At 36.4% G+C, this 144,179-nt stretch overlaps 6 protein-coding genes, 2 long non-coding RNA genes and 1 pseudogene across 23 annotated transcripts; 3 read left to right on the top strand and 6 right to left on the bottom strand.

The window, feature by feature from the left end:
• Nucleotides 1-15,132: 15,132 nt before the first annotated feature.
• Nucleotides 15,133-18,514, top strand: LOC110693482 (probable NAD(P)H dehydrogenase (quinone) FQR1-like 1). Its single transcript, XM_021870596.1, has 4 exons — nucleotides 15,133-15,155; nucleotides 17,235-17,328; nucleotides 17,430-17,692; nucleotides 18,054-18,514. The coding sequence occupies exons 1-4, from the start codon at nucleotides 15,133-15,135 to the stop codon at nucleotides 18,283-18,285; spliced, it is 612 nt and encodes a 203-aa protein (XP_021726288.1). The 3' UTR covers nucleotides 18,286-18,514.
• Nucleotides 18,515-24,900: 6,386 nt separating this feature from the next.
• On the bottom strand, nucleotides 24,901-29,313 carry LOC110693480 (transcription factor bHLH112-like). Its single transcript, XM_021870595.1, has 7 exons — nucleotides 28,724-29,313; nucleotides 27,937-28,588; nucleotides 27,606-27,716; nucleotides 27,390-27,455; nucleotides 27,162-27,227; nucleotides 27,009-27,056; nucleotides 24,901-25,766 (listed from the first exon to the last, which is right to left on the bottom strand). Exons 1-7 carry the CDS (start codon nucleotides 29,035-29,037, stop codon nucleotides 25,611-25,613), a joined length of 1,413 nt encoding a protein of 470 aa, XP_021726287.1. The 5' UTR covers nucleotides 29,038-29,313; the 3' UTR covers nucleotides 24,901-25,610.
• Nucleotides 29,314-46,445: 17,132 nt separating this feature from the next.
• Nucleotides 46,446-59,597, bottom strand: LOC110693479. 14 transcript variants are annotated; one of them, XR_002505598.1, is made up of 11 exons: nucleotides 59,562-59,597; nucleotides 59,042-59,160; nucleotides 57,255-57,356; nucleotides 54,848-56,352; nucleotides 54,241-54,371; nucleotides 53,752-53,949; nucleotides 50,495-50,570; nucleotides 50,290-50,385; nucleotides 49,551-49,655; nucleotides 47,989-48,138; nucleotides 46,446-47,691 (listed from the first exon to the last, which is right to left on the bottom strand). It is a non-coding gene; the product is annotated as an uncharacterized LOC110693479 (long non-coding RNA). The 14 variants fall into 14 exon arrangements; XR_002505608.1 differs by having other exon boundaries at nucleotides 50,290-50,378; XR_002505599.1 differs by having other exon boundaries at nucleotides 50,495-53,949; nucleotides 54,848-54,951; nucleotides 55,624-56,352.
• A 2,578-nt stretch (nucleotides 59,598-62,175) lies between these two features.
• LOC110693478 lies at nucleotides 62,176-71,856 on the bottom strand. 2 transcript variants are annotated; one of them, XR_002505593.1, is made up of 2 exons: nucleotides 67,601-71,856; nucleotides 62,176-66,671 (listed from the first exon to the last, which is right to left on the bottom strand). It is a non-coding gene; the product is annotated as an uncharacterized LOC110693478 (long non-coding RNA). The 2 variants fall into 2 exon arrangements; XR_002505594.1 differs by having other exon boundaries at nucleotides 62,176-66,651.
• A 4,023-nt stretch (nucleotides 71,857-75,879) lies between these two features.
• LOC110693477 (nuclear-pore anchor-like) lies at nucleotides 75,880-88,167 on the top strand. Of its 2 annotated transcripts, XR_002505592.1 has the most exons (6): nucleotides 75,880-76,440; nucleotides 77,070-77,952; nucleotides 80,657-83,133; nucleotides 83,264-85,998; nucleotides 87,557-87,630; nucleotides 87,723-88,167. XR_002505592.1 is itself a non-coding variant. In XM_021870593.1 (5 exons), the coding sequence occupies exons 1-4, from the start codon at nucleotides 76,129-76,131 to the stop codon at nucleotides 85,961-85,963; spliced, it is 6,372 nt and encodes a 2,123-aa protein (XP_021726285.1). In that variant the 5' UTR covers nucleotides 75,880-76,128; the 3' UTR covers nucleotides 85,964-85,998; nucleotides 87,557-87,631. The 2 variants fall into 2 exon arrangements, 1 of the variants encoding a protein (XP_021726285.1); XM_021870593.1 differs by lacking the exon at nucleotides 87,723-88,167 and having other exon boundaries at nucleotides 87,557-87,631.
• Nucleotides 88,168-88,994: 827 nt separating this feature from the next.
• LOC110693476 (WD repeat-containing protein 55-like) lies at nucleotides 88,995-97,371 on the bottom strand. The gene is made up of 16 exons (XM_021870592.1): nucleotides 97,110-97,371; nucleotides 95,222-95,361; nucleotides 95,102-95,134; nucleotides 94,873-94,937; nucleotides 94,687-94,774; nucleotides 94,447-94,519; nucleotides 93,491-93,597; nucleotides 92,980-93,022; nucleotides 92,816-92,872; nucleotides 92,155-92,231; nucleotides 91,873-91,921; nucleotides 91,736-91,782; nucleotides 91,532-91,605; nucleotides 90,746-90,801; nucleotides 90,191-90,320; nucleotides 88,995-89,527 (listed from the first exon to the last, which is right to left on the bottom strand). Exons 2-16 carry the CDS (start codon nucleotides 95,314-95,316, stop codon nucleotides 89,448-89,450), a joined length of 1,074 nt encoding a protein of 357 aa, XP_021726284.1. The 5' UTR covers nucleotides 95,317-95,361; nucleotides 97,110-97,371; the 3' UTR covers nucleotides 88,995-89,447.
• A 3,513-nt stretch (nucleotides 97,372-100,884) lies between these two features.
• On the top strand, nucleotides 100,885-102,045 carry LOC110693366 (F-box/kelch-repeat protein At3g06240-like). The gene has a single exon (XM_021870499.1). The coding sequence runs from the start codon at nucleotides 100,885-100,887 to the stop codon at nucleotides 102,043-102,045; it is 1,161 nt and encodes a 386-aa protein (XP_021726191.1).
• An 8,340-nt stretch (nucleotides 102,046-110,385) lies between these two features.
• Nucleotides 110,386-115,497, bottom strand: LOC110693474 (23 kDa jasmonate-induced protein-like). Its single transcript, XM_021870591.1, has 3 exons — nucleotides 115,383-115,497; nucleotides 111,542-112,021; nucleotides 110,386-110,787 (listed from the first exon to the last, which is right to left on the bottom strand). The coding sequence occupies exons 2-3, from the start codon at nucleotides 111,998-112,000 to the stop codon at nucleotides 110,596-110,598; spliced, it is 651 nt and encodes a 216-aa protein (XP_021726283.1). The 5' UTR covers nucleotides 112,001-112,021; nucleotides 115,383-115,497; the 3' UTR covers nucleotides 110,386-110,595.
• A 15,202-nt stretch (nucleotides 115,498-130,699) lies between these two features.
• On the bottom strand, nucleotides 130,700-133,244 carry LOC110693745 (annotated as a pseudogene).
• Nucleotides 133,245-144,179: the final 10,935 nt, after the last annotated feature.

Here is a 144,179-nt window from a genome sequence, read left to right as displayed (position 1 = left end):
CTACTTCAAATTTTCAGGACAGTTTGCGAAATGCCTCGATGAGGCCAACTCAGTCGTACCATGAGAGTCAGTCAGGCGGCACCTCCCGTCAGTCTGGCTTTCATAGTGCGCAGGCGGTACCAAATTTGCCATTTGTGCCGCAACAACAATATTTTATGCAGCCACCTCCATTTGGTGGACCTGCAGCAAAAAACGTCCAACCTATGGACTGGCAGCTACGGCTGCTTAGACTTGGTGAACAGCCGTCGGCCTTCTCCAAGGAAATTACTGAAGCCGCTCAGCCGGCCAAAGTAAAAAATGTTTTAGTAGGCGCCTATGATGGCACTACTAACCCGGAAGACCATCTGATGGCATTCACCAACCTGATGTACCTTCAAGGGTTGGATGATCCCACTTGGTGCAAGTGTTTCCCAGCAACTCTCAAGGGAATTGCACAGCAATGGTTCGGCAACCTGCCGACTGGTTGTGTAAACAGTTTCAGGACGCTTGCTTACTTATTTGCCTCCAACTTTGCAATGAACATCCCTGCGAAGAAAACGACCCTTGATTTGGGAACAATTCAGCAGGGTGAAAAGGAGGGGCTTCGTTCCTACATCAGGCGGTTCAACCTGATGAGAATACAGATTCAAGGGTTACCGGATGAGGTAGCTTATACTGACTTTTTTAGAGGTCTCAAAGACGGGTCTACCTTCAAATTTGATTTAGTTCGAAAAAGGGTGGCGACTCTTCAAGAGGCCTTGATTGAAGCAGAAGCCTATATACAGGCGACTGATCTGTGTACAATGAAACAGTCGGACGGGAAGAGGTTCGACAATAGAGAAGGACGACAGAAACAGTCGTCCAACAAAGATGAAAAAAGAAAAGGGGTCTGGGCGGCTGATTCCTCTAAACAGCCGGCCAAGAAGAAAAAGGAATTCAAACCATACTCCCCAAAGTATGTGTTTAACAAGGATAACCAGTTTATCCTAAAAGAAATAAAGGGACGGCTCTCAATTGAGAAACCGCTCCCCATGAAGGGTTCTGCGAGCAACCGGAACCAAGACAAAATCTGTGCTTATCATGATGACATTGGTCATCACACCAACGACTGCATTAGTCTCATGCGGTACCTAGACCGCTTGGCTGACCAAGGTGATCTTGACACTTATGTCAAGAAATCTACGGGGAATACTTCCTCAAAAAAGCAGTCGGCCAAAAAGAATCAACAGGCCGACAGTTCCGATACAGATGATGCAGTCGTCTACACCATTGCAGGCGGCTTCTCAGGAGGCGGCCCCACTATTAGGGGCAACAAAGATAATATAAGGCGGTTAGATGTAAATTCCGTTCACCAAGAACGACCGTCCAAATATACATTTCCTGAGATTGTCATCACTGAAGAGGATCTAGGAGGAATAAGGGGGCCGCATGACGACCCTCTCGTTATTGAATGTAAAGTGGCCAACCAGAGAGTTGGTCGAATCCTCATAGATACTGGGAGCTCTTCAGATCTCATCAGCAGCAAATGTCTGTCAAAACTGAAATATCAGACGGACTGCATACATCCGGCCTCCCACCCTTTAATAGGGTTTGGAGGAGGAGTCGTCCACCCACTGGGACGAGTTGATCTACCCGTCCGCCTGGGCGAAAAAGGGGAAGGACGACACATGGTAGTCCGATTCCTAGTTGTAGAGGAACTCTCTGCCTACAACATGATTCTGGGTCGCCCAACCCTGAATAGTGCCAAGGCTGTTATAATCCCGTCACTTATGCTGCTTAAGTTTGAAAGGGACAATGGAACAGTCGGCTCCCTAAGGGGAGATCAGAGGATGGCCCGAGAGTGCTATCTCTCGGATGTCAAACCCACTGCTAAGGCCACTGGGTCAAGTGGAGAAAAAACAGACCTTGACAATGTCAAGGAAAGTGCGCCTGTTCAAGAAACAGGCGACAGAAAAAGAAAGGCGTCCCAGACAGAGTCCGCCAGAAAGGCAAGAAAATAGCAATCATTGGCAGAGGACCGGCCGGATGAGTTCCGCCCTCAGCCGGCTGGTGAGCATACGGACCTGATATTAGACGACTCCCGCCCTGACCGAACAGTCAAAGTTGGGACGACTGCTCTGAGAAACCTTGGTGATGACTTTCACAACCTGTTGAAAGAATACAAGGACATCTTTGCATTTGAAGTCCATGAAATGCCAGGCATTAGTCCTGATCTGGCAGTACACAAACTCGCTGTGGATCCGAAAAAGAAGCCGGTACGGCAAAAGAAGCGGAACCATGGTGAAGAAAGAGGTCAGGCGGCCGCCGCCGAAGTCAAAAAATTACTTGATGCAGGGTTCATTCGGCAATGTTACTTCCCAGATTGGGTTGCAAATGTGGTACTTGTTAAAAAGCCGAATGGCACCTGGCGAATGTGTGTAGACTACACAGACTTGAACAAGGCGTGCCCCAAAGACAGTTACCCTCTGCCCAAAATTGATAACCTGGTCGACTCAACAGCCGGCCATGCCTTGATGAGTTTTATGGACGCCTATTCTGGTTTTCATCAAATTCCTTTGTGGAAGAAAGATCAGGAGAAGACGGCCTTCGTCACTGATCAGGGATTATACTGTTATACGGTCATGCCGTTTGGTCTTAAGAATGCCCCGGCTACATTCCAACGAATGATAAACACAGTGTTCTTTGATCAGATTGGGAGAAACGTCGAGGCATACATTGATGATATGATTGTTAAGACTAAACTTCAGAAAGATCATCTGACGGACCTCCGAGAAACTTTCGCCACACTCAGGCGGCACCATGTCATGCTCAATCCCAAGAAATGTGTATTTGGAGTTGAGTCTGGGAAATTTCTCGGATTCCTTATCAACCAGAGAGGAATAGAGGCGAACCCTGAGAAGGTACAGGCGGTCATTGACATGCAGTCGCCTCGTACCGTCCGAGAGGTTCAGAAGTTAACAGGTTGTCTGGCGGCCTTGGGAAGATTTCTAAGCCGATCAGGCGACAAATGCCTATACTTTTTCCAGGCAATTAAGAAAAAGGCAAGGTTTGAATGGGGGCCGGATGCTGAGGCCGCCTTCCAGAAATTAAAGGTTCACTTGCATTCCTTGCCAAGGCTGGTCAGCCCTTTGCCCAAAGAAAATCTCTACATGTACCTGGCCGTCTCTGATCATGCGTTAAGCGCGGTGCTCCTTGCTGAAAGGGACGGCTGTCAACTTCCGGTCTACTTTGTCAGTCACGTACTGAAAAATGCCGAGTTGAGGTATCCCCTAGTGGAGAAATTTGGTCTTGCACTCTTCATGGCTGTTAAAAAATTGAAGCCCTACTTTCTGGCACATGCAGTCGTCGTGTATACCGACCAACCGATCAAACGGCCCCTTACCACCATGGAGTCCTCCGGACGAATGATCAAATGGGCCATAGAAATGCAGAGTCTCGAAGTTACTTTCGAGCCTAGAAAAGCAGTGAAGGGGCAAGCCTTTGCTGACTTTATTGTAGAGATGACTCGTCCTCCTGACTCTCAAGTTCCAGACCAAGTCTGGAAGGTATATGTGGACGGAAGCTCTACTTCAAACGGTTGTGGAGCAGGCGTCGTATGTCAATCTCCAGAGGGCGACAGGTTCGAGTATGCTCTACGCTTCAGTTTCCAGGCTTCAAACAATGAGGCAGAATATGAAGCTTTACTAGCCGGGATCCGCATGTGTAAGGCGGCCGGGGCAAGGAAAATAGACGCCTGTTCTGATTCACAACTGATAGTGAGTCAGTACAATGGCGAATACGAAGCAACACATCCGGCCATGATCAAATATTTACAGGCGGTCCGACAAGCAGTCGGCTCCCTTGAGGATTTCCATCTGATCCAAGTACCGAGATCAGAAAACAACCAGGCAGATGCACTCTCGAAATTAGCATCATCCGCCTCCTCCGATACTCCTCGAACTGTGTTTTGGGAAGTAATGGAGAAGAGAAGCATCGAGGAAAATCCTATTGGAATTCTAGACAGAAGCTCAACCTGGATGGATTCAATCAGGGCATATCTGACAAACGGTACACTGCCGGATGATCCTCAACAGGCGGCATCACTGAAAAAACGAGCCTCCTGTTTTGAAATGATACAGGGGGAACTGCACAAGAGGGGGCACCTTCAACCCTTCTTAAAGTGTGTTACTCCTGAAAAGGGACGAGAGATACTAGATGATCTTCACTCTGGTTTCTGTGCTTCCCATATAGGTGGTAGGATGCTTGCTCAAAGGGCAAGGCGGCAGGGCTACTTTTGGCCTACTTTGGAAGCAGATGCAATGGAGATGGTGAAAAAATGTGACAAGTGCCAAAGGTTTGGCAAATTAATTCACCGTCCGGCTACTGACCTCACTACCATTCACAGCCCACTACCGTTTGCTAAGTGGGGCATGGACATTCTGGGTCCATATACGCCTGCTACAGGCGGCAGAAGGTATATACTTGTTGCCGTTGACTACTTCACTAAATGGGTAGAGGCGGAGGCTGTAAAGGGAATCAAGACGAAAGATGTAATTTCATTCATTTGGAAAAACGTCATCACTCGGTTCGGGGTTCCCATGTCTATGGTTTTTGATAATGGTCCCCAATTTGAGACGCCTGTTCTCAAAAGCTGGTTGGGAGACCAAGGAATTGGACATTACTTTGCATCTGTCGGCCGTCCACAAGCAAACGGCCAGGTAGAAGCCTTTAATAAAATCATCTCAGACGGTCTCAAGAAAAAAATTGAACGAGCAGGCGGCCTATGGGCAGATGAACTACCACATGTTCTTTGGGCCATTAGGACGACTGAAAAAGGGGCGACTGGAGAAACTCCATTCCTCCTAACTTATGGTGCAGAAGCTGTTCTTCCAATAGAACACTACGAGCCGACTCTTCGAGTAATGCTATATGACGAAGAGGCAAACTGGGAAGCTATGCGCCTGGCATTAGACTCACTTCCTGAAAAGAGGGGCAATGCTGTTTTGCGCCATGAAATCTACCGCCTGAGAATGACTAGATCATACAACAAAAAAGTGCACAGGCGTCCACTCAAAGTAGGGGACTTTGTACTTAGAAAAATGGAAGCAGTTGGTAGGGCTAACGAGTCTGGCAAACTAACTCCCAACTGGGAAGGACCCTACCGAATCTATGCGGAAGTCAGGGACGGTACCTACCGTCTGGAAACACCAGACGGACAACCGTTGCCTCGAACTTGGAATGTAGATAACCTTAAGAAATATTTCTTTTGAATGATGTAAAGTAAAGAGCTACTTAATAAAGTTGGCACTTACTATTCAATTTTGTATTACGAGGGGCATGCCGTCTGTACCTTTACAGTCGGCTACTCTCCATTGAGTTTCACTCTTTATCTTTACAGGGGCATGCCGTCTGTTCCATTACAGTCGGCTACTCTCCCTCGAGTATTTTACTCACAATACTTAGCTAAAAAGTTTAGGGCCTGGCCGATCCTGTAACTAACAGGCGGCTACCCTTCTTTTACTTAGCACATACGTTCACCAAAAACATACCAAGGCCACTGGCCGAATGATCAGACCAGGCGCCTAGTCAACTGATCTAACTTTTAAAAACTAATCCGACCTGTCCCAACATTATAGCAGGCGTCCGGCGGCATCCATTCGGATGAAATTCGTCGCAGAGAGCAGCTCCCTTTTGGGTGGAACATTGTTCTATAAACTAATTACACGGCACCTATACGACTGTCCCAAAGGGCAACCACGTAGCCGTTTTTGAGACAAGGATAACTCTATCACTAACCAAACCAGTGGTAGCAGTTGACATCTGAGTCAGATGACCGCCTGTATTACTTGGGATAAATGCAGGGGGTACCTATTGAGTTAATAGCCAACAAACATTGGCGAATCAAGGGGTCTAGCCGGCCTACGCCGCCTGGTACCTCTACTTCTCAAACAAAAGTGACGGCGACTGAGTAACTCCAAAGTTAACTCATAGTCACTCCTTCAAATTTGGTATGGAACCTAAAAAGTTTGAGTCGTCCGCCTGTTTTATACAAACAAGGGCACTCGAACCCCTATTCCTACTGGATAACCTATTGAGTAAATAGCCAACAAACATTGGTGAATCAAGGGGTCTAGCCGGCCTACGCCGCCTGATACCTTTACTACTCAATCAAGATTGTGACGAAGACTAAGTAACTCCTATGTTAACTTAATAGTCACTCAAACTTAGTACTGAGCCTAAAAGGTACGAGTCGTCCACTTGTTTTTAATAAACAAAGGCTCTCAACCAATACTCTTGCTAGGTTAACAAATAACAAATTAGAGGCCAACATTGGCAATAAAGGGAAACAACCGGTACCCGCCGCTTGTTTTCCTACTTAAATTCCTTGGCTACTTGGTAATTCTATTTACTTGGTCAAATTGAATAAAGAGTTCGAATACCGATTGATTAAATGGCCGACTGATCATCTATCCTGGAAACAGACAACCAGTCGTCCAGGGGCATAGGCGGCATACTTACTATTTGTACCTGTCTTAACGTTCGGCCATACACAACAGTCTGTCTAGTGAGCAAATTTCAAATACTTAGACAAATTTGAACAAAAACAAAAAATTTGATTAAAATGAGCCGGCCATAAAAGACCAGCAGAATATTCAAAACCCCGGCCCCCTGGCCGGGTAATTACAAAGCAAACGGCACGCAGGCCGTGAAAAGAAAAAATATACTTAAAGCTTAAGAAGGGGGCAGTTCAGTATCAGCAGCAGCCGCCTGGTCAGCACTCTTCTTGCTGGACTCGGCCTTCGCTGCATCATCTTTTGATGCCTTTCCCCCAAGTGGCACAAGCGCCACAACAGGCTCTTCCTCCTCCAACGCAACGTCCATCGCCTCTTCTTCAGCAGCCGCCAGGATCTGTTGATTATATATTTCCGAACACTGGCGGTACGTTCTTTCCCATGAGGCAAAGTCGGCACTGGGGAACAGTCGTTCCCAGGTCATGCGTTGGATTTGGGCGGAGTCTTCCACCATCTCCCGGACGAGCTCTTGTTTTTCTTGCTCGGCCTTGTCCGAGAGCTCTTGGGTAAGACTCTTCTCCTGGTTCACCAGGCGTTCTTTTACGTTAGCCAAAGATTTCTCCATGGCTTCGTAAGAGTGCATTTTCTGGCGAAGGGGTTTCAGCTCGGCTTTAAATTTGGTGACGGTCCCCTCCAGCTCGTCAACCTTCTTTTGGGCCGCCTCTAGCTGAGCCCGAACAGCGGCGGTCGCCTGCGCCTGATAATAAAGAAGATCAATGGTCAGTACTTCATTTTGGGCAATTTGAAACATTGCTTTATCACAGCTGGAGGCGGCCATAGCCTTTGCGGCCTTTACCTCTTTGTTTTTCCGATCAATCGGCTTGCGAAGGCTGTTGACTCGGAGCAGGGCCTAAGTACAAAGAAAAACAGGCGTCAGTTTCCAATCATAAGGGTTAACAGGCGTCCTGGAACTTCAAAAGGGTATACCTCAGCTAGGATCCCCGAAATTCCATCGAGGTCAAGGGTGCCGGCACCCTTGACCGCCTCCCTGTCAGAGGGAGGAACTACTTTAACCATTGACTTGGCTACCTCAACCAAGTCAAGTCCCTGGGGGCCGGCTGCATTAAGCAGAAGGAAAAACAAGTTAGACCTAATCAAGAAGGAAGCAAGAGTGAGTTTTTACAAGCAAGTGTCCATACATCTAGGCGGCCCCGCCTGGGTTTTTGAAGAAGTGGCCGGCTGCTTCTCAGCCGCCACTGTTTTCCTGGAAGACCCAGGAGAGCTTGCAACAGTCGTTCTCCGGGCCTTGGGGTCCGGCTGTTGCGAGGAAGAAGCCCTTGGAGTGCCAGACTGAAAACAAAAAGAGTTAGTATATGCATAATACAACTTAAAGGGGAAGAGTTTTCAAAGCTTACCAAGGGTGCCTCCTTGCTGGGGGAGTCGGCGTACGACTGCTTCATTAGCGAAACCCGCAGCATGGCCGCCGCAGTCTTAGATGCTGTTATTTTACTCATGGCGTCGGCTGAAAGAAATAAACAGCAAAGTTAGTAAAAATCCCAAGTAAACAAGGCGTGAAAAAACAGAGTGTTCGTCAGGCCGGCTACCTCTAGAGCACCGACTGCCGAGGCCACAGGCGGCCAAGAAGTACTCATCATAGAGCCACTTGAAGCTCGGGACGCAGTGTAGGGGTACTTGCTCTCGTACCCCTGAAGTAGAGTTCACCCTAGTCTCTACTTTGAAGAGTCCTTTGTCTAGGATCTCTCTTTTAGCCTTTGGGGGAACAGGCGGCATGCTTCGGCCGCCTGCAAGAAGAGGCGGATCCCTGTTCCACTTGTTAAAACGTTTGTTCAGCTCCGTGTCTGAACTCTCGATAATAAGGAAGGTGTTCCGCCAATCCTTCCATTTGTTTGCCTTACCTCTCGTCATGAGGTAACCCCTGTGGCTTGTTAGTTGATACCAGCCGGTACCTCCCGACTTAGGGGTCCGGCTGAGATAGTTCATGTGGGCGAAAGCCTCAAAACTTGGCTCCACCCCGTTCAGTTCGCACCCGGCCACATAGCCGAGTACGTTTACCCAAGAGTTGGGGGCTAACTGCCATAACCCCAGATCATACCCATCTAAAATCCGCTGAACAGCCGGATGTAATGGGAAGCGCAGACCAGCTTTGATGGCCGCCACATAGCAGCCAAAACAGCCGTCACCATAGCTGGTACCAGCCGGCCAGACGACAGTATCTTCTGGATCCGGCACAAACAGTAAATACTCCGGGCCCATTTTGTGGTTAGCAATAAAGCTCGCCACGTTGTCTCGCATGGTTGCGATCCGGCCCCGGGGCACCCTGCAGTAGTAGGGGGTGTTTTCCTCTCTGTAAGAGGCGGACGGCTCTGCCCAATTATCCCCCTTCTCCACTGCATGGGAACTTCTCGCCTCTTGTAGGCGGTTATGTTTTTCTTCTGAGTCAGAAGAACTATGGTCAGAAGAACTATGGTCAGAAGAGCTGGAATCGGACTCGTCCCCTGACGAGTCCGAAGAGGACGACGCCTCCCCTCTCCTAGAGGGGCCCGCCTCCTCTCCCTTAGAAGGAGCAGAAGGTAAATTAGACATGTCCACGGTTAGATGAGAAGGGAACACCTTGGTCCCTCTCTCAGAACTGTCAGCTTGACAGTCGCCTCGTTCCACATCTGGCGCCTGGTCAGATGTTTCGCTAAGGAGTACCCTTTGGGAGGAGCCGTCTGAGTTTGATATTCTAGCAGTCTTTTTTGTTCTGGCCATCACGTTCTGCATAGACACAGATTCAGTCGGACTTTGTATAAAGGGCAAAGATGGGTCCAGAAAAGGGCAGGCGGCACTCCTAGTCCTAGATTCAGCCGTCCCCGGTGACCGGCTGATCACTAACTTAGGGCGTGTCGTGTGCTTCCATGGTGCCATTTCAAAAAATAAAAAGAAAATTAAGAGTAAGAGAACTGAGTTACCTGAACGGATGACAGTTGATGAAGTCCTGAAAGTTCGGGTCAGTCGGCTTGTCAGAACAGGCGGTAGGCAGAAAAAGTCCGAAAATGTCAGAGCAAGTTCAGGGGTCCGAATGTTCTCGCAAAAATTCTCAAATGTGAAAATGACCGAAGTCAGCACTTCCTTTTATAGGCAAAATGAGAAGGCGAAGGGTCGCTTCCGAATTCAAATTTGGGCGGGAGAATCTCCCGGCCGTCTGCAAGGTGACACCTGTAACGGGCCGTCGCCTGTCACCGTGCGACACCTGTCACAGGCGACACGTGACCAGTCGCGTGCCACCTGTGAGGGGCAAATGATTAGGGGATTTTTATCCACCAAGCGCCGTTTGACAAGTGGACCAACCAGGTCCCGCCACGCGTCCTCCACGGACCACTTAAGACACGCCACGTGTCCACCCATGCCAAATGGGACAACCGGCCATCAAGGCCCATTTCAGTCTAGAAGCCCGATCGGCCCTAGGTTTACCTTAAACCTAGAGAGTTGCACGCTTCCCAAGGCTATAAATACTCGATTAATCCTCATTAATCAAGGGACCGAATAATTAACGGAACGGAGGAGAAACATTACGGAACACACTAATAACCGGCTGATCTCGCTTGCAAAGCAGATTACCTACATTAAATACTCTCACCTAGAGAGACCTTATTACTTTAATTTCTGTATTAATTACTCCTTAATCAGGTACTAACTTGACCGTTGGAGGCGGAGCTCTCAGGAGTCTCCGTTATTTTGCAGGTACAGGCGTCCGGTTCCAGTCTCGGAATTGTAGCTCTCCCGCAGGACATCAGAAAACCCCAAAACAAATACCATGATTGAGAACGAGAAGATTGACTCTACCAACTTTATTATTTAAGCCAAAGCTGTATTAAACCATACATGTGTAATTTTATTTATTAATTTATTATTTATTTATTTATTTTGGAGTAGACAACAAAAAAAAAAAAAAAAAAGGGTGTGTATAAGAAATGGGACATAATATAATGTGTGATTGTATATATATTAATATAATAAGTCACATGTTGTGAGCTAAGGGTTTGTATTAAACATTTTTTTTTAAACCTTGTATTAAGCCTTATAAATCCTCTACAATTTTACAATTTTTTATTGCAAATAAAACCCTAAAATTACCAGGCATTGCCTTATTAATTCCCAAAATATCATCATTACATTATAAGTTGGTTTTACTTATTACAAATACCTAAAACTACTACGCATTGCCTTATGACTTTAGGAGTAGAACTATTTTTCGGATCGGACATAGAGTTTTGATCAATTGATAGAGTCACGCTTGGATTTGTATGATGTGTTATACTACCATCAAGTCATATTATAAACTACTTATATTGAGCTTAATGTAAGGTTTATCATTGTATCATTCTATATAATAAGCAACAAACTACCACCAAAAAATTAAGTTATTAGGACATTTAATCAACAACCACCAAGAGATGGATTCTTTATTGATAGTAAATTTTCTTATTTTTCTTCAATTTAATGAATTAGGTTAGTAGAATATAGAAGACGAACCTAATCTTTACCTGTAAACCTTTATATGAAAAAAAAAATATAAAAAAAACTACGCAGTTGTTAACAACAACCTAGATGCACCATCATAGTTACAACCACCTAGATTCGTGTGGTGAAAAAATCAAGTACAAATTCAATGAGTCAAATTCATGTCTAAGAAACATAGAGAATAATTGATGGAAAAGATTAGCTATTATGACATTCTATAAATGATGAAAAATAAATGGAAGAAAAAGGAATTGTAAGTTAGGAATTTGGTTAGAAAAGAAGCACGTTAAGAGACAAATAGAATGATGAGATTCTCCTAAAAACTTTTTTAAAAAGTCGTTAAAGAAAGTCATATTATCGTCTTCGTGACACTTGATTTTAGTGTCCTTACTCCTTATCTCACTTTGTAGCTCAAGAACTCCACGCTATGCACATTTTGAAGGATGTGTATGATACATTTCTTAGTTTCATTATTACTAGTTCATCTCATGTTTGTTGCAACAATTTGACTTAATTTACATTACTTATTCATTTATAAAGTATTACTTATATTTTGACTACTCAGCTCAAATTGTTCTTTAAAGTCAAATTAACATTGTGTGTTGTTAAATACTTTTGTCTTTGTGAGCTCGAGTTGTAGTATGTGAACTATTGGATGTTAATTATTTGCTCTTCTGTTTCTTCCCAAGCCCAACGCGAATGGGGATCAAAAGCCATCCATGGTAAATACAGGTATCTCCAACAACATGTTCGAAGGCAAAAAATTGAGTTTTCAAGCTGGCAATTTATTAAAGGATAGTGTATTTTTTTTTTATTTATTAGTTATGGCATACCAAAGTAGGTTAATTGAACTCTTATCAATTTCAATATAAAATTATGGAGTACATACTTTTTTTGCTAAATACCTAAATTTAGCACAACTAATTAAACATATAATACAAATTAAACTCAATTTTTGCTGAATATGCATTCAGCTAAATTCTCTCCAACTCTTATTTTTGTATTATTTCTATCAAAATAATATATTTTAAAAATGTGTCATTAATTTTGAAATGCAGTAGAAAATTCGGGCACATTAAATAGAATTCCCCAATAATTAGAAAAGAAAGGTGAGTATTGACTCAATGGCCAAGAATCTTTTCAGATGAAATAGACAGCCAACAAAAAATTAAAATAAAAATAAAATCCAACAACTACAAAATTAGTGACAAAGTGACATATTGAGCAGGTGTAGTATCCCATCCTTCTAGAAACACGATATATATCATTATATTATTGGCTTCTTCACGAGAGAAAATCATGCAATAAAACACTGATATGCAATTATAGAAGATAACGAAAATAACCACCAAATATTATAAGAATGGAAAATTTAGAGGTTTTTTATTTTTTTTTAAATCCCTAGATAGTATTTTCATTTTTCTGTATTACAACAATGGGGTTATTAATTATGCTTGGATCATGCATGCCTGCAAATTAATTCATAGCAAGGATAATGACATGTTAGTAATAAACCAAAAAAAAAAAAAAAAAATTACTAATACAAGTAAGTGATTTCCCTTTTAGAAAAAAGATCTTGAAGATGTCAATAAGTTGTATGCAAGCATTCCAAAACTAATTGTAACATCAGAAAAGAAACCTGATATTTCAATAAAATATTTAGTCGCATTCTATAGTATTAGGTGATTATGGGTTAAATTGCGTTTTGATCGAAAGTAGATTGTAGTTTGAACCAAAATTAAAGTTCTTGCACAAATTAAACTGGTTAATAAATTAGGTCGTGATCTGCCTATAAATCTATAAGTTACGAGCAAAGCTTAAAAAATTGAGCTTAAAATTGTTGTTTATACATTCCCATTCATAATTGAGTTGGGTCAAGCCAAGATGACCTAATCTAACATGTTTTAGGACAATGATTACTCTCTTTTATTAGATTTTACCTTACAATCAAGCATATAACTAATGCATAAACCGACTAGATTAAATGAAATAAAATGAATTTGGTATTTGAGTTGAAGATTTGCACTTTCCGAGTTTTGGTCTACTCCAATCAAAACTAAGGACTTGTTCTCTTCAGTTTAAATTCTGTTCAGTTCAGTTCCTAATTTGCTTCTCTCATAAACAATTCATTTCAGCTCAATTCACTTCTAAATTTCCTTTTCTCATAAACAATTCAGTTAAGCTCAGTTCAATTCAGTTCATTTCTTAATTTCCTTCTCTCATAAATAATTCGGTTCAGCTCAGTTCAATTCAATTCAGTTTAGATCAGTAAATCAGAACAAGCACTAATACATAGTATAATCACAATGCACAAGTCAATGCTTAATAAAACATAAATACTCAACTTTGATGTTTTCACTAAGGGTCTATTCTGTTTACCTATTTCTCACTTTTTTCATGTCTTATAAGTTTAGATGAGTTCAGTTAAGTTAAGATAAATTCACTAAAGAAGAAAATAAGTTTTATAAAGGTTACCTAAGTTCAAATTACAACAACTTTTTAATAAAATCTCTAATAAATTTATATAATTTTAGTTTAATTTATGTAAGTTGTTTTATTTTACATTTATACTCACTTTGTCGGGCAAAAACGATACACTATCCTCAAATTCATAACCAATCCAAATTAAGTGTACAACACAATTTACTTAAGTACCCTTTATAAAAAGTCCATCATTTTGATTATTCAGTCTTAGGACATGTTTGCATTTACTTAGTTCAGTTCAGTTCAGCTCACCTCTAATCAGTTTAGTTTAGTTCAGCTCCAACACAGTTCAGGTCGGGTCAGTTCAACTCTGATCCTAATTTTCCCCTCTCATTAAATATTCATTTCAATTTAGTTCAGCTCCAATCAGTTCAGTTCAATTCAGCCCAGTTCAATAAATGTGAATAGGCCCTTAGAGATGGTGATTTCTATTTCTTTTTTTTTTAGGTGGTTATCAAATAAACAAAAAAAAATGATAAAAATCAATTTTAGTTATGGTGGTTATTTATAATTTTTTCTTTATTTTTCAAAACCTTCTTTGTGTATTCAGATACATTTAGAATTTCAACTTCCACATGAAATAAAAACTTTGGGTATACATAACGCTTTAGCCTTAAAGGCCTGTTCTTTTAAGTTGTTGTAGTCAGCTATACTCAACTTAGGGCCTGTTCTGTTCCGTTGAAATTCAGTTCAGTTCAGTTCAACTCAGCTCTTAATTTATGTCTAATGATATTGCTAATGATATAAAGCCAAATTTCATTCTTTTAAGCTCTTATTACAACGACAACATCAACAAAAACAATAATAATAATAATAATAATAATAATAATAATAATAATAATAATAATAATAATAATAACAATAATAATTGAAATAATAATACTAATAATAATAATCAATAAATAATAAAAATAATCATCAATAAATAATAATAATAAATAGTATATGTGTTTAAAATGTTTAGAGGTTTCAAAGTTTTAATATATTTTCCATACATTTTATAATATATTTTCCATACATTTTATAATTATAATTATATAGTATATTTTTCGTAAATATTTTAATATGTACATTTGTATATACACATATGTATAGTAATTAATAATCAATAAATAATCAAAGATCACTAATCCGTAGTTAAAAATCACTAATTAATAAGTTCAGTTCAGTTCAGCTCAGTTCAGGTCATTTCAATTCAGTTCTGCTGAGTTCAGTCAATCGGAACAGACCCTTAGTATAAATAAGTTGTTTTGCTCTATTCAGAAGCTCAAAAGAAGATGACCTAAAGTGCATCCGGAATTACGGGTACGTACATTGTACTCTCCCCCTAAAGGCCGTGGCCAAAAGCAGGACGCGTCAAGAAATACGTCTGAAAAAGAAAGACTGCTGAAGAATCGAATAGAAGAAGTAGGTAAGGTCTAAGGTTAAATCATCCTGTTTCCTGTATGTCAGGTTTTCAGCAGTACTGTACCTAAACACCATTTAATCATTTATAAATACACCATTTATCCTCAACATTCCAATTTATACCTTATTAATCACTTTTTCTATTAATTAACACATTCTCTTTTCTCCCAATTATTCTACTACTTTCTTATTCCATTATTCTTCTTCGACAACAGTTGCAGAAATACCCTGAATTTGCTTCTCTCTAATGGCGGCCAAAATCTACATCGTGTACTTTCTCATTCTTTGTCTCTTTAACCCTTTTCTTTTGATTAATTAATTGATTAATTTGTTGTATAATGTCATTGATATTTATTGCATTTTAATAATGTTTTGTTTTGTTTTCTGGGGTTATTTTTTTATGTGATTGGATTGTGATTTTTAATATGGGTGCTATTGATTTGAATGGGATTCGATCTCGGGTCTTGGATATCACCTGGAAAATTTAAATTTATGGGTTAACTTGTGATGAGTAGTTAATTCATCAATGCTAGAAATTTATTTATTTCCTAATTCATTTTCATGATTTTTAATTTTTCTGTTCTTTTAACTATAATTATTATTGAAATTAGTAGGTTTTTTTTATGGTTAATATCTGTTTAATTTCATGGTTAACTAGTTCCCATTTGTATTCTGGTTGGTATTTTCCCTTTAATTCAGTCGAACTATTCATTTTTCTTTGATGGGTGGAGCTTGCAAAAATGAATGCCTTATTTCATCTAGCAACATATACTTCCATAATAATGTAAATGATTAAATTGATTTGGGGTTGTTGAAATATCCTTGATTTGTTGAGTCATGTTTGCTGATTTGATAGAACTTTGTAGTTTTATTGCTGAATGAATCTTAGTTATATAGCTGATTTTATTTAATTCAATTGTATGTTTATTTTGTATAAAATCCTCCAAATTGTGTCACTCAAACTTGGATTATGTGTCTTCAATATAAGCTTAATGAGAGCTATATAAGTGTCCATGTTACTCAAACTCGGATCATGTGTTCCCTTTGTTGGCTTGGTACTAACTTGTTGAATGTATATGTGTTCTTCATATTGTTAATTGGAAGAACATGAATAAATTTCTCTTCCTAGGCTCGAGGAATCAGCATTGCTTTGTGATGTATTTGTTTGATTTACATATGGTCTGATAATATGAAGCAAGTGTGTGTGTGAGCGTGCACGCGCTATGTTAAGTCCGTATCTCTACCTTTGAATCTTTGATTGCTGGTAGCCTGAGTGGAAAACTGGAAATAAAGAGTTGAATGGCTTACTGAAAGTTAAAAGTTAATCTCTTTTACAATATCATTCTTTTGAGTACTTAGGTACTAGTTGTCTATTTTACGCCTCTACTTGTTCAGAAGTAACTGATAATATGCATCAATAATGTGATTTGGTTAGAGAAAGTAGCTTTTTGGAGGCATGGTGGCAAAGCTGCATTGTTAGTTACAAAGTGTGCTGTTGCTATCTTCCTTTTGTTATCTTTTGACTTTACTCCCTTTGTGGACCAGTGTTTCTAGAATTTGTTATTCGTTTATCGTTCTTTAGTTTTCCATGCTCTTATCTTGGGAAATTTAGTTTTATATTCTTCCACTGAATGATTACCTAACTAAACCTTAGGAAGATTGATGTACTTTCTCATAATGTAAAGAGGAACTGTAGCAGTATTATGATTTAGACTGGAAAAATGAAGAACACTTGTAGTCTCTGCATTAGCTATATGTGTTCTAATGAGAGTGAAATTTTGTTGGAGAGATATGACTATCGATTGTCAAATGTTTTGACTTTATGTCAAATATTTTGAAATTTTACGATGAGAAAGCTCTGGTTAACTACTTCTATAGTTGCCATCTTAAAGCATTAGTTTGTCAGAGTATGATATCACCTTTTGAAATTCAATACATTCAGCTGGATGAGGCCTTAATTTTCCTTTTTTAGTTTGTGGCTAAAATATTTTACTGACAAGTTTATGGCTTCTGTTTCCAGTTTTATGGACTGTACACACCTGCATGTCTCTAGTATAATGGCTAGAGCCCTATTCCACAATCCATCAAATTTTGTTATGCCATTCTTGGATTATATTGTTATGCCATTCTTGGATTATTTATGACTTTTGCTTTAAGCAATCTAGTTGTTCTGGTCCCTTAAACTTATAGGTGCTTTTGTAATCGTCTTTCATGGAAGTATACTGTGGAATTTTAAGTTTGTAGTTTGTAGGTGATAACCCTGCCCCTGTCTGTGTTTGTTATGATTATATAGGCATGATAGAATCAACTTCTTATGTGTGGGAATTGATGTAAATAAGTCTGGTGCAGCTACTACTCAATGTATGGACATGTTGAGAAGTTAGCAGAGGAGATACTGAAAGGAGCTGCATCTATTGAAGGAGTTGAAGCGAAACTCTGGCAGGTGTGCGTTATACAAATTGCCTGATATGCAACTACTTATAGTTTTTATCCTTGACTTGAGGAATAAATAGAATAATTAAAGGTTCTGGGTTACTTGTGAAGGTTCCTGAAACACTGTCTGAAGATGTGCTAGCAAAAATGAGTGCACCCCCAAAAACTGATGTCCCAATCATCACACCTAACGAACTTGCTGAGGCAGACGGGTTTCTTTTTGGTTTCCCAACTAGATTTGGTATGATGGCTGCTCAATTTAAAGCATTCATGGATGCCACTGGAGGACTCTGGAGAACACAACAACTTGCTGGGAAACCTGCAGGCATCTTTTACAGTACAGGATCTCAAGGTGGCGGACAAGAAACTACCCCGTGAGTTTCTCTTTGCTTGAGGTTTTCTGCCTTCTTGTTTCCAATTATTACTTGATACATTCCTCTTTTGAAAAGGTTTAGGAATTAGGATAATGATCTGTTGATGCATATATAATAAAATGGATTATTTTTTTTGAAAGAAAATATTATCTGAAATCTGCATTTTGCAATTTAATGCATGTAGTTTTGCTAACAGAAGGGCTATCTTTTAAAAGAAATTTTTTTGTTTTACTATTGGGACTAGTTTGTTTCCCACGCTTTTATAATTTTTTTTCTTGGTGGGATGCAAATTGTTATACATAATGTAGCATAATGGACTAGTGGAGAGAGTGAACTTCTGCTAATTTGTGGATTTATGCAGCTTGACAGCCATCACTCAACTCACCCACCATGGCATGATCTTTGTGCCCATCGGCTACACATTTGGAGCTGGTATGTTTGAGATGGAGAAGGTGAAAGGAGGAACACCTTATGGGGCAGGAACTTTTGCAGGTGATGGATCGAGACAGCCTTCTGAGCTTGAACTCGAGCAAGCTTTCCACCAGGGCAAATACTTCGCCACCATTGCAAAGAAGCTCAAGGGTTCTGCTTGAAATACTTCACTCTGTCTAGAACACAACTTTTTACTAGTAGATACCTGCATATTGTTTTTTGTCATATAAAGTATGCTCTTCAATTTCGTCAATTGCTTGCTTTGTCAAATATGTTTGTATTTGGATCCTTGATTTGTTTGAATGTGTTGTAAGAAATTTGCTCAGCCAAAGGTATATAAATGTATTGAAATTTGAACTCAATAATTGGTATTTCCTTAGTTGGTACTCAGTAATTTCTTTGACAGGTTTACATTCTTATCTAATTTCCCCCCTTTCTATCTTTATAATATTGGATTTGTTTTTTTACTTCCACACCCAAAAAACAAATTAAAATAAAGGGTGCAGAGATTTACAAACAGAAGTATACACAGTGTTGTCGAAGAACAATCGATATCAGGAGTTCTGTTAGTTGGGTGCCCATTTAGATCGATTACATTCGTTTGATGCTTAATTCCACGTTAGGTCTGATGTATAACGACCTTGTAGGTCTGATGAAAAACCAATCTTAGTTTCCATGATTTTGAAGTGATTTGGACAACATGATGCTTAAAGATCTGCAACTAAATGCCATTGTATAATTGTCTACTCCGTAGTTGAAGTCAGTAATCAGCAAGAGCCTTGAGTCCCCATTTAACAAGAACACAAACCATACACGGGTTTGAGGAGATCGATGATTGTCTCACTGCTTCTCCTAACCGTCGCTCTCATGGTTGTGCTTATGACTCATGCCTGTAGATTGGAGCATATTATATTACCTCTCATTAGTTTGGGACATTTACAGATTGTACTGAAAACTAGTTACTTGTATTTGACTTTCATCTAGTTTTGCCACATTAAGGTTGATCTTCATCCCATGTACTGAACCCACTTTAAAGATGTATGCATGGCTTCCTATCTCTCCTTTAAACAAATCTGGTTAATCGATTAACCGTGCTTTTAAATCTGAAGGACAATACATTTGATCATCTGAATATGAATGCAAGAGGAAACGAGTCAAAAGTCATACATAAATTCCCTAGTTTCTGATTTTTGACTTCAAGAACTAAAGATAGTAAGCTGTAACACCTATCTTAATCAGTAGCCAAGTCTCGAGGAGCAGCAGCATCAGAAAGGGGAGGAGGGGGGGGGGGGAAACGGGAAAGTTGTTTAAGAGATTTATATTAGTCGGAAGGATGAAAATAATAGTACTCTCTTCGTCTCAAATTTACTTGCTAGATCGAGTTTCTGAAAATGGCAAATAATATAAAAGTACTCTATTTGTCTCAAACTTGTACTATGTGTGAGAAATGAGAATCTACGAGTACTTAGTAAATTAAAAAACAGTAAAGCTCAAACTCATCATAGAAGTTATCAAGTAGCAACAATACACAATACACATAACACATAAAGGTCTATGTATGGATCATGGGCCATACAGAAGATCCACACTATAGATTCTTGTATATTGGCACTCATTTGACTTGGATTTGGTTTTTGGGTCAAGTTCAAGGCCCATATTTGAAAGGGGCTTTTCTTAACTACCTATGTTTCTTTTTGAGTAACCGAATAAAGGAATATTTTATACGTAGTATAAAACATAAAAAATTAATTTATTGTAAATAAAAATAAACAGAGATAGCGTAATGTTTTACTAAATAAAAAAAGTATAATGAAGCTTTGAAAAGAATAAGGGCTAATTTCTTGTTAAATCAATCTTTCAAGGAATTGGCCAATACACCTTATTAAAAAAAAGTGTCTATCAAGATTTGAACCCAAAACTACTAAAAATTAAACTACTATTTACTTAAGTGTATAATTTCCAAACCATTAATATCATGTGCAAATATATAGCTGTATAAGAGAAATTTTCTTTCCCAAATAACCAAAATCAACCAAATGAACACAAACAATGTGTAATGTAATGTACTAATACTTTTTTTTATTTTTGAGGGAATATGTATTAATAATCTGTCAAACAAAAATATTTAATTTTAAGTCAAGTACACAATCTTAATCACATATTATTGCAACTCAGGACATTGTTACGGCTTATAAATATAATTAACAAGTAGGTGAATAGGGAATTATGGATAGAAATATCATTCTAGACCTAGTCTTTTAATAATAGGAGTGTAATTTGGGTAATCATCATTTCAAGGATGAAGAACAAGAAACCGAGACTAGACATGGTATGATTTTTCCATTCGAGAAATTTACAAGCCTAAAGAAAATTTGTCACAATGTTGATGATTTTCTCCTTATCATTTTCCATTAAGAAAAATTGATTAAAAAATACATAGATGTAGGTTTGAAAAATCACTTGACTGGGGATCTGTTATTTTTATCTAAATTACAGTTCAATTCAACTTTAATCAGTTCAGTTCTTAATTTCCTTCTCTCATAAATAATTCATTTCAGCTCAGCTCAATTCAACTAAGTTCAGTAAATCAGAACATGTCCTATATCCTTAGTTGGACTACATTTTCTCCTTAACAAGTTGGACTATAATCACTACATAACCAAAGAAGTTTCTTTCCAATTTCCACAATTCTAAATGAACTTGTAGAGGGGATTTTAAAGGGTCCACCAAGCTAACTTCTACTGTAATCAAGTTTCATGTTTAATTACACGAAGTATTCTTATCAACTTTATTTATTTTATGTTCTTAAGTGCAACCTTTTTTTTTAATATATAAATGAACGTTTTTAAAGTGCTACGACTTTATAAAAGAAATACTCTACACTTTTTTTTTTTAACATCTTTCAACACATATGATCCTCACTCCTACCCTGTTGTTATTTCCTTCCAATCCTCTCACATTACTTACTTTAAATATATTATTTTTTTCACTTTCTTTTATCAGTAATATATTTTTTTTGACAACAAATTCCACTAATTCATCAAAGCTAAAACGCCTAAAGTTTCTTGAAACTTATTGTACGTAAAAACAGTTGTAAGTAACAATGAGAGATTTTGACCCAATGATAATATTTGAGAGTTAGTGTACGATAATCACAGGTTCAAAATATAACCATCTTCTCTATTTATATTTTATAATACCCTTAGAACTCAAAAATAAATAAATAAAATTGCACCGGACCACATGCAATTTTTAGCGTGTCGTAAATGTGGTGGATTTAGGCTCAATTGCCTTGTAATGTGAGATGATTGTGTGTGGACTTGCAGGTATTGCATCTTTTTGTAATTTGTTATTGTACAAGATAGTTACATGTTAATAGTTACATGTTTTTGTAGCTTGCTATTGTACCAAATCAATAAGCATTCTATTCTACTTTGTAGTAGTGCGTTGTTGTATATGACGCAATACATACATTAGTATTGCATCATCCCAAATGTAAATAATGGCAAAGCATTAGAGACAAAAAAAAAAAGAAAGCTTTTTTAAAATAACATTTTCTTTTTTCAATTTGTATTATACGTAATGTATTATTTTACTACCTCCGTTTCTTTTTAGTTGCTGCAAAGAAATATTTTATGCTTCACAAATAACACTCCTTTGTTGCTACTAAAAAGTAATAGAGTTAGTACACAATTTTTCTTAATCCGAGACTAGAATCATTTTGTTGGAGAACTTTATCTTATAATCCCTGGGTTCGTATTTTTTCTCATTAATTGCTAATATGTGGGTCAAACTTCTAAACTTTGACCATATATCCCGTTAATCTATAAGAAATAACATAGTTATGTGGGATTCGTCTCATTGCATATTTTGTTAATAATTTTTAACTTGTATTGAAGATCGTGAAAACTCGAATTGGGTAAAAAAAAAATGGATAAAGATATATCGAAGACTAGTAGCCTGATAGTTGAGAGAACACGATACTTCCTTTAGATACACGTATCTTACTCATAGGCGTTACTTTATTAAATTTGTTTGAAACGCCTACATAAAACCTCAAATTAAATTCACAGGGAAGTTCCAAAAAGAAAATACCCTTTTAGATACGAAAACTTCTAATTGAAGAGAAACAAAGATTTGCCTTTGATAAGCCATAAAAAGAAAAGGTGGTCCAAAAAAAATATTTTTTAATAAAGGAATTCAAAGGTTTACTCTTTCATTATTAAAGTTTATACAATCTTTAGTAACATCACAATGATGCCTTAGAAGCTTTAAATCTTGTAAACCCTAGTAATAATTTTTTTTAAAATAAATTAAATTAAAAATAGGAATTGAATTGACTTTGATTTGGGGGCACTCAAGGGCTATATAAGAGGTACCTATCCTTATTCTTTATTAACGAATTTGGTAAAGATATGTCGTCTTTTTATGTCTAGCAATGCATCAATTTGAAAGGATGGAACCTTTGATTGATTATAGAGATATGAAAAAACATAAAGTATACATGAGTTAGCCAAAGAGAATATACTAGTCAATAATATGATTGCTTTTCAACTGTTAAAGAACTACTTTTATTCATGTCATTTTAGTTGTTTTCTTCTAAATCAAGCCTTCTTTAATTAGTAATATAATGTTTATTACTTTGTTTGCCAAATTACTCATTGAAATTGTTCATTAACTAGCTGAGAGGAAAGTGGCTTTAATTGCATGCACATAATTAAGGAAAAAAGCAACAAAAGCAATGTTGTGTACCATTGCAAATTAATTAAATTATATTATTGTCCTCCCATTGGAGTGTTTAACTCATCCGCACCCTTCAATGTCATCACTTGATGGCGAGATGACCTAAGGGGTCTTGTGCTTAAGCACATCTTGAACACACCTTAAAAAAAATTATAAAAATAAATAAATAAATAAATAAAAAGAGTTTAAAAACGATACTTCGTAATAATTATGTGCCTATGACAAATAAGGTTTTTTTTTTTAATCTCTTTGAAATTATCTTGCCTAGACTAATAAAGGCACTTAATCGGTTAACCCTTATCGCATGATACTTTAAAATTAAATCTAATTAAGTGTGTGTGTGTTTTTTTTTTTGTTTTTTTTTTTTTTTTTATACACTAAGCTAATTAATGTGATATCTCTGGGCTTTAAACTGTAACGTTTGAATTATACATATTATTTAATACATGAGCTTATTGTTTCTCATGTGTTTAAGCAAAAAGTAACATGTTACAAGTTAATATATGGTACGTTGCCATATCTTGCAATGATCCAATCAATGTTCGTTCTATAATGATTCTGTTTAATTAAAGTAATAACACCAGAATAATTTGTGTGATTAAATATAGCATGAAGTGTCCCGCTAAATACCCTTTTCTAAACAGATTATTTATTTAATTTAAGGGAACAAAGCTAGTAATAAGAAGTGTATTACTTCAATCCATGCCTTGTTACTACATGACAAATTAAAAGCTTTTTGTTGGGTTGTTATGTGGTTCAAGATGATGCTAATTATTAAATGGTTACCATTAATATTTTTTGTGATGATAAGTCTTGAGTAATTATTTTCATGCTTAATTTTATAGGTGGAGCATGCATGTTTAGATATATATGAAGAACAAGTGGTTTAAGATAGATATTATCTAGCCAAGTTTTAACGAAGCCTAATTGGAGTAGCTCGCAAATAGGGTAGGCTTATTATCGTTCCTAAACACAACTACTACTAATAAATTTAAAGCATTCATGCATATTATATATTTAGTAAAATCGTATCGATCTTATTCATTTATTCTATATTAAATGTGAGTTATCTAATTTTTGACCGGAGGAAGTATACAAAGTAAATATATAATAACAAATCAAAGAATGGTAATTTACATGTAATTATGGGCCTGTTCACATTTATTGAACTGAGCTGAACTGAACTGAACTGAACTGATTGGAGCTGAACTGAACTGATTGGAGCTGAACTGAACTGAACTAAGCTGAAATAAATATTTTATGAGAGAGGAAAATTAAGAGCTGAACTGAATTGAACTGAACTGAACTGATTGGAGCTGAACTGAACTAAACTGATTGGAGCTGAACTGAACTGAATTAAACTGAAATTAAGTAAATGTGAACAGGCCCTATGTAAGACTATTTCTTAGTAATCAAGCATGCATTATTTTATTTGAGTATAGTTGTTGACACTTGTAATTCTAAGTAGTACTAATTTAAAATTAACTCGATCTTAGTAGCTTATCTCATTTTATCAATAAAAATTCCCTAATATCAGTAAAGAGAACATGGAATCCATATAAGTATGACTTCACCATAACATTCTAAATTTAACAAATATGCATAAAATTGAATCCAATGAATTTTAATTTAGGATCATTTATATAAGTGAATATATTTCACAAGTTTGTTATAGCAGATGTTTTGTATATGAATAGATTAATCTCTTGTATGGATGTACTTAAAGATTATCATTTTTTTTACAATGGCATATTAAACAAACGCGCTAGGCTAGCTATTAATTAATTAGTTGTCTTTTTGGAATGATAGTCAAGTTGATATTGTATGTGTAAACTGATCTGGTTATATGACAACTAAATTGATAATTTATGCGAGAATCTAGTTGTGGAAGTGTCGAAGTGATCGATCCAACAAACAATCATTAAACATTAACTAGTTTTACAAAACAATCCAAACAAAATAACTTTTTTTTTCCCTTCCCAATTTGCAATAAAAAAAAAATAGGGGTTTGGGGTTGCAGTGGTTGATACAAGTACTGAAAAATATTCCTTTTACATACATGAATATAGCAAGAAGCAGGAACATATTATGCTAAATTTAGCCTAATCTCTAATTAACAATAACGTACAATAATCTTTTCACCCTAAAAACTCTAATTAATCTGAAAAAGTTCCAGCTAAATTTAGCACTTGTTCCTGCTCCTAACCCTTCTATTATTACAACAAATACTTAATTAATCAACGTTAAAAATAAAAAAAAATAATAAAGATGAAAAACCACAATTGTCCCTAACTATTTTGTTGTGCCCTACTACATCATTATTCCTGTAAATCTGTAATAGTGGACCAAACATTTGTCTGTCATATCTTTTGAAAGGGTCCCTTCCTTTTTTCTTTTCCCCCCTCTTTTTATCTTTTTTTCCCCCCTTTTTTCCTCCACTTTACCACATACTTTGATCCAAGAATTGTTCAACCTAAAGCAATATGTGGCAACTGCCATACCATACCATAAAAATATATGATGGTCCTTTTTTTATTTTTTTAGATCGAGTATGGGTTTATATTTTACTCTCTCCGTCTAAAATTGATTGTAACGCTGTTAGTATGATTTAAACAATTTATGTAACAACTGATTCTAGACGAAGGTAGTAAAATAGGATATCTCGATATTGTAAATAATATTTGGCTTTGGAAAATTGTGGTTGAAAAGGGTATCGAGTTCATCATCACCTATGTACCATAAGCTACATGAATGTCGTTGTTCCTCCGAATGTAGGTGTCCAAAAATCGACTGGGGTCTCTTGGGCAACTGGGTAGGTGCTTGAAATAGGTACAAGACATAAGCCTCTACTTCTTAAATCTTGATTTGAATCTTCATTATCCTTCGATTTGTCACCCTCCTGCAAGATTAACAGAACAATCAATTCATAATTCAAATGAACAACTATTTGATTCTTCATACAAAATCATGATATAATGTAACGAAAAGTTAATTAATATTGGTCCAAGGTTTGGATTTCAAGTCACTATAATTAACATTCTTCAACTTTATTTATGAGTGAAGTTTCATGGGTCCAATTTGATGATAATTTGTACCCTTTATTCACTTCAAGTTTACCTTACAAATAAAAAAAGAAAAAGAAAAAAGGGGTACAATTTTCTCATGTTATCAATTAGAATTTGAAAAGTTTTGCTAGTATTTTGAAATAAATTAAAGTAGAAAATTTACTCATTTTATCTTTCAACGGCCAACACAAGCGAACAAGTTATGCACACAAATTAACTAAGTTTAGTTTTTGCATTGGCTTGTTTTAATGATTAATACCTTGAATTTTACTTTTCAATAGATAAGTAATGGTATAGTATGTTGATACATTAAGTGACTGTCGATATGAATTAAGAAAATTAGTGGGGTGAATAGATGACATGATTTGGATTTTAGACCTTAACATCTTATTCTCAATTCAAATTTTAACCTTCATGATAACTTTAAAAACATGATCATTAGTTTACATAATAGAGCCTTATTGACTAATCAAAACTAAAGCTTTTTTTTTTTTTTTTTTTAATCTTAATGCATGAACAATCTCTTCTTCTTTTTTTTCCCTCTTTTGAGGCTATGATGAAGATTTACAAAAGTGCAGTAGATAATTAATTAAGTGGATATCAAAACCAATCTTAATTATTATTAATTTAAGGGAACAATATTATTATTTTCAGGATCATGCCATGCTAAAAGACATATGATAAATACATAATACTCCGTATATTTGCAACCTTGAGTACATAATTTTCAACTAAACTAGTTGAACCCTACTTTGATCTATTCTAATTGGATTATATATAATTAGTCTATAACTATGACAATACCATATTTAATGATGAACAATTTATTAGGTTAAATTAATTTATAATCTATATTACTAACCTATAAATATAATAATACCATATTTAATAATGAACAATACCATATTTTTTTGCTTAAACATCTATATACCGCCCTCCTACTCTATCTTGATCTAGACTTTTTTCTTCTATAATCAATTTATAATCTATATATACTTGTAGATCTTTATGTAATTAACTTAAAATATTATTACGTTAAATTAAACACAAAAAAACAACTAGGTTTTGTTTGTTACCTTTTGTTGCATTGCAGTTCCATTTTTCAAATATGGAGTGCTTAAAACCTGAAAATCATAGAAAAATCACACATTAATCACTACATCAATAAACTACATATATTATATACATAATTAGTCCATTTATTAAGAAATTAATACATAAAAACTTACGTTAACTTGATCATGGAGAAACTTGATGTATTCGATTGCTTCGTGTAGAACCGATGCAGTATCAGTCTACAAAACAAGGATCATAATTTCATATAATTAGAATTAATGACACTTTTTTAAAAAATAACTTATTGTTGAATATAATCATACATAAAAATTAAGAATAAAGAATTTTTTTTTTTTTGTACCAAAAAAAAAAATGATAATAATGTTATAAAGCTAGTATACCTTCCCAAAAGGCGAAACTAGTTGTTGGAGAGCAGTTATACGATCCCCTAGCTTCTCCTTACGAACCTGCCGATCAAACAATAACAAATTAAGTACCTTAAACTGATAAATATTATATTTAGGATAATATTTGTCGCAGATTAGGAAAAATCGAAAAATAAACAAGCAATTCAATGGAAAATTGTATTAATTAATATACGAAGTACATGTATGTACCTTAAATGTTGGCAAGGGAGATGGAGTCTCAATTCGCGGCCTCTTAGCTTGTGGTTGATCATTGTTACTAGTATTGTTCTTAGACTCACGACGATGTTCCTCACTATTACCCTAAACAAATTTATACCAAAATAAATGTTTAGCTCAAGAACATACATGTATAAACCCTAGTATCACATATATAGCACAATAACACATACACAACAAAATATTATTATTACTTTTTTCTATTTTTTGAAAGATGTAAAGGGACGCCTTCTCTCAAGACTGTATAGTAAATATGTATGTGTATGTAAGTGTGTGTATCAACTATAATAGACGTGTAAATTACCTTGGTATTAGACGAGTGTGATTTGTATTTGAAAGAAGAAGGGCCTCGAGCTCGTGATTGTAAGGAGTTCAACAAGCTAGCTCGAATGCTACTAAGAGTTGTAGGAGAGTATTGACCACTAAACACTTGTCCTTGATCATTGATCAACGACGCGTTCATCCCTCCATCGATCTTGTTACTTTGTAGTAAAGGTATTTGAGGAGAAGGAAGAGTAGAAGTAGTGTTATTAGGACTAGTTTTAACCCAAGAATTAGATGACATAATTTCATTACTTGAATCCAAAGAAGCATAATTATTATTTGATGAGTTGATAAATTGATGATGAGGCATGGATTGTGGTTGAGGTACTTGATGAGATTCATCAGAATCATCAAACAAAGATTGGATCAAGTAAGAAGCTGAAGAGTTCATCGGAAAGCTCGTAGCGAGGCTGCCGTCGCAGGTGATTGTACTCGAGTCGCCGGAGTTATTGCTAGAGGCTGTCAAAGTAAAGGGTGGTGATGCATCTTGGGTGTTGTTACAAAAGTTGGTTGTATTCATAATATTTGGTGAATTTACTCCCATTTCATAGGAATTACATAAACTTGTACTATTCATATTATCTTGTAACATTGAATCAAAGTTTGCCTCGTTGCTTCCATTATTGTTACAACTGCATAACAAATTAACAAATAATACTTGTTAGCAAATTTAATTATATCGCGATTTTTTCCCAAAAAAATAAAATAAAATAAAATTATATCGCGATTTTTTGTACATTAAATAATTCATGTACAAAAATACTTACAGCAAGTTTTGATGATTATTCCAGTCAGTAGTTGAAGAAGTGGGTGAGAGGCCAAAGCCTAAAATATCAAGGGAAGAATCAAGTTGATCAGAAAATATTAAGTTGTCAAAAACTGAATTATTATTGTTACTAGACTTGTTATTATTGCTGCCCTTTACAACTAATTCATTTGGCCAACCAAAGCTGCCCACGTCAAAGCCGGCGCCACCAAGCTGAGCAACTGAGCACGGTGATGATAATCCACTAGAGAATAAATTATGTGGTGGATTCCACCACGTGCCGCCACAAACACCGCCTTGGAACTCTTCTCCCATGTTGCACAACTTCTAGTCTTTTGATTAATATTTCACTTTGGTTTGATGTACAAGTTTTTTCAATGTGAGTTTTTAGACACTTAAAAATAGAGAAGTGTAGAAAATATTGGACCATTTTGGTACACTAGGGAATATGGTACTTATATACCGGAATATGGTTGACATTTGGGAAAGGGGTGATTAGACAAAGCAAAGGGAATTTCATCTAATACAAAAATGATCTAATCTAATCTATCTTTACTTTTTGAGTGGAAATTAATTTTTTAATTTTGGTTCTTTAATTATTTAATATTATCTCATTCATGGGTACCTTGTATTCAAAGGGAGGGGGCATATTATAATGTGATATGATTCACTATCATTATAATAATACCCTTCAAAAAATTATTCCTGAATATTGTTTGATGTGTTGTATAAATTGCCACCTCACTATTCTGACTTATATTGACCACAACTTTTCTCCTTATATCATAATCTTATTACTTTTTTATATACATATTTCGCCTACATATATTTTAGAAGGTGTTACACCATCAGTTAGGCTTAGAATTTAAAAGTGTCCTATCAGATTGAAATCTTATATATAGTGTCAAATTAATATGCATTAGCATATATTAGTGAGCAAGACCTCTTAGCTTAAATGTCGGGTAATTAATTTAAAAGATTAACCATACACCACACAAATGTCATGTATTAAAAGTCACTTCCTAATCTATTATAGTCATTGTTGTTTCATGGTGTTTATCCACATTATTTTTATAATCGCATATACATAATGTAATGTTGTTTAATGTATTATGTTTTGATGATTAGGATCAGATAAACCTGCTTTTCAGGGGTTTAATGCAAAGAATTAAGGTTAGGTTTACCATCAGGGGCCTGAACATACAGCTAGCTTGGATTATCGAGACACTTTAATTTGATCTTTAAACATAAAGGCAATTTGGGCTGGCTTAACCTCCAAAATTAGGTGAGATGGGACCTTTTATTTCCCCGTTTTAGGAGTATAGTTTTATACTAGTTACTCCTTTTGACATTTTTCAAAAATTATAAATAAAATAAATTTTTAAAAAAAAAATTCATTTTAGGGAGGCAAAGGGAAACGATAGGTTCATTATAAGAATCTAGCTGCATCACCCTGTTCACCTTACATGTCACCCTAATTATATACTCCGTAAGTGTAACTCTCTACAAATTATCGTGTTATGTCGTGTTGTACGTGTTAGTATGTTTTATCGTGTTGTGCCTTAATGTTCTTTATTTAATATGTGACGTCATGCCTAACTTGTGCATAAGATTTGGGTATGGGATTCTACATAGGCTTAATTTATATATGAATTATATATTAACATATGTTTTATGTCATGACACATATTTTCTTGGTCTATTTTGACACAGCTCGCTTGAGCACGACTCACACTTGCACAAATACATGGGTGTCCATGGCCAGTCCCATGCCCCCATTTGTGTTGTGCTTCTTTCGTGCCCAATTGTGCGGTCTTGGCCCAATACCACCATCTTTAATTCTTTATGTCCAAGCTGAAATCTAAATTAATTAAGTGTTTAGATCAATTAGGTGTTTGGAATTATGGTGCTAAGAAAAACTCACATGTAGATTAGAACTATTTGTCAAATGTAGACTAAATATCAATACTATCATATTAAACTCTACTAGAGCCAACCTCGTTGACAACTCTGTTAGGGTAGGGTGATAATGAGCCGAGTCGAGTCTTGTACATGAGCTAGGGTGAATCAAGACACCCTAACAAAATCGTTTGTGTGATATTGAGAATGGAAAAGTCATATGACCAACAACTTGCAAATATTCCACCCAATTGCAGTTAATTATATATTACTGTTTGTTAACTAACTAATTAAGTCCATTTGGTAGTATATAAGTCTAAGTAGATTATGATATTCCGGGACAAAAATTAGGCCAAGACACGGGCTATTGTAGCCAATAAAAGACAACATTTCAATTTTACAACCCAATTTTCTATGGAGTTCATCTTTTTAATTAGCCTAAACTTTGGATTATAAACAGTACTTACTATCACTAATCCTTTAGAAATGGTGCAGTTGACCATATAATTAATATATTTCATTAAATCCAATATTCATCAGAAAATGACCAAATTAGTCAATCTAAACGGCGTCATCATAATCGTCAACTTGTCTTTGTATTATTTTGTTAGATTTTGAAAATTTAGACATTTTTTTTTTATTTTTTTGGGTCCACAAAGCCATTTACAAATGCAATGATTAATTTAGGACTATGTAACAATTTTTTTTTATTTTTTTTTTTTTGGCAATGCATGTATGATGATTAATAGTTGAAATATAATAATGTATTCTATTTGATATAAGCTTCATGTGATTTATCTTAAGAATATGTAGTTTTGATGCTAAATTAAAGATATACTAGTATTATTTATTGATTGACTTTTGGGACATTGAATAAAATCCAATAATATTCGAAAACAATATAGAGTTAGGCTCTTCCCATAATTTGATCCTCCCTCTCAGAATTTTGACAAAATGATAGTGTGTAATAGTCTTACGCGTTAAATTTAGGCTAGTTAGTATGGTTAGTCACTGTGTTATTATACGTAGCATAATCAACTTTTTTTACAAATAATTGTATTACATACATCTTCAAAAGAAATATAAATTTAACAAATATATGACAATTCGAATTAACAGTCTGTTCACTTCAACTTAATTTCAGTTCAGTTTAGTTCAACTCCTAATTTTCTTCTCTTATAAAATATTCATTTCAATTCGATCAGTTCAGTTCAGTTCAGTTCAGTTCAGCTCCAATCAGTTCATTCAGCTTAGTTCAGTTCAGCTCATTAGTTCAGTAAATGTGAACAGACCCTAAATAATTACTCAAAAGGAGTTGTATATTTATTAGATACTCCCTCTATCTTAAATTAGTTTGAGCAATTTTTATTTGTTTGTCATAGATTATTAATCCCTAAGAATTTATTGTTGAACTTTAGATTAGTAATATATGTGCAATTTGATGATCTAAGATTAGTGATGAGCCCCATCTTAAAAAAGTGATTTGAGGGTGTTGATATGTATAAACAAATCGTTTTATTTTTGAGAAATAGGAAGTCATAGACTTTAATAATTAGGTTTTGAGAGAAGTCAACATCTAAAGTCCAAAACCAACTCCAATAATCATACTTTACGTTGACCAAATTAGAGGAGTTGGTTTTTAGTTAAATTTATGTTTTAGTTCGCTATCAAAAGTTCGGAATTCGCTAAGCTAAGCGACCAAAGCTAATTTTGCATACTTCCTAAAAAAAAATTAAAAATTTTGAAATGTAAAGAAGCTAATTTGTATATTGAATTATGGATTTATGGATGTGTATTGTATTTTGTATATAAGTTTATATAAAATATTACTTTGCATCAATAACTACATTCACTCATTTGGTACATAATTTATGTTGTCATTTTTCAAATCAATGCAAACATACTATCATTAATGATCATGCCTTTAACAATTGGTTGTTGGTGTAGTGGTGATTGGGACTACACTTGGTAGGGAGGACCCGTATTCGATCCCCCGCAACAACAATCGGGAGGGGACTGGAACTTAACCACCCAAAACTGATCCCCGAATCCGGATTAGCCCAAAGGGTGAACCGGATGGAACACAAAAAAAAAAAAAAAAATAAATAAATAATAATAATAATCATGCCTTTTAAAATTTTATGTATGCATCACGTTCATATGAAATTGATGTGATTTATTTAGTCGTCTTTATGGAGTTTTGAAGAAAATTTAGTTGATACATGATTTGTATTGAGGAAATAAAGAAATGCAAAGATCAATCTTGATTTGTTTCTTCTTCTCATAAAAATAAATATTGACTCTTTCCCTTTCAATTGATTTTTTTCCAAGTCTAGAGATTGCAAATCTCAACCCATTATTGGGGTTGGAAAATTTATCAAGGCCCCTTTAATTAAGCAATCAATTATATAATTCGATATTAGAAATAATGAAATACTAGTCACATAAGATAGGCTGCAAAAACTTATACTCCGTATCAAAGAAGAGTTCCATCACATAAATAGTTAAGGTTACATCATAATATCAATTCACATTTAGATTTTCTTTCTTTATTTAGAATTAATTTTTCTGTCGGGTTTTTTTTTTTTTTTTTCTGAAACAAAATTTTCTCTCTAATTAGAATTAATAGCCTTTGTACGTGTTGACCTTATATTGTCAAAGTTAATGATTCTATAGTACATACAAGTATATAATAGTGAAAAAAAAAATTATATGTACAAAGAAATAAGAAAAGTAAGACAAATGCATGCAAATTACTCTTACATATCACCCCTGACGACATATACAAAATATACAACGCGCGTTTTCTATGTGACTGGCACACCATGTGGTCACTTGTAAAAAATAAAATAAAATATAGTAACGCCTATGACACCGACAAGTTAACCCTATCTTACTAACAAATAGAGTAGCCCCTTATTATACATATTGAGTAACTCTTAAATAATTAACAAATAAAGTAACCCCTCCAACACTCAGAGTAACCATTATAACACTTACTAATAAGTAAGCCCCATATTTTCCTCAAAAAAAGAAATGCTCTATATCACTAATTGAGTGACGCTTACTAATTGAGTAACTCTATAGTGGCTGCCCACATTGATGAATAACTAACACAATCAAACTTTGCATACATGTCGATGTAATAGTTTGACTTGGTTTTTTTGCATGTAATTAAACATCAATAAAAATTATAATCTTTTTAATCATAAAACCTTACATCAATATATATATTAACAACTTAAAATGATAAAATATGAATTTATTACATTTATAAAATAAAGTAAAATAAATAAATAAATAAATAAATTACAATCAATGTTAATATTATAGATAGTGGAAAAAAGTCTAATGTGCCAGTTTTAATAGGAAGAATGGAGTAAAAATCAATGTCGAACTCCGTATTTAATTTTAAAATGAGAATTTAGTTTACAGAGAATTATATATCAATCAACTTTTGTACATTTTGTATATTTGAGTGATACTCTACATTTAAAATATAATCAAATACGAAATATATCTTTTACTAATCCGTAATATAAACTTGACTTAAATATATTAGATATGGATGGAGAAGGCCAGGGTGAGGTCCATGAAGAAACTTGAAAAGGCCATATCCCATAAGTATAGTCTCAAGTTGAATTTTTTAGGATAAATAATTAGTTGATTTAGTTTGATAATATTAGTGACAACAGAACACAATTAGCTTCAACATCATTAGGAATGGTGTTAGTAGCCAAGAAATAGTGTGGGAAGGAAAAAAAATTAGGTTGAAGGAATAACCTGCTCTAGTGTGCTAATAAGGGAACCTAAAAAATAATGTACGGAGTACAAAATAACAAAATATACTTTCCTTGAATTAAGCAATCTAGATTCAAATGATCTGGACTAAATATATGCTGAAAATCCATGAATAATATTAAGTGAGAAACAATATTAAGAAAGTCACCATACGGAGTATCTTTAATAATAGGGTCTTTGACAATTATACATTTTACCAAAAAAATAAATAATAATAATAAAACCTAAAACAGGAAACGTGGTAATCATGGAGCTAGTGTATCCTGTTTTAGTATAATATATTTTGTTTGGTGTTTAGAGAGCCACAAGGGCGGGGGTGAGAATCGATCCCAAGATTTCTTGGAATCGGGAGGGAAGCTCTAACCACTTGAGCTATCCCTTACTCTCTGTTTTAGTATAGTATATAGATATAGATAGATTGTAAAAGTTTTTGGTTTAGTAAATGGATCACTAATACAAGCGATAATAGGTTCATTTGGATCGGGTCATGTTTGGGTTCTATTGGGGCCATGGTGATACAATAATCAATATTATTGACACAAAATGACAAAATCTTGATTAAGGTGGATTGTCATTAAGTTATTGTAAGACGGTTTAAAGTTACCCTAAAAATATTTTAAGCTACCCTTTTATACTACAAGAGTTATCATTTTTATAACAAAAAATTTATCCTTAAAAAAAATTTATAATGTATTAGATTAATCATATATATTAGCCTTCAAAGCATGTATGATGTATCTATTAGAAATTACACATTAATATACAAAACTAGAAGTTACCCTTAATGGAATAAAGTTATCTTAAAAATTGTTAAAGTTATTCTTATATTGACCGTTTTACAATAAAATTAACGTAAACCCACTTTACATAAGATTTTTTGTATTATTAGACATAATGAGTGTCAAGCTAGATCAATTTAAAACGACTTCATGATTTCATTCGAATATTTCCAGTTAAGTAGTCGGATATGAGTCAATTTTGTCAAGTTTAATTGCGGCATAAGCTCATAGCTCAACAAACACGGTGTGGTGCGGCGGTGGAGATTAGTTACGTGAAGAAATGCTTGTGGCCGGAATAAGAGTCAAAAAATGGGACCCATATGTCATGCACGCGTGCAAGGAGATATGGGCCCTTTGTTTAGTTTATTTTTTTTGTCTCCATGAAATTCGTATTTTCCTAACCACAAGTCCACAACTAAAAAAAAATAAAATAAAATAAAAACTTGTAAATGATTGCGATGTGTTCTTTCTCATGACTTTGCACCCAACTTATCTCTTCCTTCGTATTGTTTGGTTTATTTTGGTTATACTACACTATACTACTAGAAATTATTTAGAAATTTATTTCATCTTTGCTTTTACTTTGGTCCCATTTTGCCGATTACAATTCATAGTTGACTTGATCACCTTTGACAAGTTTTGACTAGTTTATAAAACTTTTTTTAACAAATTTGCGACGAGTTAATCTGACCAAGTTTAGAAAACAAAACTAATTTATATTTAGGATGTGTTTGTTCTGTTCAGCTTTAATCAGTTCAGTCTAGTTCAATTCAGTTCCAATCAGTTCAGTTCAGCTCAGTTCTTAATTTCTTTCTCTCATAAACAATTCATTTCAGCTATATTCAGTTCACTTCAGCTCCAATCAGTTTAGTTTAGTTCATTTCAGCCCCAATAAGCTCAGTTCAGTTCAGTTATTTTTAATAAATCGGAATAAACCCTTAAAATTGTCTAGCCTAAACTAACTAGTCCAACATAATATTTTTGAGTTTAGGAATAAAATTAGGATTTTAACACGCCTCATGTTTTCCTCTCGTGTTTTGGCCAATTATTAATTATGTCTATTTTACCTCACTTCCCCCCCCCCTTTTTGTCATTTTTATCACCTCATTTAAAATAGATAATAGTGTGGGAAGGTGTAGGTAATCCTCTTTGGCATGATTTCCTTTCCTACATACCTTTAGTCCAAAGATTAAATTTTATTATGTATTGATTTTGAAACATGAGTGTTTCATCACCACAAAAACAAAAAAAGAAAAAAAAAAGGAAGAAAAAGTATGGTGAAGAATTAAGTGTTTTATTTCAAACTTTATTTTTTAATTTTGCATAATCGATCTATATTCTAGTCTACAATATATGTGGTCTGGTTCGATCGATAAAAAGAGCACTCTAATTAATGAAAGCAATCTTTTTAAATAAAAATAAATAACTAATAAAAGCATAAGGAGATTTTATTTTTACAAAATTCATTTGACTTTTTGTTAAATTGTCATGAAATTATGTTTTATAACAAGGGGTTGTCTTAAATCAATTAAATTAATTATTTTTTATTTATAGTAAAAAAGACAAAAGGGTCATTTTCCATAGAGATAAAAAAGTGATTAGGTCATGTAACCATCAACTCATTGTATCTTCTATTCGTCCACATACACATCTAAAGAATGTTCCCTCTTCTAAAATTGACTCTTTAATTTATTAATTTTTGACGCTCTTTTAAAACATTGATGATCATGTCATGCCTTCTGACTCTTCTACCATACAACATTATAACATAGGAGTAGTTCATTTTATTAATTAATTAGAGTGTTGAATTTTATAAACTAAGATTTTCATATAAATAATTATATTAATATAGAGGTTGAACTAAAACAAAGTCAACGGATTAATGAAAGTCAAATTACCTAAACTTAACTTGCTGAATCTTTGTTGAAGGGACTGTTACTTAACAAGCTAACAACCTCAAATCCAAAATTTTAATAAAAAATATGATCCTTTACTTAATTTTTGGCATACGAACAGTTATTTTGTTACACCTTATCCACAAACTATCTTGAGTAGTATAGATGTTAATGAGATAATACAAATTTGATGGTTACCAAATGTTTCAAAATCCCTGCTTCTGTCAATTATTTGTATTAATTAATAGGTAGAGCCGTAGATAATAGTAGGCGTATAAAAGGTCTATGCAATTATCTTGTATTTAGATACGGTCACCCTTAACTCGACTTATTATAATATAATTAAATATTTTTATAAATTATACTCGTATTATGTATAAATTCCATACCCTATAATGAATTTATTATTTATTCAATGTATCTCATGAGTTTGATTTGCTTATTTTTAAATAGACAATTTTATAATTCATGCAATCTGTCGATAATAGAAGCATAGTACGTGCTACTTATTTGTGTAGGAATGGGATATTAAAGTAAGAGGAGGAAGTAAGGGATTACTAGGAACTTATGAATGAAGGAGAAGAAAAGAAAATTGATAATTTATTATACATTTTTTTTGAGGTATCTAACAACTCCATTCCTTAATTATTACCAAAACAAATCGTAAACTTGTGATTTTTTATATTGTGTTGTTGTGAAAAAAGCAAAAGGTGCAACTATTTTGAAACGAAAAAAAGTTGATTTTAGAACAAACCATAATCCTTCTATATTTTAAATTCTACAATTGAATGTCCTGGTATCGGTCCTAATTAATCATGATTGATATTAAAAAAAGAGTTGTATTTTAATAAAGGGATAAGTAAAAAGTATTGAGAATCAACAAAACATATGCAAGCCTTTGGGTTAAATTAATTTATTACATTACTCTACCTTCAAGATCATGATTGGGGAAGATATAAACCTTCCAATATTAATAGAAATTGATGATAGAAGCAAATAGTACTAACAAAAAGGTCATGCATACTATTATAGGAGAAATTTTAATTAGTTTGTTTGTGGGGAAAGGATTAATATAATGATATTGAATATATATGCAATTTTAATTAATTATAAATATTCATTCTCTTAATGTACCTAGATAGTACATCTAAAGTAAATTTTATGTTTAAATTTAGTGATTTTATATTCCTAAAGGTACATCCCAATAACTAAACATTATGCTTGATGAGTTGATGTAACTAGCTAATTAGTAACCTCTATGGGTAGCAAAGTACATATTATTGGGTGATGCTAGGTAGCAAAGTACATTTCATTGGATGTTGCTATGTATAACGTCACTAATTTGTTGGATATGAGAAATTGATTGCAACCTAGAAGTAGGTTGCAATGTTGCATTATTGTATGCATGCACTTAAACATTGTATGTGATTTAGAGGCATAAGTTTTGCTAGAGTGTGAAGGACCTAGAAAAACCAATGAATATGCTTCATCTATGCTTTTCATGTGCCTATATATTCAAATAGGATCCCAAGGTTGGTCCTTGGGTCATCAAAAGTTGGTTGGACATCTAGTTTAGGTATAATAGTTTTTTTCATATATAATACTCCCTCCGTTTCAATATGATAGTCTCATATGGAATCAATCACATAAAATAAGAAAAGGATAATATTTGGAATCTAACATTAAATTAAAAAACAATTCATAAATAGTTTTGCCTTATTTAAGTTTTTTTATTTTTTTCAAGAAAGCTTATGTCATATCTGCATAAATCAAGGGAGTAGTTTCTTTATTTAGAGTCATGTCATTAATTCACAATCAATTAATCTAACCAATAAGAATTTAATATGAATAAAATAGGAAATAAAAACTAAGTTAAAAGTGGAATACATTCAATATGGGTATATCTTTTTGAAACGCCCAAAATAGTATATGGGACTAACAAATTGAAACGGAAGGAGTAACATATATGAATACTTCAAGAATTAGAAATTAGATTACTCACTCTATAGAATTATAATGTTCTCAAACAACACATATCTTACAACCTCATTCTCACTCTATTTGTCTCACAATCATGATGTGTGAGCTTCTAAGTTTTAGGCTAAACTAAGGGCTTGTTCTCATTGACTGAAATGAATTGAACTTATTAGAGCTAAACTGAACTAAACTGAATATTTTATAAGAGAAGGAAATTAGGAACTGAATTGAACTAAACCGAACTTACAAAAATTGAATTAAATCGAAAAGAACAAGGCCTAAATCCAACATATTCATTCTTTAGAAGTGTGTGGTTGTAAATTTTGTTACCGCGCTTCCATCTTAGTCAAATAATTGAAATGGAAATTGTTGCACTTGTTATATAATAAGGTTGTGTTTTACTATATCTAATTGTTATTTACTTTCTCTAGACCTCCATGTTATATTTTTCAATAATTCGTCTTCATTACTCTGTAATATTGTATTTTTTTCAGTATTTTTTTTTTATTAATGTACAACTAATAATATTTAAAGTCAAAAATTTTAAGTACTCATTAGAAAGTATATTGGAAAATAGAGAGAGTAGAACATATGGAGTAATAAATTGCCCTAACCAATTGACGTCATATTGATGCAATGATGAGGTGTATTAAGAAAACATTTAAGAAAAGAAAAACATAAAAAAAGAAGAAAAAACAAGAAATTGTTTGAAATAGTACAAAGATAATGATAGAGAGGTGGATCAGATCAGAGTTCAGAAGAACAATCAAAAGACAGAAACTAGTGATCATTACATTTTGACAGACCCTGAAATTTAAAGAGCTATCCTTGCTCACGTGACACAATGTCTAATTGACACGTTGCCACGTACCAATGGACCCCACATTTATCACAGATTGATTACGTGACAATGTTCCTAAATATTTTATTATTTTCGCAGTAATTTCAATTTGCTAATTGGTCCCAAAGTGTAAAAAGATGGACAATAATCCATGACCATGTGTTTTGTTCTTCCAAAATTTATAATGCGCTGAGTTCTGGAACTATGTAAATGTATACTAACACGGACAACCCATAGGTAGGCGCCGCCCACCAACACTCCGACGATTGACCACATTGGTATAAAATTTTACGTTTTATTTCCATATTGGTATACCGAGTATAGGTTATCAACTTATAACATAAAGGTTGAGGAGATGGAGAGATGGTTAGTCCCTTCATCTCGACATCTTCCCCCAAGTGATAGCGGTTTCAATTTCTCACAGCTTCCATTCTTGTGATAGGGTGGGGCCCCTCTCCCGTAGTTTTTTTATTTTTTATTTATTTTAGGAAACCCCTCTTCAGTTGTTTACCGTTTGAAAAGACTTACAACATAATACTCATTTTATTTATATATTCTAATGCAATTCTTTTATTGCATATTAGCAAACCGCAAACATTACAAAAATTTGATATTGTAATAAAGTAGAGGTAGAAACGAATCTAACAAAGACTGTAGAACCGAATTTAACAAAGACCCCACATGACTATGTGAACAGTGCACAAAGTCAATTATGTTATTTAATTTGAAAATGAAGTACATAGTTTAAAACCATTTTTTTGTTTTTTTTTGCAACTTAGTTATATATAGAATTGACTAATACTATGCATTTGTTAACACTGCGCCAAGTGTCCAACTCATTGTTTGTTCTACCCTAAAGTTTTAAAATTACACCATTTTACATTCTCTATCTTCCAATGTGCTCTATGCATGAGCATATATAGGGTTGACAACGAATGTGGGATTGTGTAAGCTTACATCTGGATATAAGATTAAGGCATAAAGCTTGTAGCATCAACTATTTTGCACAAAACCATGTCCAGTTACACGTTACAATTGAGTTACATTTAGGGATGGCAACGGGTCGGATTTGGATCGGATGGACCTTCACCCGCATCCATCCGCACCCGCCATCCGCTCCACCCACCACCCGCTTACCCCATCATCCATATCCGATCCACCCATCATCCGCGGGTGAAACGGGTGAATCGGATGCTAAATGGATGTAAGCTATTAAACTTGCAATGAAATTATAATTTATCGAAATCATAATTTATTGTCGAAAAACAAAAGCACTACAACCTTCAATAAATGTATAATATTACAGTAGTACACCAACTAGGTGTCAAATTACTCAAATATGTCAATAACATAAAAATGAACTAATGACTAGAACACAATTACAGTAGCAAATTAGCAATGAACTTGCAATGAGCCAAAGAGGTGAGATTTGTCATCAAGTCCCTTTTTTTCTTCAAATATCCATGAAATCGTCATCATCCTACAAGAGTACAAAAAATATAATCTCACGAACTTTTTTAATTATCTTTTATTATTTACAATGCTATACAAATTTAAAATTAGGCATAAAAGTTGAAGTTTTTAGATCTAAAGTTGAAAACATCAGAAATGTTAATACAGAAGAAAAAATAAAACAAATTTCAGAGCTACTACTTATTTGAAAATTTTGAATGCAACTATGTACAAATTAAATACATATAAAAAAACTAACAATCTTTAATAAAAAAAAATGGTTAAATCGAAACACACAAACATAGAATCGATTCTTGGATTATAGATTTATAGATGGTGTGTCAAAAGAACAAATTAAAATAGGGAAATTAAAAAAAAAAAGGTATAAAATTATACCTTAATCGCTGGACGTCGTAGGTGACTAAGGTGAGATGGAGTCGTAGGTGGAGGTAGAGTCGTCGATGAGGGTAGAGTCGCCGCCGGTGAGGGTGGAGTCGTCGGTGAAGGTGGAGCCTAAAGAATGAAAGGTAGAGAGGGAGTAGACTATAGAGAGAGATTGAAAATGAAAGAAGGTGGCTGCTTGAAATTTAGATTAGGGTTTATTTAATTTCAGGGCATATTTTTTTTATTATTATAAAAATTAAACGGGTGGATGATAAACGGGTGACGGATGACTAAAAGTTCCACCCGAATCCGACCCGATCCGTCATCCGTTTCATCCACCACCCGCCTTTCATCCGTATAAGTCGGGTTTTCATCCATTTAATTAGAGCGGGTGGAGCGGATTACTGGATATCCATATAAAATTGCCATCCTTAGTTACATTAACTCATGTTCAATAATCCAATTAATTTAAGTCAAATCATGATTTACTTCATTTTCATACTAAACTACTCGGTAGCCATAACTCGTGAAGGTATAATTGAATGATATATATGGCTGAATCCATGATTAAATCTCCCCCCTTTGATTATGATTTACGAAATATATGTTTACCTAGTCTAATCCTCCATCATACTCATACAGACGTTAATTCCCAAATAATTTATGTCCTCTTATCAATTGTATATAGGTCTATAATTTTCTCAATTACGGAGTATTAATTAATTTATTATTATTTTTTATTACGCATAAATTAAAAATGAAACAATGCATACAGTTTTGGTGAGGTAAAAAAAGGAAAGGAACTAACAAATGGTTAATTATGATAATGTTTTAAATTTTTATTAAATCATGTTGTTCAATAGTATGAACATATGTAAGATTTAGATAATGGATGTTGCATGCTTGCATCTCAATGAGATAATGATTAAACGAAGAAAATAATTTAAATAAGCTTGCAAATCCAACCCATGAATTGTCAATAGTTTATACGTGTATATATCATGAACAAGCTTTAGTTTTGCAGAATTTCACCTACTCTATCTTGTGCTATTACAAATTTAAAATAAATCATAATTAGAAAGTTGATCTGAGTTAGGCAAGGGTGTTATGTTGGACTAATTAATATTGTATCATATCTAAACATGCATAGATACATCAATGTTTTTTGTGACTTTCAAAAAAAAAAAAAAAAAAAAAAAAAACACTTGTAAATTTCAATTTACATATTACGTACAATTAATTTATTTATATCTTGAGTTAAAACTTAAATCTTCCTAGGAAACCTATCTCAAAAGGTCTCGGATCTATGACCTAGTCTTCCCATAAGTAGAGGAAGTGCACAATTGCACCACTTCTAATTTCTATACCAACTAGTCAATATAAATGTTTGCATAATAATATGCTACTTTGCTTTGTGAAAATTATAAAGTCTTTATGACATACTCCTTTCGTCTCTTAATTCTTACATAGATTTACTTTTTTGTGAGAGCTTTTTAGGTTAAATGATGAAAAAAAAAGTGATAGAGAGAATATAAGATATATCATTAAATCCCTTTCCCACAACATTGCTCTCCAATTTCCTAAAAAAAAAAAACATTGCTCTCCAATCCCTAGGAAAAATGATGTTAATGGTATTTTCATCACCAAATAACCTCATTTTTTAAATTAATATACTCCGTACTATATACTAATTAGGGCATTAATAACGCGTGCAAAAATCTCCTTAAAGTTGACTCATAGTATTGTTTAAAGTCAAAATGCTTTTCCTCATCATATAGCAAATTGGAGAAGTGTTGTAAATTAAACAATTGGCTAATCATCATTAAGTTGGACTTAAGTTAGGTGGGTTTTGCTATGGACGATTGTTGACCCGCATCAAATTAATAATAATAAAAATAATAATATCAATTAATTAAAAAGAACATTCTCTTATGGACTACTATTACTCAACCGTGCTTGACCCACGAACATCTTCTATTCCCCTTGTGGACCTTTATGGGTCGCCCCTTTTGACATTTTCGTTTGTTCACACCAACTATTTATTTTTTATTTTTTATTTTTAATTTATATAAAAAAAATTATAAAATATTAATACAAGTAATATTAATAAAAATGCAATCATTTGACATTTACATTATCCAATGCATATTCGATTATGAATACTTTAAATAACATGATTTTTTTTTTGTTCAAATTTACTCGCAACCGTTTAAGATTTGACATTATTCACATGTATGTTTACGTTTGTCACTCTTTAATGATTAATTTGTGAGACAAAATACAGTTAATTAGAAAATTGTTAAATTAATTTCAATGTATTGTCATAATATCTACTTTGTATTCTTTAGTTAATTATAATTAAGTATATTATTGCTTAAATTTATACTTTAACAAATGTGAAATTCAAAATGTTGTAAGTAAAATAAAACGGGGAAAGTATTTAGAAGGCAATTCATGTTAATTACTATTTAAAAATAGAGTTTGAAAATACTCATTAAAATAAATCCAACAAAATCATACACTTATCACGTATGCATGATAATATAATAATATATTTTTCCCGTCTTCTTTTAAATGCAACACTTTGACTTTTATACTATTCATATAATTTATTTTGATTAGCTTTCATTAGATGATGATTTATATGTATAGTCATGTGGGATTTTATTAGCTCGTCTAGGTTTATATATTATAAATATATACAAATTGTTTATAATTTTTACATATTAGTTTCGTTAAAAAATAAATAAATTACATATTAGTAATAAAAGTTAATACTGATAATTTTTTTTAAAAAAGAAAAACGTATTGATAAGCATGGAATTCGAAGTTTTGCATTTAAAAATAAACAGATGAAGTATAAATATATGTTTAAAAGCATGTTAATATTTATAAAAATTTGATTGCAAAAGTCGTTTTGTTGCAACTTTAATAAACAAAGGATTCCTTAAAAAAAAAAAAAAAAAAAAAAAGTTAATAATAAACAAAGGAAGTAGGTTTCAACAAATCTCACCTTAAGGGTTAATGAATGAAATTCATCACCTGCCTTGGTTGCTCTCTAAACACCCCAAAAAATAATGAATATTGGGTTGAAATTCATATTACAAAGTCATACACAACATACTTTGGTATTAGTTTATTACCATCATCGCAGATTTATCATCTATCAAACAGGCCGTAAAGCTAATACTATAATGTTTTTACGACTAGAATTACAATAAATAGATAAGTATTGAACAATGGGTAGGGTATTGCTCCTAGAGTCTTCTACCTGCAATGACATATCCTTGGCACATCCCTAAATATATGAAAAATCATGTTTAATTGCTAATTTGGAAACGAGGCCAAAAAAACATAGAGATGAGGACAATTGAGATTTGTTTGCTTACTTTGTAATCCAAAGATAATAATTATGCCTTTAGCCTGCTTTTTTTCTTTGTAAAATTGTAGATGTAAGATTGATCCATTATCATATTCTATATTTTCATATATATAAAATATACTTGTATAATTTTGTAGGCCTTTAATTAATTAGCTAGAAATTAATTAATAAATTCCATCATTTCATGGCCATTGAATTATTTATCTACACAAATGTAAAGTTTTCTCAACATAACTTGAGATATTTATACTACCTAACCTTGTAGTTCCATTGTAGCATGATCTCATACCTTCATAAAATGACAAATTAAATTTCTTAATTTTTAGAGTTGATATGTTGAATCAAGCCAAGAAAGATAGAATTATTTAATGTTTCAAGAAGTCAACCAATAAAGAAGAAAAACAAAACTTGTGTATTTGGTGAAAGAATAGCAATAAAGACATTAGATTAAGGTATAAAAACCTACTCGTATACTATTTTGATGTAACATATTTATGAGTTGTTACCTATAGAATGAAAAATAAAAAAAAAATAAAAATAAAAATTGTTACATTGTAGGATCTAACACAATTTTACTAGATAAAAACATGATTTACTTCATAATGCATTGGCATTAAGGATATCATAGGAGCGACCATGCCACAATTAGTTGTTTCATTATTATTTGTACCTTTTGCATCAAATAATAAAGGAAAAATATAATAGTATTCCCTTCGTCCCTTAATTACGTGCATATTTCTAATATTTATTACTCACATAATAAAGAGAAATAGACACGTAGTTAAGGGACGGAGGGAGTATCACATATTGTTACTTGTGAGATTGAAGAGTGAGTATAAGTGTAGAACCCTGTAAAAAAGCTGAGTTTGCTCACACTTTTGATTTCGTCCTTCACCTAATTCCCATATCCAGACCTTATTAAGGCCCATTTATTGGGTTGGAATTCAGTCCAACCCACCAATTCTCATGGCCTAGGCCCTAATAATTTTGGGCTGAGAAATTTTGCACAAGTTGGACCAAATTAGGGGTACGAACGTCTTTTGAAACCTGAATTGGGCCTTTAGGCCTTAAAGAGTATTAGTCCACATGGCCCATTGCTCATCTCTAACTCATGTAGACAAAATGCAATGAAACAGTAACTTGGATGAGCAGATGGTCAAATTGAAGTGAGGAGTCTGCTCAAAATTTTCGAATCGAGGTCTTTCCTTGCATAATCTGATCGAGGTGTGTATGTACATTTTAGAATGCAAATCAGAAGTGCAATTGCCAATCTGTTGTGGATGGTGATTCTTTTGGCTATAAACAACAAAATAAAAAAAAAATGCTGAAGAATATATTATAACAGTGAATTATTGAGACAATTGGTCTATTAATTGTATCTATCTATGCAACAAATTTGCTTTCTCAGGCTAGCTCTTCAGAAGCAAATGCGCCGAGGACAATCTGCTGTGTACACATTCAAATCAAAAGGGTAAATATCACGTTCACTACAAATTTACAAGTATATGATCTCGCCTCAACATATTTTCACACAATGATATGTTGAATTGCAGGTAACACAGAAGCGCCATAGCATCAGTTTTGCTGCTGTTCAGAAGCTGATGCTATGGGAGATCTGTAGGAGAATATTTTTTTAGGAAAATTACAAACGGAATCGTTTCCACCGTTAAGAGAATTTTTTTTTAAGTAGCAGTGATAACTTATGTTGAGTATGCTATCATATGATTATTTTTCTACGGAATATTATCCTATGAAAATGGAGACATGTACGGAAAATGTCTTCCACAAAAATAAACGGAGCCGCCTCCACTGTAAAGAGAGCTTTTTAAGCAGCAGTGGTAATTTATGTGATTATATGCCAATTATGCCACCAGCCCACCACCCACATTAGCCATGTGGATGTACCATAATTATAAAATGCTCCAGGATAGAGACCCGACTTCTTAATGAGCAAGTAGTTTGAGGTGGAACCTACATGACTGACCTGGCCACAAAATCAGTTTAAGGTGGGCTCACCGGGATACAGAATCAGTTTGAGGTGGAACCAATATGGCTGACCAACCTGGCCACAGAATCAGTTTAAGGTGGAACCAACATGGCTGACCTGGCCACAGAATCAGTTTGAGGTGGAGCCAACTTGGCTCACTAGGCCATAGAATCAGTTTAAGAAGGAACCAACATGGCTGACCTGGTCACAGAATTAGTTTGAGGTGGAGCCAACATGGCTCACTAGGCCACAGAATCAGTTTAAGGTGGAACCAACTTGGCTCACCTGGCCACGGAATCAGTTTGAGGTGGAACCAACATGGCTGACCTACCTGGCCACAAAATCAGTTTGAGGTAGAGCCAACAAGGCTCACTTGGCCACAGAATCAGTTTGAGGTGGAACCAACTTGGCTCACCTGGCCACAGAATCTGCTTCACTGACTGCTTTCCTGCTGGCCTAGGAGATGCTTACCCTTCCTGCGGCTGTGATCAGGTCCCCGCACATCAAATAGTAGTTCTCCATCTCATCAGTGCAAGTCATAGCTTTTGTGGGCATCCCATTACATGGGCATACTGCAAATCACACACACACACAAATTACAGAATTGCAGATAAATTATATCGATCTTATTCTAGGTTAAATAGTTATGGCTGAAAATCACAAGAAAAACTCTTCTATAAGAAGATAACCAAACGCCAAACAAAGACACAATAAATACATGCAATTTTTTTATTTTTTTTTGACGAACAATAAATGCAGGCATTCATATATATTACTCCGTATCAAGTAAAAAAAGCATGAACACACGTCAAAATACACAAAAAGTAATAAATTTATATTGAAGATACTTGAGAATTTGGATGGTATACCTCCAGCTCAATAAATTAATATTTTGGTGAATTGCAGACGCAATATAATATATGTTGGTGCATAGATTTCCTCTTTTTCTTCTTCCTTGGAAATTTCATGGTAGCAAGTGTCAAAGCTATTTGATCCTTTTGGATCTCCATGCTAACTTGCTACTTTGTAGAGAAAAATGGAGAAATTGAGAGAGGTTATTAATGATAAATAATAACCAAGAATTGTGTGATGAGAATGAGAGTTATGAGACCAAGTACATCATTTATATAGGGGTGTTAACACTAGGGTTTGGAGGATTAGGATGTCAAAATGCAATACTAAAAGATAGCATTGCCACTTCAGCTTGAGGTGGCATTTTTAATTATACTTCAATTTGAAGAGAAATAATTTTTAGGTGCCTTATTAAGAAATTAAAATAATACAAATAACATATACAATAATATTAATAAAAAGGTTGGTCAAACCATTGATATGTTACCATCTATGACAAATTTGCTTTAAGCATTTGAGGTGTGAATGATAGGGTTACAGATAATGCCAATGTGAAACAATGATATTACCTACCAAAAATGCTTGATTCAATGAAATTGATCCTTAATTCATACCTTCAAAATCAAAAGAGATATTCATCTTTTAATTCATATCTTGAAAATCAAAAGAGATATTCATCTTCTGAAGATAATTGCCACATGTTCTCTAGCATTAAAATGTACTAGGGGATTTTGTTTATTCAGTAATTTTACATAGGATTATAATGGAGATTATGGGGGTGTTTGGTTAGGAGCTTTTTGGTGCAAAAAGTGTTGTTTGACCATTTCAAAAAGCTCTTTGGGGTGTTTGGTTAGAAGCAGTTTGAAATAGCTTTTTGGGTCCAAAAATTTCTTTTTCAAATAGCTGATATAAGGAGCTTTTTGAAAGAGCTTTTAGTTTTACTCAAAAATTAACAGCTGGTTACCAAACACTTTGACACATGTAGCTAATCTGCTAATTACAATCAATTAGTCAAAATTGTTAATGCAAACAGCTAACTCAAAGCAGCTAACAGATAAAAGAATTGTCAAACAGGGCCTATATATGCGGTTGAACAGAATGAACTATTATATTGTTGGCTCGCTATATCATAACATTGTAGTTACTGTTCAGACAATATTATAAGACTTGAAATAGGCTTCTCTGTGTTTCAGGACTTGAGCTCACTATATGATGTTGCAATGATGTCTAATGGAGCCTAAAGGTTCAAAAATACAGCAGCGTCAAGTTCAAATTATAGGCAACTATATGTGTACATAATTACTCCACATGTTGAAGAAATTTAACCTTATTAAAGTCTGCCTTAGAAAAATTTTCAGACGTTTTGTTGCAGGCTTTTTAAAAAGTATGAATTGCACACACTATTTTAAACAAATTCATGCATTACTATTTCCTGAGAGTAAATCAGTACAGTAATTTGGGAAAAAAAAAAAAACAATATAGTTGTGTGGCTAAATGACAAATAGCTAAAATGAGATGAAATATTATATTAACAAATGCGTTTAATCTCAAATTTTCGTAACTTTGTAATTAGATATACCTTGATAGCCCAGGTGCTAGTAGTTTATGAATATTCACAGCAAAACAGATGAAGACTTTAACTTGCAGTGCATTCACCGGATAGTTTTCCATGGAGTCAGTGATACTACAGCAGCAAAACCATAGGCAATCAGAATACATCGCTAAATTTATATAAAAAAAAAAAAAAAAAAATCATGAAGCAAGAGCTGTGAAAGAACCACCATGAAGGGGATAACCAAACAAATAAAATTTTTAACCCTAATGAGACCTCATCACTGATAAGAGTAGTGTTATTCTAAATATCCATCAGTTAGCTACTTCAACAATAAGGCAGAAAAATAAACCCCCGAGGAACATTTGAGCTAGCAATTGTCATTTTCATTTCTCCTAGAAATCGAATTTTTGAACGCAATGGTGAAGGTAGAAGATTTCAGAAGCATATCTGATTGCAAGATTTTTTTGATAGGATAGACAAGTTTGGTTCTTTCGTTCCTTCTATTGACAATCTAATGTGTTGTAAATGAACCTTAACAATCACGCCACATGCCATAAATGATCATACAAAGAGAAACTGCAAACATCTGCACACACAGATACACCACAAACATGCAGAAGATGATATACACTTTGAGACAACCTGAATATGCAAGAAAATATCTTAAACACATCAGTACATCACTAAGATCATTTCTCGGAAGTAATATAATTGTATTTAAGAAATATATATAACATGAGTGTATGGAGAGCACAGATCTCACCGATTTATTGTTTGATACCATTAATGGGCAGTCTGCAGTAGGCACAACAACCAAGAGTGGTCAGGTGACTTTCACCACAACGCTAACATCTATAGGCTACACAGTAAATTTATAATTCAGTGCTTTGGAGTAGAATCCAGCATAATATTTAGAATTACTTCAAGGATATAATTAAACAAACTGCTTAGTGCTGCAATTACAATACCGTTGCCAGTTGGAACTTGAGAAACACTAGCCACTTTCATATAGTTTGCACATCTTTGACTTTAAAAAGACTTATTCTGTAAAATCCCAAGCAAATGTATCAACAAGATCATACAGAGTATGTGTTTAGGAAATTTCCAAGCCATTATAAATTTGAGCAACACTTCCATTACTATTCATAAACTTCGTTGAAGAATTAATCCTATATGGCAACTTTTGTAAACCCTTTATATTGAATCTTACTACCAGAAAGATATATAAAAAAAAGAAAAAAGAAATGTTTTAAAAAAAAAGAAAAAGAAAAAAGAAATAATGATTGCAATGGCATATGAGAATGATAAGCATTCAATTCAAAGCAAGTATACGTCTTACAGCCAAGACTATGGTTCATAACCTTCAATAGACATAGTGGCAACATTTCTGATACCTTGCCTTCATCTCAAAAACCAACTTTCATGAAGAGAACTTCTGCAGCACAGCACTTGCAACATGGTTCCAATTTTCCATTTTATTTATCTCTATAACCAATTAGCTTCTGATTTTAGAAAATCTCAGTGGAGAAGGGTGATCTAGAGAATCTAGACTCGAGCAGCCAATTCAAGCAAACATAACTTTCATCATTCATAAGAAACTTCTTATAACAGCTCTAAGCCTCTAACACTAATAACAAAGTTCTAACGTTGTGCTCATCAATACACATACAAAAAACAGAACAAAGAGTAAAATCACCTCTTCACAAAAAAATTAATTATAGATTGAGGTTAAATCTTGGAAGAAATAATTCTTAAGTAGTCATCCTCATAAAGACTCTTGCCTAAATAATTCCTAAGTAGTCATCCTCAAAAAGACTCTTGCCTAAATAATTCCCAAGAGTCATCATCTTATTTTACAGTTTACTGGTCCACAGTCCATCAGTTAATTTATCCAATAACTACTTCCTATATCATAAATGAGGCACTAAGAAAGGAATTTAAGCCACAGAGAATGATGTTCATGCAAAAAGTGTCCTACAATATTGCAAAATTTAGAAATGCTTTCAAGAAAGCAGGAAAACATCTCTATCCTATAAAGATGCACGATGAGAGTTACGTTGAATGATTTAATCACTTCTATGTTTTTAGTCACACAGCCACAAAACAACAAGACAGACACATACTGGAGAATTTACCTCTCCTTAAGCCTTCCAAAGTCCAACATGGCAACTTAGGAAAACCAGAAATGCCTCAAAACAGAAGCTAGAATTATCCAACTCACTATGCACCGACTGATAGTCCATCCATGTAAAGCAATAATATGTTCAATTAAGGAAATCTAGCAAACAACCTAAAATCTAGTCATACCGACATCGATCCGAATATTATCACAGCTAATAATGACTAAGTGCACTCATTAACTAAGCAAACAATCAAACATGACGTAACCTCATTCAACACAAGGAAATCCTTTCCAAATTGGAATACCCATCCATGTAGATAATTATACATAGTAAGGTCAATATGAAATCCATATGTGCCAAGAAAATCAATCCTAACTGTTAATGATTCATCAATCACAACACAAACAAACTACGTGCATGCATGAATTAAGGAATCAAGCAAGCACAAGTTTTCATGATTTTTCATTGTTAGGATCATTGCACATAAGGCCTATTATGAAGGTGCTGCACTTGAAAAAAAACACTAACCAATGAAGTGGCTCTATAATACTTATAGTAGATCAAAACACCCATTAACAACTTGAACGGCCCAAACCAAGTACCTAATCAAGTTTCTGAAAGATGAAACGATTCGATGGATGTTTAGAATAGCTTTGAAAATGAAAATCCTGACCTTGGAATATATAATTTCATTAGTGAATGCATAATTGCATATTACATACATGTGAATCAATGTGGTTCTTTTAACCTTTAACAATTAAACCCAAATGGTTCATGTTTAGTTATATTGTCAACTTTCAAAAGCATAGATAGTCCTAATTCCTAACATAATATAAGTTGGCCCATCAAGGGATTAACCACTTAGACGTTGCTTTGATAAATAAACAACATGCCCGAATCCAACCCAACTTGAGACTTGCTGCTACCTCAGCTCAAATAGTTATCTAAAAAAAAATCTCTTCAAAATCATCTTTCACATATTTACTCTTCCTGAACTCTCTCACTTTTTCTATCTCTCTCTTCCTCTTCTCTCAAGTCTCAATTATTCAGTCCAGAAAAATCCTACGGAGTACATTATATTTTAAGCTTATGTTTAACCCTTTTAAAATTTTGATCCAGACTTTAATACCGGTTTTCAAACAATCAAAACAATTTTCGTTATTCAACTATTATAAATATTCCAATAAGAAAAGAAAAAAAAAAATCAATAATGTAATAACGAAATTTGCATCCATGTTTTCTAATCTGAGCATCATATATATACCTAGAAATGTAACAAATAACGAGAGAGTACATAATTTATTTGTATAGTCATAAAGGTCAATATTGTAAAACTTCAAAACCTAATCTTCACTCTAAAAGCAACTTCAAAAGAATAAGAACCAAATAATATTTATGACTTCGTATACCAATGAACCAACACATCCTCTCGTGCTAGTAAATAAGCTACAATCTTTAACAAATGAGTGCCATGGCCAAAGTAGAATTTCAATTTGCAAACATGACAATACCAAGGAAAGATATCGATTCCAATCGTATGGCCAAAGTAGAATTTCAATTTGCAAACATGACAATAAAACCAAGGAAAGAGATCAATTCCATTCATAGCTTGCAGTCCCTTAACAATCCGATAACCCAATCTGAAATAGTGAAATTACTTAGAAAAACTCAAACTTGATCTGAACCAAACATTAACAGCCCAAACTTAACCAGATGGGCCCATGAATCTTATTTTATAATTTAATTATATAAAGTTTTACAAAATTTCTGAGAGGCTTTTAGCACAACTCAATTATAAAACTAAATTGGACTTAAACCCATCATGTTGACTAGAATTGTGACCCTTATTTCCATCTTGTGGTACATCTTTAACAAATGGTAGAAATTAAACTTTCGGATAATATGGCGCAAACAAATTTGACGAGAATAGCACCTTACAAGATAGGCATACCATAAGATAGGCATGCCATAAGGCGACAAATAAAAAATAAAAACCCATCCTTACGAAGTACCACTAGATACGAGAGTGGAGTTGATTTACTTTGTTAGGTTGGGTGAACAAATTCACTTGAAGAGTTTACACCAGGTAAATATAATCTTACCCATTTTAAGGATGGTTCAAGGTGAACCATATATTTGGGACAAGATTCCTTAGGTTTTCAATGGCAATGAATTTGTAGGCTATTTTGGTGAATTGCAAATGCAATATGATACGTATCACCACTTAGATCTCTTCTTTTTCTTCTCCTTCCTAGGACATTTCATGGTAACAAAGACATAAATACTTTTGGGATTCCATCCTAACAATGAAAAAAAAAACATAGGAGTGAGGAGAATTTTAAAAGAAGCAAACATAAAGAGATGGATAATAATGAGACCTAGTGTATCATTTATATAGGGCTCTTGGAAAAGGGATAATCAACTAGAGCTTAAAGATAGAGTCTCCACATCATTCTGAGATGGATTGGTATCACATTTGATAGGTAAAAATCATAAAATTATTCTAAGCATCCCATTGATTGTATTATAAATGCCTAAATAAATAAAAATTAAAGCATTGATATCTTTCCATTTGTTCATATATAGCTTACCTTATAGGTGTGATCAATGATATCTCCCTACAATAATAGCTGATTCAAGACAATCAAAAGAGGTACATAGTTCATCTTCAAAAGGTAATTATCACGTTTCTTTTCACAATTAAAAGCGCCTAGTCAGCAACCTAAGGAATTTAAAAGAATAATCAGTATTTGAGCTTTGAGTCCACTACATACATGTAATGTGATGTGATATGATTGTCCAAGCAACTCTTGAATGGTAGGTATTGAGACCTCTAAACCAGCTACACCCCTCAAACCAGAACTTAGCAGTGTTAGTCATAGGCTTATATGTAGAGGCAAGTACAAACTAAGCCAGATAATGAGATGCAGAAACTCATACATTGTCTAGGGTCTACAAATGGAGTCCAAAACCTAATAACAACAAATTTTTGGGTGACTGCTTCCACATAAATGACATACAAAGTATATAAAAATATAAAAAATAAGAGCAATAATTCACATTAGAGACAATTAAGATTGCATAGATTTCACATCACCTAAATAAATATTTTAACATTTTTAAACAAATGCACTCTAAAGTTAATAATTCATAACTTAAAAAAAAAAAAAAAGAAGAAGAAAAAAAAGATTTTCATACCTTGATAACCATAGCGACCAAAATATTTGTACATATATTCAAAGCTCATCTACCATATGAATCTTCCATTGAACATACGATCAACTATCAACTCCATGAGCGATCTAATCAATAGAACTAGATTGCTTAGCTAAAGCCAGATTGCTTAAAGTCACTTTTTTAAAAAAAAAAAAAAAAAGAAAGAAAGAAAAAGGAGAAGATTAAGAAATTGAATTAGATTTCAACTCTTAAGAAAGATCTCAATATTGATCATATGGTGATAAAACTCATCAGCTACCTACTTCAACATTAAAATGAAAAATAAAACTTTTCCAATCGTCACTTCCATTTTCTTTAATCCAAAAATTTTAAACACGTCAACAAGAAAAACAATAGGTAAAAGACTTAAAGAATGATAGCAACTTTAAGACAAATAAAATAAACAATAAAACTTTGACTCTGATTCTTGTGATGGCAACAAACATGAAACTGCCATGAGAATATGAGAAACTACAGCTGTTGTAAATGAATGAAATAACTTATTTACTTCTATTTTTCCATTTTTTTCATCTTACAAACACCTTATGGGGTGGAAAAAGATGATAAAATTATATGAAGGAAAAATGTAGAATCGTTATCCAATTTCTTTATAGCAACAAAAAAACAAAAGAGAATGCCGATGTAAATATGATTAGAAGAAAACTTAAAACCACCTAGTTTAAAATACGTTAACAAATGAAGCGAGAAAAAGATAGTGCCATGTGTGGTTAAGTCAAGTGATTTCAAAATAAAAAAACCTTTATGAATTAAGTGTGGTAGTACAGTATCAAGATACATAGCTTCACGGAGTAGTAGCCTCTTCGAAATAGATCCTTTGTTGCACCACATAGAAGAACACTAAACCTAAAGCTCCATCTAGTAACATAATCATGTACTCAGATCCAATGGAGATGCACCATCACAACTTCTGCTGTGTGTAAAACAACATATATATTCGTCATGGTTTCACACTAAACAGATGAATAGAAAATTTTGTCACACTCTGAGTCTCTGACATGAAGATATGTCGCTTGTCAGCATGCATGTTTAGGTATTATATAATCATTAAAACAACAAAGTGCCTGCAAACAGGAGAAACAAAAGCCTCATATGGATAAATGATCTCCCAAAAATAAAACAGAGAAAGAACAATCATCTACCTTCAGCCAATCCGCAGAAGTAATCAAAGACATGATCAATGCGAAAGATTATGCTAGCATTGATTTCATCACTGGCAATAAATTTACATTCACTCACAGAAAAATCCCCAAACAATGTACGCGAAACTTTATGTTTGGCCATAAACTGAAGTATAAGATATAGTTCTTGAATAAATAAAAAAATAAAAAAATAAAAAAAAGTACCTTGACCTTGATAACAGAAGTGATCATAATTTTTGTATATTGAGTGCTCATCTGCCTAAAAATCTTCCATGGAACCTTCAACCCAGTCCGTGAGCGAACAAGTCATTAATTGCTTAGCAATAGCTGAAACCTCAAAAAGATAAATAATGTATAGGAAGTTGAAGGACAAAACTGTGATAAACTTTTATAAAAGAGCTCAATACTGACTACACGGTGACCAAGCCCATTAGTTAAAATTAAAACTTATCCCAAGATTTAGCAATTGTCATTTCCATTTCCTTTATCCAATAAATTGAACTTGTCAACAAGAGCAAAAGAGATACTCCCTCCATCCCGTAATATAGTTCATGTTTGTGTTTTTTCTCGGTATTTAAGAAATAGGAGGAGAAACTGGATGAAGTACATTAATAAAAGTGAAGAGTACAATCATAGACAAAAGTTAGAGAGAAAAAGTGGGAAAAAGTACAAGGCATGTGCAAAATTCAAGGGTAAATTAGGAAGTACAATGAATAAAGTTAAAAAAAAAGTGAGGGTATAATGGTCTTTACGTAATATCCAAAAATAGAAACAAGAACAACATTTTGGAACTCCAAAATAGGAAAACATGAACTATATTATGGGACAAAGGGAGTAGGAGACACTTCAATAGAATATGAAAGCAACTTCCCGATAAAAAAATTAGATGATAAAATATTGACTCCTGTTCTTGCAATGACAGCCAACATGATACGAAAGCTGTGAATAAATGAAATATCTTATTACCTCATTTTTCATTCTCCCAGCTTCGTCTTTTATTCTTTTATTATACTACTTATGATTGAAAAGCAAGAATGAATAAAGATATGAGTAGAACTGTAGAAGATAGCTTAAGGAGTTAAGGTCATCTAGTTTGACATACATTAATAAGTGAAGTGAGGAAAAGATAGTGACAAAAGCGGTTATGGCTAAGCTAAGTGATTTCAATTCACTAACCCCTTTTAATAAACTGTAACATACAATGAGCAATTTTATGTCAAGATACTTACCATTTGTTGCACAAAATACATGAACTCCGACCCTGAAGTCCCATCAAGTAACATCATAATGTGCGCCGCCACAACTTATAGCTATGCAATGTTGAACAACAACTATAACCAAATATGATTTCATGTTAATAAGATTTACAGAGAATTTGGTCTCCTAGCTAGATAACCACTTAAACAACTAGATTGAGTGATTCCAATAATATGATAACATGCTAACATGCACAGCGAGGTGAAGATATGACACTTGTTAACATGCTTGTTTAAGTACAATACAATAGAAAAAAAAAAAAAAAAAAACCACAAAGTACATGCAAATAAGAGAGTTTATGTGGAAAAACTGACGTGGTCAACTATAGAGAGAGAGAGAGACGATCTACCTTCAGCCAATGAATCTAAGTGATAAATCATCCTACAATTGATTTCCTCATTGGCAACACTTATGACCAATTTAAACTGATCTGCCTCTGCATTAAGTTTCAACTTTCAAGTGCAGTAATTATTACATCAATTATATGAGAATTACCCAAATAATCTAAGCAGAAATTTTTTGTTTAGCAAGAATAATAAAACAGATTATTTTGTCAAAAGATATGTATTATTAACTGAAGTATACGCATCTGTAAGAACAGAACCCAATCAGCACAAATTTTAACTCTGAGTAAGGGTGTGTTGGATGTATAACAATTAACAAATATGGATGTTTGAATCACACTTGAACATTCAAGTCAAAATTGATTATTATGAACAACATTAGGGTCTTGAATTCCTAAAAGCACTTATTTTTAAATAAACTTAAACTGAAAATTGCATATCAAATTATGGTTGATATGATTCTCCAAGATTTGTAACTGCAGTTGGAAAAAATCCTTAACAAATTTATACTGAACCCTATACTACAAATCTGCTCTCTTCTAGGTTTTGATTTTCTTTAGTTACTAATGGAATCAGCATCACAACTACATACCAGCCACAACGGCACGGCCTTGACAGCTAATTTGATATAAACGAACAAAACACTTCTTTGCTCACTATTAGCAAATGTCATGTACTCATGAGTCATGTCCTTATACTCCGTATCAGAATATACGTATCAAACAAGTCTTCTATATTTCTCTCCTTGTCCCTTACCAACTACACACAGCAAGATAGATTAACCAAAAGATGTTTTAGTGCTCAAAGCACAATGAAGGGCACAATAATCCTATATGTCCTAAAGTAAGAAGCTTTATAAAAATATATGGCAACTTCAAATCACATATGCCATTTTCAATACAAAGCCATACTATCATTAATAATTCAAGATGTGAGGTTTGCTTAGCACCAAAGAAATCCAACGTGCAAGGCATTATAATCTAGAACATACACTTAACCCTTGTATTCTTGAACTTATATGGAAAGATCATTTTTTTTACACAATATTTTTGTATTCAATGTCAATCTTGAATAAACAAAGTCACTAATGATTTACATCGCAAGCATAGCAAACATACATTACTATAAATGTGTGCCATTAAACAAAATTTCTCCAAATGATAAAGGACGAACAAGCATAACCAACATATTTTCGCAAAATATCAAACCCCTTTTAAGATGCATTGAAATGAATAGGCTAAGGGCCTATTCACATTTAATGAACTAACCTGAACTGAACTAAATAGAGCTTAAATGAATATTTTATGAGAAAAGGAAATTAGAAGGTGAACTAAACTGAACTGATTGGAGCTGAACTGAACTGAAATTGAACAGACCATGAGAAAGGCAATAGCAATACTAAGCATACAACATACCTCATCTTGGCCAACCAAACTGAGTCATACTGACAGGCATCAACCGAGAAAACGAAAGCAATGTCGAAAACCCACAGCTCATATCAATTTCACATCAGTGGTCAACTTGAGACATATACCTAAAATAACAATTTTTTCATAAAATTGAATAAGCCATCAACTGAACATATGCAATAATCTAAGTATAATGCCAATCAATATTAATACTACGTAACTAACAAAAGTATTAATATCCTCATTACAATTTAACATTCTCTCCCCCAAATTAACAACAAATACTTCATATACAATTAAAACAACAATTAGTAAACTTTCTTTCAGTACTCAAATTCAAAAACGATCAGCCAGTGCAGCCAATACCCCAACCCATGCAAATCCAAGAATTCAAAGACCAACCCAATTAAGAATTCTTAAGAATTTCCCAACAATAAATTAATTCATAAATATGAATTCATCAGCTCAACAATACGACTAAAATCAAATTTGAAAAAATAAATAAATAAATAAAAATGGAACTTACCAGAGCTATAATGGTAATCTAGAAAGAAAGTTTTTTTCAAATTGGGATGCAGAAATTGAAATTAACACTCAATCAAGAACCGGGTTCCTGTTAATTTCTCAGTTTCATTAGACCCACGACCGCTAGAAATTACACTTGTTGGTAATAAATTAAAGGGGTAAATAAGTCGAATTGAAAAACACAAGTGATTAGAGGTGTCTTTGATAGGCTGTTTGGGGACTCGATAACCAAAATTCTTAAAAGTGATTTCCATAACTCGAATCGATAAGTTTGGGTACCCAGACTTCGGCTACCTTGATTTTCGGATCGGTTATCGAGTATCCAATAAGATATCCAATAATAATAATTAAACTTAGGGCCTGTTCATATTTACTGAACTGAGCTGAACTGAACTGATTGGAGCTGAACTGAACTGAACTGATTGGAATTGAACTGAACTAAACTAAAATGAATATTTTATGAGAGAGGGAAATTAAGAGCTGAACTGAACTGAACTGAACAGAACTAAACTGATTGGAGCTGAACTGAACTGAACTGATTGGAGCTGAAATGAACTGAACTGAACTGAAAATAAGTAAATATTAACATGCCCTTAATTATGTAGTTATTATGATATAATTTACCACTAATTTACAACAATATCATATGATTTTGACCAAATTATTAATAATATTACTAATTATTGATATTATAAGGTAATTATAAAGTAAAAGTAAGAGTTTAGATTTTAAACAATGAATTTAAGAAGGGAAAAAAAGCAAAAAATTATTGATATTATAAGGTAATTATAAAGTAAAAGTAAGAGTTTAGATTTCAAACAATGAATTTAAGAAGGGAAAAAAAGCAAAAAAAAATGCTTATCGAAACGAATCGGTAACCGTTAATTTTAAAATGATACCTAATAACCATACTCGATAACAAATTATCGGAACGGGTACCCAAACCATTATGGTTATCGAATCGGGTACCCTAATTTTCGGAACGGTTACAGATCGATTTTACGGGTTTTCGGTTTTTCGGGTAGTTTTGCTCCGCCCTAGACTTTGAGGAAGATAAGCTAATAAAGTGTTTATGAATGAAATGAGTTAGGTATTTGTGAATTGTAACATGACTTAAAATGATATATGGAGGAATGTCACCCTCATGAATCCATTGTAACTATTACCTATTTAAGCTCAAGAATATAAGGGTTAAGTCCAGGCTGACGAAATGTTTAATCGGTTTGTACTGATGAAATGCGGATTTTTTATATCCTTTATTGGTTGGACAATATACTCTACTGTCTATATGATATCCTTTATTGGTTACGGAGTATGTGATATCCTTTATTGGTTTGATGATATTTCTACTGGCTGGATGATACTCTCTATTGGCTGGATGATATTCTCTATTGGCCATAAGATATCCTTTATTGGCTATGTGATATCCTTTATTGGTTGGATGATATTCTTTATTGACTGGATGATATCCACTATTGGATATATGATATCATGGCTGGATAATAAATGATATCATATAGTCAATAGAGGATATCATAGACACAGTCATAAATGATATCATACCGCCAATAGAGGATATCATCCAACCATAATATCATATAACCAATCGAGGATTTCATCCAGTCAATAGAGGATATCATACTAGAATATGTATAATTTGTTTGATGGTATGTATAACAATGGCGGAACCTCCATTGAAGAGCTCATATTAAAGGTAATAGGTATAACATAACTTGTTCATTTCTCAACCAAAATACATGCATTTGTCATCAAAATGCTCACAATTCAACATACAATCATATGGGACAAACAATTTTAATAATTATACATCACTTAAGAAAGCCCCAATTCGATTTTTTGGGCATTTTTCGAAAAATCCGAGAATTAAACTTTCTCTCTCTTTCGCCATGAATAACCTCGCTTTTTCTCCTTCGCCTTTGATGACGTCATCGTCCCCGTCGCCTACAGGGAGAGAAGGAGATCCACCATTGTTGTCATCATCGTCATCGTTCTCTTTATTGTCATAGTCATCTCCTCCACCGCACTAACTATTTGGTCAAGCTTGACAGACCCAATAGTTTGTGAATCACACCATCAGTATCACCACCAAAATTACATAAACTTCCTTATAATCACACCATCAGTATCTCTTCCTTTTTATCTTTACTTATACATTATTCTCATTTTTAGTTTGACTTTTACTAGGCTTGTAATACATTATTCTCATTTTTAAATTTGACTTTAACCAGCATTGTAATACATTACTCTCAATCCAAACATATCAAATGGCAACTTTGTATTCACATTATCACATAATACTATTGGGAGTTGTTTGTATTGTTAATGACTTGAGACGACTTGTTTGTCTTTTTTTTTTTTTTTTTTTTTTAATACAAGTATATATATGGTTGATGAGACTTTGACATAATTGACACACTATTTTATTAATTTCAACTAAAAAGGTTAAGCTTATTAAGGTGAAATTTATGATAGTATTATAATTAAAAAAAAAGTTAAAAAGTAAACATGACGATTAATTAGAAATTGTGATACTACAAATCTTCAAACTTTATTCATAAGGAGGCTCGACCATGATGACGAATTGACTAGAGGTGTTATTCAAAACTTGAGATCAAATCTCATCTAAATCATTGTCTATGTTGCTCTCTCTACATTAAAAATAACAGTATACAAGTTACAACTTTAAATTTCCATTCAGTCAACTTTTGAATGGAACATTGTTACACCACTGCTCTTTGAGATACTCCATCAAAAGAGAATACAGATTTAACCTCACAAACTTTCATAGATAACTTAAATTGACAATATTTGATACAAATTTCATTTGCAATCCATTTAAGAGTGATATTAAACCAACACATCCTCGACTACTTGAGATACAAGGTAAAATTGTAGGGCATTCAAGACGATGATTTCTTCAACAAATGCCTGACATGGCCAAGTTAAAAAGATCAGGCCTGTTACCAAGAATTGTATAGATAGCGAAGGGAGCCCGATGCCACCCAAAACATGAGGACAGATCCCCCAAGCCTTCCGAATTGGTCAGTCCAAAGCCCAGCCATATCATCCCACCGCCAATGACCTGAGCCTGCACCAACTGCATCCCAAAATTTCAAACACTCAAGTTGAAATCTTCATGCAGTGTAAAATCAATGAGAATAAGAAAACAAGCCTAGACATCATATTCCAGTTTGTGTTGTTATAACGATTACAACATCTGGTACTAATGGCATGAGTCTGATGGCATCAACAAATCCAATCCTTCTCTTCAACATAGGCCGCTTTGGTGAATTGCAGATGCAATATGATATATGATAAGAGCATAAAACTCCTCCTTTTCTTCTTCCTTGGACATTTCATGGCAGGCAGCATAAAAGCTATCTGATCCTTGTGGATCTCCATGAAAACCTACTACTCTGTAGATTAATTACCAAGAAAAATAAAGAGAGAGGAGGGTAACAAATAGAATTTGAGAAAGAGTTGTGAGATAAAAAATGAGAGCAAGTAAACCATTTATATAGAAAACTTTGACTAGGTTGATGGACTAGGGTTTAGAATACAAGGATAGGATCACCCCATCTTTTGAGATGGATTTTTTATTACAAGGATAGAATCACCAGCTCATTTTGAGATGGATGTTTTTTTAACAAGCATAGAATAACCCACGTCACTTTGAGATGGATTTATTAAAAAAAAATAAAAAAAAAAATCAAGATGGAGAAAAACAATATATTTTACCCTTGATAATACAGTAATAAAAATGTACTAATAAAGTAACAAGTGTAAATGAGAGAATTGATTTGTTACCATTTATTACATATTTGCTTTAAAACTTTGAGCTGTGAACAATGATATTACCTACCTTAAAAGTATGATTCAATGAATTTGAAACTTTATTCACACTAAGAAAACTGAGAGCAACTCGTCTTCAGAAAGTAATTACGCAAAAAGCATCCTTAAGCTTAAGTATGCTACCCTAAAAAGGCCTTATTACTTGATTGTGATTTTGATGGGCACATGTATTTTGATTAACAGAAGAAACTAAGTAGTGTTTGGTCAGCAATTTATAGGTCTCAGAAAGAAAATTAGGAATTTCAGTATTCGATGACATGAGTTCACTATGTGCGTGCTGGTGCTACGACATCCAGACGTCTAAGGAAGACTCGAAGAATAAGGAATTAAGAACTCAACACAAAACACACTCTCAACCTGAAGCTTCATGATGGGAAACTTTGTAATGTTCTTATTAAAGGCATACACACGTACACGTGTAATTATTCCAAACATTATCCTAGATCATGAAATTAGAGATTTCCGTATTTGAAGACATGAGTTAACTATGTGCCGGTGCTATGACATCAAAATGGATAAGGAAGACTTAAAACACTCTAAAGTCTAAACTGGAACCTCCGCTTCATCAGGCGAAGCTATGTCATGATTTTATCATAACTCATAAGGCATACACGAGTAATTAATTCTAGATGGTGACCCTAGATAGTGAGACCTCAATCCTAGTAAGCATATCAGGCTCAAGCTATAACCAATACCCATCAGTAAGCTACTTCCACATTAAGGCAACAAGCTAAACCTAATCAAGCCAACGTTTGAGCTCACAATTGTCATTTCCTTTCCTTAAAAAAAAATTGATATATTGAAAATGCAATTCCAAGACTTTAATTGACAAATATGTCAAACAAGAAAATTTAGGCTTCTCGTTTTTTACAACGATGGACACAAAACTACTAAACTAGAATTGGACACAGTAGCTAAAAATAAATGAGATCGGGAGATAAGATACCTTATTATCCTCTCTTAAAAATAAATTTTAAAAAGGATACCCTACTATCCTCTATCTTCCTTTCTCACACTTTCATCATAGGTGTTCACAAGATGGAGAACAATAAAATAAAATAACAAAACATAAAAAGTACGGCTGTTATCTAAGCAAGAATAAATAAAAGAAAAGTGCAGGAAACAATTTAAGATCACTTGCTTTCAAGATATGTTCACAGTGAGGAAGAGATAGTACCAAATGTATCTGTACCAAGTAAAGATGAACACTGAACCTTAAGCGCCATGCAGAGACATAATGATGTACTCAGATTGAAGAGCTTGGACTACATGGCATGATGTTGAATGGTTGAAGTACAAATGAACATCAGCTTGCCCCCACATTTTTTACTGAAAACATAGCAAAACATCTCAACTCTTCCTATGCATGATAAACAGCATCAGCAGACAAAAGACAAAACTGTAAATTCAACTCTAAAGAAAGATCTCAATACTGATCATATGGTGACGTAACTGCCGAACCCATCAGTTAGCAACTCAACACTATGGCAGGATTAAACTTATCACAAGCAACATTTAGCAATTGCCATTACCACTTTCTTTTATCCAAATAATTGAACTTATAAACAAGAACAAAAGGTAAAAGACTTCAAAAGGATGGGTATAAGACTTCTACAGAATATGATAGTAACTTTATGACAAATAATATAGATGATAATACTTTGACTTCTGGTCTAGTGATATGACAACAAACATGAAACTGCCATCAGATAACAGCAGCTGTAACCTATAAGTAAATGAGATATCTTAATTCCCTTTTTTCCTTCCATTTTTTCTATTCATTCTTCTCTATAGGGTCATAATGAAGGTAGATTTGTTATCAAAATATCTTCTTAAAAAAAATAAACAAGAGAAATTAAATGTAAGATAGCCTAGTGTTGTTATACAGGGCAACACGTGGTTGAGTCCAGCGATTTCAATTCACAAACTCCTTTCTGAATCAAGTGTAGCAGTAGTACCATGCCAAATAGTAGACTCTTCGAAAGATATCCTTTCTCACCTTAAGGTGGCCAAATTATAAAAGATATCTGAGCAATACTGTAGTACTGTACTCCCCATTTGTTGCACCAAATAGATGAACACTGAACCTAAACTCCATCTAGTAACATAATCATGTGCTCAATTTAACAGAGATCCACCCCATCACCACTTCTGCAATGATAAAGAGCTTCTACAACAGTCATGGTTTCATGCTAAACAAGTATAAAGAAAATTTTGTCATCGAGCTAGATAACTGATAGCCACTTATACTACTAGATTAAGTAATAAATAATGTAATTATAAATAAATAAATAAATTAATTAATTAAAAAAAATCCTGCACAGTGAGGTGAAGATATGGGGATAATAACTTGAACGCTATGCCTTCAATATATTTCTTCCATGGGCACTGTTACACCATCAAGTCCATAAGCAACCAGAAGATTATATTGCCTAGTTAAAGCTGAAACCCTCATTTAACAAGAGGATGTAAAGAAACGAACAAGAAAGTAGAATAAGGACAGAACTATAATTTTCAACTCTCAAAGCATTCAAAACTGGTACTGGTAGCAACTGGGCTCAAACTATTCCAAATTTCCATCAGTAAGCTATTTCCGCATTAAGGTAAAAAAATTATAGAACCTAATCCAAGCAACATTACTACTTTAGAACTAACCAATGTCATTACCTTTTCTTCATCAAATTGATATTTGAACAAGCAATAGTGAATATCAAAGACTTCAATACTTGATATCAAGATTTGTAGACAAGAAAATTTATTTCCTTCTTTTTTTACGACAACGAACATGAAATAAACAAGTTCTAGAATTGTTTTCGGTAGCCAAAAATAAATGAGATCAGGAAGTAATAACATCAATTAGATACCATATCTCCCTCTATCTTCACTTCTCAGTCTATTCATAGATTTTTTTTTCATGTATTTGCGAGATAGGAAAAAAACAGAGAGAGAAAAGGTATAAATATTACCTGGACATTTGAGGAAACGTTCATATGTGAAGTGAGGAAGAGACAGTGTTAATTGAATTAAACTTTGCAAGATCATTTCTCATCCAAGTGTATTTGTACCATGTCAAGATGAGCATTGAACCTAAATCCCATTCCATGACATAATAATGTGCTCAGAATTGAATAGCTTGGACATGCCATGACGTTGAAATGCACTTGAACATCTGCTTTCCCCCACGCATTAAAATGAAAGAATAGAAAACATATCAACTCCTACACATGATAAACAGCATCTGCAGGCAGTCATGATAAATAGAATTGCATAAAATTAGTCGCCCAAATAGGCAATTCAAACTATCTTATTATTGAGTGATTAATTGAGTAAGTTAAAACATACTAGCATGCACTTTGAGTGAAGATATCACTTGTCAGCATGTACATTTAGATAAATCATAATCATGAAAACAAAGAAGTGAATGCAAATAGGAGAATCACCTAAAAGATAACCTCTTCCTTGGATAGAAAGCTAACAAATTTTGTAGTAGGCTACTCTAAAGTAGTAACTATGAAGTAGAGACACTCTAAACTACTTTAAACAGATTCAAGGATGACTTCTTCCACATAGACAATAAAATAAAGTATAATAATGATCATGATACACATTAGAAACCACTAGAGTTGCAGGGAAACATTTAAATGAGATGGAATGTAACCTATGCAACAATGAACAAATTTATACAAAAGTTAATAATTTGAAACTTTATGGCAGCTATACTTATACCCTATGTTACTTGGACTCTACCAACAAAGTGTTGGCTCACTAACTCAAATTCTGCTGTTCAAATCCTACTAAGGAGGGTACTTGGGGTAGGGATTCCCTTACCCTCCCCTCTACTCCCAAGCCTGCAAATACTAGACCAAAAAAATTGTGAGGGTTGGACAGGGTCCTCCTTACCATTTAAAAAAGAAATGTTACTTGGACTCTTCATTTCAACTCAAGTATCTTTGTTAGATTTTCAACACTCCGGCAAGGGTATGGACATTTGAACACTTTATTTTGTGACTCCGGCAAGGGTATGGACATTTGAACACTTTAGTTTGGGCTAAAATCATATATAGACACTTGTCATACCCTAGTTAAGGACTTGGGGTAACATAAGCTATACCTTCATAACCAAGGTGCTCATAATTTAGAATGTTACCAGAAAAATACAGGACTTACCATCAAGTCATGGAGCCAGAGTACACCAAATCAATTGTCTTGCTATGCTCTGAGAATGCATGTTAGCCAACCCAAAATCATTTGGGACTAAGGCTTCCTTATTGTAGTTGTGGTGGTTGTTGTTGTTGTGGTTGTTGTTGTTGTTGTTGTTGTTGGAGGTAGGGTACGCCATCAAGTCCACAAATGATAGTCATTAAATATCCTAGGTAAGCTGAAACCTCTAAAAGTCAAATGTGTATAGGTTTGAATAAACATAAAATCGGACAAAAGAAGGCAGAACTTTTAACCCTCAAGCCATCATGAGAGACCTCAATATTAATAATTCAGTGACATTGTGGGTTGAATGTGTTTTAAATTTCCATCATTTAGCTACTCTGTCAGCATAGCAAGAAATAAAACCTTAACCGAGAAACATTACGATTGAAGAATAGGCCCTCATTGAAGCTAGCAGCTAGGTATATTCCTCACTTTAAGCTGTTCAATAAGGATGGCCACATAATTCAGAACATATCTAAGAAGAATTTACCATCTGTTGCTCCAAAAAGATGAACTCTGAGCCTATACCCATCCATTAACATAATAATGTGCTCAAATTAAAGGGAGACCGCCTATCAGGCCTAGAACTCATTACCAATAAAATAAATCTCCTTAATGCCACTAAACTTTAAGCTAGAGTGACTAACCTGGGCTACAAATTGACAATGAACATGTACAACAAACAAATAGCCCCCACATTTCTGATTGAAAATATATCAAGCACCAGCACAACTTCAGCTATGCATGATGCCAATAAATTAATACTCCTCGGAAAATTTAGTCACCTGAATAGCCACATTATCCTTCTAGATTTAATATTTAATAACATGCACTTTTCGATGAAACATTATTATCAACATACTGTAATGCAAGAAAATAGGAGAATCGTATACACTCTAATATGGAACAAAATGACATAAATGAACTTAATAATAAAAAAGATACATCCACGGACTAATATAACATTTTTAAATATAAATGCAGCCATACCAGACTACCAGAGGATAAATCAATGCCACAGAATACAAAGCTCTGATTTCTTTACGTCTAACATCCACTCAAACAAGTCTGACATCATGTAGAGACTTTAGTACAGTTGTTTTTAACTCCAGAATCCTCCATACAATCTAAACAGAACATTTATGTTAAGCAAAAATAGTATTCCGTAAATTATACAATCAATTGTTAGAACAAAACCAATTGTCCAAATCAATGCAAAATTTAACTCACAAGATAGTTAATACATCATTTTTAAAATAGGAAGAGTATACACACACCGGTAATAACGAACAAAATCAACAGTAAGAAGAATGATGTCAACACAAAATTTATTTCATTGCCCTCAAAATGTAGCAATACTAAGCTATACTAAGCAATCAAGTTTTGACCGAACCCACTTGACAATGATACAGAGAAGATGATCCAACATAACATTCAAATTATAGCCCATCAGACAACCATAAACAACTTAGAACACAAAACAACATTCATAGCTCCCCAGCTACTCCACATAACAGTTGAAGTTGTAAACAAATAGTCAGATAGAAGGTGACTTTGCTCAAATTCTTTCACCGAGATCTCTACAAAAAGGCAAATATACAGTCAAGAGCCCAGGCGCCCAGCCCTTATTTGGGGGGTGTCTCTCTTTGTTTGCCATCAATTGTCAGCAAGCCTTTTACACTATTATTTAACATTAAGTACAGACTATACAGTAGATTAACAAGCTGCACAAAGTAAAAATAATAATTTCAGCATAATACTTAGATTTACTACACAAGGAAATCATCAAACAAGCTACACAGTGCTGTAAATCTTATGCTGTTCGTATGTTGAAAGCCGCCACTAAGTAAGGCTTTCCCTTGCCGATATATAGATATTCTAAAAAATCCATAGCAGATATGAGCAGGATGAACAACAAGATTGTGTATAGAATTGTTTAGTAAGAATGTAATGGAACCATGATATATTAGCAACAAGTCCATGATTTATCAGGAACTCAATTGAAGAATTGTTACAATTTATCATTTTCCTAGTATCTTAGCTATGAAAATGGCTAATTTAAAAACCAAATATAAAAAAAAAGGAAAAAAATTTACAATGGCATACAATAATGAAAATAATTGCATTTAATGCAAGTAAATAAACCAGAGCCAGAATATAAAATTCATAATCATTCATAGACATCGGATCTTATACAGTATCTTGCCCTCCTTCAGTGACGATTTTTCTTCATAGGGATTTCTGCAGCTCAAAAATGCTTTAGTTGCTGAAGGATTTAAGCCTAATTTAAAAAAGGAGCCGCACTTTCCACAAGTCCACTTTCACTTGAAAATCTAGCAATCAGTCTAAGCGACAAATAAAAAACTAAGTGTGCACATGAATTAAGCAAACATGCATAATGTAACTTTAATACCTTATTCAGTACAAGGAAAGCTATGATGGGGTGAAAGGCACATGTCAGCACATTATTATATTAAATGGATTATTAAATCTTTCCAGAACTGATAGATCGAACCAAAATTACAATTACCATAAAAGATGCACCGTGCCTATTCATTTAATGAATGATGCAAAGGAAGACCTTCATTATAAAAGCTGGAAAGCTATGTACCTTGTATTGGCCAACCAAGTTATACTAACATGTAACATGGAAGGGCTTTTCTCACAATTCCTTAGAGCTTAGTGCTGAATATACATGGCTCACAACACTTACCCACGACTCACATCATCTTTGCGTCAGTGATCAATTCACTCTCTTTGTCTCCTTGAAACAAAAACCTAACAATCTAACAGATGTACGCGTAATTGAATGCAATGGTTTAAAATCCTTATGTATTAAATCTTATAATTCTTTATAATGACAGGATATAACAAATCTCAACTAATTTCATTCAGGTCTACTTAAACCCCAACCTAAAAATAACACCTTTTTATAACAAATTTCAATCCATTGCATTTCCTTACTCGATTTTCATTTCTTATCAGATTCTTATTCACAAAAGGCTATAATTAATTGCTACCCATTAACACATTCGAGACACTTAAACCCAAAAAATTCCACAATTTCTATTATACAAACGCGTGTACGTAGCTCACACCCAATACTTTTTTTTTTCTCATTTAGATAGCTCCAATCAAGCAAATCAGACAAATGGGTAGCTACAATTCTACAAATAAGCCAGAAAAAACCGCCTCAAGTGTACCATCTACATTAAACGATAAACCCACCAACAAAAACCCAATTAATACTACCATAAAACCCGATTAAAACCCAATTTTCAAAAAATAGTCATTCCTTAAAATTTGATAAAAATTAATCATCAAACTTTGAAGAAAAAAAAAAAATTGAAGGAATTCCAAAAAAAATTAAAGACAAAGAGAGAATTATTGGGATCACTGCACGCAAAAATGATATTAGTCAACTGGGTAAGACTTTGTGAAGCCACCAACACCTAATTTCATCTCTCTCTCATGAATTTCTTGCATTTGAGTGATTTTGAGTGTCCCAAACAACAAGAAGAGATTCATATAAATAGCCCTTGAAATTAAACTACAAAATCAGAACTGATATCAAATCAATTGAATCTTGAATGATATCAAATCAAAACATACCTAAGAAGTTTGATTTGCAGAATACTAAAGATTGTTGACCTTGAACTTTGCTGGAAAAATCAGAGGGGATTTGATTGGCTTTGATTTGTGCTTGATTTTTATTGAGTAGTGGATTTCTTAGTTGGGATGGTTGTTGGGCTAGTAGATTAGAATCACAATGCCGAATATTAAATGTGAACAACCGCTATTGGGATGACATCAGATCTATTATAATTTTACTTATTTTTTTTTTTTTACATAATGGAAATTATGGTTTATGAAGTAAGGGTGTGTTCTTTTAAGATTATTTTCACTTGAGTTCAGCTCAATTCAATCAATCAGAATAGACCCTAATGATTTAATACGGAACACATTTTCAAATCTTAGTGACCACACGATGTCGCCTGTGTAACTTAGTTATGGTTGTGTGGTCAGAGCTATTTGTTCGGTCAAGGATACTCGGTCGGTACTTTGGTGTGTGTCAACTTACCGTATAATGTGGCTAGCCACACCAAAAAAAGAAAAATGTTACCGCTTTTAATTTTATTAGGGCAGCCAACGCGGAATGGCTAGCCTTTGCAACTTAATTTTACTTGTCTTGTGTTTGCACTTCACATGGAGGAATAAAAGACCGGCAAAGGAATATACTACCTTTGGTTCAATTTACTCGCAACAAAATAATATTTTATGTCTCACAAATAATACCCCTTTGTTGCGAGTACATTGAACCGGAGGTAGTATTTCTATTGCTCAGGCATTGTTTGTTTGTAATCGTGTTGAGTTGAATGTTATGTGTGAAATATCTCGTATATTGAAAAAAATCTTTATTTTACTATTTGTATATGGTGATTCTGTTAATTGAAATACTATGTAGAGTCACTGTAGAATATAATTCTTAGGTTTTTCAATGATAATGCAGAAAAGGAACAAATGTTAGAATTGTTGTTTGTTTATTTTCGCAGTGTTGATATTAGTATTACTTAATTGTGGTGGTACAATACGAAATAGAGAAAGAATCATCAATGATGAAACCGAAACGACCAATTCCTAATCCACCACAGAGGCTAACAATATTAAACAACTGCTATATATTGGTATTGCCATTTATTTTATTTTTTTGCCATAATTTGATTTGGGAATTTTGGGAAGGTGGTGAACAAAGATGTGGAATTTAGTACTTGGAAATGGCAATGATAGTGTGGAGAGAAGAAGTTAAAAGCTTTAAAGAGATGGAGCCATGGAGAGGAGGAGAGAAAGCTCAAATGTGTAAGGAAATATAGACGGGTAAGAACAATTTGAAATTGGACTGTTGGAGTACAAAATTACAAATAAGGGTACAGAGGTAAAATACATTTTGAAGGGTAAATAGGGGTACAAAGGTAAAATAACATTTTGAAGGGTATAAAAGTCCGTGCACTATTTATAAGAACAACTTTCTACTTTTTATAAGGTAGGGATAGATTATAATTTTATGTTGTAGTTAAGACTTATCTTTTTTGTTATCAATATCTTTAATCTTAATCTATCTATCTATAGTATATATTAAAAGGTGTTCCTAAATAAGCATAAGACACGTGGGACTCTCCTCAATTAATCGAGTCTTTTCATTCACGTGATTAAAAATATGGATTGTACAAGGTATGAATCACCCACAACCTTATGTTTAAAAATTAAAGTGTTAGCAACTAAGCTATGATCATATTGCATGTCATAATAAGGATTTCAAACATGGAATTATACGATAACTCGGGGTATCATCCAAGTTTAAAAACTAGATTTATTTATTTATTATTATTATTTTTAACATTGTAAGGTCAACCAGGCCCAGGCCCCGATCAAAGGCTCGAGTCACAAGATTGAAACCTAGTTGGCAATGCCATAGAGGGGGTATGGGTGAGATTTGTTGCTGATGAGGATCGAACCTCGTATCTTGAGGGATGTGAGACGACCTCCCCTAGGTCATTACACCAAGAGGTCTCCCTCCCTCATTAAAAATTTATAATTGAAAGTAATCTTACGATTTATATATGATATTATAAAACTACACATTTATATTAATATTATTAAAACTCAAAGGGACAACATACTGTTGGAAAAATGATGTTGTAACCATGAAAATAATTAAGGAATTAGGGCAAAAATAGAATACTCAATTATAGATCTCATATAAAAATAGATGTGATGTGTTTTATTGCTGCCCTAGAAGCGTATTTCACCGCCACTGGTATGAGGCTCTGAGTGACGATTGCTTCCCAAGGGTAACACATCTACCTTCCAATTCCATACCCCGATTGGAAGGTTGGAATTACTTCAAGAACTCTTTAGATCTCTTTGGAAATGACTTTGTGTTTAGGGTTTCACAATACTCTGTGTATTTTTTGTCTCCCATGTATAAATTATAGCTTAAGGGTATTTAGAATTTATGAAAAAAAAATCAAAAATACGGACGTGCACTTATACAATGTAATTTTATGTTGTAGTTAAAACTTATTTATTATTAGTTCAAAAATCAGAGGTGTTACACTAGTTTTCACCGACAAATTTTTACACCACAAATATCAAGCCTATAGTTGGACGGATGAGCACTTTAAAACTCAACTAGGCTTTGGAATTTCTAGTTTTGTATTATCTTCGCTCTTTTATATTCTATTCATTTCATTTATTTAATTATTTCATATATTTTATAAGTATTGATATGTCCATTTTATATACTATATTACCCCTGTCCCTTGGTCATATTTGGTAGTGTTTTTGGCTCTTTAGAGCTACTTTTATTACTAATTTGTGTTTTCTAGAATTTTCGTAGTTTTGGTTGAGTTTTATAGGGAATTGTACTTTTGGAGCATTTTTCCGGAATTTATTAGAGCAACTATGATCATTGGAGGGGCACGACCATCTTTCAGAGGCCAAGGCCGGTTAGAGTCATCAAACCGGTGATCAAAGGCTCGACATATGTGATACCGGGGCATTTGGATCAAGTGTTCAAGACCCGAAGAGGAAATCCGGATTGGGCCGAAGAATCGGAGACCGATCGAGAAGTCCAAGATAGCCCAAGGTCATCGCCCGGTGCAAAGGGACTCCGCCCGAAGGCGCGCCCGGCCGAGCGGGGTGGAATATATTGCAGAAATCTTCGCCCGATCTCGTGCCCGACCGGGCGCGAGTGATGCACTTGATGGAAAAAAGGCGGGCCGATCGGGCGCGTGTTTTGGAGAGCTTGTTTACAGCAATTTTTACTTAGTATCTAATTAGGATTTTATGAGCTTAGTATAAATACATTTTAAGTCGTTTTGATACGACTATTCTTTTCTCTTAGACTTTCTCTCTCCACTTAGTTTTATTTTCTCTCTCTATAACTCTATACTTTGTTCTTGATTCAACTCATTATTTACGTTAATTTTGGTAACGATTTCTTCTTTATTAATTTCAACAATTGTGTTTCTTTTATTCATCATGTTTTCTTTAATTGCTATGTTTAGTTTAGATTTAATTATGTGTGAGTAGTTCTCTTTCTAGGGTTTGTGGGGATCCATAAATAATATGAAGGGGTATTTTATTGTTGTTGATTATCAATGCTTGATTAATTTCCTATTGATTGATTTAATGCTATGCAACTAGATTTGTGCAGATTTTTTATGTATGAGTTTAGCAATATTAATTCGAGATTCGAGAGATGAGAGAATTGATGTTTAGGCTTAGTTTCAATAGGCGTGTTAATTTATAAATGATTAAGTCGAGATTCGAGAGATGATATTTAATATCGGTAGATTAATTATGTGATTGTAATACGTAGAGAAAGCCCTTTATGATCTGGTTTATTGATGCATTGATGATCGATTTTCATGTTTTACCCTAGAATATTATTTATTGGTGAACCTATGCCCTAAGTCCTTTATTCATTGATTTTTCTTTACCCTTAATCTTCATAGTTTAGTTTCCCTTCGATAATAATAATTTGTTACTTAATAATTTAGATTGCTTTAATTAATCAGGAATAGAAAGAACAATTTTCCTGTGGATTCGACCCTACTTCCCTATCTGCATTAGTTAGAGGATTTAGGAATTACTTTTGATTAGGTTATACGACTTAAGCCAGTCAAGTATTCATAAAATTAATCGCCAAAGTCAGTTGGTATTACAAAAATTAAGGCCTAAAACTCTAAAATGACCAAAGCTTTCGCGAACTTGTGAGCTATTCTACTTGACTTGAAACTTTTACAAGAATGAGTCAAGACATAATCAAGCACGATTTTAAAGTTTATGAGTCGAGCACTTTTGACCCTCGATCAACTCACTCAATTAGTACCCATGTTAAATATCAAATATGAATCACGTTAACATTAAACAACAATTTCAAAAGAAAAATAATGTTATCATATATGCTATATTTTTTTTGAAGACATCATATACACTATATAGTCCTAACATGCATAACCAAATACCAAGCTAACCTTGGTCTAGTGATAAGATTGTCACCTTCTAATCTTGAGGTTGAGGACTAGTGACACTTTGAGAGTGAGAATCCTTTACCCTTCCCCCTCACTCTCACCCCGCAAATATTGGAGAAAAAAAACCGTAAGAATTGAGGTCAATTAATATGAACATACTTGATGTAGTAATCGATAAACCCGCTCCCAACTCAACATGACCAAATGACCATTAGCAAGTGTAGCAAACTAGCAACGCCTAAATCAAAGAACTTGATATTCCAATACAAAATTCATCTTTCAAAAATCTCTTCTTCGCAAAACCCTTACACTTCTTCTCCCGCTCTCTCTCTCTCCTCCATTCTTTCCTCCTCCCAAATGTTCGATCCCAGAAAACTCTCAACCAAATCTCACCCCCAAATTCCATCATTCTAAAACCCTAATTTCCAATAATTTCCGATTTTGCAAGCATCAATCATGCCGTCATTCCTCTCCGACGACGAATTCGAGCGATTCAAAGCCTCCGGCGACGCTTCTGCGGTGGCGGAGAAGGCGGATTCCTACATTCGCGACCTCTACGCCAACCTCGAGACCGTCAAAGCCGAAGCCGATGCCGCCTCCATTACTGCCGAGCAGACTTGCTCGCTCCTTGAGCACAAATACCTTTCACTGTCGTCCGAGTTCTCTGCACTCGAAACTCGCTATTCGGAGCTTGATTCTAATTTGCTGCAACGAGTTTCGGAGCTTGCTCAAGTTCAGTCTAATAAACATCAGCTTCATCTTAAATTCGTAAGTTAAACACACCTTTTTTTTTGTTCTTGTTGTTGTAATTAGTTGTAATTTATGTTGTGATATTTGGATTTAATGTTGTTTCTGAATTTATTGCTATTATTATGCGATTTTGTGTTGATTTTTTCGCTAATTAGGGTTTGGATTATGGTTACAGCTGAGAGAAATTGAAGTTGGATTTCTTTTTAGTAATTTTAGTATTGATAATCGTGGAAAATAGCAAGCATGTTTAGTAAAAATGTAGACATAAATAAGGGTTAGTTAGTAGAGGCAGCTGAAATTCGAAGGCGATTCATTTTGATTCGATAGCATACTAGATAACTCGGTATATCGATGATGTAGGAAGTGAGTCGATTTTCTTAAATTTTGCAAGTACTTCGTATGGTTTATACTTGTTCTACTATGTATATTGTTTATGCTCTTCTTGATCATGTGATTGCATAGAACTCAATTTCCAATTTCCTCCTTTGACATGGGTATATGTAAGTATATACATTTTGTATTTCGCTAAGTGTAATTTGAAATGAAGTAATGGGAGAGTTGGTTAAATGGCAATGCAAAAATTGTGCTGTTGCCATTGCTGCTGATTTAGGACATTTCTGATTTCGCTTGATTGTTTCTTGTCTTAGATCGAAAAAGATGGAGAGATTGAAAGGCTATCAATAGAGGTGAAGGAGCTGCAAAATTCAAAGAGGCAAGTAGTGGAATTAGTAGGAGTGAGGGATGAAGAGATCAGTGAGAAAAAGGCTACTATCAAGAGTTATCATGACAAGATTACAAGCTTGACAGAACGTTCTTCCCAGAGGGAAGCTAAGTTGAGTGAGCTTGAGGCAGAGTTGATGCGCTGTAAGGCTAACTGTGACAAACTATCGCGAGAGAAGGAGCTTATTGAAAAGCACAACACTTGGCTTAATGAGGAATTGACAGCAAAAGTTGATAGTTTGCTGGAGCAGCGTAGGAAATGTGCAGACATGGAGGCAGATTATTCGATGAAATTAGCTGATATGGAAAAGCAGTACAACGAATGCTCTAGTTCTTTGAGTAGGCATAAGGAGATGGTCAGAGAGCTTGAATCAAAGGTAGAAAATTTGCATCGAGAATTATGTTCAGCCCGAGATGATGCTTCTGCTTCCGAGCAACAATATGCAGCAGAAATTTCAACAGTTTCCAAACTTGCTGATCTGTACAAGGAAAGTTCTGAGGAGTGGTCCAAAAAGGCTGGAGAGTTGGAGGGTGTGATAAAGGCTTTGGAAACACATTTAAGTCAAGTTGAAAGTGATTACAAAGACAAGCTTGAGAAGGAAACTGCTGCTAGGAAGGAGGTGGAAAAGGTGTCTGCAGAGTTGAAGGAGAAACTTGAAAAATGTGAAGCCGAACTTGAATCAAGTAGAAGAGAGAACGAGCTGGATAATCTCCCTTTGAGTAGCTTTACCACCGAACGGTTGACATATCCTTCCAACACAAATGATTTTACTGGAGATAATCTAGCAATTGTACCTCATGTCCCAGCAGGTATCACTCAATCATGTTGTTTATTCTATATTGAGATGAATTTTTCCATTTGGTACCATCAGCAGCTGAATTGGTCTTAAGTCATTATATGTGACTCTTTTTTGTTTGCATATGAACTTCATCAATATTCATCTTGTTTGATCTTGGCTATGTTTGGCAACATTTTTCGCCACCTTAAATGATAAGGTGATGAAAACTTAAGGCATCTTAAATGATTAAAATTTTTTTGGCAAGCACCTTAAGTAAATATTAAGGTGATAAAATGGACTTAGGGCATGTTCGGCATTAGCTTTTGAGTAGCTTTTAGTGGTTTGACCAATTCAAACCACTACTTAACAAAAAATGTGAGTGTTTGACAAAGGTAGTGGTTAGGGTAGCTTTTAGTGGTGGAGGTAGCTTTTATGAAAAGTTATAATGATTAGCTTTTGAAATTAGAGATAGCTGTTGAAAATTTAATCTATAGTTTTAAAAATAAAATATTAATTTTTATATGTAACAACTAGTCAACCGCTACTTTACCGAACACTTATATCTAAATTATTTATCTTCACAGCTAACAGCGTTGACAGCTAACAACTACCTACACCCTATATTTTGCCGAACACGCCCTTAAATTGAGATGTTACCTTGAGTACCATCTCAAAAAAAAAAAAAAAATAAGGGAAAAATAGGTGCTGAAATGTTCTTAAATTCGAAAAATATCTTTAGAAAGTTTAAGCTACGATAAAAACTGATGTAATTAACTATCTTATCACTTTCACTTAGCTTATTTGTTTCAAGTCTCTTTTCAGGTATTGTTTCAGACATAGCCTAAACTTATTTAACATACTGAACTATTTTGTACATGACTTAGTTGGAATTAGTCAAAGTTAGTCAAGCACGACGGGGCTTATTGGTTTTCATGAATACTACAAGAATGACTGGTCTTAATTGCAAAAGATCATCACCATGAGTCGCTCACATAGACCTGATGGCATCTTCATTTGTCCCTCATGTGACTCTTCCATTTCTGTCTACTGAGATGTGATCTTGGACACCAATAATTTCATGTCATTTGCTCCCCTTGGCCCTTCCATCTTGGTCATCCTTGGTTTCTACTAATATTTCCATTCTCCCAACACTATTATTTGGGCTGACATCCCATGATTCCCATCTCCTGATGTTGGCATAGTTATGCCCTAGCCACCTCAATCAATTCTTCACCTTATCATCGACGTTTCATTTTGACTCTTGTGAGAATCTGTCATTGCAGACTCTCTCTCTTGTCTTAACCATAAATATGCCTCAACATGCATAGCGTAGTGTACTAGTGTTGCATCATTCAACCATCAACTATCTTTTTTATTTTTTGTTAAAACTTAAAAGTGAGGAGTATAGAAGAGGCATCATATATATATATATATATATATATATATATATATATATATATATATATATATATATATATAATATATATATATATATATATATATATATATATAATATATATATATATATATATATATATATATATGTTCCAATTATGGCCTCTTAGATAGCCGGAAATAAATTGCGGTAATGGGAATGAATTTTAAGTGTAATATAATATGGAAAAAGCCTGTTATTATCCATTGGAACCCAATCTCATCCCCAAGCATATGTTTTCTGTATGTTTTTCCATTACCATCCGTTACCACTTGAAGGTGTTATTAGGTGGGAATGGGATTTAGGAAGAAAAATGTTATGGACTAAGCCCGATTGATTGTAAATGACACTCACAAGTAATAAGAAGGCAGAAAGCTTGATGATTTTCAATTGACAGAATTCGAATTACAAGGGATAAACATAACTTGAGGTGATGACTCTCTAAGTAGCTTTAGGCCACCACTCTCTCATGTGTTTACTCTCAAATTTCTGGATGCCCTCCCATAATACAAAACATACTACATATACTAGAATGGTCAAAGTGACCTTAGAGCCTAACATGTGATACTAGACTAAACTAGAAAAACATAAACAAGCACAAAGAAACTAGCTTTGCTTTCTTTCCTTCCTTCATTCTTAATTAGATTTGTCCTCTACTCAATTAGAATTATCTTGAGGTAGAGGAGTGTTCCCTGCTGCTGCTCCTTCTTGACCTTGGTGGACTTTCCTTCTTCGTGTATAGACCTTGATAGGTGATTCCATCACAAAAAATAAACAATATGGGACTCATCTTGAATGATCATGGGAATGAACATTGATTTACTTTCCAAATTTACATACAAATTCATTGTCATTACCATTGTTTATGACCAACGCACCGTCAAGTTAATGCGATGAGTATTTGTGGGTGTGGTTTGTTAGTTCATTTGCATCCATTTGGGTTATTTGGTTAATGTCTCCAAACTTCTTTTAATATTCTGTTAGCATGGAGCAAGTTTGAATGAATTACAGTGTGGGCACTGAAACTAGTATTTCAAAGGAAAGTTATATCAAATTTAATTTATTGTATTCTTAATGTGCATTTGCAGTTTACTTAATTATTGTTCATTGTGTATTTATTGGGTGAAGAATGATCATTTCTGTTTGTCAAGGTATGCTCAATTTTGCTACCAGGTCTCCAATTTACTTGAATGTGCACATTGTGTATTTCTTGGTGAATAATTATCATTTCTTTTTGTCATGGTATGTTCCATATTGCTGCTGAGTCTCTTGTGTACTGATTATAATGTTTGGTTAAAAGGTGTCTCAGGAACAGCTCTAGCAGCGTCCCTACTCCGGGAAGGTTGGAGTTTAGCTAAGATGTACACTAAATATCAGGAAGCTGCAGATGCATTGCGACATGAGCAGTTAGGCAGAAAGCAAACTCAAGCTATTTTGGAGCGGGTTCTTCTTGAAATAGAGGAGAAGGCTTCTGTCATCTTGGATGAACGAGCAGAACATGATAGGATGGCTGAAGCTTATGCTGTGATGAATCAGAAGCTGCAACAATCTCTTTCAGAGCAATCCAATTTGGATAAAGTTATCCGTGAATTGAAGGCAGAAGTAAAAAAGCATGAGCGTGAGTATAAATATGCACAGAAGGAGATTAGGGATCTTCAGACTCAGGTTACCATCCTTTTAAAAGAATGCCGTGATGTTCAACTGCGTTGTGGACTTGATAGCCATGAGTACCTGAATGATGATATTGCCTGTCCTTTGTCTGACATTGACGATGAATCTGGCACTCAGAAGGTTATTTCTGAGCACTTGCTCTCTATTAAGGATATTAAGGGCTTGGTTGAACAAAATGCCAAGCTTCGCAGCTTAGTACGAAGTCTATCTGATGATATTGAGAATAAAGAAATGCAGCTAAAGGAACAATATGAGGAGGAGCTTCAGAAGCACAAGGAGGAAGCAGCTTCTAAAGTTGCTGCAGTTCTGGAAAGAGCTGAAGAGCAAAGACAAATGATTGACTCACTTCACTCGTCTGTGGCTATGTACAGGAGATTGTATGAGGAAGAGTATAGACTCCGCTCTTCTTCCCAACCTGTATCTATTGAACCACCTCCTTCAGATGGCAGGAAGGACTTCATGCTGCTTCTAGAAGGCTCCCAGGAAGCCACAAAGAAGGTTCAAGAGCAGGCCAGTGAACGTCTGCGATGCCTTGAAGATGAATTAGCTAATCGGAAAGCTGAAATCATAACCTTGCGTTCTGAGAGAGATAAGTTTGCCTTAGGAGAAAATTTTGCCCAAGAGAAACTTGAGAGGTTCATGAAAGAATTTGATAATCAAAGGCAGGAAATGAATGGAGTTTTATCACGGAATGTCGAGTTCTCTCAGCTCATAGTTGACTACCAAAAGAAGCTGCGTGAAGCTGCTGAATCTGTGAACACAGCTGAGGAGCTCTCGCGGAAATTGAACATGGAACTTTCTGTTCTAAAGCATGAAAAGGAACTGCTTTTGAACTCTGAAAAAAGAGCTCAGGATGAAGTTCAAGATTTGTCTAAGAGGGTGTATAGACTCCAAGCTACTTTGGATACCATACAAAGTACAGAGCAAGCTCATGAGGAAGCCAGAGTTGAAGAGAGGCGGAAGCAGGAAGAATACATAAAAAAGATTGAAAGAGAATGGGCTGAGGCCAAGAAGGAGCTTCAGGAGGAAAAAATCAAAGTCCAGACTCTTTCACTGGATCATGATCACACTATTAAAGATGGCAGGAGACAAATTGAAAATTTGGGTAAAGAATTAGCCGCAGCATTGCAAGCTGTTACAGCTGCTGAGGCCAGGGCTGCTGTGGCTGAGGCACGATGTGCTGATCTTGAAAGAAATTTGAAATCCTCTGAATATAAGGTTGCTGAGCAAGACGGTGGGTTGAAACCTTCGTCATCTGCAGCAACTGAGAGCTTAGGGGATGTAGGGTTCAGGGAAGAAATTGAACGGTTAAAAGCAGAAGTTCAAGCCAGCAAAGACCACATGCTTCAGTATAAGAGCATTGCAGAAGTGAATGATGCTGCGTTGAAACAGATGGAAGGTGCTCATGATAACTTCAGAATTGAGACTGAACAAATGAAGAAGACTCTTGAAGCAGAAATTCAGTCACTCAGAGATCGGGTTCATGAACTTGAAAATGAATCTAGTTTGAAGTCTGAAGAAGTGGCCTCTGTAGCTGCTCAGAAAGATGAAGCTCTTGCATCTGCTTTTGCAGAAATTAACTGCTTGAAGGAAGAAACTTTAAATAAAGTTTCTCAGCTTGAGGCTCTGGAAGTCCATGTTACTGGTTTGAAAAATGATCTGGAGAGGGAGCATCAACGAGCACTTGCAGCTCAAGCTAATTATGAAAGACAGGTTATGTTACAATCTGAAACTATACAGGAGCTGACAAAGACCTCACAAGCTTTGGCTTCACTTCAGGAGGAAGCATCCGAACTTCGAAAAACTGTTGCTGCTTACAAATCTGAGAATGACGAGCTCAAGTCAAAGTGGGATTTGGAGAAGTCAGAGATGGAGAAGTCAAGGAGTGAAGTTGCAAAGAAATATGATGAGCTTAATGATCAAAATAAAGTCCTGCACTGTCAACTTGAGGCAATGCACATGAAATTAGCTGGGAAAGACGCCGGTGGAGTAACTTCTGCAGGTGTTGGTGCCGATTCATTAAGTGATGATGGCTTGCACAGTGTAGTTAGCTATCTCCGGCGTTCAAAGGAGATAGCAGAAACTGAGATTTCATTGTTAAAACAGGTTTGCCAGCTATCCCTAAATGTTTGATTTTTCGTGTTTATTCATCGATTTCATTTTTTCTAGCCTTTTATGTGTCTTTGATGGAAAGTCATCTATTTTGCTAAACATACTATGATATCTTTGGAAATAGGAGAAAATGCGTCTGCAGTCTCAACTTGAAAGAGCTCTAAAGGCAGCTGAGGCAGCAGAAGCGTCACGTAGTGCTGAGCGGTCAAGTTCAAGAAATTTGATGTTCTCAGAGGATGAGTTCAAGGCCTTGAAACTTCAGGTGAGCGAAATGAATTTGCTGCGGGAGAGCAACATGCAACTTAGAGAGGAGAACAGGTATAACTTTGAGGAGTGCCAGAAGTTGCGGGAAGTTGCGCAAAATACTAAAGCTGAGGCTGATAATATACAAAACCTTCTTAGAGAGAAAGAACTAGAAGCTGAAGCCCTCAAGAAAGACAATGAATTGCAGAAGAAAGAGAAAGAGCTTTTGGAAAGCAGGATTTCTGATATGCTTGAAAAATCTAAAAGCTTTGATTTAGAGGACTATAATCGACTGAGAAGTGAGGTCGAGCAATTGCAGGCCAGTCTGAGGGAAAAGGATGCTATGATAGAAGAAACGAGAAAACTTGTATCTCAGAAAGAAGAAATAATAACAAAATTAGAGCAAGACCTTTCACGAATCAAACTGGACCTAACTGAAAAGGAGAATCGCCTTTCTCTAGCAGAGGCTAATTTGAAATTAGATGCGGATCATAAGAAGAAGGCTTTTCTTCCTTATAAACGAAGGATTGATATGCTTTTGAGGGAGAAGGAAGCACTTTCCAAAGAGAAGGAGGCACTTTCCAAAGAGAAGGAAACACTTTCCAAAGAGAAGGAAGCACTTTCCAGAGAGAAGGAATCACTTTTGACTGAGAGGGAAGCACTTTTAAAAGAAAGAGAATTATGGGCAAAAGAAAAGGAAATGCTGAACAAGGAGAAGGATGAAGCTAGCAAAGAGAAGCAAGCTATCTCCAAACAGTTGGAGGATCTTCGTCAGGAGAAGAAATCCACAGGAGACACCCCTGCTGACCCAGCAGCGAGAGAAAAGGATGCCAGGATACAGATCTTGGAAAATACTGTGGGTAGACTGAGAGAAGATACCAAGAAAGAAAAAGGTAGGCGTATGAACTATGAGAAAGTTATTACTACAAAAGCTGGTATTGTTAAACAGGAAAAAGAGAAGTTCGAAAATGAATGGGGCAAGCATCAGGAGGCACTGAAGAAGATTTCAGATGAGCTTGAAAAGCTCAAAAATGCGAAGGACAGCCTTCCCGAGGGTACTTCAGTGGTACAGCTTTTATCTGGAACTACCTTGGATGATATGGCCTCTGCATATGTGTTGGCTGTTGAAAACTTTGAAAGGGAAGCCAATTCAGTCCTCAATGACATACGGAACCAGGCTGTTGTTAGTAACTCTTCAGCCACAGATCCAGTTCCATCTGTAGCTGGTAGCTCTCAGGCAGTCCCTGCTGAAGGTTCGAGTACGATTTCATCCATGGTTTCTGCAACTTGCCCACCCACAAAAGTAACTGAAGAAAGAGAGAAGAGAGTTATGAAAACCATGGTTGAAACACGTAAAACTGGGAGGAAGTTGGTTAGACCTCGACTTCTTAAATCTGAAGATGCCCAGCGTGATGTTGAAATGTCAGAGTTGGATGGCAAGAATGTGGGGAAGCCTAGCTTGGTAGCGCAGCCCTCTGTCTCTTTGTCCAGTGAACCTCTTGTTCGGAAACGCCCTGCTTCTCCATCTCCTTCTGAGCTGGAAGAGCAATCATCTTTGCCTGGAGATTCTAGTTCTGATTTGCCTGCGCCTGCTCTTAAAAAGTCCAAGGGCTTAGAACCTGTTCAAGAGGATGTTCAAGCAACCTCTGCTGCTCTTGATAATGTTGAAGTTGTTCCAACAGTTGAAGAATTACTTGATGCAGCTGCTTTCTTGCCTCAAGATTCTATTGAGGAAGCTTCTGATTTTGGTAAGGATGATTTTGAACAATTTCAAGGACTTGGAAAGGAGCCTGGAGAATCTAATCATACAGATGAGGAAAAGTTAGCAGATGCACAGAATGATTGTGAAATCGTTGATGAAGAGCATGCTGAGAAGCCAAGTGAGGCTGATCTAATGTTAGATGATTCATCAAATTTGCAGGCTGACCAGGATTTTAATCAGCAGATGGCTGATGTTGCTGACAGAGAAGAAGGAGAAATGCTCCCTGAAGGTTCTGACCTTGATGGTGGAGATGACACAGCTACTGTGGAAATTCAAGATGCATCTGAAGTTCAGCCTGATCATTTAACTGCAGCTTCAATCCCATCTCCAGCTCCAAATGATGATGATCCTGTAGCTGCTGTCAATGCAGAAGTCAATGAAACAAATTCTCCTGAGATTTCAAATGCTAATGATCAGACTGAAGAAGGGGAACTAGCTGAAGATGTTGCTGACGATTCAAATAAATCTACTGAAGGCAACGATCAAATTGCTGGGGATGCTGAACTTACCAGTGAACCTAGTTTATGTGTTGCTGAAGGTAATCCGAGTTCTGTAGAATCTTCTATTTCCAGAGAAGATAGTCCCAATGTGATGGCTAGTCAGGAAGCAACTCAGCCTTCACATATGAGAGCAAGCTCAACAACTATAATGATATCTGAAAGAGCTAAGGAGCGGGCTGCAGCTAGGCTTGGACGTTCCCCTGCACCAGATTCCACTCCTCCTGCTGCGAGGAGAGGGCGAGTGCCAACGACACGAAGTCGAGGTGCCCGAGGTAGCCGTGGTGGTGGGCGTAGGCCAAGTTCTGGTGATCAAAGCTAAAACTATAAGCTACCTTATTTCTTGCCACCCCAACTGTAAGTTTTCATCTCCTTGCTGCTTGTAATTTTTCTACTCCTTCCAAAGTTCAATTTCATGTTCATTTAGGAATTAGGATTGTTGGTACTGGCTACTTTGTCTTGTGAACAGCTATCACCTAAGCATACAATTAATGTTTCATCAAAGGAGGACTAATGAAAAAGCCTAGAATAATGTTTAAAGGGGGTAATTTGACTTTTGAGCTGTTGGTTTCATTAGGAAGTGGATTTAATTTTAGTAAAAACATTCCTTTCTCTCTAGTGATTGTAATTCTTGCTTTGTTTTGTTTGGTAGTAACGTAGCAGTAATTGGCTCCAATTAAATTATGGCATCATAGTTTCAAGGTTTAACAAATTTGAGTTTAACACAGTCCCAAATTCTATATGATGTTTAACTGATGAAAGTAAATTGTAGTATTAAAATAGGCTAGTCTTGTCCCAGTTCTTGTTCTTAAAGGGCATTTAATTTTGTTGCATTCTTCCTTTTCATTGGGTGTCAGATACACAGCCTGTATCCGAGCTTTCCTTGTGAAGACTAAGCCTGTGTCCCTACTCATCTTTTGGAGTTTTCTTGTATTTAAAAGAATTAAATACAGATTTGAGTATGTCGTTGGTAGAAATTTCCATATCTAACCCACCAGTGGTAGCTTGCAGTCAGACATTGTGATACAGTCCACCCACCACATCAACATTCTCTCTTCAATTGGCTTAATTTTGTATGCAAATTAAGAACCGTAGAAACAAAGATATTATTTTATGTTAAAAAGGTGTAAATTACTGCCTAAAATTCCTACTTATTTTGTTTTGGAGAGAATTTTCCAGTTTCTTAGTCCCTGACAGTGTAATTAGTTTGTAAACTATTACTTATGTTATTCAATTATACTCTGCAATCCTAGCTGATTTCATTTGTGAGTGAAATGCTACAAAGTACTATGGTCGAATAAAAATTGTTATTGTTTTCCGAACACTTGATTTGCAATTTAATTTAGCATTTCAATTCCTGGATTTGAATTGAAGAAGTTCAACTTCAACTCACAAAACATTATCTTAGTATTTTCTGATCTTAGAACTAGAATGATACTCTCTCTCTCTTGTTTTTTTTTTTTTTTTTTTTTTTTATTTTTTTTTTTTTTTTTAAATTTTTTATTAATTTATTTTTTATTTGATGGCTAATAATCGTCATGTATGATATTTGTGAGGTTTGTTAGTATAAAGTTAGGAACTGAAACACATCTTGTGCTTGCATCTGATCCCTTTTAAATATTGACATGTCTTGCAAAATATGTTGGGTAGATGAAATCACTAAAAGTTGATTTTTTTGGAAATTAACATTGGTGAAGGGTGTATGTATTGTTTCTGTGATAACAGTGAAAGTAACAAATCTGCTCTTGAATGGGAGGTGTAAAAATCATTCTATTTTATTTAATTACATATTGCATCTCTCTGTTTTTTTTTTTTTTTTTTTTTTTTTTTTTTTTTTGGTGAGATCTTTGTAAAACGGGACTATGTTGGGTTTAACATTATCTTATGCTTTTTTTCCAATGTTTGCTGTTGACAGGTGCAAGTTTGAGTTGATGCAATCAAAGAGTATAGGGGAAGGAGAGCTGTAAAGGAGATTCATTTGCTTTGAAGGTAGCTTTAATCCCTCCTACGGTGATTATTTTAATATGATGAAAGTTCCGTATCTCAGTAATATGCTCACACTATTCTCTTTGTACCCACAGGAAGAAAGATGTACAAAGATATTCAAGCAAGATCCATGGCTTTTGAACAGATTCGTGGATTTACTTGTGTGTAGATGTAGTGAGTAGGCAACAAGGACTTGTCGCAGCTTACAACTACAAGAACATCAAGCACCATTTTTCTTAGTCTTTCTCTACTTTGCTCGACTTTTGTTTCGGGTTCTAAGAATGCTTTTTGAATGGCAAGTCAAACTTGGCACAAAGAGTTCATAGAACTTATTTGCACATTTTGTTGCTCTGTAACATATCTAGCCAAATATTATGTTGCATGGTACTGATTATTCTTAAGATAAATGGGGAAGGGTATAATTTATGGATTTATGCTTAGGTGATTAGTTTCAGGCACCATAGACTAGAATTGTGTAAGTATCAATATAATTTTGGTAGATTTTCTGCTATTATGTTGAAGTCATGGTATTTTAAAAAATTGATTAGCTTTAAATTAAAAATTCGGAGTTATAAAGCTTGTGAATGTGTGCAAGTTATTAGTGTCGATACTGTCAACCAAGGACAACTTCAAAATTTAACAATGCCGTATTTTTGAAAAATTGTAAAAAGCTTTTAGGATGTAGTAAACACTTTAACGAAGTCTTCCAACTTCCAAGTAAACGAACTTGGTGAAGCAGCATGATCCAAGACAAGTATGGACATGGGGAAAACTGCAAACTTTAAGACGACGAGCACCTCATGTGTAATTAGGTTGCATAAGTTAAAGCTTGGTTTATGTATTAAGTTTATGATGCAAATTTTATATGCAAGCTTTGAAAACTGGTTATTTTTCATATACAAGTTAAAGCCAATTTAAGTAGTGGGTGAGTTTCTTCAGTGATCAATATCTGGGGTATCAATGCCAGCCAATACTTTGGATAACAAAAGTTGCAGCATATTCTAGCAGATCCAAATTATGTAATCATTGGCTTTTAGCTAATTTGTTTAATATTATTTTAAAGATGAAATATCAAATGTCATATAACTAGATCATAAAATTTCAAAAACCATGTAAATATAGTCTAGTTGCAGATCATGGTCTTAGGCTCTTAAGTAGCTCAAATTCATGACATGAGTTCTCAAGAGAACCTTTTCCATTTTTTTGAGAGAAAATTTTCCATCTTTCTTGCCTTTTAACATCTTGACTATTACACTTGTTAATTCTGAACTTTGTACATTAATAATTCTAATATTTAGCATCTATTGCTATATATAAAAAAAACACAAACAACAAATAGAGCAAAAATTTAGATGCAACACTAAACGGAAGTATAATATAAGTAAATTATATGAATAGTTATTTGGTAGTGTCAGCACAATATGAAATGCAACTTTACAATTCCTTGGCTAAATGTAAGAGGCTTACCGTATGATTATATCTATCTATTAATTTGGAGAAATGAACTTGAGAAAATGTAGCTAGTTCGATTTAATCAGATGTGAAGAAAAGGAAAATAACATTAACCTAAATGGGAACTTAAGACCAAAATACTACAAAAATAGCAGATTTACTACATAAAAAGTTGGACGGATAAAAAATTATAACCATTAAAGTCTACAGTATTTTAAGAAAAATAATTATAATAAAAAGTTTAGAATCTTAACAAAATTGCCATATGAAGCATGACGCGCACATCAAAAGCAACATCTAAGGACAAGCGCGGGGCATCAACACATTCACTGATTGATATGTCCACATTGCAGATATTCTGCAAAATGTTACAAACCTTCGAAAAAACTTCCAAAAGAACTGCTTGAAGCTTTCCCGTTGCCAGTACCAGTGTTCTTCCTCTTAGTACCTGAAAGAAAACGGAAGCGAAAGGATGCACTTTCAACAATCACCAATCTATGTTGCATATGTGGACGTGGGAGAACGATAACCAGTAAAATTGAACAGACATGGATATATTGACTTAATGTTTACACAAGAAACAAAGCAATTTTGTTAATCAAGTCAGTGGATTACAATAAATACACATCAAACAATCAATATTAAAAAAGAAAAAGAGAAATTGACGTATGAACATGTAGTACGTGTTATTTTCAGCTAGAAGCTTTTATCAAAGTTCAAATAATCAATAAAACAATAAAGTTTAGGTATTTATGTATTACTTCTCAATCTGTGTTGGCAAGTGCAGGTTCACGTCATCCTGGCTGAAAACCAAGGTAGAATTTATTTGTGTGTTTTTAAAGTTATGCGCGTTTCAGCAAATCAAACACTGCCCGACCATGCAGCTGCCTTTGGGTGTCTTATGTTCATAGCTATCAATATATCAGATCTCAATATACCAATTCCCAGATACGTGGTACCAAGAGCGAAAAAACTATAATCTAGTTTGTTTAAGGATGTAATCCCATACATGTAATACTCAAGATGAAATAATACAGCTATGCAGTTTCAACAAATTTAACAAAAAAGTGCAGAAAAAAAAAAGTTTGTTATATGTTCGAGTATACTTTACCTCTGGAAGCATTTGCAAGATCAGAATCAACATCCATGCCATCACTATCACTATCACTATTACTGTCTGCAGCTGTATCATTTCTTGTCACCGTGCTAGGACCTTGTAGTAACTCATCCATATCCCACAGCTACAATGTAAAACTAAATGACTTGACAGAAAACACAAAAACTAAAGGTAGAAACTGTAAATCAACTGTGTTATGATTCTTACCTTCTAAGTATGATAAAATAAATATTTAAATTTGAAACAAAGCTATATTCTATGCACTTGAAGTTTTATTTAACAAGATATTTGTCAGACATGCAGGTCATGCACAAGGAGAGCAAAATTCATATTGTTTTATTTGGGAGGGTAAAGGGGAAAAGTTTAAACAAATCTCATTTTGTTTTGTCTTTTTTAAAAATCTGACTTTTCAATGGTGATGCACAAGTTCCATCTCCTGAGACCAATAACTTAAGACCAACAACTTATACCATATAAAGGAAGAATAAAACGCATAGCTACCACATGCATGCAGGTGACACAAGATGTTGACAAGGGAAGAGTTCAAACCTTTAATGTGTTATCATGAGATATACTTCCAAGAAGCTTCTTATCATGTGAAAAAGCTACAAAATCAAAAACAAATCATAAGTTAGTCATATAAGAGTTATTCAGAATTGGATACAACAAATTTCAAGAGATCTGAAACTAATGTGCAAACCATACTCAGTCCTTGTAATCAATTAGGCGGTGTTTGTTTAGCATAATATTGGTTTGAGGTATGGTTTTAGAATGGGTGAAATCCATACCTAGTGTTTGTTTATGGAAATTGCAATTTCTAAACCATACTTCAAATCCACAAGGTATGGGGTTAAAACCAAGGAAAGGCGGGTATGGCTCATACCATACCTTCAGGAAATAAAACAAAATATGTTAATCTCCAAACAAAACCAAACACATGGTATTAAGAATCAAGTTCTAACCATGTATCACCCTGGTTTTATTCTTGATTCCAATCCCAAACTACTTTGCAAACCAAACGCCCCTTTATTCTTTCTGTCTAGAATCAATAATCACATATACTAGTTTGGGATATCCAAAAAGAAATGTTACATTTCTACAAGATGTATAGATGTCAAAAATACCCCCACTTCAAGAAGGGCATTCTTAGTGGCACCCAATGCAGAGAATGCAACTATTAATTATGAATATACATGAGTACATGACAATTTTTTTTCATGAAAAGGTATTATATCAGATAATTTTTTTTGGTTCAATTATATTTAAATATATATGCTCTAACTTAAGTAACTATAAGAGGTATCTAGCTTCTTGATGATCACAGAGGTAGCATACCTAGACGCTCAACTGGATACTCTGAGTGCTCAGCAATGGGTTGAATGATTCTGTTGGGCAATATGCCTACCAAACTGTAATAAATCAAAGTCAATACGTAAAAATGAAAAGTTATTGCAGTATAATGCAGAAGAAAAAATCTTCATGTCATGCCATGCCATAACTTTCGTAGAGGTGAGTCCAAACAAAAAACCTATCATATACCTGATGAGCCCATTAGATGATCCAGTAATGAGTCTGTCTTCATCATACTAACATCAGGTAAAAGGACAAAAAATTAGCGTGAAACAGGCCAAAGTAGAAGAACAGAAATGAAAGGTAAATTTGCAATGCTTATTCACCTTCAAGAGAGCATCTACTGAGTTAGGGCTCAGATCAACAAATCGATCACTGTACACACACGTACACAAGTTTAAGATAAGGAAATAAACCATGATTGAAAAAGCATTCTTTATCTTAGAGCTTAGATGGGAAAGCATGAAGAGGAGACACTACGAGAGGGAATCCATATCCATGTCTATTTTTTTGAAGGTACCATAAATATGAACCTATATGTTAATAGTCTTAAAATAGTTTATAACATCTACAATAAAACCTGAACCATCAAGCATGAGAAAGCATACCTGCAATCTTTGAAGAATCCCCATGAATATAGCAACAAAGTCCCACTTTGTGTCCCACATATAACTTTCCTGCCATTCTGAGAAAATAGGCTCACAATTTAGAGTAGAAACATAGAAAATCAGGTAATAAATCATGCACATCCCCATTTCACCCAAGCTTCATCCTGGTCATGGATAGATTGCCCAGGTTGGGGTTCCTAAGCAGTGACAATTGCCCTATGAAGACTCGCTTTACATGTAGGTCATGCACACAGGTGGAAGAACTACATGTGTATATGCCTTGAAATGGCTTACAATTAAGTGCTTAGAGGTCTTATGAAGGTGTTTGAACCCACTTAAGTAAAACACAATATCTGCTGCTTGTAATTACCACCATGATTTCTCAATCCCCACTTCTTCTTTAGTTATTCTTTTACCTTCCACTGTCTTTCCCCTAGCCAGCTAGAGTGTAAGACACATAAAGCTTATGTCAAGGTTTGAGACCACCGTACTTGGAGTTGTTAGCATGTTGATAATGGTTTGTCAATAGAAACTCTTCTACAATTTCAGATCATATGTAATCTTAAGACAAGTTACTAGATGCAACCTCCACAATACTACAGAAGCATGAACACGATCAAGCATACATAAATCAATAAAAATAAAGGAACATAACAAATACCTTCATTATGACTACAGACAGTGGTTCATCCTCGCAAAATTCGGACTGTGCTTGGACCTTCCATTCATCAACAAACATAGAGCACAAGAATCAAACTCAAGCAAAATCAAACAGCACGTTAGAAGTATAAACTGAGCATCAGCACTTGAACAAGACACAAGTACCTTATTACTCCGGATACTGCATACAGACAGAGTACCATCTCCGCTAGAAAACCAAAAGAAACCATGTCAGAAAATAGAGATACACAACATAAAGATATACAACACAATTTTACACCTATGAGGAAAAGATCTATTCACTTGGTAACTGTTCCTTTCAGCCTTTACATCCCCAACACACCAATTTTCTAGCCAAGTATTTTCTAATGCAAGATATGCTCATAAGTTTCATATCATAGTATTGATTAAATTGAGCAGCTAGAGTAGCTAATTCCTATAAACATCAATTATACTCCGACCCAACCTGCAAGCTACGTATAACCCTAGATGCAGGGGCTAGGGAACCCCTTTATTGTAGTATCAATTATTATAATTTATACAAATATAGAACTAAAGATTTTTAGGGTCAAAGCAATGCATGGAAAAACGTGCATAATGATACAAGTAGCAGAACATCAAACAACAAAATGTCACACTTCCCAACTATGTCAAAGTAGATGGAGAAGTTTACTACCTTGTAGCCAAAAGTCTCAACGAATCTGATGCAAAAGTCATATCTGATATGTATTCCTCATGAACTTGAAAAGTGTGACAGCAAGATTGTTGCCTGGTATCCCATAACTATGTACAGAAAAATGATGAAAAGAAATGTGATAAGGATGAAGCCAAAGAAAACATCAATAAAGCAACGTACTTGTCGATAAATTGGTAGGGATAATAAATATGTATATCTAGGAAGCAACAAAAAAGTGTGCTGGATCAGTTAGCACATTTTTGGTTCCTCCGGAAGCACTTTCCAACAGAAACGACACTTATGAGTCTTAAGACACACACAGACAGGTCCTGGGTTGGAATAGCATGACAGAGTGTCCAATATGTACTAAGTGAGTGTAACACAAAGCAAAAAACTATTTTCCTTTGATAATAACATTTGTCCCCTAAGCAGTCTTTTATATCAAGAGATTAACTTACCAATTTAAACATATAAACTTGGTCTTTTAAATATCACTAAAGAATGATGGATTAGCAGGATATATTAGATTTCTTAGATTTCGACCAATTAGAACCCTACAGCTCATTCGGAAGACCATTGTAAATATTGGAAAATAAAATCACCTTCCTTTCCCTTCTCTTCCTATTCCTTCTCTTCCCTTCCCTTCCCTTCCTTTCCCTTCCTTTCTCTTCTTTTCCTTTACTAATAATGAGCCAAACAAAGCCTAAAAGATGTGCACCAAGACTCAAGATGACTATAAATAAAAAAAGAACAATTGATTGCTGCTGTAAAGCAGATGAACATTTGCTTCAACATCTTATGTGTACTGGGCTTCTAGTCACAACAACAAGTCAACGATTCTTTAACTTTGGGTTAATTTATCAACTTCAATCGAACATGCATCATGAAACAAAAATATCCTGTCATATGAGGATACAACATACTATATAAGATAATAAGGGAAAGTGAATTTGAACCTTGACACATCCTGAATCATCCCCCGAGGCAATGGTTGCTTCAGTCAAATTGATTATACTATTGACTGCATCTCTGCATTATGTTTGATTTCAAAAATAAGAACCGTAGCAATATCCTTTCTCTTAAGAGTACACATCAAAATCAGTACCATTTTAAATTTTGGAATTTGGAAAGTAGTGCTTTAGTTTGGGATATAAAAACATGCAAAAAAGTCCAATAACTTTAAGTAGATGACTCACGTGTGAGCATTTTTAAGGTGAGCAATCTTTGCTCCAGTTTCAACATCAGTGGCAAGAATTGAGCAATCTGCGGATCCCGTCACAATTGCTGCACCATCAATACAACCAATTTAAAGGCCATTCATTGTGATGCGGGGAGGAAGAGGGGGGGGGGAGGAAGGGGTGAGGGGCGAAGGATTTAATTACCGCGTCCCTCATTGATAAACCGGGTAGTTCTACAAGACTTCTTGTGGGCACGAACATTCAGCAAACTGCAAGAGTAGCAATCAATATCATACTACAACATTTACCTTTTCTTAAGGAAAAAAAATAACAAGGATAACCCCCCCCCCCCACCTCTTCTTTTTTTCATACTAGGCTAGAATTACAACACTCAAAACAACATATCACACTCAAGAAATTCACGAAATTCTACCGTTGTGGTTCTGCTTCAGCAGCATAACGATACCTACACAAAATGGAACCACAAAGTGAGTGGACAAAACACTGATCACAAACACCAGCAAAGAAATGGAGCCTAGGGAAAATTACTTACAATAGGAGGTAACCATTGATTAATCCAGTTGCAACAAGAGAATCCGACGGATGAAAGTCTACGTCAAAAGGGTGGTCCCCTAATTTTATCTCCATACCTTCCTTCTCAATGAATTGACAATTATGCTATGTATCAGTTTCCTATACAAATAATAATTTGTCAAAAAAACCCTTAAGAGTTAAGGACCTTTCCTAGTCTAGTAGCTCAAAATCTTAAATTATGCTAACAGAACAGCATCATATCGAATCCTTGCAATCTTCAAACTAATTCAAACTAAATAAAAAAAAAACCAGAAACATAAATAACAAGAATATTAATCAATTACAAACAAAATTATAAAAAAAAAAAAAAACAAAATTTTGCAAATTCAATTCAATCCATCAAAGTAAGCATGAAAAATAATGTTAAATTTTTCTCGCTAAAAGAACATGAATTGCAAGATTCTAGCACTCGTAATAGTCTTTCATAACTTGATCAATTATAAAGAATATTGCAATAATTGACCTAAGAAGAACCCTAATTGAGTATACTGAAAATTAAGTAAAGCGAATAGCAGTGAATTGTGAAATTGATATTTGATAATTGAAAAGAAAGTAAAGAAATTAAGGACTCATGTTAACAGAATAATGTATCCAGGACTCCAAGAGGAAATTAGTGGAGCATCCCATTAGTTCTCTAATGGTAAGAAAAAGTTCATAAAGAATGACACACCACATGACTTTTAGAAGGTTGCATGTAAGATTATTATGCTACCTTTTCCTGGGCGGGAGAGGGGTCTAAAAGGACAATAACATGAATAAACATTCTTATTCAGCCAGAGGTGAACGAACTAGCAGAAAAATCTATACTCTGCACTAATGAAGAATCTGAAATTTTAGTTACTCCGGCCACTTTTGACTTCCATCTCATGGTTTCCGTTATCTTGCAGCTGTTTGATTTATTCTACTCCAAACTACGAACTTACCCCAAAATTGAAGAGCTAATGTGTCATCAATATTGAATAACATCTAGCTAGCTTCAAGCTCTAGTGCAGTGTAATTCTAAAACATTTTATGCAAGGAGCCACTTTTGAATTTCTTCGAATGGTTTTCACTATCTTGCCAACATTTGAGTTTTTCTACTTTCAAGTTTCAACTATGAAGTATGAACTTGCCCCAATATCAAAATGCTTGTGCTTCATCAAGATTGAATAGCTTCAAGCTCACTCTAAGCTCAATATTACAAATTTTGGCAACATTTTACGCAAAGAGGTTAACGCCTTATAAAAACTGGACATTTACTATTACTTAATAGCTTTTCATTTCTGCCAAAAAGATAAATACACATCTAATGGTATTTAGTTCATATTCACTGGTAGAAACATGAGCTTACGCCTCACGGTATTTTAGAGCTTTTCCCACCAACAGGTGACTTCCAATTACAAGAACCCAATCCCAGTAAACCAATCCATGAATCAAAAACAAAATCATTCCCATTTTCCAGTCATAATTTATCCTCTAGTAATCGAATCAATTCAAACACTCAGTCGTTAAACGGGAATTATTTTTGAATTGAAAATTAAGTGAACCAAACAAATTAATTAAATCAGTGAACCAAACAAAGGCCTGCAACGCAATAGTACCATATTTGACTCAATTATCAAAATTAGGCTCGAATTAATCGCATAAAATTCTCTAATATCAAAGTAAATTGAACATATAAAAATTCAAGGTACAAAATCAATAGTTATAATGTTTTATAACTTGAGTAATTATATAACTAAGAGTTCAATAGTCCACCTTAGATGAACCCTAAATTGACTATACTTAAATTGACAACAGTATGAAAGTAAACCCTATATTACGAAAATTGATACGAAATATTCAATGATTTAAAGATAAAACCTTACCTTAGAAGATGTATCAATGGAGGAAAGAAAGCTCAGAAGCTGCTTCAATGCAGAATTTATAGTACGCTTAAAATGTGGGAGAGAGAGCAAAGGGGTGCAGCGTAAAAGAAAAGAGGAGTGTGTTTTTTAATTTTTTTTTTTTTCCAAGGTCACCGTGACCTAAGGTGAGTCCGTCACGGTCTCACGGAATATAATACTACCTTATTTTCTTTTTAGTTGATACATTTTCCTTTTTACAATGTTTTTTTAGTTGACATGTTTTTTTTGGGTAAATTTTTTACTCCCTCCATTTTTTTATTTTTTTATTTGCATCACTTGAGATTGTACGGAGTTTTAGAAGAGCTGTATAATATTGTGAGTGGGTGAATAAATTATTATGGTAAAAGTAATTTGGGGACATGAAAGTGAAAGTATATGAGAGAGAGTAGTGGGAACCATGAGAGAGAAATGACAAGTTGATTTGAGTGGGATTTAAGGTAAGAGAGAGAAATAATAAAATATAGTTTAAAGTTAAGAAATTTTGACTTTTACCACAAAAAAAATCAAAAAATTGTTTTTTACCACCAAAACTTCTAAAACTTTTATTTTACCACCAAAAAAAATTTCTAAAAATTGTTTTTTACCACCAAACGTCAAGAAAACAATTTTGTGCGCAAAAGATGTTTTTCATAGGTTTAGGGGGGCACTTTGGCCCTTCGAGTCTAATTTGAGGTCAAAATTGACAAAAAATGATCGGAGATGCCTCGTTTTGTGTGTTCACGCAAATCGAGATTTTTTTAAACACGCAAAACGAGGCATTTTCGATCATTTTTTGTTAATTCTGACCTCAAATTGATTCCGTAGACCTAACGTGCCCCCCAAAACCCCTAAAGAGCCTGTGTTTGACACGAAAATCGAAGAATTTAGAAAATTCCGTTAGATTTTTGACGACAGGTGGTAAAAAATAACTTTTAATTTTTTATATGGTGGTAAAATAAAAGTTTTAGAAGTTTTGGTGGTAAAAACCATTTTTTTTGATTTTTTTTGGTGGTAAAACTAAAAAAAATCTTACTACATATAAAAGTGATGCAAATTAAAAAAAAAAAAAACAATCATAAATGGAAAGTGATGCAAATAAAAAAATACCTTGCATTTATAAGGTATTCCACTTGCTTTAATTTTTCATTCTCTCTCACTATCTCTCCTCTCCTTAATATATATATCTAAATCAAACGCGTCAACTAAATAGAAACGGAGGAAGTACGTAATATGGAGCCTTCGTTTTAAAATATTTGCTTCACTTTTTATTTCTGAACATTTTAAAATACTTGTTCCATTTTTATAATTGGAAAGCTACATTTATACTACTAGTTTTTTTGGATCACTTTTTATTTCTGAACATTTTAAAATACTTGTTCCATTTTTATAATAATTGGAAAGCTACATTTATACTACTAGTTTTTTTGGAGTTCCACCTGGTTCATCCTTTAGGCTAATTCGGATTCGGGGATCAGTTATGGGTGGTTAGATTTTAGTCCCCTCTCAATTATTGTTGTGGGGGATCGAACACGGATGTCTCCTCCCTACCAAGTATAGTCTCAATAATCCGTGGTTTATACACACGAGTGTACAATGCTCATCGTACACTCGGATAAATAAAAAAAGGCGGAAAGAACATCCTGTGTTTCATAAAGAACATACATGTATTTGACAAATAACATGTTTGTATTTGACAAAAACATGCATTACCAAAGAACATAAAGATATAATAAAAAGAACGAGATAAAAAACTTAATAAAATTTTCTAAAAAATTACACATTATTAACGGAAAAAATTTAGAGGTGATAAAAAATCGAGTAGGACCGGGACATATCATAATTTCTCGTGCCCAAACCCGTAGAAAAGTAGCGGGTTTTGAGCTTTTTTCGAACCCGGTTCGAGTTTTAACTAAAAATGCATTTTTAGGTTTGCCCAAACCCACCCTATTTCGGGCCGGATCGGGTCGGGAAGCAAGTCATGCCAATGTTGATCAACTCTTAAAAAATCCTTACCAAAAATATCATTTCTCCAAAAAATAGTTTTCTATCTCTCCAAAAAAAATTCGACTTTCCATAATAATTTTTTTTTTACTCTAATATTATTTTCAATTAAAAATAATTTAAGATTTCAATATCAAATTTCAAAATAACATATGTTAAAAGAACATAATTTATATTGTAAAGTACATATAGTTAATACCTAAATAACACACTAGTCAAACTCAAAGAATATATGATAATAAAAGTAATTTAAATATGACATATGATAATAAAAATAGAATTTGGACGTCATTACGACCTTAAAGAACATACATGCCAAATTCAAAGAACATACACGCCAAATTCAAAGAACATACTTTGTATTATTAAACCCAAAAAACATATATGTTTATCAACATATGTTAAATGACATAATTATAATGTAAATAACGTATAATTTTACTCAAAGAACACACTGATCACACTCAAATAACATATTAAAGGTATGTTCTTTATCACACTATATGTTCTTTCTGCCTTTTTTTGTTTACCCGCATGGTGCACCCGGGTGTATTATCTAATTTTCATAGTCTCAATCACCACTACACCAACAGTCAATTAGTACATTTATACTACTAATAGTTATATCACTTATATGTGAATGGCCACGGTGAGAGGGGGACTTTCCGCTGGGGCCATTTGAGGCTAGACCACCGTAAATTATTTAATATACTTAGATAATCTATATTTACTCATAAAATATTGGGATATAGTGATTAGTTTGGAGCAAGAACTAAAATATTTAAATTCCGGGCCCTCTAATATTTTCGGCCAAGATCCGCCACGGGCCACGGTCACCTTGTGGTTATTTATTTTATTTTTGGTCTTTCAAAAAACAAGGCTTTAACTTCTACAACTTGTAATATTTTATGTTTAAATATATATATATATTTTTATTTTGCAATTATATATATTTGATAGACATCATAGAAAGATAATAATTGTCCATATATTATGGATATATTTTGCAGTTTAGTTTATAACTAGATGTTATTCAATTATCATATCATATAACTAATATATAAAGCTAAACTTTTAGCCAGGTCACGAAATAGCGACACTTGGCATTCCAACTTTTCGCCAAGTGTCGTACCACCTTGAATAGATTTAAATAAACTTCATATGATAAAAACGTCAAGTGTCGCACCACCTTGGATAGATTTCATAAGATAAAAAAATTAGGTAAGAATTTTACTTTCAATCAAATTTGGATAGAATTTTAGAATAAGATTATTAGTTTAGAGTTATTTCTTCCATAAAATACCAAATAATAAATTTATAATTGGGCCACAAGATAACATCATTTCGTGTTTTAATTTTTCGCCAAGTATCAATATAAATTGACTTTGTAGCCAAAATAGTTAATTTAGAATTCTATCTATTTTTAATTAAATTGAATCATAATAGTATAATTTTATCTTAAAAGTCTATAAACTATCCGAGCATCGCCGGGGCACAAATCTAGTAACTAATAAATTAAATCTAAAACCTTTTCTTATATTCACTTGTTTTTCATAGAGTCCTAATCACCCATAACTAATCTCAAAATCCGAATTAGCCCTAAAGATGAACCGGGTGGAATACCAAAAAAAAACTTGTTTTTCATAGAGTAGCTATATTTATCTTTGCAGTGTTGATATTGTAGCTCTATATAATACGTATTAATCAAGAGAGTTTTCACAATCTAATTTTATAGCAGAATTCGATCAATTCGAACATGGATGAAGATAAAAACATATTGATGAAGAAATTGAGGTATGATGAGATAAATGCAATCTTTGAAACCGAGATTTTGTCACATCTACCTTTGAACACTCTCAAAAATTGCAAGTATGTTTCTAAATCATGGTCGAATATCATCAAATCCCAATATTTTTTCCGTCTTCATCTCCAAAAATCCGTTTTACAAAACCGGTTAAATCTAATACTCTTCAATGCCACCACCAGAATCATCGAAACGTTCGAGGCTGACGCGCTGCTCCCGTCCCATGGGACACCTAAACCCTACAAAGTTACCCTTGATCAAAATTTCAACATCCTTGGTTCATGTAACGGATTGCTTTGTTTCGGGTTTGATAAGATTCATCATGGTTCGGAAACCAAACTTATTGTGTTAAACCCGGCCACTCGTGTTTGGAAGAGTGTTCGTGTTTTACCCGTGCCAAATCAAGTCCAAAATCTTAAAGCTCATATAAATAGCAGAGGATTTGGTTTTACATGTGATATTAAGACCATGGATTACAAGTTTGTACTTATTGTGGACCGCGAAATACATGTTTATAGTTTAAAATCCGAAGCTTGGAAGAGGATTGGGGACTATTCTTGCACATTTCCGTTAAGGGAACCGCAAAGGAATAAGTGCATACAAGCAAAAGGTGTTGCTACCGACAATGCTTTGCATTGGTTTTATGGCAGCCAGGGTAGGATCAAAGGTATCTTTAGCCTCGATCTCACGGATAACAAGCAGTATGAAACGCCGATTCCTGAGCTTTATGGATTACCAAAGCTAGTACCTTTAAAAGGATGTTTACATGTGGTATTCACCAAGTATGTTACAATGTCGGGAGCATATCCTGCAAATATGCTAGAGATAGACATTTGGCGTATGGAAAAGTATGGCGGTTGGGAGGATTCTTGGGTTCGATTGTTCAAGGTTCAATTTGATGATGTTATATTCCACGCGACTGCAGTTTGTTTCAAGGAAGGAGGCCGCAAAGTCTTGCTTGAGCTGCATCCTGTCGATATGGAAGTGTTGAGATATGTTTGGTATGATTTAGTCACCAAAGAACGTGTCAGTGAGGTTCTTGAGTACTCGGCCAAGATAAAAGCCGAGTCATGCTTTGAGAGTTTAATAGATCCAAATTTTCTGAAGTTTTAGAGCCTGAGATTGTACTATATATGAGAGTAGTTGGGTGAACTTCCTAACAACTTGTTAGGAGATTTCAGGTCTCTTCTTTTTTATTCAGTTAGCTGGTCTAGATTTATAATCTAGCAATAGCTTTACATTGTTATGTTTTTTATTGAAGCGTTATACTTTGTTTAAGATTACAGCAAATTTTTGTTTTACTTTGGTTTAAATTTTTTTCAAGTATGCAAGTTCATCCTACTCTCTTGATCAAATTTGAGAATGGCTGGCTAGCTAGCTTGATGTCAATAGATTTGGCCTTGAAGAATTCCGAAAAAAAAAAGCTTCCTTACATATAGCTACCACATATTATCAGAATTGCACAAACATTATACGTGCAGCAACCAGATGGTTTAAAGGTGTATGTACGTTCATCCTGTCTCATTTAGGCATTTAGGGCGTAAAATAAGTCTGTTACCTAAAACTGCAGAGAAAATAATTAGTCGTCATAGCTTTGAGGCCTCTGGCCGTTCATTGACAAAAATGCTCAAGGACATAAGGGAAACTTCCTGAAGGATAAGGTAGTCCATGTACAACTTCTACTAAATGGATTTAACATTGAAAAACTTGCAAAACAGATTATGTGGATTGCTGTTATTAACCCCCTAACTTCTAATACTAGTTATTCATCACTATATATTTCATTTGATTGCAATAAACATTTCACACCAAGTAGCCTACTACTCCAAGTCAAACTAATTCTTCAAGTCCATCAAACGTAAATCATACTAAGTACTAAGTAACAATGTTTCTACCTATGTAACGAACAAGGTTACTTAGACTACTCAAATTACATCAAGTAGATGGATTACACCAGATATTCAAGGTTAACAGGAATAGTTAATTATAGCCAACAGAATATTACTTTGTGTAGCATGCTCAAAGGAGTCGAGCCAGATATCATTACAAGTTTAGTATAAGTTCAGCGTCCAATTTGTGTCATACAAAAGTTAATATTGGATCAAATTAAGATCCTATAATAGCAGGTCAGGAGGTTCTCCTCCACACCCTCAAAAGTAATATATATTTAATTCTCTGATTGAACGAAAAATGCTGTGTCTTAGCCTGTTATCGACCTTATTCTGCCTATATATAATGTCCAGCTTATAAGCTATAATGTAACTAGCAACATTGCTTTTCTAATTTTTATTTATTTTTTTTTATTTTTTTTGGGTACCCGAAACACAGGAAAAAACTTAAGGCAATATAATAGATGCCCTGCAATCCATCATAACTCAAAATTTTTAACTATCAATGATGATTCCTGAAGTACATTCGAAATAGCTGCTAGACAGGACTACAGCTCATTCGCGCACCATGAATAACAACCAAACTAACTGATGTTAATTAGTGTTGGCAATGGAATACATTGATCCTGCAGGCTGCAGCAACATATAGACGATGTACTTTTAAAACACTTTTTCATACTTTGTAATAATGTTAAGTCATAATTAAAAGCTTAGAACAGAGAATTACACAAGTATATATGACGAAACAGCTATAAAAATGTACAATAAGTCTAAAATTCTAATTATATCCCACCTTTATTAAAGAAATAGATAACCAATTCTACCTTATCTATGAGACTACATATTAAAAATAAGGGATGATCAGCTTAAAAACATAAAAGGACTGCAACGATGCACGAGCAATTTTATTATCAATGCATAATGTATGGCGGGTGACAAATAATGTCCTTCAAGATCACCTTCAATTGAATGGCATGTTGCATACTAATTAGTAGTTTGTTGAGAAACTTGTGGTAATTCAAACTGTGCGTGCCCCATACATCCAACACCGCCTTTTCTAATAATCTAAAGCTCCGTTTTGAGCCACAAAATTGCATCATTGGACTTCCTTTCCAATAAAAATACCTTAGTTTAGGCGCATGTATCCTGAAATAATGCTCTTCTATCATTGCAGAGCAGCACAAGAACTTGGCTCGATCGATAATTAGTGTTTGAAGTTGTTCACACACGATAGTGATCTCACAAGTAGCATCCTCGAATTGGAAATTCTTGAAGGTCAGACGTTCAAGAGATGCACAAGTAATCTTTAAACGAAAAACTCCATCATATTTCGAGTTTTCTGCCCCAATGATCTCGATTTCTTGGAGACTCGGATTGTCTAGGATTATTGCTTGATTATTACTATACGCGCAATGTTCAAAGTGTAGCACAAGCTTCATAAGACTAGGACAACTCGAATTTATCCACTCTCCTAGCTTATGAGTGTCGAGTAATTCGACCTCGATATAACGTAACACCAAAGTTTGAATATTTGGTAAAAATAAATTTGGTAATGCTTTGTAACAATTTAAGGCCCTTCCTTGTTTACCTCTTTGCCAAGTTAATTTCAATATTGTGTAAGGTGTATCTTGATGGGTACTTGTGAACAAATTTTCGACGAATTCACGAAAATCGAGAGCTGAGGAAGAAGGATGATGAAGATACGCCCCGAACGTTAAAACATTAGTAGAAAAGCAAAGTTTGTTTAGGTTCTTTGACGTGATCATCATCTTACTCATCTCGCCTTGTTCGAAAAACGAATATATATGATGAATTAGATGTTCCGGAAGATTTCCAAGCCTATCAGCAAATTTATTTCCCATTGAAATTAAATTTGTTTGAATAATGGTATGAAGAAAAGGTAGAGATTTTGATTGTTTATTACGAATTTGATTTAAACACAAAAGAATTTAATGGTTTTAACTAATTATGAGGGTTAGATACTTGGGTTTAATATTGCTATGGAATTAACTAGGTTAAATCGGTTTTTTAACCTTTGTCACGGAGTATCAATTTAATTTTTTTTTTTTTTTATTTTATCTCAAATCAAGCTACTTAAAAATATATATATTTATATATATATATATATATATATATATATTTATCTTTTTTAATACATATTATATAGTTTTCGCATTTTTTTCTTCCAAATATGATAATTTTTCATTCACCAACTATGTTAAGTTGAAAAATATATAGTTTGCGTATATATATATATATTTTTTTATCAATTTTTAAAAACTTTATTTTTTTTTAAAAAAAATACTAAGGACACACCATAAGGAATAAAAATATACATGAATTTATAAGATAATATATCTTTTCAAAAAAAAAAAATTATGAATATTACATATTCATATCATACTAGCTTAAGCTGATGGTTAAGGCCAGAAATATGTTTTATACTCTATCAGAAAGCTCAATAAATAAATAAATAAATAAATCGTTTATACTAATGTTTTAAAAGTTATAATATACATTGATATCTCAATATAAACCCTATTACCCAAACCATATCCAAAAGTTGCAAGCCAAAAGAAATCACACAATGATTCCCACGGATGTGATCTGATAGTGGAGATACTAGTCCGTCTTCCTGTTAAATCCCTTCTACGATTCAAAGTTGTCTCGAAATCATGGCTGCCACTCCTTTCCAGTCCATTCTTTGTCAATTACTACCTCAAACATTCCCTCCAATTTCAATCCAATTCTCTTGTCGTTCTAATGGGGCCAATGCAAACTTGTAACTTATATACTCTTGGAGTTACCGAGCCAAGCTTCGATCTCATCAAACTCGAAACCGATAAATCGAGCAATAGTAAGAGCACAATGTACACTGTTGGCAGTTGCCATGGGATGATTTGTGTCCAAGATTTTAATTCTGGTGTCATCACTGTATATAACCCGTCGACGCGATCTCTCCTTGGAAGGTTGGAAAATGAAAGTGTTAAATTGTGTAGAACCTCAAAGCTTGAATTACAATGATGATGGCCATAGCCAATAAATAATACATCGTTTCCCTAACCCGATAGAATTAGGAAATAATCAAAAGATCCCAAAAAGATATTATGCTAGGCATAAAATATATACTAGGCATAAATTATGGAAACTAAATATATCCTAATAATTCCCAAAATATATCCTCCAACACCCCCCTTAAGTTGGAGCATGGGGATTGTAAATGCCCAACTTGGAAAGAAGATGATCAAACTGAGATTTCCCAAGCTCCTTAGTGAAAATATCTGCAAGTTGCTCCTTAGTGGAAACATAGGAAGGGGCAATTAAGCCCTCTGTAATAACATCACGAACAATGTGACAATCAATCTCAATGTGTTTCGTACGCTCATGAAAAACTGGATTTCGAGCTATATGTAAAGCAGATTGATTATCACAAAACAACTTGATCACCTTAGGATGTTGGACACCCAAACTCAAAAGCAATGCCTTCAACCATTTCAACTCATGTGTGGTTGAAGCCATGCACCGATACTCAGCCTTAGAATAAGAGAAAGATATTGTGGGTTGCTTCTTGGTTTTCCACGAAATAGGAGATTTACCAAGAAAAACTAGCCACCCAGTCAACGAACGACGAGTAAGAGGACACGCCGCCCAATATGAATCACACCAACCCTGCAAAGTCAGGTCACTATCTGCACTCAACAGAATACCTTGTCCCGTAGTACCCTTTAAATAACGAACCACCCTTAGAGCTGCTTCCCAATGCTCAATCTGAGGTTCATGCATAAACTGAGAAAGAATATGAACAGAATATGCCAAATCCGGTCTAGTCACCGAGAGATAAATCAACCGCCCCTTTAGTCTACGATAAGACTCAGGATCCTCAAGTAACTTACCACTAGCAAGACTAAGCTTGTGGTTCTGCTCAATCGGAAAACCACTTGGTTTCGCACCCAATAACCCTGCTTCAGAAACAATATCCAAGGTGTATTTTCGTTGACACAAAAACAAACCTGATTTACTACGAGCAACTTCAATGCCCAAAAAGTATTTCAAAGGACCAAGGTCCTTCATCTTGAAACAATCACTAAGATAAGCTTTGAACATAGTTAATGCAGCGGAATCATTCCCAGAAATAATAAGATCATCAACATAAACTAAGACATTAATCTGAACATTGCCTTTAGTGTATGTGAAAAGAGAATAATCAGAGTAAGATTGAATAAAACTGCACCCTTTCAAAGCTGTAGTGAGTTTTTCAAACCAACATCTCGGAGCTTGTTTCAACCCATACAAAGACTTTATCAAACGACACACCAAACCTGAATCCGAGCTCTCAAAACCTGGAGGTAATTTCATGTACACCTCCTCTTCTAGATCACCATGTAGGAAAGCATTATGAACATCCATCTGCTGAATCTCCCAGTTTTTTGAAACGGCTATAGCAAGAAAATCACGGACAGTAGTCGTTTTTGCAACCGGGGCAAAGGTCTCACCATAATCAATGCCTTCTCGTTGATGATTACCAAAAACAACCAATCGAGACTTAAGACGCTCAACATCACCATTAGACAAAAATTTCGTCTTGTACACCCATTGACAACCTAGAGCTTTCTTACCGGGAGTAAGATGCTCCAATGTCCAAGTCCCATTATCTTCCAAAGCCCTTATTTCTTCTTTCATAGACCGTCGCCACTCTTCGGATTTCATCGCTGCTTTAAAGGATTTTGGATCCTTTCCCAGAACAACAGCTGCAAGAAACTTGCGATAATTCACAGAAAACATGTCACAATTTATATAGTGTGCTACAGGATAAGGAGTACCTGAGGGATGCTTTGGAGACGATGTATTAGGCGATGCTTGAGATGGACTTTGAGCAAGAATAGTATGTGTCACATAATCTCGTAACTTGACTGAGGGTATTTTCTCCCTCATTCCACGACCCAATTCTATAGCATTTGAATCAACAGGTTTTGGTTGAGAAATTGGTTGGTCACATTCGATGACGGGTGAAGATGCTTGTTGTATGTTTTCGGTGACTGATGACATAGCAGTGGGGTCCGCACCCCCCCTGCGGCCAACAACCATTTGCTGCGGGGTGCCTGCGGTGCCAACTGCCAGGTCGTGGAGTTGCTTCTCTTGAGTGGGTTGTTGCTGCCCTGCTGGCTGAACTGTGGGGTGTGACGCATCACCCACTCCCCCCCTTTCTTCTTCATTAATGTTCTCACCCTCAACCATGCTCCTAACATGTTGAGGGTCATCATTCTCATCAATATACTCCGCAAAATCATAGTCGACAATATCATGCAAAGGCACAATATTTTCTGGTACTATATTTGAAGAAGCCGGGTCGAGAAAAGGAAACACATCTTCAAAAAATTTTACATCACGAGAGAAAAAATTCTTTCGAATCAAGATCAAAGAGATTCCACCCTTTCTTCCCAAAAGGATACCCCAAGAAAATACACTTACGACTCCTACTTGCGAACTTATCCCCCTTTGTTTTTTGATTGTGTGCAAAACATAGACACCCAAAAGTACGAATGGAATCATATGAGGGACAAGTAGTAAAAAGAATTTCATAAGGGGTTTTATTGTGTAGCAGAGGGGAGGGAGTTCGATTAATTAAATGAACGGCCGCGAGAACACTCTCCCCCCAAAAATAAATTGGTAAATTGGCTTGAAATCTCAAAGCTCTTGCCATTCAAGATATGTTTGTGTTTTCTCTCAACCCGCCCATTTTATTGTGGAGTTCCAACACAAGATGTTTGAAACAAAATGCCAGTGGCGCCAGTGGCATTAAAAAAATCACGCAAACAATCAAATTCTGTCCCATTATCACTTTGAACTATTTTAATTGTCTGAGAAAATTGTCTATCAACCATGGCGACAAACGACATAAACATACGAAACACCTCGGTTTTATCAATGAGTAAATAAACCCAAACCGCACGGGAAAAATCATCCACAATTGTCAAAAAATAACAGGCACCACAAGAAGAAGGGTGTCTATATGGACCCCATAAATCACAATGAACCTTTTCAAAAATTCTAGAAGTCTTATTCTCACTTACAGGAAATTTGGTCTCTGGCATGTTTAGCACGAAAGCACACCTCACATGCTTTATTCAAATCACCCTTACAATGACGTACTGGAGGGAGAAGCTTCACCACTTTTTCTGACGGATGTCCCATCCATTTATGCCATAACTCCAAGGTAGAAGAAGCCGCATTCACTGAAACTTGTTGCACCGACTCTACTTCATCGAAGTAGAAAAGTCCATCTCGCCTAATACTCGTTCCAATCAAGCCCCCCGACTGATCTTGTATAGCACACATAGAAGAGTTAAATTGAACAATGCAATGCATATCATTAATCAATTGCGATATTGAAATTAAGTTACAACTCAATTCCGGAACAAACAACACATTTTTAAGAATTATTTTGGTAGACAAATGGACCGAACCCTCTTTTGTGGCCACAACTGATTTGCCATTCGGAAGACCAACCGGACAAAACGAGACATCATGAATGTCAAATAACCACACATCATCACAAGTGACATGTCTAGAAGCCCCTGTGTCTATAATCCACATTCTATTGTCAAACGAACCATTATTCAACCAATCATCATTACTTTTTGTATTACCAAGTAAACTTGCTAAGGCATTCCATTGTTCTGCCGAAAATATCTTAGAAAATCCACCATTGATAAGAGTGTCCGAAGTTCCAACTCCGCAACCCCCAATCACGGTGGAAATGGTAGAATTTGATGGCGGTGGTAATAAAGTATTATCACCGACCATGGTTTTTTGGTTTTAATTAATCTGAGCGATTGATACCATGTTAAATTGTGTAGAACCTCAAATCTTGAATTACAATGATGATGGCCATAGCCAATAAATAATACATCTTTTCCTAACCCGATAGAATTAGGAAATAATCAAAAGACCCCAAAAAGATATTATGCTAGGCATAAAATATATACTAGGCATAAATTATGGAAACTAAATATATCCTAATAATTCCCAAAATATATCCTCCAATAGAAAGTAATAAGCAGTATTGTGTTGGGTTCGGATATGATAGTGTAATAAGATATTAGCTGTCATCGTTTGTGAGTCTTTAACCTATACAAATTCCCTTGATGATTTGTGTTTAAGTGAAAATACAGATGTTAAGTTATATAGTATTAGAAGTGGATCTTGGAAGAGCATTAAATCAAGATTTAAGTACACTAGTAGGTTTCAAAATCGATGTGGTAAGTACTTAAATGGTGCCTTGCATTGGCTATTAATTCCGGAACACAAATCAGAAACACTCACAACAATTGCATTTAAACTTAACAAGAAAAAAGTTCGTTTGATGCCCTTTGGGCCAAATGACTCATGGCCGACTTGCCTTAATTGGAGGCTTGGGCCTTGACCTTGGAATATTGGATCGTTTAATGACTAGGCCCAATTAGATAAATTGGACCCAAACACAAAGCATATATATAACAAATTCTATTTTTTTTTTTTTTTTTTTTTTTGAGGAAACAAATTTCTAAATTTTAACTGGACTTAATTAACAGAAAATAAACTTTTAATTTTATTCATACTGAATATAAAACAAATTTGCAGTACATAGCTGAGAGTTCAACGGTTGAACAAAACATATATAAAAACCAACAACACAAAATAAATTTAAAGGGGCCTTATTTCATCCCAAGCTAGCCATGTGTACAAAGAAATTGGGCCAAATCCAGAGTCACATTAGTAAGCCTAGAATGCTCAATCAAGGATTCAGGCAGGTCAAAACGGCTTCGAATATGGGTTTTGCAGTATTACCAATGGAGCCACTAATGAATCCTCCTTCTTCGTAGGCCTTGTGCACCAATTTCCCATCACCCAAAAGGTTGTTGAGAGCATACCAAGCTCCAGTGTTCTCCAAATCATAGTGCCCTGCCTCCCGAATTTCTACGTACACCTGCAATGGCAAACAATCAAAGAAATCAATGGTATAATAATTACATACACTGGCAAATTTTGGACCAAAATGTATACTTTCTTACAGTATAGTCCATACTCCTTCCGTCCCAGAATAACTAATACGTTGAATTTTTTTTTCACTATTCATATGTTAACTTCGAAAATTTGTGTGGAAGGGAATATATGCGTTCACTATTTTGTCTGGACCTTATATGTTTAAAGTGGTGTAAAAAAACCTTAAAAGTTTATTTTGTTGTTTGGGCGACTTTGAGATCAGAATCCGACAATAATTGACTTTTTTCTCTAACCTCTCATATGACCTTAAAAAATGACCCCCTTTTCTTTTCTTTTTTTTTTTTTTATTCCATGATTTCCTTTAAATTTCTTTATTTTGATTTGTGTCATTTGGGGATTACAAGAGAGAAGGAGGAATTGGAGAGAAATCGTGGAAAAAAAGAAAAGGGTCGTTTTTATGGTCATGTGAGAGGGCAACGTCGAAAAAAAAAAAAAAGTCAATTATTGTCGTATTCCGACCTCAAGATCTCCCCAAACAACAAAATAAACTTATAAGGTCTTTTTAGATCACTTTAAAGTTTAAACATATAAGATCCTTCCAAACAAAATAATAAACATATATATCCCTATCAAACAAACTTTTCCGTTAACTTTGACTAATGTATAGTTTTCATATTTTACAAAAAAAAATTGGCAATAAATGTACAATATAGTGATATAAAATGGAGGATATATACCTTGTTATAGGCACCTTGGGTTGTACTATCAAAACCCAGGAACCAATGTCGTTCTTCCCCTTGATTGTTAAGAGCAGAGTAAACAATTCCAGCTCTAGATTCTCTATCATCGTTACCATAGTATTGTCCATGGAGGAATGCACCCCATTGGCCATTCGCGATGATCACTGGGTAAGCAGATTCGCAAAGACGTCCATGCCAGTCATGAGTGACAACGTAAGTCATATTATCACCGGTTGCGTTGTACACCAGACACATTGTGCTCACATAATCGGCCCCAAATCGAGACTGCAACTTCTCCACAAAGTTACGAGCATTCGCAGCCTTGCCTTCCGCGTTCACCTTCTCGAGTGCAACCTTTGCCAAGTCTTTCTGGCCGATTGAGTTACTGCCTTTGTATTCAGGCATCTCCCTCAACATTGCCATTGTCACTGGACTTCCAAATACGGCAGACCCCATTATATTCGTTACTTTTCGAACCTGCAGGTATTATTATAGTAATAAGTTAGGTCCCGTGCCAGGTAATTTTCAATAACTGAATTTAAAACATGACAAAATCAAGAAATGACTAAAATTTCTTTGTTGATTTAATATTCACATTTCATTATAATGTATTATATAATCATTTTGTAATAAACCTATGTAGTACATAATATGTCTTTTCAAAAAAATAGTCCATATGTCACAAAAATATGTTAAGAATATTATTTTTATTTTTTCTTGCTTAACTTAATAGTTCCTTCGGTTCTATTTAGTTGATGCGTTTGATTTAGGCACATATATATATTAAGGAGAGGAGAGAGTCAGAGAGAATAAAAAAGCAAGTGGGATAGCTTGTAAATGCAAGGTAAAAAATTTACCCCAAAAGGTAACGTGTCAACTAAAAAAAAAAAAACTTTCTAAAAAGGAATACGTGTCAACTAAAAAGAAACTGAGGTAGTAGTTGTCAATATGTTGGTTTCGGAAAACTTTCTACGTATGGCATGTTCTCATTAACTGAACTCAGCTGAAATGAACTGACTGAGCTGAACTGAACTGAACTGAACTGAATTGAACTAAAATGGATATTTTATAAGAGAAGGAAATTAGGAGCTGAACTGAATTGAACTGAATTGAATTGAACTGAACTGAACTGAGCTGAGCTGAGCTGAGTTGAACTGAGCTGAGCTAAACTGAACTGAACTGAACTGAACTGAATTGAGCTGAACTCAACTGAACTGAACTGAATTAAGCTGAAATTCAACTGAACTGAATTTCAACGTATGAGAATAGGCCCGTAGTATTATATTTTATATGTAATTATTACTTATATGTAGAAAGATTTCTTCGTTATATATAATAATTTAATTTTTTTTTTTTAAAAAAAATTAGGAGATGACATGTGTAATTGCTAGTGTGTCTTTTAGTATATAGTTATTGATTGATTGATTGACGATGTAGATCATAATCAGAGGGGTTAAACTTACTCTATATAATTACTTTACTAATCAATGTAGGAACTCATTTTTATGTTTCTTATTAAGGATATGAATGCAATACTTTCCTCTATATATATATATATATTTATGTATATATATATATATATGTATATATATATATATGTATATATATATATATATATATATATATATATATATATATATACTTTTCAAATGATTAATTTGTACTTTTCATTCTTATAAATTAGATTCACCTCAAATTATAACTAGAGCCGCCAAAAGATGACCCGATCCGAAATACCGACCCGAAACCAATTATTAACCGGTCCATCTGAACCCGAAAAAATGGTGACCCAAACCCGACTTGAAACCAACCCTAGACCCGAATTGACCCAAGTATGTGAGACCCAAATTCGAACATGAACTGACCTAGAGATGACCCGACCCGGATGTAACCCGTAAATTATTGACCTAAACCGAATCCAACTTAAACCGAAATTGACCCAAACCCGTCTTAACCCGTCAAAACCCAAATTTAACCCGACTTGTTACTAACCTGACTCGTTCCTAACCCTACCCGAATTTAACCCGACCTGTTACAAACCCGACCCAAAATCAACCAGACTTTTTATTGACCCGACCCAAATTCAACCCGACTTGTTATTGACCCGACCCGAATTTTACCCGACTTATAACTAGTACGACCCAAAAAATCTAACCTGATCTGTTACGAACCCGACTCGAAATTAACACGACTTGTTATTGACCCGACCTAAATTCATCCCAAATTGTTCCTGACCCGTTTTCAAATCACTTTAAATGTAATTTAGACTACCTTATTATTGTTGATCAAAACATTTTGTCTAGGGAGACCAAGTCGGTCCAACCAGCAAAAAAAAGGAGCATCATCCCCAAATTTAAGAGTTAAATATAGTATATATTTGTTGTATGGTCAAAGAAAATAATTATATACCTAAATTATAGACTATAGTTCCCTATTATGTGCCATATATATTATATACTACCTCCGGTCCAAATTACTCGCAACTTTGGGGTATTATTTGTGAGATATAAAATATTCCAAAGTTGCAAGTAATTTGGACCAGAGGTAGTACAAAGGAAATAATTAGCTTGATAAAAATGATAGTTACCTATTTATAATTAGTTGAACCCGAATATGACCCGACTTAGAAATGAATCGACCTGATTGTAACCCGCAAATTATTGATTTGAACATAACCCGACTTGAACCCGAGAATGACCCGAATTGGAAATAACCCAACCTGATTATAACCCGCAAATTATTGACTTGAACCGAACCTGACTTGAACCCGAGAATGACACGACTTGAAAATGACCCGACCTGATTATAACCCGCAAATTATTGACTTGAACTGAACCCGACTCAAACCCGAGAATGACCCGACCTGATTCCAACCCGCAAATTATTGACTTGAACCGAATCCGACTCTAACTCGAGAATTATCCTAACCTTTTTTAACCCATGAAAACCCGAATCAAACCCGACCTATTGTTTACCCGATCCAAATGTAACCCGACCTGTTATTAACCCGACCCAAACTCGACCCAAACCCGATAAGATGTATGACCTGACGTGACCCGACTCAAGCATGACCCAACCCGAACCCGACCCGCATAGGTTACGGCATTAACCCAAATTGACCTAACCCACTCTTATTCGACCCAAACCCAACCCGTTTAACCGAATCAACAACTCTAATTATAACCATTTGAATAATAACAATCCTGAAGGAGTAAACTAGTTTTAGGAGTAAAAATAAAAAAAATAAAAACCTCGTATAATTAACATGTTCCGTTACTGAATAACTAATTGAAACAGCAGCACAACCAAATGACCAATACTTTGAGAGATGATAAAAACTAAAGGGTTTTTCTAAGCTATACCCCCTAAGTTTTTTCGCCACGCATTTTCAAAGTTATAAGTTGTGCCCTCCGGCTCACGATATTTTATCAATAATACTATATATACCCTTTGAAAGTCATATCCGGTAACGAAAGTTAAGTTATTTTATCAACAATGGGGTCGTGGCGTTATTAATTTGACACGTGTCCCGTTCTAATAGGTTTCATACTTTTAAAAAAAAATTAAAATCAGAAAATAAAATAATAATAAAAAAAGGTTATTGTTAACGACGAAAGGTATTGTTAATAAAAATTAGTGAGGTTGAGGGTATAGCTTAGACGTTTGAAAAGACATGGACATAGCTTAGAAACCGAAGAAGTTTGGGGGCAATAACTTAGAAAAACCCAAAACTAAAAAGTGAAAAGTACTTTGAGACAATATATGCATATAGGAAGGCTCACAAAGGATAAATAATGTATACGATAATCTTACTAAATATTTAAGGTAGGATTCTTACCTGAAGAGTGACTAGCTAAGAGAAATTGATGAAGAAAATATGAGAGAAAGAATGATTTGATTAAGCTAATTGAGAAAGAGCTTATATGACGAGTGCATTGAGGGTGTGGCTTTCGGTTCTATTTATAGATGAATTTGGATCTGACCCTCTCTTTCTTCTGAACATTATTGTAATGTCAAATTGTCAACTGACCATTCTTAAAAATAACAAAAATTGTGACCTCGACATTTGTTCAGAAAGCAAGTAAAGAAATTTTGTCACAAAAAAATGGAGATTAAAATATTCTAATAGCGTGAGTCATCATCCAAGCTATGTTCTTTTCCTTTCTAATTAATTTTTTTATTTATATAAATATATCACTGGTAGCTTTAATAATAATAATAATTTTAGTTCAGTAAAAATAATTTCAGTTTAGTTAAAATCAGTAATTTTAAAGAAGAAATATAATAGAGAATCAGTAAATATAATTTCACTTTTGTAAAAGTAATTTAAGTTCAGCAAAATAATTTCAATTAAGTAAAATTAATTTCAATTTAGCATAAATAAGTTGAAGTGAATGAAATCTAAAAGTTTTTTTTTTTATATATATAAATCTCCAATAATTGATCATATAATATTACTCCTTAAACTTATTTTTTTTTTAGTCAATGTTGTAATATTTTTTTAAAAATTAACACTTAGCGGCCATTCAGGTATATACATCTCAAAAAATCATTATTGTAATAAAATAGAGTGGGTGGTTTATTTAATTAATCCATTTAACTTGATGCCATCAGCTGAAATCGTCATTAAATAGTTATTGTATGACGTTTACTTAACAGAGCACTAAATTAGTCACCGACTTGTTTGCAAACGAACAAATCTAGCCATTTTATATTCTGTCAAGGACTCAAGGTGAAAGGTTCACAACTTCACATTAATGCCTTTCATGACAAACAACTAACGCATTCACATTTGGATTTTTTTTTTTTTTTTTTTTTAATTTTTTTTTTACGAGGTCAACTTAATTACTTAGGCCCCATGAGGCCATGAACTAGGCTAAAAACAATACCAATACATACGTTGTCACTTGTCAAGGGGCACTATTAAAGCCTATGTTACTCGGACTATTTCATTTACCTCACATGTTGTATGTCGACATGACACATGTCGGACACCGACACCGACACTTGGACACTTCATTAACTAAAAACACAATTTTTTTCAAGAAAATGGGCGAGTCCGATGCTTGGACACCCGTGTCTAATTTGACACTTCATCCGAGTCCAAGTAACATAGACCAAAGCTACCAGTCCATTAGAGTTGCACATAAAAGCATAAGGTATTAGAATTACTAATGCTCCACAATGCACACATTCATATATATTAGATAAGTAGTAAATTTAGCCACATCCAAGAGTTTAACTATATCGAAAGGGGAAACTCGAACAGATGCTCTACAATGCACACAGTCATATATATTCAGGGGCGGATTTATTAAGGTGCACAGTGAGTCAGTTTTTACAGATTACAGATAGGCGATCTCTTTGTTGCTTCTACTTGAGATTATCCGTCTGTCAGTTTTTTAAAATATCAAAGAGATCGCCTATTCAAATATCAGATAAGTGTTCTCTTTGTTGCTGCTATTGCCACCACGTCATTAGAGACCTGTTATCTAGATAACAGGTCTCTTTTTGACAGAATTAGAATTATTTTTTGCGATGCTTTCATATTTCAATAAAGAGACCTGTTATATTTAATAACAGGTCTCTTAAGTTATCTAACTTTTTTTAATAATTCTTGTTTTTAAGTAAAAGATCATAAAGTTAGTTTAATGTAATAGTTTTATAGTATGTATTTTTATATCCTATTTTTGGATTGCAATCATTTTGGTGAAATATAATTTTTTTATATAATTTTTGGATTGAAACAAGTGATCAATTATTGATGGTGACTCATAAGTTCGAAAAATCCTAGATCCACCACTGTATATATTAGAAGCATACATAAGATTGAAACAGAAAAGTAACTAACAACCAACTCAACAGCAGTCACTCAGCATCATCATTTAACAAAAGGGTTAGAAAAGCAATTGCTAGATGTTTTTGGACAGCAGGCCTAGGTTCAAAATCTTCAAGAAGCTATTTCGTGTTCATGAAAACAGCAACCCTGCAAAAACACAGAAAAAATAGGAGAGCTTATAGGAAATAATGAACATGCTATTTGGCAACTTTAGTCCCCTATAAATCATCACTACACATGTATTAGCTTCGCGAAGTCAAGTGAGAGCAATTAGGTGTGTAATTAATGTCAATCAATCAAGCAAATAAACTTCTAATCTTATTGCCTCTGTCTTTCAGTGTCCTCAAACCTTCAGTTTGAAACAATTTAATAAGTGTTTGGGTCCAATTTAGTCCAATTGGGCCTAGGCATTAAATGATCCAATTAAAAGCCCAAGGTCAAGGTTCAACTCTCCAATTGTGCTAAAGTCAAAGATCAGCCCTCTCAGCAAGCCAATTGGGCTAAGGCCCAACTTCTCCATGTATGAAGAGGTATAAAAGCCTCAAGAGATACACATTCATTCATTTTTCACATATTCACATATTCTCATACATTCTCATATACTCTGATATATTCAAGCAAAGCCTCAAGCAACTAATTCTCTTGCATAGTGTTCTCTTTCTACACATTGTACTGACTTTAGCATCGGAGGGGCCTTCCTCGGCAACACCCCCGAGGCTAGTTTACGTGTGTTTACTGTGCAGGAAACCTTCGGCCCAACATTACTTGGACCGAATCTAGTCTTCTCCGTTTCAGCGGACCTTCGGCAAGGTCCCATTGTTTTCACCCGAAACAATTTGGCGCCGTCTGTGGGAAAGACTTTCAAAAATTTTTAAGCCAAATTTCTAACCAAGATCATCTTGCAATTATCTTAGTAGCAATGGCTAAGAACCGCAAGAGCAAAGGCCTCCGTCAAGGAGCGGGCGAAAAGCCTAAAACCCCTACACCATCACCCTCGCCGGACCGGAACTCTCCCAAGGGTGCCAGCTCGGGGGAGGATCATACAAGGAGGATTCCCTTTCTCCCGTAATTCATGACTCTCATTATAGGCCGAGTCACTCTCGGTCTAGCAGGGGTGAGTCCGATCATAGGACACATCCAGTGCCCCAAAGCCAACCATCGACTGTGCGCCCTCATTCCCATATTCGACCGAGGACCCCTTTGACGGGGCCCAGCTCGGAAGAGGTGGCAAGAGCGCTGGCAGTGCTCATGGAGGCGATGAGGGCACAAAATATGCCTCCACCTCGTGATCGAACTCCTCCGCATACCCGGCATCAGCGGAGGAAGCTAGACCATGATGGAGGGAAGCTTCCTTCCTTCCGGGAACTGGAAGAGTGGGAAGAGGATACCTGGAAGAATGAAAAAGAGAGGAAAAAGAACCCTCAATTTTTAAAAGGATCCTCATCCTCACGACCAGAAACGCATAAGAGCAGCAGCTCAGCTTCTCGACCAGAATCTACTCACCGAGAACCTGAGACTGTTCGCCGAAGCGTCCTCGACCGACTCGGCGGCAAGGAACCGAGCGTGCGCAGTCGCCTCTCGTTCCCTGCGGCCGAGGCCCAGACTTCCCAGCCAGGGACGAAAACCACTCCTACCTCTCTAAGAGGGCGGAGCGCGGTCCCTTCGGCCAGGATGAAGGGCAAGGCCGTTATGCTACCCGCCAGTTCGCCATTCGAGCAATGGATACTGGAAGAGCACGTGCCCACGGTTAAAATACCGTCGCACATCACATATGACGGGACCTCGGATCCGAAGGATCACGTGGCCTCGTATGAGACTCATATGCATCTTTGCCCCAGATCCGAAGCGACTTGGTGCAAATATTTCCCAACCACTCTCAAGGGGGTCGCGCAAGCGTGGATCTCCAAGGGAGTAAAGCAAGGCTCCATAACAGGGTGGGATGATCTGTCCTCCAAATTTAGGAGCAAGTTTTCCACGGCAAACCGCCGAGAGAAGACTACTGCAGAACTCATGAGTCTACAACAGGGGGAAACCGAAAGCCTCCGAGACTACCTGACCCGTTTCAGTAACGAGTCATCCAACGTCTCTCAGCTGGACCAGGGGCTAGCCGTTTTTGCAATGCAGAATGGCCTTCAGCCCGGGAAGTTCCTTGACTTCATGGTCATGCATACCTCGCAGACCTTGGAGGAAGCTCTGAATGCCTCGGATAAGTTCATCCGAGCCGAAGAATGGAACAAAGCGAAAACCCAACCTCAATTCGGGGGAGGGAAACAAAGACAAACACCCTTGTCTGAAGGCCAAGGCCATAAGGCAAAGGGAAAGTCAAAGGCCTCGGAGCAATCTTCGGCCAGCGACCCAAAGAAGGAAAAATCTGCCTCATACACAGGCAGATACGAGTCCTACACTCCGCTCTCTCTTCCACGCGCCAAAATTTACAGCGTGACGAAGGAGGAGCAGAGTTACCGAAAGACGAGACCACTCCCAGAGTGGTATCAGCGAAAAAATAAAAATCAGTGGTGCGAGTTCCACGAGTCTTCGGGACACAACACTGAGGAGTGTATCCAACTGAAGGACCAGATAGAGGACATGGTCCGGAAGGGATACTTGAAAAAATACATCGCGGATCACCGCAAGAAAAAAGAATTCGAGAAGTCAGCAAAGGACTCTCGGCAAGACCTCGACTTCCCCCGGAAGAACAGTAAAAAGCCGGAGGGGAAAATCCCTCCGATCAATGTTATCTCGGGAGGAATATACTCTCGGAGGGAGCACAAGCGACACCTCAGAGCTTTGACTCACCAGGTGAACAACGCTGACATTCAATCTCCCCAGTCGCCGGTGCCGAACATGACGTTCACAGCCGCCGACTGCCGGGGGATAACGTTCCCTCACGAGGATCCGTTGGTGATCATCGCCACGGTGGCCAACCACGACGTCAGTATGGTCCTTGTTGACGGTGGCAGCGAAGCAAACATTCTGTTCCGAAAGGCCTACAATCAAATCAAGCTGAAGCCCAAGCACCTTACGCCGGTACCCTACCCGGTATCCGGGTTCAACGGGGCTTCAACTTATCCAGATGGGAAGGTGACACTTCCTGTCACCATCGGCTGCGATGAGGCAGCCAGGAACGTCATGATTGAATTTTTGGTCATTGACGCTCCTTCGGTGTACAACGTGATTTTGGGGAGACCCATAATTCATGAGATCTAAGGGGTCGTCTCAACTTATCATCAGCTGATGATTTACGTCTCAGACGCCGGCTTCCCCGAAAGGATACAAGGCAACCAAAAGGACGCCCGAAGGTGAAACTACCTCAAGCCATCCAGTAGTCGCCCAGATGACGACAAGGATGAGGAGAAAGAAAAAGAAAGAGAGCCAAGCACCAAAAAGCCGAAAGGCCTAAGTGCTTCGGCTCAAGGATCTGAACCCAGAGGTAAAGGGCCCGAAAGGGAAAAGGCTAGCTCTTCAGCTGAACAACAAGACTCAGAGAGCCAGCCGAAGAACAAAAAGACTGGGACACCTGCTGACATAGGCAGCAGGCCAGATTATGAAGAGTCCATTCCATCAGCAATGGACATGGACCAACAGACTGAAACAGTTGAGTTAGCCGAAGGAGACGTTGAGAAATGTGTAACAATCGGGATGGACCTTGATCCGAACACCCGTTGTGAACTTATTCAGCTCCTTCGGGACAACAGAGATGTGTTTGCTTTCTCGGCAGCTGATATGCCCGGGATAAGTTCAGACCTCATCTCCCATAAGCTTAATGTTGACCCAACGTGTCGACCAGTTAAGCAAAAGAAGCGGAATTACTCCGCTAATAAGAACCGAGACATCGCAGCCGAGGTCAAAAAATTGTTGGAGGCAGGATTCATCGAACCTTGCCAATATCCAGAATGGCTGGCAAATGTGGTGATGGTTCAGAAGCCCAATGGTACCTGGAGGATGTGCGTTGACTTCACGGACCTAAATAAGGCTTGTCCGAAGGATTTCTATCCCTTGCCGAGGATCGATCAGTTAGTCGATTCGACAAGTGGCCATGCCTTGCTTAGTTTCATGGACGCATTCTCGGGGTATCATCAGATCTTCATGCACCCCGACGATCGAGCAAAGACAGCATTCGTCACGAACGCTGGGGTGTACAATTACAAAATGATGCCCTTCGGATTGAAAAATGCGGGTGCAACCTATCAAAGGCTGGTGGATCAAGTTTTTGCCGATCAAAAGGGCCGAAACATGGAAGTCTATGTCGACGATTCGATCGTCAAAAGCAAAAAAACCTGAGGACCATGTTAAGGACCTGGCTGAAACTTTCGCCACCTTAAGAAAGCATCAAATGAAGCTGAATCCGAAGAAGTGTTTCTTCGGCGTGAAGTCAGGGAAATTCCTTGGGTTCATAGTCAGCAAAAGGGGGATTGATGCCAATCCCTCAAAAAGTCAAAGAGGCGCTCGACCTTCCTGAGCCGAAAACAAAGCGGGATGTTCAGCGGCTCACCGGAAGAATGGCAGCCCTCTCGAGGTTCATTTCCAGAGCTTCGGATAAGGGGTTACCTTTCTTCAAAGCCCTGAAACTCCCGAAAACAAAAGAGCTCGTTTGGGAGGAAGAGCAAAAAGACGCCTTTAAACAGCTTCGGGAGCATCTGGCTCAACTCCCAACGCTGGCTAGCCCAGCTGAAGGAGAAACTTTGTACCTATATGTGGCCGTTAGCCCAGCCACCATCAGCGTAGTACTGCTGAAGGAAGAAAGTAAAAGTCAGCAACCGATCTACTTTGTCAGTCATACACTGACGGATGCCGAGACTCGCTACCCTCTACTCGAGAAATTCGTTTTCGCGGTAGTAGTAGCTGCTCGGAAGCTGAGGCCCTATTTTGATTGCCATCAGATAGTGGTCTTAACTGATCAGCCGTTGGAAAAAGTTCTCGGCAAGGTTGAAAAAATCTGGTAGGCTAGCCAAGTGGGCTTTTGAGCTCACCGAATTCAGCATCAGCTACCGTCCGAGGGCTGCCATTAAGGCTCAAGCTCTAGCGGATTTCTTGGCCGAATGCTCATACCAAGAAGCGCTAGACAGTGAAAAGAAAGTCTGGACCGTGTTTACGGATGGATCTTCCACCGAAAACGGTTCGGGGGCAGGAGTAGTGATAACTTCTCCCGAAGGCAAATCCTTTGAGTATGCACTAAAATTTTCTTTTAAGGCCTCGAACAATGAAGCCGAGTATGAGGCAGCAATCGCCGGCCTAGAATTGATCATCTCCCTGGAAGCCGATCATGTCTGCCTGAAAACAAACTCTCAGCTAGTTGCATATCAGATCAGCGGCAGCTACGAGGCCAAAGAGCCCTCCATGATAGCTTATCTTGCCAAGATCAAGTCAGTCATTGCAGAGCTGAAAACTTTTGAGGTTCAGCTGATCCCAAGGGGTCAGAATACTCAATCCGATGCACTCTCCAAACTTGCCAGTTCATCTCTTACCGAGCTGAACAGATCTGTATATGTAGAAGTGCGTCGAGAGAGAAGTGTCGACGGAGCACCTGAAGTGTGCTGCGCTGACCCAAAGCCTAGTTGGATGGACCCCATCCTAGCTTTCAAGCTTCGGGGAGAAACTCCTGAAGATAAAGCTTTGGCCTCCAAGATAAAGTGAACCAGCTCTAGGTTCATTGTCTTCAGGGGGAACTTCTGAAAAAGTCCTTCTCAGCCCCATTGCTGAAATGCGTGGGACCAACAGATGCAGATTATATCCTACGGGAGATTCACCTCGGCATCTGTGGGAACCACATTGGGGGAAGAACCTTAGCCCACAAGGCATTGAGGGCTGGATATTACTGGCCCACCATGATCGCAGATGCTAAGGAGCTGGTTCGGAAATGCGAAAAATGTCAAAAATACGCTCCAGTTATCCATCAGCCAGCAAGGGATCTTCAGCCGATCCTTAATCCACTCTCGTTTGCCCAATGGGGACTGGATATACTGGGACCATTTCCAGAGGCTGTGTACCAGAAAAAATGGCTGATAGTTGGAGTTGACTACTTCAGTAAATGGATCGAGGCCAAAGCAGCCTCGAACATTACAGAGCAAACTGTCAGAAAATTTATCTGGCAGAATATCATCACTCGCTTTGGCATCCCGAGAGTATTTGTCTTCGATCATGGGAGGCAATTTGATAACTTACCGCTGAAGCGGTATACAGATCAGTTCGGCATCAAACTGGCATATTCAGCGGTATGCCACCCGCAAAGTAACGGACAAGCCGAAGCTGCAAATAAACAGATCTTAAATGCCCTCAAGAAGAGGGTGGAAGATCAAAAGTCCAAGTGGCTGGAGGAGCTCCCTGGAACCCTTTGGTCCCTTCGGACAACTGAAAAAGAGGCAACGGGCTATTCACCTTTTGAACTGGTGTATGGTGCCGAAGCCGTCCTTCCAGTGGAAATTGGCTCTGAGAGCCTACGAGTGCACCACTTCTCGGCTGAGAATGAGCAACTGATGAGGGAATCTCTCGATTTCCTCGACGAAGTAAGAGACTCAGCCCGAGACAGAATGGCCGCCTATAAGCAGAGAATCAGCAAATTTTATAACCGAAGGGTCCATGCAAGGCCTCTTAGAATTGGAGACCTTGTCCTTCGGAATGCTGCTGCAGTTCAGAAAGGCCGAATCCATGGGAAACTCTCAGCTGCATGGGAGGGACCTTATGAAATCTGTGATGAGCTTCAGCCAGGGACATACCGACTTCGGCAGTTGGGTGGAACAGAGTTGAAAAATCACTAGAACGCTGATGTACTGAAAAAATATCATGTGTAAACCCTTCGGGGCACGACAATCTTTGTAAGTACATTTTGAATTAATGAAAGGCCTTGGAGCCACCATTTATATAAATGTTTGCAACTTTTTATCCTTTCAAAGTTTTCTCGGTTCTATCTACTCTTTAAGGGTTTTTTATTCAGCCTCGTCTGAAACCTTCGCCTTCGGGTAACTGGGTTTCAGATTGCTGACAAAACTCTTCTTTTTAAAGAACACTGGTCTTTCAGCTGAAGTCAAACTTCAGTAAGACTTGTTCTCCAAAGACATGAGTCCATGGACAATTCTGGGATATTGCCTTATCTGACGAATACATCCCAGAGAGCCATTATCCAAAACATTGCCTTAAGTTGGCCCTGTGTTTCGGGTATCCATTTTTCAAAGATAGACATAAATTCAAGGATAACAGCAACAGTTGAAAATGGTTTATTCAGCCTCGTCTGAAACCTTCGCCTTCGGGTAACTGGGTTTCAGATTGCTGACAAAATTCGTCTTTTTAAAGAACACTAGTCTTTCAGCTGAAGTCAAACTTCAGTAAGACTTGTTCTCCAAAGACATGAGTCCATGGACAATTCTGGGATATTGCCTTAACTGAGCCTTGTATCCCAGAAAGCTATTATCCGAAACATTGCCTTCCGTTGGCCCTGTGTTTCGGATATCCATTTTTTAAAGAACTCGTCTTTCAGCTGAAGTCAAGCTTCAGTAAGACTTGTATCCCAGAAAGCCATTATCCGAAGCATTGCCTTCAGTTGGCCCTGTGTTTCGGATACCCATTTTTAAGAAGTGAAGAAATTGTTTATTCAGCTGAAGCCATACTTCAATTTCTGGGGGGGCAAGAGGCACTACCAGTGCAAGTTTATGTTCAAAGAGGCACTACCAGTGCAAGTTTATGTTCAGCAGAATTGAAGAAACAGTAAAGCATTCAAAAACAAAGCAGCTGAAGAAAAAAAAAACATCAAATTTGCAATTTATGCTCAGAAATTGAGCTACAAGTTCAAATAAACTGTATCGGCAGCCGCCCACAAGCGGAAAATAACAGCTGCCGAAATACGTACAGAAGCAAAAAATTAAACTGTTTTGTACGACAAGGCAAGCTGAAGCAAAAAACAAGGCAAAAAATTCAGAAAGCGGAAAGTCTAAAGTTAAGCGCGTGATGAACCGCAAGAGTCTGAAGACGACTGCCCGAGTTCCTATGCTTCAGCCCGAGGATCAGACTGATCAGCATTGTTGAGCCCCATGGTGGCCTCCACCCCAGCAGCAGAAGAAGCAGGCTTTGCACTCTGCCGAGCCTCCCTTTCCCTCTGTTCAGCCTCCAACTCCATTCTCTCAGCTTCTTCTTCGGCTTCCTCAGCCTTAAGAATTTCAGCTTCGACTGGAGTTGCATACTTCATATGAGGGTCTTCGGGATTCTGGACCCATTCAGCACATTTGGACCAGTCCAGCTTCGGCTCAGCATGAAGGCAGACTCTTCGGCATACTCTGAACCCGTTTCTGAAACCCATTTCATATTCTTCCTGGGTATAGACACGGACTTTGAGTAGAGCCTCAGCATCAGCCAACTTCTTCTGGGTCTCCTCCAAGTCTTCCTTGGATTTCTTCAGCTCATCGGCGAGCTTGGAGGAGGAACCTTTCAGCTCATTCAGCTCCTGCTGAACTTGGGAAGCCTTTGTATGAGCCTGGGCCACTTCTTCTTTTTTGGCCATCAGCTGATCCTCAGCCTCTTGGAGCTTAGCTCTCTGAGCTTCAGCAGCAGCAGCAGCCTCTGAGAGTTGGACATCCCTGGCTTGGAGCAGCTCTTCAGCAGCCATTCTGCTGGCTTCAAGAGCTTCTAACCGTTGCTGCACTTCAGCTTGTGCAGCAGCTCCTTCCTGGATTCGGCTCTCAATGGCAGCCTTGAATTTGGAGACGTCCACTCCCATGTGCTCTTGGAGGAATTTTTCCCCTTCCATCAGTGGGGGAAAAACTTCCTTCTCCATAGCGTCGCAGAAGGTTTTGAGGGCTTCAGCAGCTTTTTTCTCGTATTCCTCACCCTTCTGCTGCTTCTCTTCAGCTGCTGCTTGCTTCAGCTTAGCAAGCTTTAATTCCTCTTCGGCTACCTTCTTGTCGTGCTCGGCAGCGTCTACCCTATCTTGTAGGGTATCTATCAGCTCTACAGTGAGAGTCTGATTGTGCACGAACTGAAAACAGGAGCACAAGTTAAAAAAAAATATAATAAAATAAAAAGAGCTGAATTTTAGAGGAAATAAAGGCAAGGAAAATCACCTGCATCATCAGCAGTTGGTTAGATCTGGCTGGGTCAGGAACTGATCTGCTGGATTCGCCCATCCCAGCAGTGGCCTTCAGCGACCAGATTCTTGCCCTATCTACTTCGGACATGCCAGCAAAATCGTCGAAGTAGGCTGCAGCACCTTCTCGGTTCTGACCCCATATGAGGTCCCAGATGTGATCTGGGATTGGAATTCGGGGGCCGAGAAACCCATTTCTCCAGATTGCAGAGTCTGGAAGGAAGGAAAGGATGACGATGGAGCTTCTTTAGCTTTGGATGGCTCAGCATCATCCTTCTCAGAAGAGTCAATTATTATGACTTCTTCTTCTTCAGGGGTGAGGACGAAAGCCTCAACCTCTCTTGCAATGTCTGCCGTGAAACCCTCAGCACTGGGCATCACGACATCCTTATTTTTGTGCTCAGCAGCACTCTCCTGAACTTCTTCTCGGACCCCTCCCTTAGATTCGGGAGTTCTCTGATCCACCTCCATCTCAGGAGGTGGCGGAGGGGTCTTTTGAGGTGATTGGGGTGGTGGCCGGGGAACCCTCGGCGATCCATTGCCTTCCTCGGGTTCCCTTATTTCAACGCCGATGGTCATCGGCCTCCGCTGAAAGTCATGAGGGCCGATGATGGCCATTCTTCGGCGCCTTTTCTGAAGGGGCTGCTCGTCCATGTCTGAGTCTGAAGACTCTTCTTGTATCTGGTCTTCGGGATGAACAGGGGCTTTCCCTTCTCTGTGTCTGTTACTCTCTTCAGACTGTAAAAGACAGGGGGGAGGAAGAATGTGAGTACAAAAAAAAAAAAAAAAAAAAAAGAAAGACAGTTAAGTCTGAAAGCTCACCGAGGTCTTCAGCAAAGCCTCGTCTTCTTCAGCTGCCCTAGCTGCAGCTTCTTCTTCAGCAGCTCTGGAGGACCCTTCTCCTCCTTCGCAAGCTTCACCCGTGCAACCTCTTCGGCCGTACGGGCAGCTTCAGCTTCTTCGTCCAGCAGCTGAAACCAGGGGTCTCTCTTCTTCCACCAAGGCTTCTGCCTCTGATACAGAGCAACTGCCTCAATTTGGAAGTGGGAAGAGTCTAGATGAACTTCCCTATGCCTCGGTTCAGTGATAGACGGGGCCCGATCAGTTACAACTCGTTCTCGGTTGACACCAAGACGAGCGTAGTTAATGCCGACGTTGGTCTCGTCCCGTTCTGAAAAAGAAAAGGGGAAAGGTCAGTTCAGTTAGGTTAGCACAGCATAAAAAAGCGAAGTGAGGAGAAAAAGAGATAATTTAAAAGCCTCGGCCCCAGCCGAAGAAGCTTACCATCCTTAAACTTTCGGCTGAGGCCAACAGCTGCTAGCATGTTCTCTTGGAAAACATAATGCGTATCGGGGAGCCAAGTCTCCGGGATATGCTGCATTCGGCCGCTGCCCCCCCGGTTCGCCAGCTTGCCGAAGATATTTTGTTGATCAAGGTTTGGATCCGGCCCGTTATCTGCGGGGGGACCTAGACTTCCCATGTCGGGATCAGGCTCAGCAAGGTACCGGGGAGCGCTGAAGACGCAAGGGTGGCCCGGATCCGTAGGTGCCCTAACCCAAATCCATTGACCTCTCCAGTCCTTGTCTGAAGAGTCGTTCGGCCACATGGTTAGGTACTGGGGCCGAGACTCAATCCGGTACCACCCAGAACCATGGCTTCCGTGCCCACTTTGAATATTTGGCACTAGCCGATGAAGCTTTTTGAAGCAGTGCAGGTTCGGCACATACTTGAAGAACTTGCAGACCCATAAGTATGTCATCACCCTTCGGATGCTGGTGGGAGTTAGCTGACATAGGGAGATATTGTAATGGATCAGCAAGTCTCGGACGAATACGTCCAAAGGGAACCTCAGCCCATACTGAAGCTGTCTTGTGTACACCCCCACATACCCCGGGGGTGGACGATGGATTCTATCGGATGCCACGGGCATTCGGCACCAATACCCATCAGCTTCAAAAATGCCGTAATGCAACTCAATTTGCTCGGCAAACCGATATTGTTCGGCATTCTCCACCCACCATGAGTAGGGGCGGTTCTTTATCATGGCCGAAGCTACTTCGGCATTCTCCCACTTTGAAAACCCGGGGAGGATATCCCAAAGGACAGCGGGAACTTCATCGTCCCGTCCAGAAGCGTTAATCCCTTCAGCAGGGTCAGACTCTGGCCTTCGTCCATTCCAGCTCCCAATCCTATTCCTAGGATCGGTAATTGGCCTTGCTCTTCTTGGAGCACGGGCTCTACCTCTAACTCCTCTTGCCATTGATTATTTCGAAGAAAAAAGTCGAAAAAAAGGGAAGGAGTTCGAATTCGAAGAAAAATAAACTGAAATCAAAGGAATTTACCTTAATCTGAAGCGAAAGTTGCTGATTTACGAGTTCGTAGTGGCAAGTCTCAGTTTCTAAGCTTAATGCTCGGGGAATTTGCGAAGTTTTGATGCGGGTTCTTGGGTTCTCTCGAGAATTCTGGGTTTGTGTTGGTGAATAAGTGAGGAGAAATGACGCGCCTCTGATTATATCTCCAAAAATGGGAATACGAGGAGTCCGCGTTTCAATTTCTCTTAAATACCCCACTAAGTAACCGTTAAACACACGACCTTGTGATTAAACTGCCCATTATCCGTCCAACTTCCACAATCATCCGCCTTAACCGTTGTTATCTCATTTATTACGGTTTAAATTCAAATTTTTGGATTAATTAAATCTTTCACTTCCCTCCTTTTCTGAATTAAATCAAACCCGACCCGTCATCCTTCCAAATCGGGTCTGGGGGGCAACTTTTTTGGGTCCAATTTAGTCCAATTGGGTCTAGGCATTAAATGATCCAATTAAAAGCCCAAGGTCAAGGTTCAACTCTCCAATTGTGCTAAAGTCAAAGATCAGCCCTCTCAGCAAGCCAATTGGGCTAAGGCCCAACTTCTCCATGTATGAAGAGGTATAAAAGCCTCAAGAGATACACATTCATTCATTTTTCACATATTCACATATTCTCATAGATCCTCATACATTCTCATATACTCTGATATATTCAAGCAAAGCCTCAAGCAACTAATTCTCTTGCATAGTGTTCTCTTTCTACACATTGTACTGACTTTAGCATCGGAGGGGCCTTCCTCGGCAACACCCCCGAGGCTAGTTTACGTGTGTTTACTGTGCAGGAAACCTTCGGCCCAACATTACTTGGACCGAATCTAGTCTTCTCCGTTTCAGCGGACCTTCGGCAAGGTCCCATTGTTTTCACCCGAAACAATAAGAAACCATCTTAATCATCCCTAAGAATGATTTAGGAAATCAGTCATTTTATGCTTATCTAAGAGTATCATATCACCTGTCTCTTCGGAGACATCTGATAAAATTGGAAGAGTATCATATCATCTACTTCCTCCGTTCTTTATTACTTGACCCGCTTTGACTTTTACACTATTCATCACCCCTCCTTTGACCATCTTTTGTGAATAATATGTAAGGAAAAATATATTCATTGATCTTTTTGGATTCGTCTCAATAAGTACTATCATAATATATAACTTTTATAATTTTTACTTATGGAGAATTTAAATTATTAATCGTTGAAGTTTTGCATTGGCAAGCGTGATAAAAGAAACAGGTGAAGTAAAAAAAAACAGAGGAAGTATATAACAAAGAATAGTATTTTCCCTTTATCAAGAAACAAAAATTAAAAAGTTACTACACTTTCTTGGAGTTTAAACAATAATACAAGACATTGAATGATTTGTGTCCTAATATGGCAATACACATGAAAAGGTTGATGCTAATTATATTGAAGGCTGATGTCCTAATATGCGCACTGGAAAATGTCCCGTTAAAGGTTTTGGGGGCTATTTTGGCCTTTAAGGACCCAAAATGAACTCAGATTTCACAAAAAAAAAAAAAATGTAAATGCCTCGTTATAAGTATTAAAACGTGAACATGAAAATCAAGACAGTACTTAATAAGCGAATGAGGCATTTAAGTTTTTTTTGCCAAATCTGAGCTCAATTTGGATTCTTAAGGGACAAAATAGCCCCGAAAATCTTTAATGGAACATTTTCCCAACGAGCAAATCGATAAAAAAAATATTAATAAATTAAGAGTGGGCCCCACTAATGGAATTTTTAACAGTGGGTAAACGGCAAGGTTACCGTATGGAAACAAAATGTATATTAGGGTTAAAGTGTGAAAAGTGATATATGTTGGGACACAACGTAGAAAAGTAAAATTAACAGGTTACTGTATAGAAAAACCCTACTTTTTTACATTAAAAGAAACCATCAATTCAATTGAAGGACCAAAAAGCCTTTAGCAGGGTTTGATTGTGGTAATACTTCCAATGGATGTCTGATTATTTTATACAGGGTTGTAATTGAATGACCAAAGCTTTAAGGATGCATTGTAAGCGAATCAATCAGCTGAGAGTTTACAAGAGCATTGGCCCAAAACTAGTTTCATACATGATAATATACTGAATTCTGTAGTCTGTCATAGTGAAGCCTATACAAACACAATTTACGTTACTTAGCTTCAGGCAGAGTCATAATCGCCTCGAATATGGGTTTTGAAGTGTTGCCAATGGAGCCACTTAAGTACCCCCCTTCTTCATTGGCCTGGTTCACCAATTTCCCGTTACTCAGCTTGTCGCCAAGAGCTTGCCATATTCCTACACTCTCTACCTGCTCATAGTGCCCTGCTTCGCGAATTTCAGTATACACCTATAACAACATCTTCAACATTACAAGAGGATTTCCATTGTACAATCACTAGCCAAATACTACCTCCGTTAACAACAGGTGCTTTCTATTATATGCAACATATGTTTTTTTTTCCTCTTTTGGTAAGTTTTTTATGTTAGAAATGACCAAACTGCCCTCACTTAACTAACTTACTCCTTTAATTATTTCACTAATCATACTCTATTATAACCCAACTTAATTCATCTAATCTTCAAAGGAAAAAAAAAAAAACAAATCTGGTAAAAAGACCAAATTTCTCAACATTCATCTAGTTCATTAAATTTCTCACTCCTCATTCATCATCAAAATCTCACTCCCCTTATCATTAAAATTTTTCTCTCCTCCTTCATTGCAAATAACTGTTAACGGAGGTAGTAAGTTAATTGGTCTATACATAATCCGTTATGCAAGCCAAAAAGCAAGGGGAAAAAAAGGATGATTACTTATTAGTAGTTTAGCAAGAAAAATAAGGCCAAAGAGACTTAAGATTATATTCCGTGTCCCCACACTTGTATACTAACTCCGTTAACTTTTAGTTATAATTTTGGAATATTTTATATCTCACAAATAATTATGTATATAAGCTCAAGTATACATATATACCTGGTTGGTGGGGCCTGAATCGGAGTTAAAAAATCCCATGAACCAGTGTTGTTCTTTGCCTTGATTGTTGAGAGCAGAGTAAACAATGCCAGCTCTAGACATCTTTTCCTGGTTATAGTATTGACCGTGCAAGAACGCACCCCACTGCCCGTTCGCAATCATCACCGGTACGCAGACTCGCAAACACGTCCCTTCCAGTCACGAGCAATCACGTATGTCATTGTTTCACCAGTCGCATTGTAAATCAAACACATTGTGCTCACAACACCATCCCCAAATCGACCCTGGAGCTTCTCCACGGAGTTTCGAGCATCCACGGCCTTGCCCTCGGCGTTCACCTTCTCTAGTGCAACTTTAGCTCGGTCTTGCTGGGTGATCGAGTTCTTGCCTTGATATTCAGGCATTGCTCTCAGGGTTGCCGAGGTAATTGGTATTCCAAACACGTTTGAGCCCATTTTCGTTAATTTTCAACCTGCAAAGATGTGTTACTCTATCTTTGATTTAATAAGTGTTACACTCTGTCCAAACACACATATCAATACACGACTTTGACCATCAATTTATCTATTTATATGTTAATAAATTATAAAAAAATAAAAATAAAAAGGGAGTTTCCTTACCTCCCCTCTACTCTCAAGTGTTGACCAGTAGAGCTGGACTGACTAAACCTGTGAGAGACTGTTAGAGATATCGGAAAATATATCTAGTTCAGTACGGTCTTAATGTCTTTCATCTTATCTTTTTTATTTAAAAAAAAATGTAGACAGTAGCTATTGTAGTGAAATTAACAAAAACTAGACAGTAGACATTATTCCAAAAAGTAAGCCAATTCATTCCATAGTCACGTTGAGTTTTAATTCATTTTATCCAAAACTATATATTATAATGAACAAATCATCAATTTCACTATTGTAATTATAAATTTTTAATGTAATTTTAAAGAAAAAAAAATCAGGAAAGCAATATTATCAATTCTGAAAAAATCAGAAACTCTAACTCTCTAATTTGATAAATTGAATAACAAACCATCAACTTCAAGCAACATTCCCACTAAATTGATACATTAAATAACATAAACAGGTAATTTAAGCACAAAATCAACCCAACAACTCATGGAGAATAAGAAATTAGAAAGTTGAAAATCAATATTCAAGTATGAAATTGAATTACCTGACAACCTGAAATTGATGATTTGAGACCTGGAGTACAGTGGCCGGTAGGTGCGGCAGCTGAGTGGCTAACAGAAACAGGGAAAGAGGAGCGTTATTTTATACTACATGGGGTCTTTACAGATTTGATATGTGTTTTTGTTTATTTTTAGTTCCTTCTACCATATTAAATTTTTTCTTTAAAAGGTAAGTTGGGCCCACACAGCCTTTCCGGAATCTGTGGATGGGAGTACCCGAGGTGTGATTAGATCCCGAGTCTATGGGCATGTTCACATTTACTGAACTGAACTGATTGAAGCTGAAGTGGAATGAATATTTTATGAGAGAGGGAAATTGAGAGTTGAACTATACTGATTGGAGCTGAACTGAATTGAAATGAATATTTTATGAGAGAGGGAAATTAAGAGCTGAACTGAATAATTGAAGTTGAACTGATTGGAGTTAAACCAAACTGAACTAAAATTAAGTAAATGTGAACAGGTTCTAAGCCACGGAAACGAGAAGTGGCTCCACTGCGCTATCATTTTCATGTACAGTTTCTTCTATACTTGTATTTATTACAAAACTAACTTGTTTCCAATTTGGAACTTGCATATATAAGACTATAACTCTTTGGATCTAAGAGGATTAAATTGTGAATGTTTTAATCTTGTGAGATATTTCCTCTTTATTTTACGTGCTAGTTATGCTTTCCTTCTTTTTTGTCTTATTCTTTTACCCTTTTTTGTTCTTTTGAAGGAACTCTCTAGGAGAGTTGGAACATAGTTACCATAGACCGTTCTCTTTGACTACATCCGTTAAATATTAGCTGTAACTTTAGGTATTAATTATAAAATATAAAATATTTTAAAATTACAACTAATATTTAACATATGTAATACCGTAATATCTTCTTTTCTTATTCCTCCTAATACCGTAATATTTAACAACTAATATTTATTGTTAATAAGTACTCAATTAAACTTATGAATGAATAATAACAATTACGGAGTATAACAGTTTAAGATCATGAAGATGAACAAAATTTGGGTAATGCTACCATTAGTACCATACCACGGGCACAAACGATCATGCATCAAAGACAATAATCATAAAGCTGAATCATGAACAAAATTTTAACTCACTAAATAACACGATTTAGTTAATGCTACCATACCACGAGGCACCCCAAGGGACTCAACGCATACCGCGACAACACAACCACGTTCAACACTAAATTTGCAAAGTGTATCATTCTTTATAATCAAATCACCCGTTTTCAACTCATACCAAAAGTGTTCAATTCCATCACACCGTACTCTTTCATCACATATACCTCGAAATTTTTACAATAATGACTGAAGCATAAGTCTAAACCTAGAACCTCTAAGTTGAAATCCTTCCCCTTTTGCATCTCATCTGGTTTGCTATGGTCAGCCCATGGTTATTTGGGGCCCAATTACTCTCCTCTTTTCATATGCAAAGGTATAAAAGCCTTCAATCAACTCATTTATGATAGACACATTAAAGCCTCAAGCATTAAATTTCTTGCATAGCTTTCTCTCTCTAAACACTATCTGACTTCGGCATCGGAGGGGTCTTCCTCGGATCCACCCCCGAGGCCAGTTTACGTGTGTTTGCTGTGCAGGAAACCTTCGGCCCATCATCCTTTGGACCGGACAAGTCTTCATCCACTTCGTTGGACCTTCGGCAAGGTCCTATTGTTTTCATCCGAAACAATTTGACGCCGTCTGTGGGGAGACGAGTACTACAACCCATGAAAATCCACTTATTCATGACTACCGTGTTCTATCACGGAAATGGGTCAAAATTTCTAGTAAGTTTAGCCCAAAATCTGTTAAACAACCGTATCTTTCTTCGGTTAAAGCCATGCTAATAGCTGAAGTGAGAGGTGGTCTGTGAGCAGTTCGGTCAACTACCCACTTAGCAAGAGGTGGAAAAATTCATTTCTACTTTTGAGTGTTTACTAAACATAATTGCTACATTTTCTTCCATTATTTCTTATACGACTGTAATTGAGCAAAGAAAATGGTGGAAAAAAGCAAATCAAAGTAGATCATTTAAGTGGAGCAAACTTTGTTTATCGTGCCTCAACATGCACAAGGATACCATTTCTTAGTGGCATTTATTAATCTTTGGATTTATTTATAGCCACCAAGATAAGTCCAGAATGAGTAATACTCAAGCTGAAGATATTGTCCTCGTCAAATTGTCGAGTTCTTCATCACAAGCTTCAAGGCTCACAACTCCACCATTAGAACGACTCATCGTTTCATCCGAGGTGACCCTTGCCGAGGCCAACGTGAGTCAAGGCTAGTGTTGTGAGGTGGGTCAAATCTCTTCACACTGCATCCAAAGTGGCAGCCGAGGAAACTCCGAGGTTGTTTACCATTTTTGAAGCTTAAAAAAAAAAAAAAAAAAAAAAAAAGCTCAAACTATCACCATGCTGAAAATCTGAAGCAAATAGCTCGGGATAAGCAAAAGGAATCCAAATCTCATCGAGCCGAGGCTATCCGAAAGTGCTTCAGCCCTGGCTGAAGGTGTTCTGGGCAAGCCGAGGTTAGCCATGGCCGAAGCCGAGCCTAGCCGAGGTTCACCCTCACTGAAGCTTGACTCCCAACCGAAGGTTCATCCGGCTGCCGAAGTAGGTCCGATCCGAAGCTGAAGAAATTCCCTCAGCCAGTCGGAGGTTCATCTGAGCTGAAGCCGAACCTTATCCCCTGCCGAGGTCGCTGGCCTTGCTGAAGTTTCGGATAAGCCGAATGTCCTAAAATCACACCGAGGCGGCCACACCGAAGGTGGGGTCGAGCTGAAGGTGGGGTGTCGGACCGAAGGTAAATTCGAGCCGAAGCTTGACTCCTAGCCGAGGCCCATCTAGGTTCAGCCGAGCCGAAGCCGGTTCATGCTGAGCCAAAGGTGATATGAGTCGAAGGGGTCGCTGAAGAGCCACCAAGCTGAATCCCCAAGGGCGAGGGTACTGCTCCTAGCCTCAAAATCGAAACCTTTTCAAAAGTTTCGTAATAATCCGGATGAAGCAAACAATTTGAAGCAAATATCTATGATAATTTCATTTACCATAATTCATATATACTTCGTATAATTTTGTTATTGCTTATATTGGAGTGAAAGTGAAAGCTCATACTTTGTATACATTTTTGTATAAAGTGGGAAAATAAAGCCCAAGATATCTTCCCTGGCCATCAAATTATGGTAGGTGGGTTGGGCTCACTTTCATCTAGACCCACTTATCTAAATTTCTTCAGCAAAAGAAAATGGGTCCAATATTTCGGATCAATATTTTTCTACAAAAAAAAATAAAAAAAAATAAAAGCATCATTAATTATCCTTACGAAATTGATTATAAAAATAATAGTCATCAGTCACCCTCACGATGATGATGATAAAAATGCCCATCACTCATCCTCACGATGATGGTGATAAAAATATCATTCTAACGATGACAAGAAATACCTCTCTAGCTCAACTAGAAACACAGTTTAACCGAAGTACTTCGAATAAACCAATTTCTGGGGGCAAGGGGTTAACCCCTAAAAGAGTTGGAAATTTTTAAACTCTTATGATCTTCGGATCAAAGAGTGTTGCCTTTGATAAAAAAGCGCTTCAGACCCACGTATCTGAAGGCTCGAGAGTACCCTTCGGACCCACGTATCCGAAGGCTCGAAAAACTCTTATGATCTTCGGATCTAAGAATGTCACCTTTGTTAAGCTCTTATGATCCTCAGATCAAGAGTGACCGCCTCTTATGATCTTCGGATCTAAGAATGTCGCCTTTGTTAAGCTCTTATGATCCTCGGATCAAGAGTGATCGCCTCTCATGATCTTCGGATCTGAGAAAGTTGCCTTTGTTAAACTCTTAATATCCTGGGATCAAGAATGAGAGATAGGATGAAGTTCAAAGATTGACATACTTCTAAAATCCGAAAAATATCTCTAGCTACACTCGACATTTTTAACGGTTCGCGGATCAAGAGTGAGGGATAGGATGAGGTAGTGTCAAAATTGACCACCTCGAAAAAATCCGAAAAATATCTCTATCAACACTCGACGTTTTTAACGGTCCCCGGATCAAGAGTGAGGGATAGGATGAAGGTCAAAAATTGACGCACTTCTAAAATCCGAAAAATATCTCTAGCAACACTCTAATGATCCTCGGATAAAGAGTGATCGACTCTTATGATCTTCGGTTCTAAGAAAGCTGCCTTTGTTAAACTCTTATTATCCTCGGATAAAGAGTGATCGCATTTGTTGAACTCCTAGTATCCTCGGATCAAGAGTGAGGGATAGGATGAAGGCCAAAAATTGACAAACTTCTAAATCCGAAAAATATCTCTAGCAACACGCTAATGATCCTTGGATAAGGAGTGATCGTCTCTTACGATCTTTGAATCTAAGAAAGTAGCACCGGCTACAATCCATAAATCCAAACAGACAAAAATCTCCGGCCCAATTTCTATTGAATGACTTATTTGGGAATGAAATAAAACCCAACTCATTTTTCAAATAGAATTGGGTCTGGGGGGCTAGTTGTTTGGGTACTATAATGGGTAGGCCCCATTATAGCCTCATAAGACCAAAGGGCCTAAAAGGTCCAAATAAGTCTTACATTGCTTGGGTCCAAAAGCCCACTCATAACCTCTATATATACCCTACTTAGGGAAAAGGTAAAGGGGGTTGGTCACTCATTAAGATGACCATGAAACACCTCTCTCTCCTAAAAACCTCTCTCAAAAATATCCATTGTTTGGCACTAACTTGAGCGTCGGAGGCTCCGCCCCAGGGTCCACACCCGGGGCTCGGAGTTCATTTTGCAGGTCCGACGAAGGCCCACATCCGAGGCACATCAGCAGCCTAATCAGATTGGACCTTGATCCGAAAGTCCGCGTTGAACTCATCCAACTCCTTCGGGACAACTGAGATGTGTTTGCTTTCTCGGCAGCTGACATGCCTGGGATAAGTCTAGACCTCATCTCTCATAAGCTTAATGTCGACCCCACGTGTCGACTAGTTAAGCAAAAGAAGCGGAACTACTCCGCAAATAAGAACCGAGACATCGCAGCCGAGGTCAAAAAGTTGTTGGATGCAGGCTTCATTGAACCCTGTCAGTATCCAGATTGGCTGGCTAATGTTGTGATGGTTCAGAAGGTAAATGGTACCTGGAGAATGTGCGTTGACTTCACGGACCTAAATAAGGCGTGTCCGAAGGATTTTTATCCCTTGCCGAGGATCGATCAACTAGTTGACTCGACAAGTGGCCACACCTTGCTTAGTTTCATGGACGCATTTTCTGTGTATCATCAGATCTTCATGCACCCTGACGACCGAGCAAAAACGGCATTCGTTACGAACGCCGGGGTGTATAATTACAAAATGATGCCCTTCCGATTGAAAAATGCGGGGGCAAAATATCAAAGATTAGTGGATCAAGTTTTTGCTGAGCAAAAAGGCCGAAACATGGAAATCTATGTTGATGATTCGATCGTCAAGAGAAAAAAGGATGAGGACCATGTTAAGGACCTGGCAGAAACTTTCGCCACCCTAAGAAAGCACCAGATAAAGCTGAATCCGAAGAAGTGTGTCTTCGGCGTGAATTTAGGGAAATTCCTTGGGTTCATGGTCAGCAAAAGAGGGATTGATGCCAATCTCGCCAAGGTGCAAGCCGCACTCGATCTTCCCGAGCCGAAAACAAAGAGGGATGTTCAGCGGCTCACCGGAAGAATGGCAGCCCTCTCGAGGTTTATCTCTAGGGCCTCGGACAAGGGGTTACCTTTCTTCAAAGCTCTGAAACTCCCGAAAACAAAAGAGCTCGTCTGGGAAGACGAGAAAAAAGAAGCCTTCAAGCAGCTTCGGGAGCACCTGGCTCAACTCCCAACGCTAGCTAGTCCAGTGGAAGGAGAGTCCCTGTACTTATACGTGGCTGTCAGCCCAGCCACCATCAGTGCAGTGCTGCTGAGAGAGGAAAATAAGGTTCAGCAACCGATCTACTTTGTCAGTCACACTCTGACGGATGCCGAGACCCGCTACCCCTTACTCGAAAAGTTGCTTATGCAGTGGTGGTAGCTGCTCGGAAGTTAAGACCCTATTTTGATTGTCATCAGATAGTGGTTTTGACCGATCAGCCGCTGGAAAAGGTTCTCGGCAAAGCTGAGAAATCTGGTAGGCTGGCCAAATGGACTTTCGAGCTCACAGAGTTCAGCATCAGCTACCAGCCGAGAGCAGCCATAAAGGCTCAAGCTCTGGCGGACTTCTTAGCCGAATGCTCTGGCGGACTTCGAGTACGCACTAAAATTTTCATTCAAAGCTTCGAATAACGAAGCCGAATATGAGGCGGCCATTGCCGGCCTAGAATTGTGCATCTCGCTGGAAGACGAGCATGTTTGTCTGAAAAAAGACTCTCAGCTAGTTGCATATCAGATTGGTGGCAGCTATGAGGCCAAAGAGCCCTCAATGATCTCATACCTTGCCAAGATCAAATCAGTTATTACAAAGCTGAGAACTTTTGAGGTTCAGCTGATCCCCAGGGGTCAGAATGCCCAAGCCGATGCACTCTCCAAAGTTGCCAGTTCAACTCTCACTGAGCTGAACCGATTTGTATATTTGGAGGTGCGCCGAGAAAGAAGTATCGACAAAGCATCTGAAGTATGCTGCGTTGATCAAGAACCAAGCTGGATGGATCCCATCCTGGCTTTCAAGCTTCGGGGAGAAATTCCCGAAGATAGAATTTTGGCCTCCAAGTTGAAGCGAACTGGTTCAAGGTTTATTGTCTTCAACGGGGAGCTGCTGAGGAAGTCCTTCTCAGCCCCATTGCTGAAATGCGTGGGACCGACGGATGCAGATTACATCCTTCGGGAAATCCACCTCGGCATCTGTAGAAACCACATCGGGGGAAGGACCTTGGCCCACAAATCATTAAGGACGGGGTACTATTGGGCCACCATGATCTCAGACGCTAAGGAACTGGTCAAAAAATGCAAAAAATGCCAAAAATTCGCACCAGTCATCCATCAGCCAGCCCAAGAGCTTCAGCCTGTGCTGAACCCACTTCCATTCGCCCAATGGGGACTGGATATCCTGGGCCCATTTCCGGATGCTGCATACCAGAAAAAATGGCTGATATTCGGTGTCGACTATTTTAGTAAATGGATCGAGGCCGAAGCAGCCTCAAATATTACAGAACAGACTGTTAGAAAATTTATCTGGCAGAATATCATCACTCGTTTCGGCATCCCGAAAGTATTTGTCTTCGATCATGGGAGGCAGTTCGATAACTTGCCGCTGAAGCAGTATACAGATCAGTTCGGCATCAAACTGACATATTCAGCGGTATGCCACCCGCAAAGTAACGGACAAGCCGAAGCTGCAAATAAGCAGATCCTGAACGCCTTCAAAAAGAGGGTGGAAGATCAGAAGTCCAAGTGGCTGGAGGAGCTCCCAGGAACCCTCTGGTCCCTTCGGACAACCGAAAAAGAGGCAACAAGCCACTCATCCTTTGAATTGGTGTATGGCGCCGAAGTCGTTCTCCCCGTGGAGATCGGTACAGAAAGCTTGCGAGTGCACCACTTCTCGGCTGAGAATGAAGATCTTATGAGGGAATCCCTCGATTTTCTCGATGAAGTGAGAGACTAAGCTCGAGTCAGAATGGCTGCGTACAAACAGAGAATCAGCAAATTTTACAACCGAAGATTCCAAGCGAGGCCTCTCAAAATTGGAGACCTCGTCCTTCGGAACGCTGCTACAGTGCATAAAAACCGAATTCATGGGAAACTCTCAGCGGGCTGGGAGGGACCCTATGAAGTCTATGATGAGATTCAGCCAGGAACATACCGACTTCGGCAGTTGGATGGGACTGAGTTGAAAAATCACTGGAATGCTGATGTACTTAAAAAATATCATGTGTAAACCCTTCGGGGCAGAACAATTGTTGTAAGTACATTTTGAATTATTAATGAAAGGCCTCAGAACCACTATTTTCTACAAACATTTGCAATATTTTCTCATGCTTTTCTTTATACTGTCTACTCTTTAAGGGTTTGCTTCGGCCCTGTCTGAAACCTTCGCCTTCAGAGTATCAGGTTTTGGATTGCCGATAAACTCGCCTTTCTAAGGAACTCTGGTCCTTCAGCTGGGGTAGAAACCCCAATAGGATTTGTTCTGCAAGGCAATGAGTCCATGGACGAATTTGGGATGTTGCCTTAACTGAGCTCTGCATCCCAGACATCCATTATTTGAAACACTGCCTTCAGTTGGCCCTGTGTTTGAGATATCCATTTTTAAGATGGACGAAAACTTGAAGGAAAAAGCATAAAACAGCAGAATATAGACAAGTAAAATGAGAATAATCTCAGAAATCTGAAGAACAAGTCTTCAGATGTCTGGGAGGGCAAGAAGCACAAGTGCAGACTGCCTCAGCTGGAAGCGCAAGTGTTGACTGCCTCAGCTGACATCTCTAAGCTGAAGCTTTGTACTTAGTAAAAAAAAAAGAATGCAAGTTCAAAGCAAAGCAGTATGAGGGAAATGTCAAATGCATAAAACACGAAATCATGCTCGTATAACGAGCTACAAAGTTTAAGTTTTCAAATAAACTAAAAGATTATATCGGCAGCCGCCCACAAGCGGAAAATAACAGCTGCCGAAATACGTACAGAAACAAAAATAAACTGTTTGTACATCAAGGCATGCTGAAGCAAAAATAAGGCAAAAAGAGATTCAGAAAGCGGCAAATATGAAGTTAAACACATGTTGATCCGCAAGACTTTGAAGACGATTGCCCGATTTCCTATGCTTCAGTCGGAGGATCAGGCTGGTCAGCTGTGTCTAGCCCAAGAGCAGTCTCGGTTCCAGCAGCAGAGAAGGCAGGTTGGGCCCTTGCCTGAGCATCATTGGCTCGCTGTTCAACCTCCAACTCCTGCCGCTCAGCCTCCTCCTCGGCTAGTTCAGCCCGAAGGATTTCATGCTCAACAGGAGTAACATACAGCATGTGCGGATCCTCGGGATCCTGAGCCCAAAGCGCACACTTGGCCCACGAAGGCTCAGCATGGAGAGCCAACCTCCGAGCCACCTTAAACCCATTTATGTAACCCATTTCGTATTCTTCTTAGGTATAGAGGCGAACTTGGAGTAAGGCTTCAGCATCATCCAACCTCTTTCGACTCTCCTCCAAATCTTTTTTAGATTTTTCAAATTCTTCTGAGAGTTTGGATGAAGAAGCCTTCTGCTCGTTAAGCTCCATCTGGACATTGGAAGTCTCGGCCTTGGCCTGGGTTAGCTCATCTACCTTAGCCTTCAGCTGATCTTCCAGTTCCTTCATCTTCTGGTCCTGGCCCTCAGCAGCAGCTTGGGCAACAGAAAGGTTAGCATCCCTGGCCTGTTGAGCCTCTTCAGCGGCCATCCCGCTGGACTCAAGACCTTCCAGCCTTTGCTCCATCTCCCGGACTTGACCGGCAGCCTCGACAGCGATTCGGCGAGAGATAGCCGCCCTGAACTGGGGATGTCAAAAGCCCCCAGCTCATTGATGACGCTCTCCCCAGCCATCAAAGTAGAGAAAACCTCAGTCTCCATGGCGTGGCAGAAGGTCCGAAGGGCCTCAGCAGCCTGCTTCTCATATCTCTCAGCCGCTGCCTGTCTCTCTTCAGCAGCTTGCTGCTTTAACTCTGCCAGCTTTGCCTTCTCTTGGGCGATCTTAGCATCCTCCCAGGCCCGCTCCAGCTTGTCTTGGAGGGTGTCAATCATCTCTACAGTTAGAGTCTGATTGTGCACAACCTATTTGCAGGGGCGCATCAGTAAAAAAGAGGGAGAAGAAGAAGAGCTAAAAACGAAAAACAAAACAAAACAACTAAACGGTTAAGTACATGCATCAGCAAGCGCTGGTTGTCTCTGGCAGGGTCAGGGACCCTTCGGCTGGACTCCCCCATTCCAGTTGTGGCCTTCAGCGACCACACCCTTGCTTGGTCCACCTCCGACATGCCAGTTAGGTCGCCGAAGTAACCTGCAGCTCCTTCACGGTTCTGGCCCCAAATTCGTTCCCAAATAGATTCTGGGGCTGTGATGCGGGGGGCCGAGAAACCCAGATCTCCAGAGTTCAGCGTCTGGAAGGATAGGAAGGAAGAAGAGGGAACCTCCTGAGCCTTCTCGGGCTCAGCATGTCCTTCCCTTTTGGCGGAGCCCAGCTGGTCTCCACCAGGGTCAGCAGCAATGACCTTCTCTGCTTCCTCCCCCAGATCAGGTTGACGAAGTAGAGCGTCAACCTCCCTATCAATATCATCTGAGAAATCTTCAGCGATCGGTTTCTCAGAGTCTTCAGCGGAGCGTCCCTGAACCCCCCCTTCGGATCAGGAGTTCTTTGGTCCACCTCCATCTCTTGAGTTTCGGGAGGTGGAGGGGGGGTTTGAGGACGCGGAGCCTCCGGCGGAGGGGGAGCCCTCGGCGAGCGTCTACCTTCATCAGGATCCCTTATTTGAATGCCTCCGGTAGGCCTCATCCCCGTCTGAAACTGACGAGGCCCCAGCACGGCTAACCTCCTCCTCCTCTTTGCCAAGGGCTGCTCGTCCATTTCTTCAGATTCTGACGAAGATGGATCCTCAGAACGAGCAGGCGCTTTCCCTTCTCTCCTTCCGCTCCCTTCCTCAAACTGCAGAAAGGGGGGCAGCAAAGTGCGAGTATATATATATATATATATATAATAAAGTAGCCAAGGAACTTACCGGAACCCTTGGCTGAGCTCCAGATGCAGAGGTATCCCTCTCGGCAGCACCAGACGTCCCTGCACCTCCTTCCAAGGATTCGATTGCCCGGGACACGTCCTCGGCTGTCTGAGCAGCCTGTGCTTCCTCGGGTAATAAAGGCCTGAGGGGATCTCGCTTCTCCCACCAAGGCTTCTGCTTGGTGTAATCGGCGACATCCTCGATCTGAAGGTCCGTTTCGTGCAGATGCAACGGACGGTTCTTCGGAGCAGTGATCGCCGGAGCCCGATCTAAAATGACTCGTTCAGCGTTCACCCCGAGCCGATTGTAGTCAATACCCGAGGTAGCTTCGCTCAGTTCTGAAAAGACAAGACGAAGGTTAGACTGAGGGAATAAGCATTAAAACAAGGCAGAAAATTAAACAAGGCAAAGTCCTCGGCCCCAGCCGAAGATACTTACCATCCCTGTACTTTCGGCTGAGGCCGACAACCACCAACATCTTCTCTTGGAAGACGTAATGTCTATCTGGAA

This window comes from Chenopodium quinoa, unplaced genomic scaffold, assembly GCF_001683475.1.
Source record: "Chenopodium quinoa cultivar QQ74 unplaced genomic scaffold, ASM168347v1, whole genome shotgun sequence".
Lineage (NCBI taxonomy): Eukaryota > Viridiplantae > Streptophyta > Magnoliopsida > Caryophyllales > Amaranthaceae > Chenopodium > Chenopodium quinoa.
Note: the sequence above shows the minus strand (reverse complement) of the source record. Positions and strands in the feature narration are given on the sequence as shown.

Coding starts and splice junctions, on each gene's coding strand:
- LOC110693482 (XM_021870596.1), top strand. CDS start 15,133: ATGGCGGCCAAAATCTACATCGT. Junction 17,329..17,429: donor TTGAAGCGAAACTCTGGCAG/GTGTGCGTTATA, acceptor TTACTTGTGAAG/GTTCCTGAAACACTGTCTGA. Junction 17,693..18,053: donor GGCGGACAAGAAACTACCCC/GTGAGTTTCTCT, acceptor GGATTTATGCAG/CTTGACAGCCATCACTCAAC.
- LOC110693480 (XM_021870595.1), bottom strand. CDS start 29,037: ATGGGAGAAGAGTTCCAAGGCGGTGTTTGTGGCGGCACGTGGTGGAAT. Junction 27,717..27,936: donor CACACTCGTCTAATACCAAG/GTAATTTACACG, acceptor AAATTTGTTTAG/GGTAATAGTGAGGAACATCG. Junction 27,228..27,389: donor TAGTTTCGCCTTTTGGGAAG/GTATACTAGCTT, acceptor CTTGTTTTGTAG/ACTGATACTGCATCGGTTCT.
- LOC110693477 (XM_021870593.1), top strand. CDS start 76,129: ATGCCGTCATTCCTCTCCGACGACGAATTCGAGCGATTCAAAGCCTCC. Junction 77,953..80,656: donor TGTACCTCATGTCCCAGCAG/GTATCACTCAAT, acceptor TTTGGTTAAAAG/GTGTCTCAGGAACAGCTCTA. Junction 83,134..83,263: donor AGATTTCATTGTTAAAACAG/GTTTGCCAGCTA, acceptor CTTTGGAAATAG/GAGAAAATGCGTCTGCAGTC.
- LOC110693476 (XM_021870592.1), bottom strand. CDS start 95,316: ATGGAGATAAAATTAGGGGACCACCCTTTTGACGTAGACTTTCATCCG. Junction 95,135..95,221: donor ATCAATGGTTACCTCCTATT/GTAAGTAATTTT, acceptor CATTTTGTGTAG/GTATCGTTATGCTGCTGAAG. Junction 94,775..94,872: donor GTTTATCAATGAGGGACGCG/GTAATTAAATCC, acceptor TTGATGGTGCAG/CAATTGTGACGGGATCCGCA.
- LOC110693366 (XM_021870499.1), top strand. CDS start 100,885: ATGGATGAAGATAAAAACATATTGATGAAGAAATTGAGGTATGATGAG.
- LOC110693474 (XM_021870591.1), bottom strand. CDS start 112,000: ATGGGGTCTGCCGTATTTGGAAGTCCAGTGACAATGGCAATGTTGAGG. Junction 110,788..111,541: donor CCCAAGGTGCCTATAACAAG/GTATATATCCTC, acceptor TTGCCATTGCAG/GTGTACGTAGAAATTCGGGA.